The sequence below is a fragment of the Periplaneta americana genome, chromosome 1 (assembly GCF_040183065.1).
Source record: "Periplaneta americana isolate PAMFEO1 chromosome 1, P.americana_PAMFEO1_priV1, whole genome shotgun sequence".
In the NCBI taxonomy this organism is placed as follows: Eukaryota; Metazoa; Arthropoda; class Insecta; order Blattodea; family Blattidae; genus Periplaneta; species Periplaneta americana.
The window spans coordinates 31,941,813-32,085,991 of NC_091117.1; the positions used below are offsets into that span (position 1 = coordinate 31,941,813).

Consider the following 144,179-nt stretch of genomic DNA (forward strand, 5'->3'; position numbering starts at 1 on the left):
ACTCAAGCTTCGTGACTGTATATACTAGACTGTGGTAATACAAGTAAAATAAGGAAAATACAAAGAATATACGAAAAACACGTACAGAACATGGGAAATACAAGGAGAAAAAAGAGAAATACAAAGAGAACGAAGAAAATATGAGAACAAAGATAATACCAAGAGTACAGAAATAAAAGGACAAAGGATATAAAAGGAGAACACGCGATATACAAGGAAAAGAAGGGATATATAAGAAGAATAAGGGATATACAGGGTAGAAGTGATATAACCCTGTAGGCCTACATAGATTACATGAAAATAAAAATTCTACTATACGTTTTCCGATTAAGTGTAAGGCTAATTAAATAATTGCATCAAAAACTTAAACTCGCTGGCAACATCGTAGTGTCCAAGATTCTGCACGGAGGCATTTAACTTATCCGACATCAGATGTAAACAAAAGGTTTCGTACTGTATAATCAAGCGACTGCTTTGGCCCGGGTTTTTCTCGACCAAATTTAAAATCTCTTCGTCCCTGCCAATGTCGTTGTCGTCCCCGATCGTGAAATGTTGGAATTACGCTGCAAGAATTAGCAGATAGCGATGAATATCTTTGCACTAGGTGGGCCTACTTACTATCTTATCGGAAACCATTCTGCATATAAGCGTTGAGCGGCACGCGAGTTGCATTTTGTCTCTCCGTAAGTTAAAATCATGTCCAGACTTTCCGAATTAGAAAATCTGGGCATTGCGATACACTAAGTTGGATGGCAACACAAGCTATACTTAAGATCGGAAGACTCAAACACCCACTTCCACTGGATAATCACGTAATACTGGAACAAGACGACCTAACTACTAATAATTAAGATCCTACTGTCCGCATTTCAAGAGAAGATCCGAGCAAGGAATGCAAGTTTTTCCCCCACTCTTATAACCTATCCCCGACACGGAACCGGCTGGCCATTGACTGAGCCTTGTTTGTATCAGCCGACCAATGACGCCACTCCCATCCACCTGCTCCTTGAAGAACCCTGAGTTACTGGCTTACTCTCTCCTCTTATCCCGCAAGGACATACTCCCCTCGCAGGGATCCTCTCGTGAAATTTGGACAGTATGCATAGTAATTATCCACAACGACGATGTTAAACTTTTCGAGAAAGGGGCACAATTTTTTTTCGAAAACTATAAACTTCCCACCGATATGGTTTTTTTATTTTTATTTTAGTAGGTTATTTTACGACGCTTTATCAACAGCTTAGGTTATTTAGCTTCCGAATGAGATGAAGGTGATAATGCCGGTGAAATGAGCCCGGGGTCCAGCACCTAAAGTTACCCAGCATTTGCTCGTATTTGGGTTGAGGGAAAACCCCGGAAAAACCTCAACCAGGTAACTTGCCCCGACCGGGAATCGAATCCTGACCACCTGGTTTCGCGGCCAGACGCGCTAATCGTTACTCCACAGGTGTGGACTCGATATGGTATTAGAGTGAAATTTTTGTTGTACTCAACATGATCAATTCGCTCTGCAAATCTGCAGGGTTATTTCACTACCACTCTGTATAAGGAGAAAAAGAGATATACAAAGAGAACAAGAAAAGTACAAGTAGAACAAGGGAAATACAGAAAGTACAAGCGGAAGAGAAGGAGAACAATGAGAATACAGAAAAAAACAATGAGAATATAGGGAGAACAAGAGAAAGACAAAGAGAAAAGGAAGAATACTTGTACAATAAGGATAGGCCCTAATACAAAGAGCTCAGAATAGTGCAATAGAGAACAAGGGGAATAAGGGGAAGAGGACAATAGGGAGAAGTTGAGGAGAATAACGGAGACACAATAAAGTAAAATGTGAAGACAAAGCTAGGAAGGAGACTGCAACGAGAACAAGAGAAATACAAGAGAGTACAGTGCAATAGAAGGGAGAACAAAGGGCAAATAAGAAAAACAAGAGGAATACAAGAAAGAACAAGATGAACACAAGGAGAACAAGGGGAGTACAAGGAGAGCAATGGAAATACAAGGAGAACAATGGGAATACAAGGAGAACATGGGGAATATAAGGGGAACAGAGGAAATATAAGGAGAAAAATGGGAGTGCAAGTAGAACAAGGATAATATATGGAGAACAAGAGAAATACTAGGAGAACAAGAGAATACAAGGAGAAAAGGGGGAATACAAGTAGAACAAGGAGGTGCATTTTTATGTGACGGTCAATTTCAAAATTACCCTCCGTAACTAGAGAGGAGAAAGACTTAGTTTTATGTCAAAATATGAACTGCGAGACATATATAAATATAGGTATATTGTATAGACTAAATAATAGAAAGTGATGGCGATCTCTGTACTATTTTCAAACCACGTAATGAGTATACTCGTACGAAACACTGATGTGAGAATTTTTAATATTAAAAGAGTAGATAAAACCTAGATTGCCGACATTCTTACCGAAGCGTGAGTTGGATTTTCCCTTGTCTTGCCTGCGCGTTATATTATCAATCTCAATTGTTTGAAAATTATTGAAAAGTAGGAATATTATTAACCGTGGTTAGACCTACATATACAGTACGGTCTACTGAAACATAATAGGCCTGTTTATCTCATTGAAACGTAGTATCTGCTGAAGAAGAATAGGCTAAAAAATAAGAACTGTGTTCACGCAAGTTTCGAGGCTGCACAACCATCGTAATATATTTTATTATTTAATAATAAGTGTTGAGAAACAGTTTCCGTTGTCGATAAGGAGAAACGTTGTCCGAAGCATGTTCTGAAAACGGACAGCAAAATGCGTTGCAATAGCTTTCTGTGTACCCAAGTATGGTTTAAAATAGCTTACATATTTCTCAATACAGTTCACGCAACTGTCTGGGATTGGCAATATGAAGTACAACACAATAATACCTTTGGCTTAGTCCAACAATGCTAATAAGGAAAACTACTCATTGTCCTTTGCCGGGTTTAAAGCAAAGATGATGCAGTAAACCCAAGCCTTTCTCACAGCAACATCACAGATCGGTAAAGATGCCGATAACTTAAGGTTGACTTTCCCTTTAGTGAAACAACGATATTCGGGACAAATTCAGAACTTTTAAATTAAATTTCGATAAGAGGCAAGCGAAAATTCTGTTAAAATATACAGCTAAGGGCGCAATGTGATTGCATCACTTTGGAATGTTTTACGCCAAAATGTATTGCGCCACAATGTTTACAGGCCTACATCACAATTCATTTAAAATTAGAAGAGGGAAATTATGTTGGTACTAGTAGCGTACATACAACAAGAACAAATGACAAACGTAGAGCGATACCAATTTTTTTTCGGGTCTCGATATAGCTCAGGTGTTAAGAGAACTCAGCGCGCCAAGATGAGGATCCTGGATTCGATTTCCGATGCCGGAATGAATTTTTTTTTCCATTAATAAATAGAGCGATAGATACTGTTTACGTCGCAACGATTGATCGTAGCAATTATTAGTCAATATAACGACTGAAAGAGCGACTAATATCATCGATTGCAGACTTCTCTCTGTGTCATTCGTGATAGCGCCGAAGAATGAAGAGGAATATTATTGCTTTCTTTGCTATTGAAAAATAGGAAACGTGGAAGGGCTAGAAGATATTACGTTCTTCCTAAATTATGAGTGCTTGACTTAAAAAGGTATTTTTCTATACACTTTATAACGATCTACGTTGAGGATCTAAGGAAGTTTCTAATTATTTCCGAATGTCAAAAAGGTAATTTGATTATCTACAATCACAATCGATAAATTAGCACAAGAGGACAATATTGATACAATGAGTTGTGGATTTCCGGGCTTCTGCCGCGTCGTCTCGGTTACTGGAGCCAGGACGCTGGAGCTGACGTTTCGACGATACTGCTGTGGCCGTTCTCAGAGTTGTCGATCCATAACTCTGAGAATGGCTACAGCAGGATGGTCGAAACGTCAGCTACAGCAGTCGAAACGACGCAGCAGAATCTCGGAAACTCGCAACCCATTAACATCAGTCGCGGAAGCCTAAGCCAACAATAATGAAACAATTTTGTTTCCGCTGTGGGACTCTCGCAGCCAGACCATTGTCAACATAAGAAAACCAACAAATATTAAGTGCTTGGCCCACAAGCATTGTGGCGCTATCGCATTGTAGCGAAATAACGTGATACCATTTCAGGTAACTGGCGCAAACGTGTTCTTCCGACAGCGAACGCCTGATAGCCTACATGTAGGTCTATACACAACATTTCTGTATGACTATACAAAGATAATTATGAGTGAATTACATTTTGCAACGAAGGTTTTATGAACGGGTTATCGGTTGTTGGATTGTGATACGTCAAGAATATATTCCAGAGTCATGGTTGTGTAACGAAATACGTTACTATCTCTTCTTTTTCTTCTTCTTCTTCTTCTTCTTCTTCTTCTTCTTCCTTCTTTCACTTATCAAGTTGTAGGTCTCCAAGCTTGCTGCGAGACTCAGAACTTGTCTTACCATAATTTTTCAGATCGTCGCACATTTATCCTATCCTTTGGTATTTAATAAAATGCTTGCTTGGGATGTCCCAAGTCACTTATTCTTCGAACATATTTTTTTCATTCTGATTGTTAATGTTCAATTATCACCCGCTATATTACTCTTATTTCCAAGTCTTTTCTAATCATTAGTAGGCCTCGACCTAATTTTATTCCTCCCTGTTACGCTAATGTGGTCTGGGAAATCGCATTTTTAGAGCCTCCAATCTTTCTTCATCATTCTTATGGACCATGTTTCTGAACCAAAACTAATATTGGACATTGGTTTTGCTATAATTTTATGTATCTACGTTCATCATCCTTTGGCATCCAAATTGGCTTCATAGCCGCACTGGCATTATTATAGATGTCGTTATTAAAACCATCTGTTCAAAAAGTTGTAATTTGTTGTCACAACCACTTAACTTGTTTCCAGAAAAAGGACAGTTTTTTAGACCATTTTCCGATCTTTGCTTGACAGATGATTGGTGGTGACTATGATTGTAGCAGCGATTTCCAATAGGTGGACCGCGGGCCTCTTGTGCCTCGTCAAAAGTTTATTCTGACCCCACAGAGCAAACAACAGTGAACAGATAGATGATGTAGTTACTCTAAGTAAGGCTGTCATGAAACCAGGTTGAAATTTTCAAATAATTTTCCAAATACAGTCAACTCTGGACATAGTGAACTCGGTTATATTGAACATTCGGCTATAGTGAACCTAAATCGTTGGTCCCGCCCTACATAGGCCTACATTAATATTTCCATTTATAGTGAACCCTCGCTTCGGTTATAGTGAAGCTTAAAAATTGAAGTTACAAGAGTTGTATCCTGATAAATCCTTATTTGAAGTCAGACCTTCTTGTATAAAAATGTCGAAGCGTGTTGAGAACAACATTCTAAGTTTCTTACTCCTTTAGTCAAAGGACAAAGGTAGGATTAGTGATTCCTAGATAATGAGCTGTACTGTAAATCTAGGCAACACGTGACACCTTTCCTCACTCCCCCGTCGAAGGGTTGTCATTCTGTTCTCAGGCACTTTACTGTTATTTCTAATCCTCCACCATCAAAAGACTACATTTTGTTCTCACAAACATTTCCATTATGACGGATAGCATCGAAACAACGAAAAATGAAATTGTCTTCTTTTATTAAAAGGTGACGGACATTATGTCCAGAGCATAAATGATGGTAAGATTCCGATTACTTTCAAACTCCATCAACTTCCTCCCAGTTTCCATTAAGTGACTCGGGAAATTCCAAGGCTGAGTATGCTGTCACACCATAACAACGTTTGTCATTTCTACCTGATCAGTCTGTTTCTAGGTTCGAACAGTGAATGTTCTGTATAAAAATGTCGAAGCGTAAAGTGTTTTCTTTGGAAGATAAGGCGAATATTATAAGTGACATTGAACGTGATCTTTCGTAAGCGGATGTGGGTCGACAGCATAGTTTAAGTAAATCAACTGTGAGTAACAGTATACAGTGCAGCCTAATCCATTCCACAAAAATGAAATATTTTAATTACTGTATAGTATTTTATTTTCTTATTCACAATTTCATTCATTCCTGTCGTTTAAGGTTAGGGGAGAGAGACTTCGGATTCAGTGAACCTCGGATATAGTGAACGAAATATGCAAGTTTGCAGAGGTTCACTATAACCGAAATTGACTGTATTTACGTCATGGATAACTAGGAGGACATTTTAAGACCCTTACAAATACTCCTGTAGAAGCGAAACATTGCTACCTGGAATACGTAGACCAATACACGCTAGATTTAACACTTATGATAATGAGGGCTGGAAATAATTTAAGTGTCATTTTATTGATGTTATTATATTTGAAAGAAATTATATGCATAATTTTCCAAATTGTAAATAACTTAAATTGTACATTTTGTCAGTATTTGTAGCCATCTACAGATGAATCAAAATTTTCTGTCAGTAGTATTATATTAACAAAAATGTTATGGAAATAGACTGTCATACGGCTACTTCTAGTTTTCAGATACATAAAATCTCCAGTGGACATGTGTCCTATTTCCCATTAAGATATGATCTAAATGTGCTATAGTAGGCCCCGATACCCATACAGAATGTCCCAATAGTAGTCTATATTACGATACAAGTGTGGTTAACTGCATTATAATAGGACCGAGAAAACAGTTTGAAGAAACTGTCAGACAATATGAAATGAAGTATTAGTTGGTTGCCAGTTCCAAGTCTGGAAAAGTGGGAAGTAAGATTTTGTCGTGATGAAATTTAACTGAGACTGAAGTTACCTACACACATTTTTGACAGGGACTCAGTTTACCTATACATAATGTTTGGCATGAATTCATTTTACCACATATTTCCCAGTAGGGACTGAGTTTACCAACTCCGATAACAAATTGAGGTTGGCATCATTCTTGTTTAAATAAATCAAGAAAGAAATGTGTTACTTTTATATAAATTACCCTGTATAATAGTGCACAAACCCAGTAAGCACTGAGCATGGAAAATGCAGGTGGCCCAAATTTTGTCTCTGAAATATTGGTTTCACACATCTAGAGCTGAGGGAGACCCTCCACGCTCTTGTGTGCGTTAGCGCTGTGTTGCTCGAAGGGCGGGCAGCGAAGTAGCGTATCGGGATGAGCCAGTGCGGGTTAACAAGTAGGAGAGACAGAGAGGGACTGCGCGGAGCGGCTCCTCCCAGCAACTAATTCTTGGGTCGCGAACTCCGCTCAAACATCATTTAGTTTCATCGCTACACAGGCTTAGTTTCCTCGCGCGGTGACAACGGCTTCCAGGTGTGAACCAGTGCAAACTTCGGTGTTGTTATTGACGACAAGCCAGTGGTTTTGTGTACGAAACGCGCAACGAACGCATATCACGAAAATAAGAGTCGGCTAACAAAAGTACTTACAGCTAGTGGTCGGATGGCTGATGTACGAATATCGACATGACTAACAAGACAATTTCAGTGCGGCAGAGTTTACCACGTGAGTGTTATAATTAAAGGGGATTGTTTAGCTATAAATTTGTGGTTCGAACTTAGCCCAAACCGGAGCAAGAAACTTGTAGTTTCAATACAATTAGGCTACATTTTTACAGTTTTACTAAAGCCTATATTACGATTTAAAATTCAAAAATTTTATATTGAATTCCTCACATTTTCATATATTTTACGTTACTGTTAGAAATTAGAATCCAAACCAAATTTTTTTATGTTTTTACTAATTTTCAGTTACTGCTACCTATAAACAAAATTAGCCTCACGTTAAATGGATTTATCTGTGATAGTTCACAATATTTAAGACATAATATCGAGTCAAATTTGACCATTTTCTTCATGTTTATAGAAATGTTACAATTCATAATCCATACTCAGTGTTAGAAGTGATAAAGATGTAAAAGGGGGGATGTTGCGGTTTATAATCCAAATTTTATACAAAAATTCTTCAGATTTTTATGTATTAAAATACATTAAAATACGTTACTGTTAGGAATTAGAATCCAAACTAAAATTTTGATGCTTTTATTAATTTTCATTTACTTATAAACCAAATTCAACCTCACGTTCAATGGATTTATCTGTGATAGTTCACAATATTTAAGACATAGTATCAAGTCAAATTTGACCATTTTCTCCATGTTTATAGAAATTTTGCAATTCATAACCCATTCTCAATGTTAGAATTGATAAAGATGTAAAAGGGGGGAGGATTTCTAGTTGACATACTAATCTTCTACTTTTTTCTTCAAATTGTTTAGAGTCTATATTAGTTATAACATTTATTCGGTTTTAAAGTTTATTGTTATAGAGTTATGTATTATTATTATTATTATTATTATTATTATTGTTATTGTTATTATTGTTATTACTAGTATTATTGTTGTTTTCGTTCATGTTCATTTTAATTACTGTGGCACCTGACATGGTATTTTGAATTTTTGGTGCTATTGTTTTAATATAAATTAGGCCTATTATTTTTACGTTAAATTATAACGTTTTTATATGTCGAAAATCAGATGTAGGCTAATATTTCAGTCATTCAAGACAAACTGGAAATTCCAATGATAAAATTTTTCTCAGAAATATTTGTTTATTATTAGTGTAAGACATAGATAAGGCTCTAAATTTAAATATTCTAATGCTTTATTTTCAAAAGGAAAATATTTTATAAAAATTTATATGTCCATAGAATCTAAGTGATCTTGGCTAGTTAATGGGTACTTTTTGTTTCCATAAAGTTTGCAGCACTTACTCATAGAGAGATCAGCTGTTAATGTGTGTTTTTCAAGGAGTTGTTATTGAAGAAATATTTTGAGAGCCTGTACTGTTAATTCCAGGGCTTCGGGACCAAGGAACTTTTTACTCTGTACTATAAGTTATTCTTTCTGCCATTCGGTTTTTTAAGTAGGCCTATATTAGGTTAACAACGATTAGCAATCTTACAGTTCAAGTGAATATTTTGACTTAGAAATGTCACAGTTGTTTCGAAACTGGAAAAATAGACATTAATTCGTATGCAACATCTGTGACATGGAAGAAACGGCTATAAAATATTTGATTATGTTTTTGTGAACTTTCCCATGCAATTTGCATAGTTTTCAAATGGATACTATGAGAATGAATCTCTTTTTGCTTGAGGCAGAGACCTGTGTTTTACACTTTTTGTTAATAAGGTGTAAACTGAGTTCACAAATCTTGCAACATCCGCGACGGAACCTTTCTTCTATTTTCTGTAATAATAATAAATTTTATTCAAACAACTTTTTTTTCTGTGAAACGATACTGATCTTTTAAATTGATTCTAATAATAAAAGTTGGCAAAAGTCATTTCATTTTCAGTATAGAGAGTTTGGAAATAGTAAAAATGTAACATCCATGACAACTGGAATGGCTGATTTACAAACGACATTCAGAATAAGCTAATACAGCAAATTCATTCCAGAGGAGAAAATGTTCTGACGATCGCACAGAAAATAAATGAAATTTCAGGAAAAATATCGCTATTCAGGCCGGTGTGATAGACTACTAGTAACATTAAAACATAATACGAGAGATTATATTCATATAAGGGTAGTATATGTAGTTTCTTTCCCCGGTGGTAATGAACACAGGAATGCAGAAGTTGGGGGGGGGATGTCCTGAAGGGGAGAAATTCCCCGGCTTCCCCCTCCTTCAATATGAACACTGCCCACACTTTAATTCACACTGCGGATTCCGACAGGTTATGTAATTATTCAACGATTTTTTTTTTACTGTACAGTACCATTGAACTGCCCATATATCCCTAAAATTATTTCAAATTTTATATTTGTCAAAGCCATTATCAAATATAATCCAAATTTAACTCAAGTGAATTGAATTTTTGTATATACTGTTTATGTTTTATGACCAGGCTTCGAGACTTCGGACCCAATAGAGCAGTTCAGTGGGAAATCCGCATAACGGCGTACTGAGTATAGTGGTAAAGCGTACAGTGGGTGGGGGTACTGTACAACTATTTCCAACAAATATGCAAAAGAAAACGCTCTGGATTTGAAGGTTCTGACGAATAATTTGGTTTTCATACCAACCTATTTTCAAACTGTGTCTGAAACTATTACACGGTTAGAAAAGTCAAAGCAAGAGATGCCGGAAGCCCTCAAATTAATTTAGAAAATGATGCAGAGAATTAATGACACATAAAGTACACAGGTTACTGAACGTGTAAAACAGAAGTGGAAATCAATTTTATGTAAAAATAACGGATATGGAACACTGTGTAACATAAACAGCAAATTAGTGGACATAGAGTCACCCGAGAATAAAGGACTGTCTCTTAGAGACTGCAATGATAGATTTTTTTCGTTTTGCTCCTATGACGTTATGCGACGTAGAGCGCAGCTTTCTACAGTACAAACTTTGTCAGATAACCGAAAAAGATTTACGTTTGAGACACTTAGAATGTGTCTTGTAGTAGGTACATTGCAATTCGGTACTGTAACTGCACTTCCTAAAGACGACCAATAGGATAAATGAAAAAATTAAAATTGCTAAATGCTTATTTCCACCATTAACACTGTGTATAATTAAACACAAATGCTTACAAAAGACAGGAGAATAAATGCTTTTCATATTCTTTTGACATTATCATTGTATAATGTATATTTACTTTCAGAATGTACATATGTATGTTTCCCCATACTACCGTACTCTACTCTAAATAGCAACGTTGTTACCTCAACACATCTCTATCTACCTGCAGCGAGTCAACAACCTATAGTGCATGCACAGTAAACTTATTGTATCGGGTCCAAAGTCTCGAAGCCTGCTTATGACTTATAATCCAAAATTAGCTAAAAATTTACTAATTACATTCGAGATATTTTTATCAATAAAATGAATATATTCTTCAAAATCGGATTCACTTTACACCGGTATCTCAAAATTAAATATGTTATTATTAAGTCTTACCTAACGTTTACGATTTATAATTCTTACGATTAATAACAAACATTTCTGTTAATGTTAGTGTTTCATTTTGACTAAAAATTTTTACTAAATGCTGATAAAATATTTCTAAAATGTTTATTTTATATTAAAAAATTCACTGATTGCTCGTATTTTTTTTGTAACATGACGTCTAAGTCTCAAATCTGAATAAGCAATATTTATAGTTTTTCTTCATAATCGTTTCGACTAACAAAATTTAATTTAATTTTTAATAAGAGTCACGACTTATAATGTATTACTAATTTTTTTTTCATGAAATACCTATTTATAAAGTTTTCTTTAAAAAAACTGTAATATATCTTAGCTTATATTGGAAATTGTATGCAGTTCTACTATAAAAAGCAGACGAAGTATTCTTCTTTCTAGATATAGGGAGACATGCAAATTTCATCTTAAGCTGAAAAGATATTATTAAATTTGTTTTTCTTGTTCTTACCTTTACGCTGGCCGATGTCACACGCAACTGAAATTAAAATAAAAAAATTATTCAAAGAAAAATATATCATAACGTTACAATTACAAAATAATAGCCTAATTAAAAATCTTCGTCTGATAGCTTGAAATATATTAGAAATAGTAATGAATGAAAATAAAGCTGATTTATTTTTGCAGAATACTTATCACATGCAGGGTGAACTTAAGCAATGTCCTTAACTTCAGGAAGTTATTCCTTGAGGTATTTAAAAAAAATGTCAGAAACGAAATTCACTGGTAAAGAAGACCAACAATTGGTAGAACTACTAAGATTTATTTCAAATAATCCGTCCTCAAGTGAGGTTGACCACTGGGATCCGGAATTAACAAACATAAAAGATAAAGGGAAATGATAGGAGCAAAATAATGACTCGATTTGTACAGTAAAACAAAAATTTACCTGTTAACTAGATGATAGTGTAGAATTTGAAGAGAGGCCTTCAGAATTTCCATTACAATCTTCTGAATCTCATAAAAGGGAATTTTAAAGGATTTAAGGATATTACATGTAAATTTTGGTAAACAACCCCTCGCTCCAAATAGTAAGCCTGTAACATCCCAGTTGTAAAGCGAAATGCCATATTTTTCACTGAGGTATGGAAGACAAGGTACATATTTAGCTCGCTTGTCATCATTTATCTGTAGTGCTTGATTCGTATCTCGTTCAAAGCAAATCGTAGGGTCTAAGACCATCGCTCTCTGAGTTCTTCTATTGATGGCAATTATATCGACTTTTCTATGAGAATCATCTTCAGACACACAATGAATCTCTTCATGTAGTCTACTTCCCATCCTCTGTTTCTTAACAGGTTGGCAATTGCTGTACGGGCACGATGGTGTCTCCCTTCTTACAGAACCCCAGTACGTGGCCAAGTGTTTCAGTCTCGCTGCAGCCGGGATGGCGACAACGGGTAGTACTGAAGGTTCTGCCAGGGACAAATCTCAATGCTGTGGCGTTGCAAGACATCTTGATGGCATTGATGTATTCCGAGGACGAAAGACACTTTTTAGAGGAGATTCAGGAGTTGGGGACATTCTTCAAACACCTTTGCCTTTATGTGGGAGCTGGCACCATGACTAGAATGATTGTTTTCTGAGAACTTCTCTGAGATGTTTTCCTTTAGTTTGAGGAGTGACGCTGTTTCGAGAAATCTTCAGGCGTGTGAGAGATGTTTTCTTCTCAGGAAACTTAGCCTATTTTCTTCTATTGATAAATGATTCTTCATCGACAAAGAAATCCTCTTTCACATCCTGTATTGAATATTGAACTCAAAGACTTTCTTTGTTTCTTTCACAGCATATTGCACAACAAATCATAGTTATCATCATCATCTTCATCATCATCGTCGTCGTCGTCATCGTCATCATCATTATAGTTTTCTTCTCCTTCGAGTATTTTAGAAGCACTTTTATAGTCACATTTCACAGAATATTTGCATGTATTTTCTCAAAAAACTATTCCAGAATACGTATTGAGAGTTTCTGTGTTGGTTTGGCTTGTCATTTGTCTCGGTCACCATACTAATTTGTGTGAAAAGACAAATGAAAGATAGCTCTATCTTCTGTCTCTGTTGCATGTCTCGGTCGCTTGTCTCTTGCCACCTTTACCTGTTAGGTACAACCTTAGACACAAAATGTAACCGATCTCCTATAGCGTGAAGTTGTCTAACAACCAAACTTTCTCATGGGGGTAGATAAAAAAGTTGTTTTTTTTTTCATCATGTTAACAATGTCAAAACAAGCGCTAATACAAATTTTGGCCACTCGAGCGCAATTACGACAGCCGTAAAAATAAGTTTTCCTGGGGCTGTTTACAGAAAGAAAACACAATTTCATGGAAAGATTTATTGGAACAGATACAGCAATTGTTGAGCTATTTTTCAACATATTACCCAACGGAAATGAGACATCTATCATATCGTGGGATCAACTTTTATATCCCTGTGTCGTAGAAGTCTGCCGTCTGCGTCTCTCTGTTGATCCTACGTTATGACAAATGTCTCAATTCCTGTAGGAAATATGTTGAGAATTAGCTCAATAATTGGTATATACTGTTTCAAAAAATCTTTCTATGAAAATTGTGTTTTATTTCTGTAAACGGCCCCAGAGAAACTTACTTTCTGGACGGCCCTTATAATTGCGCTCGAGTGGCCAAAATTTGTATACGCACTTGTTTTGACATTATTAACATAGTGGAAGAAAAAAATAACTTTTTTATCTGCCCCCCATGAGAATATCTGCTTGTAAGTCCACTTCGGGCAGCGCCTGGTTCACACGACTACGGAGAGGATGTTTATGATTTATACATATTTTATCCCTTGAATATAATATCTTTGTTATAACGCTTTATCTATAAACAGACATAAAAAGCAACAAACAAATAAACACATAAAACAAAGGAAAAACAGAGCGGAGTCTTCCGTAAGAAATTCGTTCAAGTGTAAACCTAAGCTGTCATGGTATCAACCGAAATTTTTCGAAGGGGTCTTTGCGTATGACAGACGGTCTTTTTTTTTGTCTAAGATTGAAACTTTGAGTTATGAATTGGACTGCCACACACATTTTTTAAGTAAGCTTATACGACAAAGCAAATGTTTTCTACATATCATCATCATCATCATCATCATCTTAGTGGGTTGAGAGAAAACCCCGGAAAAACCTCAACCAGGATTGGAACCAGGACCCGCTTTTATCACGGTCAGACATACCGTTTCTCCACACCGGTGCACCTAATTCTAATTAGTTTTAATATATCAATATAAACGGAATTTTTATTAGGCCTACAATATCCGTAAGGATTGTGAAACTGTCCCTGATGCAATGTAGAAACATTTTGATTTTTACATCCGTTGATACTTTCACTCACCATGAGCCATGCATGATATTACGTTTCTATAGTGCTTTCATTTTTTCTTTCCACGCTAGCGGATGTAGGCTAGAACGGAAGCGGTAGCGCACAGTGCAGCTGTCCACTTGCGAGCGTGGAAAGATAAAATGTATGAACTGTATAATACAGTCCTAAATGATTCTCTATCTGGTATCTACACGCAGCTGAGGTAGAGACACTAAATAGCTGTGGCAGTATGAATTAATAATACTCATTTATGATCACTCCTTTTAAAATGAAATGCTTGACAATGACTACATGTATCATACGCGTATATTGGATATGCATCATAATTCTTACATTGTTTACATTTTAAAATTTCCTGGCTTGATGCATTGTTCATGGCAATACCGCCATTTATATAGAGACGCGTCTCCTTTCATATCTTGAAACACTAATATTTCTACGTACTTATAAGTCTTACTACGTTTCTTTCGATGGCCAAGGACACTCATTATGAAAGGATCGCTTTCCAACGTAGAACGAATCACAAAATTGTTTCTTCCATCATTAAACATTTTCACATAACGGACTTAATTTGCAATTTTCTTTCAAACGTACAGTATATCCTAAGAAACAAACGAAAGAAGGAAACAATATCAGATGTATATCCTGCGAAAGAAACGAAAAAAGAAAAGTGACCTATTGTACTGTAATGTACTAGCGACTGTTATCGAGTTTATTTATTTTGAATTTTTTAATAATTCAACATCCAGATTTTAACAAAATTATATTTTCCCCACAATCACGACTTTAATACCTTTCGATTTAGACATCACACATTAGGCCTATAGGTGTTACAATTTGTCTAAATTCTTATGCCATGTTTATACTAGAGATAGAGTCCCTCGATAATAATTGAATGTAGTAAGAGTTGAGACAAGGAGCATACTACTTCTGATTGGTTGGATACAACCATGACTTCCATTGATATATAATTGATAAATCTAGGTATACACATCAATGGAAAATGCCTGTTATTATTCGGTTGAGAAGCTTTTGTCATCTAGTCTGCTGTCAAAAAATCTGACAGAATTTATAAAACAGTTATATTACCGGTTGTTCTTTATGGTTGTGAAACTTGGACTCTCACTTTGAGAGAGGAACAGAGATTAAGGGTGTTTCAGAATAAGGTCCTTAGGAAAATATTTGGGGCTAAGAGGGATGAAGTTACAGGAGAATGGAGGAAGTTACACAAAGCAGAACTGCACGCATTGTATTCTTCACCTGACATAATTAGGAACATTAAATATAGACGTTTGAGACGAATCCAGAAATAGAGTGTTAGTTGGGATGCCGGAGGGAAAAAGACGTTTGGGGACGCCGAGTCGTAAATGGGAGAATAATATTAAAATTAATTTGAGGTGGATATGATGATAGAGACCGGATTGGTCTTGCACAGGCTTATGTGAGGGCGGCAATGAAGCTGCAGGTTCTTTAAAATTCATTTGTAAGGTAGTAAGTAATATTCAAAAATAAATTGGGTCGATGAAAAAATAAATCCCTCATTACTTGTAACATCTAGACTCTAGAGTTCCTTTATAATGACAGTTGAAATTTTGTATGGTCTCTGATTCCATCAATAATAGTTTAAAATAAGTAATGATTTGATAGCACTGAAATTGGACAAAACAAATTTCCTATGGGAAGTACAATAAAACTATAGCACTTATATTGCATGCAAATACCTATTAAATATATTTGGTAAATAATTTTATTGTAGCCTATAGGCCTATTACATTATTTCATAATATAATTTATTATATATAATAGGCCTACATAAAATTATTATTACAGCTAGTTTAATACTGAGGGATAAGGAAAACTTATTATCTGTAGGCTAGAATCCTCTGTCTCAACTCATATTAAATGATTTTCGAGGAACTCTTATGGGGAGAGGATGGTATTTTTAAAACTTTTTTCCTATTTGGATAAAATATTAATTTTTTTGTATTTAGAGAGCTCAACCAAATAAAAAATAAAAAAAATAATTATTTGGTAGCCCAAATTTGAAGAAAATATACCCAATGCAGGACTGTACTAAAACCGATATATCTAAACCGTTTTTAAAGATAGATTCAAACAGTTTTTTGCATTGTATTTGCAAAATCATGTTGTACAAACTGTCTGTAACAGAATTGTGATATTAGTCCCTACGTTTGTAAAATAAACAATTAAAATTTAATAACAATTTTCTGATTTCCTTTCTTGCAAACAAACGGACGTATTTTTAAAATGAAATCAATTAACAAAATTTTGTTACAGAGAAAAGTTTCCTAATAGTCTAAAGAATGTGTGTCCTAAATTTCATGCATGTATCTTTAATAATTCAGAAATTATATCCATTTTTGTCTGGTAATGTAGCAAAAAAATTGAAGTTACTGGAAACCGATAAAAGTGGGCGTGTGATTTAAAAATCCATAGCGCAGGAAGTTTAAAAATGACGTCTCAACATTCGATAAGGGCACAAATACCCACAAAATATTATGCAATGCATTCCACACATATCAAAGGGTATTTTAAAGAATTTTTTTTTTTGAAAATATAATTTATCGGAAACAACAATAGAAGTGGGCGTGTGATTTAAAAATCCATAACGCAGGAAGTTTAAAAATGGCGACTCAACATTCGATAAGGGCACAAATACCCACAAAATGTTAGGCAATGCATTCCACACATATGAAAGGGTATTTTAAATAATTTTTTTTTTTTGAAAATATAATTTATCGGAAACAACAATAAAAGTGGGCGAGTGATTTAAAAATCCATAACGCAGGAAGTTTAAAAATGGCGACTCAACATTCGATAAGGGCACAAATACCCACAAAATGTTATGCAATGCATTCCACACATATCAAAGGGTATTTTAAAGAATTTTTTTTTTGAAAATATAATTTATCGGAAACAACAATAAAAGTGGGCGTGTGATTTAAAAATCCATAACGCAGGAAGTTTAAAAATGGCGACTCAACATTCGATAAGGGCACAAATATCCACAAAATGTTATGCAATGCATTCCACACATATCAAAGGGTATTTTAAAGAATTTTTTTTTTGAAAATATAATTTATCGGAAACAACAATAAAAGTGGGCGAGTGATTTAAAAATCCATAACGCAGGAAGTTTAAAAATGGCGACTCAACATTCGATAAGGGCACAAATACCCACAAAATGTTATGCAATGCATTCCACACATATCAAAGGGTATTTTAAAGAATTTTTTTTTTGAAAATATAATTTATCGGAAACAACAATAAAAGTGGGCGAGTGATTTAAAAATCCATAACGCAGGAAGTTTAAAAATGGCGACTCAACATTCGATAAGGGCACAAATACCCACAAAATATTATGCAATGCATTCCACACATATCAAAGGGTATTTTAAAGAATTTTTTTTTTGAAAATATAATTTATCGGAAACAACAATAAAAGTGGGCGAGTGATTTAAAAATCCATAACGCAGGAAGCTTAAAAATGGCGACTCAACATTCGATAAGGGCACAAATACCCACAAAATGTTATGCAATGCATTCCACACATATCAAAGGGTATTTTAAAGATTTTTTTTTAATTTAATCATTTTTCACCAAAAAATACCACCCTCTCCCCTTAACTAGAGAACTACTTTCATTTGTTCACATTTAAATACCATTCGCTATAACCATGCAATTTTTAACGACCTTCGAATTTCTACATACGCCCAGCTTGAAAATGTTTGCAGAATGCATTTTTTTTTTTCGAAAAATTGAGTCGTTTTCATCATTTTAGTAAATTTTACAGCTCGTAGAGTTTTCCTGTGAATTTCATTAACAAAGTTGCACTAAGCATTCAATTATTGAACATAGCCTATGTATTAATACACACAAATTAATGAGGGATTTTATCTTAAAAACGAAGTCTGTTCCTATTAGCCTATATAGATTATAGACTGCTGCTGCTACTACTACTAGTACCACCACCACTACTGATGATGATGATGATGATTATTATTATTATTATATATTATTATTACTACTACTACTACTACTACTACTACTACTACTACTACTACTACTACTATTCTTATTGTGAAAATATTTGTACAGCAGTCTCCCTAAAATATGGAGCAAGTCTTTGTCGTTGACACAACGTATTTTGTTGAATAAATGATACGTAGTCTATAAGTGGTGTAGTCTACGTCACGCCATCTGCAACAGTACTCGTGATTCATCTTCTTTTGAGTGAAAATTGTTTGTTAAAGCAAAAAGTGTTTACTGAAATGATTCATAACAAGATGCGAGCTAATTCATAATTTCTTTTTGTTGAAACTTCTATTTCGTAGTCGAGCTTTAAGAGGGGACTAACTGTGAAACTTCCTTAAAAGAGACAAATGTCAGTGGTGGCTTGTTATTTCGGAAGGAGGAAGATGGAGAGTAGGATAAATACGGACTACAACAAAACAACAAATGTAACTACTGAGATTAACTTTCTATCATGAGTAGGCCTACTTAATTTTAGTGTAAATTTAAACTGGCATTATCATGTTTTTTAAAGTATAAAAGTGGGTATATTTGGGCAAAGTACATGAGTTATTCATATATTTCAAAAGGCATATGACTAGGTTAACAGACAAGTTTTATATAATATTCTTGTTGAATTTGTTATTCCCAAGAAACTAGTTCGATTAATTAAAATGTGTCTCAGTGAAACTTACAGTATAGTCCGTATAGGCCAATATCTGCCTGATGCTTTTCCAAATCACTGCAGGCTAAAGCAAGGAGATGCACTATCACCTTTATTTTTCAACTTTCCTCTAGAATATGTCATTAGGGAAGTCCAGGAAAAGAGGGAGGGTTTGGAATTGAACGGGTTACATCAGCTGTTTGTTTATGAAGATGACGTGAATATGTTGGGAGAAAATCCACAAACGATTAGGGAAAACACGGGAATTTTACTTGAAGCAAGTAAGGAGATAAGTTTGGAAGTAAACCCCGAAAAGACAAAGAATGTGATTATGTCTCGTGACCAGAATATTCTACGAAATATAAATATAAAAAGAGGAAATTTATCATTTGAAAATGTGGAAAATTGAAATATCTTGGAGCATCAGTAACAAATATAAATGACACTCGAGAGGAAATTAAACACTCAATAAATATGGGAAATTGCTGTTATTATTCGGTTGAGAAACTGGATTTATCATCCAGCCTGCTCTTGAAAAATCTGAAAGTTGGAATTTATAAGTAAAACGGTTATATTACAGGTTGTTCTGTATGGCTGTGAAACTTGGACTCTCACTTTGAGAGAAGAACAAAGGCTAAGGGTATTTGAGAATAAGGTGCTTAGGAAAATATTTGTGACTAAGAGGGACGAAGTTACAGGAAAATGGAGAAAGTTATAGCCTACAACGCAGAACTGCACGCATTGTATTCTTCACATAACATAACGAGGAATATTAAATCCAGACTTTGAGATGGGCAGGGTCATCCGAGAGGCAACACTTACTGTATCCGTCATCTGGGTGCCTTTCGTTCGTGTATTTCTCTACACCCTCAGCTAGTCGCTATAATTGACTATTCCTAAGCAAGTGTTTTCTTGGCGCGTAATTAAGTTGGTGCGATCTTGGGTCAAGACTATGTTCTGATCAGAAGTTCTCAGTCTCTATATTTATGTTTTTACAGCATTTATTATAATTGGTCAAACAACTGTTTTGAGAATTTTGAAAAAAAATGAATAGGCCTATAATTAAACTCTGTTGATGTGTAATCATTAATATAATTAACCAGGAAAGGTTAAAAAATATAATTGAAGACGTCACCCGAATAAGGGCGTATACAGCAAAATGTAGTTCTGATATAAACTAATTTCAATATTTGAAAGCTGTCAGGTTCATCATAATTGCGTCGGAAAAGTTTTTCCATTACTGTTAATTAGTTTCGAGGATATTTAAAATAAAATTATTGAAACATAACAGCAAATAGTATGTTCTGCTATTAGTAAATAAATATAATATGGAACTCTGTATACGCCCTTTTTCCGGCGACAATATGTTTTAGTACTGTTTTTAATTATTCTGATGTTCTAGCTGTCTAACTTTGCATGGAAATTAATTATTTATAGGAACATCTTGTACTTCATTAATAATTTTGTTTTAAAAAGTAAAATAAAATAAATTCAACAAAATAAAATATACATTTACCATAACATACTAAATAAAAATATTGAATAATTACACAAGTAGGCCTACAAAATAACATTACATTTTTAGTTTATGGTTTTCTCGTCTTTATGTCTTTTTCTTCTTTATGCATCATCACTATTGTTGCTAGTGTCATTTTCACCATTGTGTGTCCCGACTTTATTCAGCATTGAGTTCAGCCAACTTTGGCTATCTTCATCTAAAAACTGTAAGAGATCTCTTCAGTCCTCCGCCCTGGAGGGTTTCAAAGACACTGGGTTCATTTGTGTTGGACTCAAAAAAGTTTCAGCTACGACACTTCCATTCCCGTCTTCCAAATCTTGAAGGATACAAATGATGCAGGTTGAAGCTGAAAATATCCCTGATGTCCTGGATTGCAGTTTATACTTTTGCACCATGATTGTATGAGGACGATTTAAGTATGTACCCGTTTTTTCATTGAGGATGTCACCAGAAACCAGTTTATTCTGAACTGCTGTTAATCGTTTCTCTGAAATTTGCAATAGACTCAATAGAAAGTTTTGACAACATCAATTTTTTTTTATCTCCATTACAGAAAACACTATCTTTTCAAGCATTATCCCTATTCTTGAAGTACTGAAGCTTCTTAGTTTTTAGATTCACTCTTTCAAGGCAAGAAGTAATAAAATGATATTGTTCTAATTTTGAATCCATGTCCCAAAAGCGTTAAAAAATAGAGAGTTGATCGTCCTTTCATGTGTACACATTTTCATACATAATCTTCTTACCGGTGTAAATGACTTCGCTTCCATTTCCTTGCCTGTACAAGTTGTTTATGATTTGCCACTGTTTCTATTAATTTTCCTTTCTTCGGTTTTCCATTTAGTTTTGCTCACAAGCTTCTTTTATCCCATATTTTCTGTCATGATTCACTGCTGCAACTGACAACCTGAAGTAGGCCTAAACATCAAATATTAGCCTACTACAGTACGGCTTGCAACAGCACGTGACTGCCGCTGTAGTAGGGGCGTTCATTCGTTCAACGTAAACACGTAACATTGTGTCCTGTGTTACGTATTGAAGCTAGACTTACGAAAATTTACTACAGTGTACTATACGCATTCAACTATCTAATCCCTTGATCGTCGGAAAACGGCATACGCCGTTATTCGGGTGAAGTCCTCAATTATATGTAAGAAAATAACTTAGAATACCCGAAGCCTATGTCATTTGGTTCATGCGACCGTTACGTTGAATTTGTGTAAGCGACTGCTGGAGGGTTAACACTCTAAGTAACTTCTCTGATATGACCAGCAAAGAATGAGGATCAGCCTAATGTAAAATTGCATTCTTATGCAAGAAATTGTGATTTATGTGCTGAATGGCGACAATAAAGTGGTAATTTATAACCATAAGTTTTCTTTTTAAAAAAATTGAGGTTTCCTTGAAGATCACAAGTGCCCATATACGTACTGTCATCCTCTGAGGAGTTTAGTGCTGAGAGGAATGCGGTTCCGGCTAGTCTAGCGCGGTACTGGAGTGGGAGGGGACAGTGACAGCGGCAGTCTGGAAGGAAGTACAATCATACTGAAAACATTCGCCCAATTTACGAGAGCAGTATGCCTATTAGTTTTCTAACGTATTTTTGGCGAAATAGAGATACAACCATTCGTACTTACGTGTTCAGAGAAGGAAAGTAGGCCCTATTGTTGAAAATTTTATTTATTTATTTGTTCATTTATTTATTTGTTTATTTATTTATTTATTTATTTATTTATTTATTTATTCTGTTGAAGTTAAAGCCATCACACCACCAGAAATACAAATACAATAAAATAAATAAAAAGAAAAATCATATTACAACTACAATAATATGAATGAAAAGAAGAATCATACTATAAAATTTAGTGATTAGTAGAATTGAATTAAATTTGTAAAGCAATCAATTTAAATATACTGTACTACTGAATTCACTTGATAAGTGTAACTACCTGATTTTGTATTTTAAGATATTACCAACAAATGATTTTCGCATTACATTATAGGAATCTGTTTTTCACGACACCAATCACAGATATTCTAAAATTCCAACAGAATAAAACCAAAAACTTTTCCACAGCATGTTTCCTTAAAACTGACTTGTCACGGTGAAATATCTAATATGAGTAATTCATATAATAGGCTATTAACATAGCTAACATCAGTGCAATGTTTGAGCAAAAATTGCAACAATATATTTAATATACTAGCCGTACCCGTGCGCTCCGCTGCACCCGTTAGAAATAAATATAAAGTAATTACATAATTAAGACAGGACATTTGATCCAGGGAACATTCGTGTTTGATATAAGGATAAATCGTTTATTATGTTACTTAATTGAAATTGTATTTGCATAATTAAAATGCCATCATTTTGACCACTCATTTGGTCATAAAAATTATTTTAGGAAATACAGGAAACGAATGTACAAAATAGCCTATCAAGTTTTCTGTGCATAAGAAGCTATTTTAATCTTACCTGTCCTCGATTCACTCAGAAGTTACTGTAATAACATTATAGCATTATGTCCATCTAGAGAAACTACACTTTCCAATAGTGAAATAATAATTAATTATACAAATCGGTTAATTTAGCTTCCGATATTACTTCATACAAACACAGAAACATTATCTGTAGGCTATCTTTCATAGCTTTCGATTGTTGCTGTCCAAGGTCCCTTATAGACGAAGTCATTTGTTTTTTATTTCATTACACGGCCTTAGATGGCAGTTATTTTAATTTCAAAACTCATTTATCTCATTAAATATCAGTCCTATCAAACATTTTCAAGGAATAAAACTTATCGGAAATCATTTTCAAAGAAACTTTTGTTATGTAACATTTTTCAAAAAAAAATCAATAATAAGCGAGATATTTCGATTTATTTAATTCAGGCCCCCTTATAACCCCCCCTTTAAATATGTATTTTGAATGCCATATAGCCTAAAATCTAAGTTACAACGAACTTAATTTATATTCCAATTTTCATCGAAATCCGTTCAGCCATTATGGCGTGAAAAGGTAACAAACATACATCCAGACAGACAGACAGACAGACATACAAACAAAAATTTCAAAAAGCGATTTTCGGTTTCAGGGTGATTAATTATATATGTTAGGACCAATTATTTTTGTAAAATCGAAAATTACGAAAAAAATTTCGGCTACAGATTTATTATTAGTATAGATTAATAACAAAACCATATAGGCCTAGGTAGACAACATGTATATGAAATATTTTAATACTGCCGCAGATTCCGAAATGTAATTATGATATATTTCTAATAGTTGCCACAGATACGCCTGTATAAGCGGTAACTCGTTTTGTTGAACGGGCCAGGGGAATATTCACAGTATTCAACCTCTTTTCCTGGTCGTACATCTTAATTACACTCGCGATTATATTACGCGCTTCTCTGTGAATTTTTCTACCTTCTTTATTCACCATTTCACTCGTATATAGAATACCTAACACGTGCACACCAGTCACACACTACTACACACTGAAGACTGCATATTTTTGGACGATTAATACTTCCCACTCCGCTCGGCTCGGCTTGGCTGTAGCAACAAAAGAATCTACCTGCAATCCTCCCGCACCGATGGCAAGAATACCTCAGGTCCCAGCGCTAAACTCGTCGGAGGAAGACAGTAAATTTTCCAAGATTCCCAGCGAAGATTTTAAATAATGACTATCTGTAGCTAATTATCAAAACGTTTGTTTTTGTTACAGATTATATTTAACTCAGACTAGAAGAAAAACAGTACGACCCCTTGACACGAGATGATTCACGTCGATGGATTCCACTGTCGGACAATGATGGTTGTAGCAGCTATTGGCCGTTCTGTCGCACACCGGAAGAAGGAAAAGAGTGCTGAAGATGTTTAACGGAAGCTGATAGCAAGAAACGCGCTCAAGTGAAGGACTAATCGTGGTGTGGTTACATTTGTGAAAACGTTGAGAAATGGAACAGTTGGTAAGGATCCCATGCAGCAGCACATTGACGTCTGTGACGCCATTTTCTATAGCGGACATTTTGATGACGCGAGGACAGGAAGTTCTTCAGAGGGCTCAGGCGCAAGATCAGGCCCTAGACATGACGCGAAAACCGGCCGGCAAGATTAACGGTGAGTGTAGCCTATATTGAAAGGAAACACAGATTCGTATCGTATTCTAAAGGTACGTTTTCCTCGGTGCGGCCATTGCGATGATCGTTCAACGATTATTGTTGAACGATGAAACGTTGAACGATAATCGTTGGTTACTATTTTGCTCGGAGCATCTACGATTTGTTGTTTTTCACTAGTCACGTGTTTTCATTCGCAATCGCATCGTTGTAGAGCAGCCGTGGCGAAAATGTGATCGTGCGCCGAGCCACTGTGTAACATGCAACGTGCATAGCACCTATGGAGGGAGGCGGACACACCGAAGGGGAAGTGAAGCAACTGTCTGACTTATTAACGGATTTTCATTTTCCTTAGTCAAGCACTCATATATGATTTTATACAGTACAAGGCTACAAACTAATGTTTAGTACGTGTAACGAAGAAAGAAATGAATAAGAAAACATAGGAAACATTATCACAACCTAAAATTAACTGTCTTCAGAATGTCTCTGCGACAGAGTTTCAAAATCAGGAATTATGTCACTTACTGCCAGTCGTAGTTGATCACGAAGGTATTTGTCTGTCAGTCGTGCTCTAAATTTGGTTTTTACTATTTTCATTGTTGAAAATAATTTTTCACAAACGTAAGTTATAGCGAACACGGCTTCAGCAAAGCAAGCGAATGAACGAAGCTTCAGATATTTATTTTTTTTGCAAAGATTTGAAAAGTTCAACATTTTTCAAATCCTTACATCTAGCTTTCATTTAACATCATGTTGTAAATCTGTAAGTCTAAATTGAAGATCTAACCGTATTATTCGTACATCTGCTGAAAAAGGATCGACGTACAGAGGTAATAATAATAATAATAATAATAATAATAATAATAATAATAATAATAATAATAATAATAATAATAATAATATAACAACAACACTTATGGCCGGTTTCACCAAGCTTCTTTAAATCAGCACAAACGACTTGTCAGCAAATGGATCGTTTAATTTTAACGGAATCTTTAAAAGTTGACTGTTTCACCAAGCCTCGTATCTTTAAAATTAACAGGCGTTTACTAACGAGGGGATTTTGTACTTGTATCTTGCATGTTTTGTTTTTCATACGACCATGGCTTCGAAATCGCGAATTTCATTAGTTACATATGATCATGGCTGACTTTGTTTGGCATGAGGAAACAATCATAGGCAAACGGATAAGAGGCAGTAATTTTAAGAACATCTTCCTAAATACAGTATGTTGTCACACCGCAATTAAAAAAAAAAGACAGCTGCTTCCAAATGTAAATAATAGGAATGTAGAGCAGTTAAATTGTAGCTTCTAAAGGAAATCTGAGAAAATTTAGCTACAAGGTCGACAGCTTAAAAATTGATGCAACATTAATTCTATACAAAGCATTCTAAGCAGTTATATTAGGCCTAAATTTAGGACGGGAAATCGCCTCTTCCATAAATTGCATACTACTTTTCCACTGTATTTAATGCAGATTTATTAGTACCCTGTAACAATTTTGCCATGCTTGTGTGGCAGGATTCAGGAGAGGTGTCATTAAATTGGATTTTAAGGGGTATCCATTGTCTCCTTAAAGAAAATCTCTTTGCACCCTTTTCATTTAAAAGGCATCCTCCTTTGGAATGTTGTGCTATCCGTGTAGACCGTAACATTATCTTAAACCGAGAAGAATCTGTTGGAGAGGCGTTAAGTGGGTGATTCCTATCTGTCGTATTCTAACCTATTACAATTTCAATAAACTAGCGCTGAGGTAGTTCTGAGGTAGAAGTGAAAATCGTTGAACTTATAAGGGATTTTTTTTGTGGTAATGCAGTTGATCGTATGTGCAAGGCATAACAAAAACCTAAACTAATCAAACGTAACCTGTCACAGATTCGTATGTGCAAGGTGTATAAGCAGAGTACGAAGGAAACTACCTCAGCGCTAGTTTAGCCACAATTTTTCTTTCCGGAGCTTTACATAGGCCTATGAAATTGTTTGAATATTGAAGTTAAAATAGGATCTTCTATTGCAGAATCTTTTGGCTATATTACTGCCAGGATATACGATTGGAACATGTACACAATCTATGTTGTCTATGACAACATAAAATTTAGCTATAAGCTTATTAGGCCTATAGAAATAATGACTATTGTAATGTTGATGTACGTCTGATAATTTATTCACATATCTAGACAATACAGCTTTTGATACCCCGTTCATATCATCAATTACTATTTCAAAACTTCCCGCAACGTTATTTTAAAACGAGAAGAATCTGTTGAAGAGGCGTTAAGTGGGCGATTTCTATCTGTCGTATTCTAACCTATACAGTATACCGGTATTCAGTTTCTTCTAGAATCATTCTTACTACTTATTTCCTTAATGTGTAGCTTTCGTGGAATTCTTTATCACTTAAATCTTCAAAATGATTATTCCGAGTGTTATTACAACATATAAGTTCGTCGTTATGTTGAAGTTCTAAATAAAGAACTTCATCATAGAATAATTACGTCCGCCATGTTGTTGACTTCTTAACGCATCGTTACTGTTTTAACGCGACGAATAGGTCCTAATAAATTAACGATGAATTTAAAGATGCGTTAGCAATAATGATACTTGGTGAAACACAAAAACTGACTAACGTGTCATTAAATTATTTAACGAGACGTTATAATGATAACGAAGGTTGGTGAAACCGGCCATTAACCTTTTAATGTTTCATGAGTAACTTGTAGTATAATGCCATTTTATGTTACACAACCGTTTTCCTCGTAATATTTGTGAACAAATCATACATTTAATATTCTCATCATTTTGGCAGCAAAAAAAATGCGTCCTCCCATCCTACTTTGAAACTTTCGTTTTTGTAGAGGTACATGGTTTCGAAAGAGATATTGCGACGATACGCCACTCGCAGGTCAGAGACACAAACATAAATGGAACGGAGTTTGACTCCAGGGAGTGAGAGAGTGGGGGTTGGAGCAGGTAGGAAGCAAGAGAAATGCATAGTTATCATTGCGATCCACAATATGTAGTGAGTCACATTTTCGCCACGTCTGTTCTAGAGGAAGATTGTGTTTAACAGAATGAGTTTAATGAGTAGACGTAAAAGATTACTTAAATGCCTTTGCTTGAGGAGATGGAAGACGACGAAATACTTCTCCATACGTAGGGATGAAAAGAGCCAAAAAAACGTCTGCTTGAACTCAATAATGAAGAGAGACTGGATCAAAAATTTAAATAACTTAATTAATAACATAATTTTCCAACTTTATTGACAAACTCAGCATATATATTTCCTTGACCCTTTGGTCCTTGTAGGGCGCATGTGACAGCTGCCACAGTGAGGAATGATTCGCCACTTCCTCCAGAAGAATTTCATCATCCGCGTCAGAAAATGAAGGAGACAATAAACGTTAGCGACTGACGATTATATTAACGACGATCGTACTGTACGTCTTAAATAGTCGTTCAGGAAAAGGTTTAATATAATCATCAGTCCCTAACGTTTGTTGTGAGAAAGACGTGCATCATGGCTCCTTCGTTTTTTGACGCGGATGATGAAATTCTTCTCGAGGAAGTGGCGAATCATCCCTCACTGTGGCAGCTTTCACATGCGTCCTACAAGTACCAAAGGGTCAAAACAATATATGGGCTGAGTTTGTCAATAAAGTTGGAAAATCGAGTTATTAATTAAGTTATTTAAATTTTTTATACAGTCTCTCTTCATTTTTGAGCTGAAGCAGACGGTGTTTTTTTTACTCTTTTCATCCCATACGCATGGAGAAGTATTTCGTCGCCTTCCAGCTCTTCAATCAAAAGGCATTTAAGTAATCTTTTACGTCTACTCATTAAACTCATTCTTTTAAACACAATCTTCCTCTGGAACGATGCGATTGCGAATGAAAACATGCGGCTAGTGAAAAATCAACAAATCGTAGACGCTCCGAGCAAAATGGTAACCAACGATTATCGTTCAACGTATCATCGTTCAACAATAATCGTTGAACGGTCATCGCGATAGTCGCACCGAGGAAAACGTACCTCAACTCTTTCAGATCACGTAAGTCTATTAGATATTCATTTTCTTGTAGTTACAATATTCGTTACCTCCATCTCTTATTAATCATTTAGATCTTGGATTTTAGGTTCAATGCCTATTTTTTCTGTAGGGTTAAATTAAAATTAGTTAAATATCTTCACTTTTTATATAAGATACGATCGCTTTAAAGCTGTTTTATGGTGCCTAAAATGCCTATTTTGCCCATTGAGACCTATTTTTAAAGTTTAGAGCCTAACATTACGTATTCATATTTATTACAGAGGCTATATATTTTTTAATTGTCGTGTAGCAGTGAAAGAGAAAGTTTTGAATCTCATTGGGTGGGTTTGGTTAAAATATTCTTCAGGTCTAATAGCTTGGTTGTAGCCTAGATCATATATACCCAGATTGCTCGGCCTTATAGGCTTTGACGGTAACAACTTTTGTCAGGTTTACTATGCTGCCATCTAGTTGTTACATAAGGAGTCACGCCACAACTCCCATTTGAATTGCATTAGCGACTGTACTGCTATCTCGTGTTCGTTTACGGCGGACGGGTGGCGATCCTGGCGGTTGTTCTCTTCAAAGTGCAACCGATTTTAACATAGGAATGAGCAATCTATATGTGATCTGAGGTTGTAAGAATGAAGAAATTCCTGGAAGATGTCTGGTTTTGTTGAGCACTTGAGTAGACAGTAGGAATAAGATAACAGGCTTAAAATGAAATATTTATTTGCATGAATACTTCTACACATTTAAAAAAAATGTAACTCAAAATGTTATAATTCATGTACGTTCTTCCAATAATGTTACCATAAATTTTATACCAAATATATCATATATATGAGTTTGTAAATAAAGAGAAGACAGCATTTTCAAATAGCAAAAAAAATTTGACGACTAGAAACAGTAATTACATTCTTCTGAAAACCGTAATAGTTTAATTTTTAAATATAATTTTAACACCTAAATATCTTACAATTTACGACGTACATATTTGTTATTTTCAATGTGTAAGTAATACCGGTGTGATGATTTATCTTGACATGCTTAAAATGACAATTCTATCCATAAGCACGAATTTTATTGAAAGTTGGAACACATTTTAAATCGATTAAACTTTGTTAAGATAATGGTCTACACAAAAATTATTTCATTCGCAAACGATTGCGATTATTTTAAAAATGTGTGATTAATATGATATTCATATTTGACTAACATTTTATTCTTCAGTCATTAATAGCCTACTTTCCAGACAGATTTCATAAGAAAATCCTACGAAGTGTTCCAAATCTTAAATCTTATGTTAAAGATTATTATTATTATTATTATTATTATTATTATTATTATTATTATTATTATTAGCTATTAATATATGAGAAATTTAAGATGAATCGGGAGGATGTAGTTCTCCCTAAAGGAATCAGCATGGCAAATATTACTAGATTTAAATATACATCCATTTCTACGGTATCATTGGAAATAATTTTTTTTTCGCTTATAATATGATTCTGTGTAAGAAAAGGCAAAGTTTCACAATAGAAAATTAGAGAAAAACGTTACATATTGCAATGCCAATTCTGAATGTGTTAATTGTTAGGTCATTTCTCACGTCTTGAGTTTCTGCGATCATGGAAATTTGCTCCGGATCAACAGACATAATACGGTTCGTTCTCTTATCGCAGCTTCAATCTGTCAGAATGCTTCCTATGAGGTTTATGAGGAGGTTGGTTGCGCCTCTTCTGACGGCTCTACTAGACGTGTTGATATCATAATTGATCGGCAGAAGGATAATACTGGCATGTCGTATCTGCGATCAGTGACAACTCCAAAATATATACAGACCCAGTCATTGCCCTTGAGAGGGTGAAGCCTCTGAAGGACGGCCCGCTATACAAAGAAAGACGAAATTCCCTGTTAACCATTTTATACAAAACAACAAAAGACTGAAGGGGCAAAGAACGCAGATTCGGTCGCTTTCTCCAATGTAGAAGAGAATAAAAATTGTAAGATGTATTTGAATTTTTAAATATATTTACAAAAAGCACAGTAAATATGCTACAGAAAAATACATATTAATTATGATTTGTTTTTTTTTTATTTTTTTTTTATTTTTATTTTTATTTTATTTTTTTTTTTAGTTCTTAAGCTCTAATTTAGGTTTTTTTTAGGTTCAACAGAATTTCGTCGTTGTTCCTGCAATAACTCCTATGTGACATATTTATCGATTTTGAAATTTTTGCTCTATTAAATAACTTAAGGGGAGAGGATGGTATTTTTATATCTTTTTTCCTATTTGGTCTAAAATATTAATTTTTTGTATGTAGAGAGCTCATAGCTGTGGCAACTCAACCAAATAAACATATTTGGAAAAAAAAATTATTTGGGGGCCCAAATTTGAAAAAAAATATACCCAATGCAGGATTGTACTAAAACCGATATATCTAAACCGTTTTTAAAGATAGATTCAAACAGTTTTTTGCAATGTACTTGCAAAAGCATGTTCTACAAACTGTCTGTAACAGAATTTTGACATTAGTCCCTACGTTTGTAAAATAAACAATTAAAATTTAATAACAATTTTCTGATTTCCTTCCTTGCAAACAAACGGACGTATTTTTAAAATGAAATCAATTAACAAAATTCTGTTACAGGGAAAGGTTTCCTAATAGTCTAAAGAATGTGTGTTCTAAATTTCATGCATGTATCTTTAATAGTTCAGAAATTATATCCATTTTTGTCTGGCAATGTAGCAAAAAGAAATGAAGTTACTGGAAACCGATGAAAGCGGGCGTGTGATCTAAAATTCCATAGCGCAGGAAGTTTAAAAATGGCGTCTCAACATCCGATAAGGGCACAAGTACCCACAAAATGTTATGCAATGCATTCCACACATATCAAAGGGTATTTTAAAGGAAAAAAAATTGAAAATTTAATTTACCGGAAACAACAACAATAAAAGTGGGCGTGTGATTTAAAAATCCATAACGCAGGAAGTTTAAAAATGGCGACTCAACATCCGATAAGGGTACAAATACCCACAAAATGTTATGCTATGCATTCCACACATAATTATATTAAGTTGTCATGTTTCGTAGGTGTTCGATTTGACATGGAATGACTCATATCACAGAGTACTTTAAAGATATTTTTTTAATTTACTCATTTTTCACCAAAACATACCATCCTCTCCCCTTAAATAGTGGTACAGCAAATAATAAAATCTCCTATATGTAATTATATTTCTTTGTTTCGAAAATGTAAGAATTCACAGTCTCCTATGCACGGCTGCATAGAATGAATAATATGTTTTTCTTCCTACTGGACAATTTTATATTTTGCACATAAGAGTTATTGCGGGAACAACGACGATTTACATATAGCCTATGGCTTTTATGGGCATGATTCGGAAAAATACGTAAGAAATTATGAGTTTAGAAGTCCTAACGAAAAAAATACGTAAAAACCTGTAAAACCGGTCCATAGTTATTACATACAAATATTCATAATACATATCTCCAACATTCTGCACCGATAGTCGCCATTGTACTCTGCATGAAGACATCGTTGAGAAATAATAAGTAGCCAAGGAGCAGTGCAGAGGGAGTGGCACTTTATGTAGCTACAAGGCATGCGCTCTTCTCCCGCACTCGCCATTCCTCAGTATCGTATTCATATCCGCAGTTCCGCCTTATTTTACTCGTATTTACCCAGCATAACAATATTATAATTAAGACAAATGTTTTAAAGTAGGCCTATACATTTTCCGACCGGCACGGAATGTGTCCCTACTTGCTAACATTCAATTTGTAGAGGAAAAAGTGACAAGTAGCAATCCACAAAAATACTTAACTTCTAGACAGTTAATTCGTAATGTTAAGCCATTACTAGCTATCTTATCAATTATTCCTTTCTTCTTTTCTTCCTTTACTTCGTACATTATGCCAAATGGACAGCTCCGTATTCAGGATCCTTCCACCATGCACTATGACGAAGCACAATTCTCTTTATTATTAGTTTATTATTCATTCTTGGATATACTCTTTCAACACTTGTATAATCAGTGATTAACGTTATTGAACAAGTAATAACCTTTTTCATCATCATCATCATCATTGGCATTACGGCCCTTGTAGTTTAGCCTTAGCCTCCCTCAGAACATCCGACCAATCACTCCTGTCTAATGCTCGTGTTCTCCATCTTCTAATTCCAACTTTTGTTAGGTCAGCCTGAACATCATCCAGCCATCTCAATTTAGGTCGTCCGACTTTCCTTCTTCCTACTGGCAATGCATCTAGTAGAGCTTTGGGTGTGCGATCGTTCTCCATCCTGGCTACGTGTCCCAGCCACTCTAACCTTCTGAGTTTTATATCAACAACAATGTTGATATCTTTATATAGTTCATATAACTCAGCATTTGTTCTGATTCGTCAAAACCCTTGCTCATAAGTAGGCCCAAAGATTTTCCGTAATACTTTCCTTTCCCAGGCATTTAAGATCTTTATTGCCCTTTCAGATAGAGTCCAGGTTTCACTTCCATATACTACTATTGGTTTAATAATATTTTTATATATTCTTATTTTAGCTTTTCTTGAGGTACACCTGGACTTCATAGAATAACCTTTCTACTGTGTTAATATTATTTAAATTCCGGTGATAAATTCCTGGCTGACTAGTTTCGACGTGGTTTGCGTCATTCTCCGAAGCCTAGTGAGTTTCAGAGATTAGAATCTGCTTTTGTAATCTATCTTCATCCATTGTCAAAATGTGGTCAGATAATTATTTTGTATGTGTTGTGTAATTTTGTTACTCACATTACCGGTAAGTTATATCTAATAGTTATTTACGATAATATTATGAGTATCGTAACGTTTCATATTACAATACGAGATTAATAATCAGTCGAGTATTGTAATATGAAGTTACGATAAATATATCGAACTACATTTTATCCACTTTGATAAAAAATAATAATTTTTAATAAAAGTAATTGTATTAATTTTATTAGTTTTGAACTTTTTTTTTGTGGAAAGGCGATTGTATTATTTTTTTCCTGCGAGAGGCGATTCGTTTATGTTTATTTTATTAGTTTTGAACACGATAGGTTTTTGTTTATAACAGAAGAACAGCAGTACTAGCAAATACCTTACTATAATAATACTGGACAGCTAGCAGTTCTGCGCGCGAACGACGTTGGTGCTGCTACCTAGGCGGTCGGTGTGGAGATACTCGCGAAACAAGCTGTAATCAACTGCAATGTATATCGTTGCTGGGCTAGTTAATAGTTTTATTAATTAGTGCTGCGTTAAAATGTCAGGGTGTATAATATGTGCTGTTTATAATTGCTACAAAATTACAGCATTACAAATTGCTCCAAATCGTACTTTCGATTTCCGAGAGATCATAAAACATAAGTCAACAACATTCTTTAGTAAGCCTAATTCCTTCGTCTTTGTGTTGATAGAAAAATAAAAATGAGCTTTTTTATTTAGACCTAATAAATGAATAGAAGTTAAAATATATCGGAAATTTTAAAGTTTTATCAAATTAAATGTTTTTGTTGTCCACATGCCTTTACTAATTATTACAAGCATCAGATTACTATCAATTTTATCTTTGGAGTTGTCAGCAATGCGTATATAAAGCATTGTTGTAAATTCATTCCTAATATCAGAAATGATTTTGTCTCACTAAACCAAAGAAAAAATAATTATGTAGGCTAACAATTAATTACGGAAAGTAATATGAAGTATGCAATATTTCTCATAATATGCAGTTTCGATATAAGATAATAATTTTACATTAAATATTATTCAACATTTCTTAAGTGTTTCATGTATTATTCCACATTAATAACTCACGTTCTAAACAATAGTCCGGATCCCTCTATGTTAATTTTTGTATTTGTGGACGTAATTCCATTCCGCTCCGCTAGATGTCATGTCAGCGATATTTCGCACTCACGCAATGCCGCTAGTATACAGCTGCCCGGTATTATTATAGTAAGCAGAGTGCTGCATTGGAGTTAAATCGTTCGCTTGAACTCGGTCGAGTGTCGCACCCTCGAGTGAGATACGATCGGTCGTGATACGCTCGTAATAAATAGAAGCACAGAGTACAAGGTCATCTCATCGACATGTCTTATCTTGTATGGAAGGCGACAGATAAGATACACATATGTTTTGCTCACACGGTAAAAATAAGGCTTTATTTTCTGCGTTTATGAAAAACGTTTAATGGAGCAGTCAATAGAACGTACCAAAACAGGAACATGAAGTTATAAATAAAACAGTATGAAAAACTTCGATATACAGTTATTATTGCTAATTAATAATTATTCAATATTTGATTTACCACATATATAATATGATAGGTCCATACATAGTGTTCCTATATACTGCGAAAATGTAGAAACGTTTTACAAAATATTATTGCTATAGCAGTAGATTAATAACAATATTAGTACAAAGATAACGTCACAGAAAATATGAGACGCAAAGATTGATACACTAATTATTATTATTATTATTATTATTATTATTATTATTATTATTATTATTATTATTATTATTATTATTATTATTACTAGAAAACTTGATACAGTTCTTGCATTAGCTATCGTGATTGTGTTCTCCGTTTATAATAATTACATCTGCATCCAATAACATCTATCAGATGTGGCAAAAACAAAATCACTCCTGTATGGAAAAAAAAAAAACATTTACCTACAACATTTATATTACATTTTAAAGCAAGTTTTGTAGTTGTACTATGGAGAGGTTAGTTAAACACTGCAAAGTTTTGAAATAATAAACATCTATGATGTTACTATACAGTTCATTACTGTAACAAGAACGAATGGTTAAAGCTCGGCTTATACCGTTCGAGGATTTATCGCTCGTGACAATTTTACCCATCATGCATGTGCGCTACCTATCGGATTGTGCTATGAACTACTTGGCGCTCGAGCGAAAACGTCCGATGCAGACCTCTGATAGTAAGGTATTTGGTACTAGGAGAAATAAATATCGTTAATATGAGTTAAACAAAGATTCATATATTGAAAATGCTGCAGATTTTGCAAATGAATGTTTAATACCATCGAAATCCCGCGTAAGATATGAAGTGAAGTCATTTTAACTTTATTCAACAAGCCCCTGGTAACCCTATACTCATTTCATGTTTCCCAGGATTTATTCGTTCCTTTGTTACGTAGGCTATATTACTTTAATTAATTGCGCAATTAGCAAATTAAAGCAAAAATGAAAAACAGCTCATATTGCAGTTCCTGAACTTCAGTATAAATTTCTTATTCTCGGAAATATGAATTGCGTAAGAGCGTGCAAATCTGACGTGTGGGAAACATCGTAAAAAGGGAGTCATGTCTGAGACGCTTCTCACAGTACTTAGAATGTAGCACTTCTGTGGGATGACACATCGCTCACCCAAGCTGTGGTACATAAATCCTCGTGGAACAACTCTCAGTGCGTGTGATCCACTCTGGATCCTCCCGGAAGAAACAAGTACGACCAAAAAATTAGCCAACTAATGTCTGTTAATCGCTTTCCAGCTCATGTGGAATAATTTAACGGGAGCCACGAATATAGCTCTGGGATAACGATCTGGTTTCATGCAGGTTGCTATAGAATTCCAGTAAATAAATCTCAACAACACATTGACAATACCTCCGTCTGGAAAATTTTCGTTTACTTCGTTTTCAGCTTCTCTTGAATTATTCAATAACTAGCCGTACCCGTGCGCTCCGCTGCACCCGTTAGAAATAAATATAAAGTAATTACATCATTAAAATAAGACATTTGATCCAGGGAACATTCGTGTTTGATAGAAGGATAAATCGTTTAATATGTTACTTAATTTAAATTGCATTTAAAATATTAAAAAATGCGATCATTTGATCCAGAGACCACTCATTTGGTGCAATGACAATTCCTTTAACATGTTTCTTAATTGTTATTACCAATTATTTTTGGAAAAGCGAAAATTAACAGAAAAATTTTGGCTACAGATTTATTATTATGTTTATATTATATTATATTATATTATATTATACTATATTATATAAAGTGTGTTGATAACGAATGTACTCGAATTAGAAAGTGTTTAATTTGTTGTGGGAGCTCTTGAATCTCAGGAGGAACAACTTTTACAACAGCGCAACATAATCTGCTTGGCTCATTACCCAATTTTTTTGCATTGCATTTATTGCATATATATTTTATGTATTTTAACACGATTCAATTGAGCATAGTTAAAATTTGAATTACACAATAATGGATTGCTAAGCTAACGTACTATTACTGCATACTAAATCAATACACTCTCGTTGTTCGTTAATTCTCTGAAATAAAAATGAATATGTTCATAAACATTATTTTCAGAAATACAGGAAATGAATATACAGAATAACCTATCAAGTTTTCTGTGCATAAGAAGCTATTTTAATCTTACCTGTCCTCAATTCACTCACAAGTTACTGTAATAACATTATAGCATTATGTCCATCCAGAGAAACTACACTTTCCAATGATGAAATAATAATTAATTATACAAATCGGTTAATTTAGCTTCCGATATTACTTCATAAAACACACAAACATTGTCTGTAGGCTATCTTTCATAGCTTTCGATTGTTGTGTCCAAGGCCCCTTATAGACGAAGTCATTTGTTTTTTATTTCAATACACTTCCTTAGATGGCAGTTATTTTAATTTTAAAACTCATTTATCTCATTAAATATCAGTCCTATCAAAATTTTTCAGAGAATAAAACTTATCAGAAATCATTTTTAAAGAAACGTTTGTTATGTAACATATTTCACAAAAATCAATAATAAGCGAGATATTTCGATTTATTTAATTCAGGCCCCGTTATAACCCCCCTTTTAAATAATGTATTTTGAATGCCATATAGCCTAAAATCTAAGTTACAACGAACTTAATTTATATTCCAATTTTCATCGAAATCCGTTCAGCCATTATCGCATGAAAAGGTAACAAACAGACAGACAGACATACAAACAAAAATTTCAAAAAAGCGATTTTCGGTTTCAGGGTGGTTAATTCCATATGTTAGGACCAATTATTTTTGGAAAATCGAAAATTACCAGAAAAATTTCGGCTACAGATTTATTATTATAATAGATAAGAAAGGAAATATAAATTTAAGTTGTTTAAGTTGGATAGTGGATGGCCAGTTAAGAGTTACAGATAACACTGAACAACAAGAATTTTGCTCCGATTTAAAACAATGTGTCCCTTATGGTTTGATGTGCGCTGAATCCGAAAATACATCTCTTTTCTTCGTATCACGTAAGTTTTGTAAGATATAGCTACTATGATTTCATTTTTTTATAAGCGTTTCCCAGAAAAAAAAACTGGCGAGAGTGGGGGGTATAAACCAAAACAAAAGCTAATGCATTTTATAAGTTTATGACTTATTTACGTTTTCTTATGGTTGTTGGCATGTTCTTTTGTACTTCTAATAAAGAAACAGATATTGGTTCCTTCTATTAAGTAAATTTCAGAACAGTTCAAAGTGAGGTCTATGCAATTAACAAACAAGAGTGTGGTCTTCAGTATTTAAAGGAAAAGTTTACCACTTTGAGTGAAGGAAAATTGAAAGAGGGCATTTTCATTAGTCCACAAATTCACGAAGTTATGGCTGACCCTTTGTTTGAGGAAAAATTTTCCGTTGTAGAAAGAATCGCATGGCGCGCTTTCAAAGACGTTTGCTCAAATTTCCTTGGAAATTCTAGGGCAGAGAACTGCATAGAACTTGTTGTGGAAACCATGTTAAGCTCATATGACAAAATGGAGTGTAATATGTCTCTCAAAACACACTTTTTACATTCTCATTTGGATTTCTTTCCTCCTAACTTTGGAGCGGTAAGCGACGAGGATGGGGAAAGATTTCGTCAAGAAATATCTGAAATGGAAAGGCGATATAAAGGAAGATCATCATCCAGCATGCTTGAAAACTATTTTTGGTTCCTTGTAAAATACAGTCCCGGGTCTAGTTATAAACAGAATTCATCCAGAAAATTATTTTATATGTAAGTTCAAATTCCAAGATTTTTCTCATTTTACGCTTGAAATGTTTTTATTGCTGTTGTATTTTAAACTATATATCATCATTTTTGTATCCAATACACATTTTTCAAGTATTATGAGGAATTTTGAATCCCTATTGTGTTGTAATTTTATCAGTAGCAGTGAAAAATTAAAAACAAATAAGTTTTGTCATAAAAAAAATTCAATTCATTTTCCCCGGGAAATGATACGTGATGGGGCAATTTGGATTTTAAATTCAGATTAGTAATATTCACCTATTTTTATTTCGGAGCAATACAAAAAGTAGAAATTTGTTGTTCAGTGTAATCAGCAATTGCAGTAACATTACAGTCATCTGTCTTTTAAAAATTATTAGTCACTGTGCTAGCGCCTGTGTTATGACCATGGTATCCTTAATCATAGGAAAACATTATAAAGTGTGATTTGCTCAGAAATTTAGAAAAGAATAAAAGTATAATACGGGCAAATATTTTTAGTGCAATCTTACACATTCTGGTTCTGTCCAAATATAAAAATAAGGCAAATTACGGTTTCGCTTTTTCATGTCTAAGATACAAATATTGCAAAATTCTATTTGCCTGGTATAATATGCTTCCTGAATAGATGTTTTTGGTAGAGGTTGGACCTGCTGCATGTCAAAGCAAAGACTGGGTGCGTCTGTAAATGTCCCCCCCCAGGAGATCATAGAAACATTTCGCTCTCTTTGTGTGAATTTTTTTCCTATAAAAAAATCTAACTTTTCCTTAGAATGTTTAGGAATCTGCTTTCTTCTTTCGGAATCTAAGATTTTTGTCTTCAGCAACAACAAGAACAAAAGAATCCTTATCATAGTCCATTCTGGTTAGAAAGAACGAAGAGGGTTGCTATGGAGCCTTCTCATTGGCTGCATATTGCTTGAATCATGAGAATGGGTGACATGTTATCAATGGAATGAAATCGTCTTTTCGCGCTTTAGGAACTTGGGGACTTGATGCGATAAGTAAGGCCTACAATACGTCATCGAATAGAGAATGAAAAGAAATGCCTGTTCCATCTTTTATCTAATAAATGTAGCTTACTATGGTGGACATGTTGCGTTATGAACTCCAGTTCCACAATTAATATGTCTCCGATTCGTCTTATAATCGATGATTTTCTCCCAGCATTACAATATTTGACAATAGCCTAGAGAAATATAAAATTTGTTATGCCTTCAAATTCCCCTCTACGACTGAAAGGTACTAAGATGACACTACTTTTCAGTTTTCAACATGGTACCCAATATGACAACACTGCACTGAAGTAATGACTTGATTACTTTTCCGATGCAATCCTTTCCACTTGGGAAGCTGATTTTGCTCCCTTCTCGCTGAGGGGATGTCCCATGTGGAGGGTGCTCCATGTCTGGAATGTGACTTGAATCTAGAGGTCCGTAATTCATGTAATTGCGTTGCAGTTCTTTATTTAGCATGTTTTTTCAACTACAAATACTATTTAAAATCGATAAGTCGGTGGTACAGCCATATCTCAGATAAGGCCAAATCAAAATCACAAGTTTTAAGGAAGTATTAACAGAAAATGCAGGCCATACTATTACGATTTCGTAATTTGTTGCTCGTATATAGCTATGAGTATCAATTGTATAAAGCAGCAAGTGAATATGACATTAACATTTCCATTTCAAAATTAAAAGCAACGGCGATGTGTAAAAAAACATTAAGGGTACTGGGTAGAGCTGTTAACAGTATTTCCGCGCATAAATATGAATATATAAAATATTTTTTCCCTGTTTCTATCAAACACAGACTGAAGAACTTTGTACAGCGTGATAACAAATGTTAGTGACTTGCGAACTGGCCATAGAAACTAATTATCTTTCGTTGTTTCATTGCAGAAATGGCAGGAAAAAGAATATTGAAAAAATAATAATTTTTATTCTCTAAATTCAGGAAGCATTGACTCAGAAATTACTTAAGATAAGGGCTGAAATTCTGAATGCTAATGTAAACTATGTAGTTCTTGAAATTGAATGAACTGTTATTTTAAAATATTTAATTTAAGTAGTGAAAATGTAGAGAGACATGCCATACCAACACATAAGACATCATCGTATTCGTCATCATACACAATCTCGCTATCGAGCTTGTGGAATACCCTACCCAGTGACATCAGAGGCTGTCGGAATTTGAGTGTTCAAAAACAAACACATTAAGCATTCTCTTACTGCGTAGAGTTCAATGCAAGTAAATTGAGTATTCTAACTCATTGAAAATGTTTCGAAATTGTTACTGTTTTGTTCCGCCTTATATTTTCACAGTCAGCTACTTACTTCTAGACATTTAATCATTTTTCTTCATCACTAATATATTATTAGGTAAACAATATACTGTATTAGTAATTTTTGTACTCATTGTGATCTCATCTTCCTACTAGTATATATATATATTTAATTTTCATTTTTCTCATACTTTTTACATTTGCGCTTTTTGTATTAGTACCTGTAATTTTACTTCTATTTCTTATATCCTTCTTCTCTCAGCATTTGTTTTTTGTATTTGTCTATTTGTATTCTGGTAGTGTGGTAGAGAAGGTCTGATGGCCTTATCTCCGCCAGATTAAATAAATAGATAGATGGATGGATGGATGGATGGATGGATCGACAGACAGACAGACAGACAGACAGATAGATAGATAGATAGATAGATAGATAGACAGACAGACAGACAGACAGACAGACAGACAGACAGACAGACAGGTAGACAGGTAGGTAGGTAGGTAGGTAGGTAGGTAGGTAGGTAGGTAGGTAGATAGATAGATAGATAGATAGATAGATAGATAGATAGATAGATAGATAGATAGATAGATAGATAGATAGATAGATAGATAGATAGATAGATAGATAGATAGATAGATAGATAGATAGATAGATAGATAGATAGATAGATAGATAGATAGATAGATAGATAGATAGATAGATAGATAGATAGATAGATAGATAGATAGATAGATAGATAGATAGATAGATAGATAGATAGATAGATAGATAGATAGATAGATAGATAGATAGATAGATAGATAGATAGATAGATAGATAGATAGATAGATAGATAGATAGATAAGTGAGTGAGTGAGTAAATGAATAAATAAATAAATAAATAAATAAATAAATAAATATTTTTATAGGACAAAATAAACGTATGGGGTCTTAGCATGCAGGCGAGCAACCAGTCAGGTCATCAGTTGCTACAGGTATCCCGAGCAGAAGACTTCGACCGAGGATACCTAACCACTGAAGATGTCTGCCGTAGAAGTAGACGAAACGTCTGGTAACGTCAGCACCAGTAGACCACGGCATCTTAGCCCGGAAGCTCTGTTTCAACCAAACGTATGGGGATTTGTCATATTGTGCCTGTGTAATTGAAAAAGTATTATTTTCATTGCACTCATTTTCTCAAATAATATATGTTCTTGACATTGGGGAGGTGAAGTTTGAAAAGTGTAAGATTGAAATTTTTTATAGCTGTTCCTAACTGTTGATAATCGCAATTTTTCTTTTTTCAATAGACTTTTCTTTCAGCCATGCCTATATTAAAACAATGAAAGATAATTTGTTTCTGTGGCCAGCTCAGAAATGCCAACATTTCTTTATAGCACGATGCAAAGTGTTTGGTAGAAAGAGAAAAAAAATATTTTATATATTCATATTTATACGCGAAAATACTGCAAACAGCTCTACCCAGTACCTACCCCCAAACGCGTGAAAATTTAAACAGGTGTGAAAATAATAGAATAAGTTTCTGAATTTATATATTTAGGAAATTTATTTGCAAAACAGAAAACTGATCTAGATGTAAAATTAAAAGAACGTAATAAAACTGAATGAGACTTCCAAAATTAACTTTCGCATATAGATCAATAGGACAGAGTGAACAGGGAAGATCGAGATATCGATGGAGGGATCCAGGATCTTTCTTAGTACAATACAGACATAGATCTCACCGTCTAAACGAACGAAGTTCATGATGATGATGATAATTATGACGGTAACTGTAAATAAAAATGATACAGGATTTATCGAATCCATATAAATGCGTGAAACGTTTATGTTTTTTTTTGGTTGCTATTGTGAGTATGTTTAGAATTGAAGAAATGTGTTGAATTTGAAATAAGATTTTGGTATTTCTTTTTTAATTTCTGTCTTCATACTCGCATCATTTCACTTTAACAAGGCGGCGACTTCTCGTTAACTACTTCATAATCTTATTATTGTCATGTACCGAAGTCGGAAACCGGCCACTTAGCCACTCGTAAAGAGTGCATCACTGACCATGGGACTCAATAGTGCTTGGGCTGATAAAACGCTGCGTTTTTTTTTTTTTTCAGAGATTCAATCCAACTGTAAGGAGAATGTCAGATAAACCATGACATATCCTCGGTCTCATCAAAAACAGTATCTCGCATCATGCTGGTAATCTCGCAGTTGATACAGCGTCGATAAATAATTTTAAAAGATGACACTGGTTTCATAGAATCTTTATGCTCGACCATGCGGAATTGCAGTAATTATACACCTGGAAGCAGCCCTTTAATGGACCTCATTAAAATACACCTATTCATTAAAGTTCAGGTTTTCCACCAATCAGAAAACACCATTGTAGCAGTACGAAAGCGCAAGTATCGATTATTCTTGGATATGCAATCGGAAGACAACTAGCGAAACGTCACTGAGGCTGGAAATCTAATACTGTCGCAGAAGGTTATGTTCTGTTACTATAATAATTAGCGTTAATTGTAAATAATATTCAAATAATAATTTATTTGAATAAATTCAATTTGTCATCTCGTTTTTCAATGTCTAAATCAATTTCAAGGTTATATCAAGGTTAATGTTCATTTTACTCTCTAGATTATATCAATGTCAATGACATTTGTTCCTCGGAAAAAATCAATACTTTCGCGTCTGTGCACATCTCACAATTTACTAGATATTGCACAAGGTCACTTCCGCTCCCCAGTCAGATAAGAATAATATGAATACTTATGAATAATTTCAAGTTAGAAATATGGTCGAGCATAAAAAGTCGTATGAAACTTGACTATAATGGTAATTAAGACGCTCGCATGAAAATTATGAAACTCGCGTCTTAATTACTACCATTATAGGCTCGTTGCATAATGTACTATTACATTTGCGTGGAACCTTTAAGTGGTTGTGTGATAGAATGGATTTGGATGTTTTAAGTTATTAAGTGTATGAGATACATTAGAGATCATTATGCATGTTGAATTGGTAAAACTAACTTTATTTGTATCCTTTATAATATGTAGAGATTTTAATCGGCCTACTACCGCTGAGAGAAACATATGTTGCGGGTTGCATCAGCGCTCTACCGCTAAGGAGCAAGATATACGCTTGGAGTATTAGTGAATTGGCAAAGCACATTTTTCCCGAGCAGGTGTCCACTTAAACGTTCAACGTTAAAAATATACATGAATTTAATCTGGATGTTACATTTTCTGTTTGAATGGTCAATGCATTTAAAGAACAAGACTTTATGTATTGAGAAGTAATCCACATATAATAAATTTGGTTTAAAACTATTCATGGTCTAAACATAGTGCCACTGTCACACATCTATGACACAGTGTAAGAGGGTTGGCCACTAAAGGGAAACTAAGAGTGGAGCTTAAACTGAGAGGATTCAATCCGGCATCGTAATTGAAATCCGGTGTGGCTTAGTGGATAGAGCGTCAGCACGTAGAGCTGAAAACCCGGATTCGGGTCCCGGTGCCGGAAAGAGTTTTTCTCCGCTCCACCCATCCTTCGTCATACTTCATAATCGCTTCCCCATTCCATAAGACCTAGTATGGAAACAACAATGCAATTGATAGTCGAAACGATTTACATATCCACATAACGACAATGAACTGAATGAAATTATAATGAATAATAATATGTCATTACAGACAACTTGATTCACCTAGAAATTAGAAACGTAGGTCTCTGGTGGTACGCAATTTGTACAAAAGGAAATCTAGGCCAACAACGCATCTTATCTCGGTAAATGTGATGAATACCAAATCACTGCTAATGAAATAAAATTTTTATGAAAAACTGCAGGCTATATATTTTTTTACTTGTTTGTTTAACGACACTGTATCAACAACTGAGTTATTTAGCGTCGATGGAATTTTGGTGATAACGAGATGGTATTTGGCGAGATGAGGCTGAGGATTTGCCATACAGTAGATTACATGATGTTATGTTTTATTTAACGACGCTCGCAACTGCAGAGGTTATATCAGAGTCGCCGGATGTGCCGGAATTTTGTCCCGCAGGAGTTCTTTTACATGCCAGTAAATCTACTGACATGAGCCTGTCGCATTTAAGCACACTTAAATGCCATCGACCTGGCCCGGGATCGAACCCGCAACCTTGGGCATAGAAGGCCAGCGCTATACCAACTCGCCAACCAGGTCGACAGAGATTACGTGAAATTCGCCTTACGGTTGGGGAAACCTCGGAAAAAAACCCAACCAGGTAATCAATCGAAGCGGGAAACGAATCCACGCCCGAGCGTAAAGGCTGGTTCACAATAAACCGGAAACAGAAACGACAACGAGAACGAGAACGGATATATTTAAATACATTTATTTTAACAATATTTCCGTTCTCGTTGTCGTTTCCGTTCCCGGTTAATTGTGAACCAGCCTTAACTTCAAATCAGCAGGCAAACGCGCTATCGCCTGAGCTACATCGATGGCAGGGCTCTATAAATTGGATACTTTAAAGTAGAAAGGTGCAAAGTACCAAAATCATAAAAAACGAAATTATTATGCAGAAAAGTGCAATGTGCCTAGGAGGATGATGTATGAAAGAGGCTACATCCACTTGTGTTCCTTAAGCGAGATATTTAGAGTTACGTTGCCAGCACCATGCAGTTTCAGCCGGTAAGCGCCCTGTTGAGCTGCATCATAGAATGCAATGGATCTTCAACAGGTCATGTTTGTGCCCAAACTTACACACAGCGAAATGTTTTACAGATGTCAGCTTTCACGTTATAACTTTGGAGTTTGTGCATGTGATACAATGCAGTCTTATATGTATATGTGGGATGAAAGCATCGCGAGTAGAGGTGCCAATGAGATTGCCTAGTGTGTACTAAAACTGATAAATATGGACATAACAAACAAGAAGAATCTGATAACTGTGCAGCTGAAAACAAAAATCGTGTAATGGTTTTCATGTGTCTCTTTTTAGTTGCCATTGGTTTATTTGAGCACATAGAACAACGTTTCCTTCTCAGCGGCCACAGTTTCTTGCAATGCGATTCTGATTTCGCTTTGATTGAAAAACGACAGAAAGTGACAAAAGCCTTCATTCCTAGTGACCTGCTTAAAATCGTACAAGACTCTAAAGTTGTAAAACCATTTCAAACCGTTTCAATGCTAGAGTGATATTTTCTTAATATGCAAGATGTTGCTGATCAAGTAATTTCCATCAAGAACTTGAATATTTCTAAGGCATGTTGCATTCAGTATGATGTTAGTAAAGCAGGTAGTGTTTCTGTGAAATAATTCCATGATAATGAAGCAGTGCATACCATTAAAGTGCTTAAAAAAACATGAAAGATGTGCAGTCAGCATTGTTTCAAGTTAAAGCATAAAATAGGGAAATTACTGAAGAAAAGAAGGAGGATCTACTAGCAATGACTCCCTATCTTCCAAATGAGGACCATAGGCAGTTCTACAGGCAGATCTGTGAGTAAAAATTGCTCCAGAATAGGAAAAAATAGGTATTGGACTTTGCACCATTCTACTGCAACCGTACCCATTACTTAACCCTTTTTACAATCTGTGTTATATAATTAAATATGGAGAAATAATGTATTTACATACCACTAATATTAATGAGTAAACACTGTACTATTACTGTTTTCTATCAGTAAAAAAAAAAAAAAAAAAAACATGACACAAATATGTGTACAATTATTCTTATAGCTACTTTTTTTATCTTATCTCCAGTGTTTCATTTTGGCACTTTGCACCCTTCTACTTTAAAGTATCCAATTAGACAAAGTGAATATAGATATTTTGCAAGAGTTAAAAATGGATTCTATTTTAGAGAAAATTAAAAATTATACGCAAAAATGGAAATCTCACGTACGGGTACTCAGAAACAGACATCTGGGCGTCCGCTGAAACGATGGAATGAGACCGTCACAGACCACTAGGCCTAATACACGAGAAGAAGAAGAAGATGAAGAAGAAGAAGAAATACACATATATTTATTATTATTTTCAGTGATACAAGTCACACAAGACCTGCAGCTCCCACCTGACCGCGCCTGGATTGTCTCGCTCATACGCAGGTTTCTTATTTTGCCTCGCGTTCTGAAGTTGTTTGCACAAGGATGAATTGAAACGTTGCCGAACGCGAGCACTTGCGCCGTTAGTGCGCGCAGGCCCGCAGACAGCTCCACACTTGATCCCAACACTTTAAACATCACGCAGACCTTGTAGAGCGGAGTTCATCAGAGGCAAATGCTCTTAAAACACATACACGGCTTGACTGACATGTTGATCACACTTCGAGACAAGGAGGAGCTCATCGCGGTACACGAGCGGCCAAAAGTCTGCGTCTAGAAAAACACAGGAACTGTGGAGGTGCGCTTCCGGCGGGAGCAGCGCCAGATTGTGCTGTGCGTAGCCACCAGTCATTAAGCTGATGGCGTCACACTCACTGCATTCCAGGTTCGAGTCCCGAGGCGGATGTATGTATGTACGTACGTACGTAAATTCACACAACGTTCTAGCGAATTTATAGATGAGTAAGCATAATATTGGGCTGGTGCATAAGTTCGTAGAGCTTTTGTTTCGCGTGTTGGTACTCCTGTTTTTATGGGTTTATTTATCGATTGTCATTTTTTATTAGAAGTTCAATTGTTGTGATTCAGTTTACATATTGACGTTTTCATTTTTGCAGATAGTGAGTGGAGCCGTGAACGCTAGAAAATGGAATGTCAAGTGGAACATTTACGAAAAATTCTTTTTCTTTTTAGTTGGTTATTTAACGACGCTGTATCAACTACTAGTTTTTTTTTAACAATTTATTGATCGATCAGCGCATTTAGCGCTATACAGATCATTTATAAAAATATAAATACAATACATGACACTGAATTGAGGGCAGCCTAGATTGGGCTCCTCAATGAACAAAAATAATTGTTAATAAATAATTATTTACATAGGTTGGTGTGATGATAAATTTTGATTATAATATGAGGTCCATTGGAAGTCGGCTCTTGATTCTGATGGGAAATGTGGACTTTCTTCCGAGAGAGTAGTGGATGGCGCCTGGAACATTTTCTAGGTTGTTACAGAACTTCTTAGCTTGTGAATGAATAAACTGTTTGTGTCAATACCAGTTTCTCTGTGTAGTTGGCTGTTAAGGACAAACCAAGGAGAACTGAGTGAAATTCGTAGGACTTTATTTTGAAATGACTGGATGTGTTTAATTTCACTTATTGCAGCTCCTCCCTAGACAGGACAGGCATAAAGCAGTAGGGGTCGTAATAGAGATCAGTAAAGTAGCATGCAATTTTGTAACTTTAGAGAAGATTTCTTGTTGAGGAGCGGATATAATTTAGTGAGTCTTGAGTAGGCCAATTTAAGTTTGTTGTTGATGTGATGTTTCCATGATAGACGGCGATCTAAGTGCACTCCAAGATATTTTACATCTTCATCCTTTGGTTTCCACGGTATCACGTTGGTTGAAAGATTTATGCATGGAGGATTAGCAGGACGACACAAAGTAAATATCATTGCTTCGCATTTATTGTAGTAACTACTAGGTTATTTAGCGTTGATGAGATTGGTGATAGCGAGATGGTATTTGGCGAGATGAGGCCGAGGATTCGCCATAGATTACCTGGCATTCACCTTACGGCTGGGGAAAACCTCGGAAAAACCCAATCAGGTAATCAGCCCAAGCGGGGATCGAACCCGCGTCCGAGCTCAAATTCAGACCGGCAAGCAAGCGCCTTAACAGACTGAGCCACGCCGGTGGCTGACAAATTCTTCTTTTTGAGTTTAAAAGAGATGTGAAAGCAGCGGTGGTGGCCAGAAACATTTGCGCCATGTATGGGGGCAAAGTTATCGGAGAGAGCACGGCAAAAAAAAAAGTGGTTTTCTCGTTTTAAGGAGGATCGTTTTGACATTAGTGACACTCCACGTTCAGGAAGACCTTCGGGGTTTGATGAAGATCGTTTAAACACATTAATCCACAATGATCCACGTCAGTGTACCCCAGAACTGGCAAATGTGATGAACTGTGACCATTCCACCATCGTGCGACATTTATTGCCACCAACTGAGACGTCTTGCACACGCAATCCAATAAAAACGCCCTCAGATTTTCATCGACGAAGTGAAGAGAAACGAATAGAAATAATTGAAATGTGAATATGGAGAAGAATGGAGCGTGGAAATGGATAGACAGAATAAAACTGGTCTTGTTGGAAAGAGTGGATGAAGAAAGAGTACCTAGGCCTAATGCTAAAACAGATCAGGAGGAGAAAAAGGAATTGGTTGCGTCACTGGCTGAGAAGAAACTGCCTACTGAAGGATGCACTGGAAGGAATAGTGAACGAAAGAAGAGTTGGGAGCAGAAGAAGATATCAGATGATAGACGACATTAAGATATATGGATCATATGCTGAGACTAAGCTCTAAATCAATTACATGCTCTCAATAACGACACTATCACAGATGGCTATATGGTTTGAATCTAATGGTTTCTTACTTAATCAAGAAAAAACTATCAACTTAACTTTCAGCCTAAACTATCTAATAAATAAGGACAACAGACTCAACTACACAAAATTTCTGGAACTTTTTATAGATTCCAGTTTAACATGGGATAAGCACATCGAATACATATCCACAAAGCTATCAAGAGTTTTATATTTGCTAAAGAAATTAACTACTTGCGTTTCTCAAAATTATTTAAGACGTGCCTACTTTTCTTTCTTTCAGTCGATAATTCGATATGCTCTAATTTTCTGGGGAAATGGAACCAAAATTGGAAGCGTCTTGATTTTACAAAAGAAGGCCATTAGAATTTTATGTAAATCAAACTATCTGGAACATTGTCGGCCACTTTTCAGACAATCACGGATTTTAACAATCATAAATTTGTATATACAGTATATGATCTAGTATTTTACACTCGACAAAATATCGACAATCACTCATTAGTGATCAATATACATGATCATGAAATTAGAAATAGTGAACAAATTAATATTCCATATTGTAGATTACACAAGAGCAACACAAACTTTTTAATTATGGGGATGAAATTATATAACAAGCTCCCAAGTCAATATTATAAATGACCAATCAATATTTTCAAAACTAGATTTTACAATTGGTTATTAAATAATCCTTTTTATTCTGTTGCTGAGTTTTTCAACACAAATTTGTACGAAATTGTACTTTAATAAATAAGTTTAATTGCAATTTAGTTAGTTTTCTTCAATTTAAAAGTTTCAGATTATTTCATGTTTTCATTGTATTACTTAAATTTTTCTATTTCTGTTATTAGTGCTTTTTAAAATGTATTTATATGTTTTTTCAATGTATTCTGACGAAGCCTAAAACTGTATGATGACAGAGTAATGGAACGGATGATGACGCAGAATATCTGCATGGGAATATCATATGTACTTCGGTACATTAAATAATATATATCTAAAACTGTATGTCTAATGGCCAAATAAATTGAATTGAATTGAATAGGAAAGACTGAAGAATGTTGGATTTGCAGTGAAAGACCTGCCCTTGGGCAGAAAATTGTGAATGAATGAATGAATGAATGAACGATGCATTTCACTTGATATGTGTCAGAGGAAGAACAATTGTTTGTATACGCTACATCTTAAGTCTGATTAGTGTAATATGTTACTAGTTAGTGGAGGAAATGAATTGGCCAACCTACCAAATTATCTCCTGACTTAGTAGCCTTATAAGTGGTGTCTTCTTGGTGTCGCTTATGAGGTTATAAGGTTCCGACATGTCTTCGGACAGTTGATTAAATAACAACAATGTATGTACTCGTAAATGAAGGGTTGAGAACCATAGTGGGCCAAGCGCCATTTACTAAAACCGTAGAAAACAAGGGTTAAAATTAAGTTATTACAATAATTCAATGGAAACATATAGCAAATAATATAAGGTATAATTACACATTAAAATTAAATGATGTTAATCTTCACTAAACTGTGGTACTCACTTAACTTTAACCCTTGCTTTCTCAGTTTTTAATAAATGGCGCTTGGCCCACTATGGCTCTGAACCCTTCATATGCGTGTGTTGTGTGTGCGTGCTATGATGTGCTTACGTAATGAGATATGTAAAGGAGTGTACAGAGACATATCTGAGCGCTTATATTGGAAGGTATTATTGTTGAACTTTCCAAATTTCTTACATCTCAAAGCTACAATGTTCATATAAGATCTACTTACTTACTTACTGGCTTTTAAGGAACCCAGAGGTTCATTGCCGCCCTCACATAAGCCCGCCATTGGTCCCTAATCTGAGCAAGATTAATCCATTCTCTATCATCATATCCCACCTCCCTCAAATCCATTTTAATATTATCTTCCCATCTACGTCTCGGCCTCCCTAAAGGTATCTTTCCCTCCGGCCTCCCAACTAACACTCTATATGCATTTCTGGATTCGTCCATACGTGCCACATGCCCTGCCCATCTCAAACGTCTGGATTTAATGTTCCTAATTATGTCAGGTGAAGAATACAATGCATGCAGTTCTGTGTTGTGTAACTTTCTCCATTCTCCTGTAACTTCATCCCCCTTAGACCCAAATATTTTCCTAAGCACTTTATTCTCAAACACCCTTAACCTATGTTCCTCTCTCAAAGTGAGAGTCCAAGTTTCACAACCATAAAGAACAGCCGGTAATATAACTGTTTTATAAATTCTAACTTTCAGATTTTTTGACAGCAGACTGGATGATAAAAGCTTCTCAATCGAACAATAACAGGGATTTCCCATATTTATTCCAATTTTTATATTTCCATTTCGTACAATATTCCCGTCACGAGTCATAATCATATACGTTGTCTTTTCGGGATTTACTTCCAAACTTATCTCTCTACTTGCTTCCAGTAAATTCCCGTGTTTTCCCTAATCGTTTGTGGATTTTCTCCTAACATATTCACGTCATCTGCATAGACAAGCAGCTGATGTAACCCGTTCAATTCCAAGCCCTCTCTGTTATCTTGGACTTTACTAATGGCATACTCTAGAGCAAAGTTAAAAAGTAAAGGTGATAGTGCATCGCCTTGCTTTAGCCCAGAGTGAATTGGAAACGCATCTGAAAGAAACTGACCTATACGAACTCTGCTGTACGTTTCACTGAGACTCATATTAATTAATCGAACTTATATCTTGGGAATACAAAATTCAATAAGAATATCATAGGCCTATAAAACTTCTCTCTTAACCGAATCATATGCCTTTTTGATATAAGATCTACAGAATATAACAAATTAAATGAAATCTCCGTTATGTCTGTGATATTTGAGGTATAGAATATGATAAAGATTGTTTATTTCGAGAGCTTATTTTTCTCTGTGGTTTAATTCAACCATTTGCCTTCATTTCTCCCTTGTTTTCATCTAATGGTCTCTCAGATTTTAAGTGAGAGACGTTACGTATTAAGTTACACTACAATGTAAACTAGTATATTATAAACTAAGTGAAATTGGTCGAAATCCGACACGCAGGGAGAAGTGGGTTTCAATAACACAGCGATAATTGCAATCCCGCCAAGTTTCTATTTCATACTGAATTCCAGTAGCCTGGTTATCATCAAACCGCTTCAAAGCGACCTGCAGCGTTTCAGCCTCAATCCAGCGGCCTGCTGCTGCATTATTCACTCCGGTATTTCAGTCTCCAAACGGGAACATGTTGAATCATATTTAATCACTTTCATGTTAAACATCGTTACTATATCCGCCACCGTTACTAGCATTTTCAATGTTATCAACACCATCGCTGAAGTCATAATCATTTCTGGCAGTGATAATTGTCATTGTAACCTACATTATCGTTAATCATAGTCATCACTAGGGCTAGAATTTTGAATGACCTATAAATCATGAAAATATGTCCTAAAACAATGCATTTATGATCTAAAAATCTTTCAAAAATGCCCTTAAAAATTGATCTTACTTAATTGGCTTAATAGGAAAAGAGGTTTTGTACTACTTAATATTTAGACTAGTAATTAAATTAAATTATAGTACCAACATTTAAGTTTATTTAATTTTAAATAATTTTTTCTAAGTAGTACACTTTAATTATTTTACCTGATGTAGTTTCCATGTAGTCCACCACAAGACCACTCTTATCCGAAACTAGCAGGTATAGAAGATTCTATATTGAAGGAGTGTTGGACTGATCCATTACATGGTGTGTACTACGTTAAAATGGCAATATTTGTGTAGAAGAACGATTAAAATATTATACAAAATAATGGGTATTAATCAGTAGCGGCCGGTGATCGAAATCCTCGGTGAGGCCAGATGCAACTAGTTAAGTGCCTCCGATAGGAAATGTTTATTTATGATATTAATTATTTTTGTTAATATATTATTAATATCATTATTACTGTATTATGATTATGATGATGATGATGATTATTATTATTATTATTATTATTATTATTATTAGTCTATTATTATTACTGTTAATGAAAAATAATAATTTCACTCACCAAATAAGCTGTTATGCTGTGAGTTTCGGTGATTGTTTCAGTATGATGAAGCAACCCATATTGTGTGTTGAAATTCCCCTTTCTTTCTTTTCTTTTTATTTTTTTTTCGCTTGACAGCAAGGCCAACAGAGAAGTTTATTTTGCACCACATTACCACTTAACCATTTATGTTGCCCATACCAGGATGCAATAGAAACTCGCGTTTTAAGATTATCTGTCAGAAAAATTGTCAATGATGCGTAGGTATCTCGATAGACTCTCTCTTTATTTAAAATTTCCTTTCTTTCTTTCAATATTATTTCTTCTCGAAAAAGAACACTCTAACAATGAATTATCTACACCAGCATTATTTCTCGCATTTGTTTGTTTATATTTTCCCGAATTACATAACAACATTGGCCCAGATTCACTACTGTACTACGAAGTACAATAGTACAACAGCCTAGCTTAAGACGTAAACTAAGGCATAAGGGGAGAGAATAGTGTGGGTCTCTGTCTGCCAAAGAGCTGGAATTTTTGTTATTTATGGCCTATTTAGGAAGATAAGTCATCATTGCTATTCCCATTCCACTCTAACCTTGAGGCCGGCCCATGGATGTGAGGAGTGAAACCTGACCAGGCCACGAGGCCAGACGAATTGTGCCTCGGCTACAACGTTTTAAGCGCAAGCTCAAAGCCCGCGAAAATACAGGAAATTCAGAAACCAGACCCGGCACGAGCGATCCTGGCCTCAGGAACAAATTTTACTGCAAAACAGGTCTATATACATCACACGCCAGACCCGGCACGAGCGATCCTGGCCTCAGGAGCAAATTTTACTGCTAAACAGGTCTATATACATCACAAAGTTTTCAAATGCTTCTACAGCGATATATGCTTCATTCAAATAACTAATACATTATATAAAAACACAAAATTTGATATCAGTTAAGCCAAGTGACTGAGGCCCGGCCTCACTTGCCTCAGTCAATCAGCCGCCACTGGTATTAATGGACAAAATATGTAGAGAAAATATCAAAGGATATAAACATTATTTTACATTAATAATGGGGATTTATGTCCAAAATTAAATGAAAATGCCTAAAAAATGACCGAATAAAACAAAAAATGCTCTTATGAGCCGAAACAGGCAAAAAAAAATGCAAAAAATGTCCTAACCAATACGTCTTAAAACACTCAGTTTGTCACATAACATATAAATACTAAAGCAGCTATGTTTCTGGCTTACTACAAAAAAGATGCAATTTCATCAAAATCCTAGCCCTAGTCATCACCATAACAAAAATTACAAAAAAATTCTTGTAGTCATCCATAAAAGTCACAGTCATCAACGTCAAGATCGCCGAATCATACATTTCTTAGCCGTCAATAGTTAGCATTATTATTACGAGCATCTTCGTCCTTATTAGTAGTTTGTCGTCATCATAGTAACTAAAAATAATCGATAATAATAAACATCATACTCGTCGTCATTATAATTGTCATAAACACAGTCATCAACATTATCTTTGTTGTAAACATTATAGTCATCACATTATCTTTGTTAAAAACATTGTAGTCATTACATTATCTTTGTTAAGAACATTGTAGTCATTACATTATCTTTGTTAAAAACATTGTAGTCATTACATTATCTTTGTTAAAAACATTGTAGTCATTATATTATCTTTGTTAAAAACATTGTAGTTATCAAATTATCTTTGTTAAAAACATTATAGTTATTAAATTATCGTTGTCAAAATATTATAATAATCAACCATACCACTGTCATGAACATAATCGTCAATAATAGCATTGTCAAAAACAATAAAGTCATCAAAATTATCATTATCTTAAACATTAATAATCAACATTGTCATAAACATTATAATCACCAATAGTCATTGTCAGAAACATTATAAAAGGCAAAATTTGTAAATCTGTTCTACAGCCTGTTATTACTTATGCATTTGGAGCTCGGGCTGATAGCCTACAACAAAAACTGAAAAATCATGGAAACAACAGAAATGAACAACTTATGAAAAATAATGAGGAAAATGAAACTCGAACATGTTAGAAACTAGACTACTAGATAGTGTGAAATTCAGTCAATAAAAGAAATGGATAACCAAACTAAGAGCGGGATGAAATAATCGTATCTCTATAGTGACAGAAAAAGGAATTATGTAGATTGTTAGAGATAACTCACCAGCAGGAAGAAGTCCGGAAAGACCTCGGAGAAGATGGTCCAACTCTCGCTCAATACAAACAGCCTATAAAGAAGGATAGAAGATAAATATTATTGTCATCAATATTATAATCCTCATGAACATTATATTCATGAACAACAGTATTGTCATAAACATTATAATCATAAAAATATCATTGTCATAAATACACTTATCAACAGTATCATTATTAAAATATCACTGTCATAAATAGGTATACCCATCAACAATATGACTGAGGATGAAGGTGTCATTACTGATCTGATAGTCCAGAAATTTTAAAAGGAATAAAGCCCGCGCCCACTTAGCGAAATCTAATCGAATAGAATTTCTCTTCACAATGTACATTAAATGGAAAATAGCAGAAAGCGGTACGTCGAATCGAATAGAAGGGAGTCGAACAGAACAGAATTCAGGAGATAGAATATTAAATTTATTCTATTTATTGTTTCGGGTATGATCGTAAGTTCTCGTGAAGCCTTCGTAAAAAACCAAATGAACCATATCCACTCTTGGCGGCTTAATTCGTTTACTACTAAAAGTTATTGCTGAAATATTACTGTATGAAAATCACAACCTAATATTAACGGAGAAAAATTAATAAAACTTTTGTAGAATTATTCATTTTTGTATGACAAAATACAAAATACAAAAGAACTGTTCGGTTCGATTCCACTAGATGTGAGCGGCAGCAGACTTTTCGTTTCGATTCGATTCAGTTCGATTCCGCTAAGTGGGAACGGGCCTTACATAATTATCAATTTCAGTTCACAGCACAGTTACGAAGCCTTTAGTATGGCCGGCAGCATACTGCACCGAACATTCTGTCTCGGACAGGATAGTTTTGTCTCGGACCGTTCGATGTGACGATGATTACACGCATTTTATGAGGCTGCAGCATACTGCATCGAACATTTCGTCTCAGACAGGACGGTTTTGTCTTAGACCGTTCGAGGTGACGTGATTGCACGCATTATTATGAGACTGCAGCATACTGCATCGGACATTCTGTCTCGGACAGGACGTTTTGTCTTAGACCGTTCGATGTGACTGTGATTACACGCATTGTTATGAGGTTGCAGTATACTGCATCGGGCATAAAAATGCATGTAATCAACGTCACATCGAACGGTCTGAGACAAAACAGTCCTGTCCGAGACAGAATATCCGATGCAGTATGCTGCGGGCCTAAGAGTTTATAATCAACGATTTTGAAGTTAGTAAGATTCTGTGTTAAATATGAAGGTTGAAAACAACATGTCGTATGCAGGAAGACCTCTGCATAGCAAGTATGTCAAACTTGGTTTTATTCCCACAAAAATTGAAAATAAAAACTGCACAAAATGTAGACTATATTTTGAGGCTCGATAATTAAAAACACAGCAAAGAGCGTTTTTAAGGACACAGTAGAGTATAAACTTAATAATTTATATACATTCTTATTAGAGGACCTCGCCGTCCTCTATTGAAAGTTGTGTAATCAAACGACTTTTTTTTAGTTGGTTATTTTAACGACGCTGTATCAACTACTGGGTTACTTAGCGTCGATGAGATTGGTGATAGCGAGATGGTATTTGGCGAGATGAGGCCGAGGATTCGCTATAGATTACCTGGTATTCACCTTACGGGTGGGGAAAACCTCGGAAAAAACCCAACCAGGTAATCAGCCCAAGCGGGGATCGAACCCGCACCCGAGCGCAACTTCACACTGGCAGGCAAGCGCCTTAACCGACTGAGCCACACCGGTGGCTACTTGACTTTTATGTAGACATTACTTAGATACTTATTAATGAAGAAAAATTCGTTCCGGCACCGGGAATCGAACCCAGAACCATCAGCTTGGAAGTTAGGCCATCGAGGATACAAAGGAGGAGAATTGGGTCGGCGCTCTGGATCGGGTCACGGCATAGCTCAGATGGTAAGAACACTCACAGCGCCCGGCTGAGGGTCCTTGTTTCGATTCACGGTGTCGGAACGAATTTTTCTCCATTAATAATAATATTATTAATATACTTATACTTACTTACTGGCTTTTAAGGAACCCGGAGGTTCATTGCCGCCCTCACATAAGCCCGCCATTGGTCCCTATCCTGAGCAAGATTAAGCCATTCTCTATCATCATATACCACCTCCCTCAAATCCATTTTAATATTATCTTCCCATCTACGTCTCGGCCTCCCTAAAGGTCTTTTTCCCTCCGTCCTCCCAACTAACACTCTATATGCATTTCTGGATTCGCCCGTACGTGCTACATGCCCTGCCCATCTCAAACGTCTGGATTTAATGTTCCTAATTATGTCAGGTGAGGAATATAATGTGTTCAGTTCTGTGTTGTGTAACTTTCTCCATTCTCCTGTAACTTCATCCCTCTTAGCCCCAAATATTTTCCTAAGCACCTTATTCTCAAACACCCTTAATCTCTGTTCCTCTCTCAAAGTGAGAGTCCAATTTTCACAACCATACAGAACAACCGGTAACATAACTGTTTTATAAATTCTAACTTTCAGATTTTTTGACAGCAGACTGGATGATAAAATTTTCTCAACCGAATATATATACTTATATGAAAATATATTAAGCCAAGTATAAAATCGTACAAAATATTAGTTTTCTACGTGAAATTAAATTACATGTAACTTAGGCTTACTTTACTTACTTACAAATGGCTTTTAAGGAACCCGGAGGTTCATTGCCGCCCTCACATAAGCCCGTCATCGCTCCCTATCCTGTGCAAGATTAATCCAGTCTCTATCATCATATCCCACCTCCCCCAAATCCATTTTAATATTATCCTCCCGTCTACGTCTCGGCCTTCCTAAAGGTCTTTTTCCCTCCGGTCTCCCAACTAACACTCTATATGCATTTCTGGATTCGCCCATACGTGCTACATGCCCTGCCCATCTCAAACGTCTGGATTTAATGTTCCTAATTATGTCAGGTGAAGAATACACTGCGTGCAGTTCTGCGTTGTGTAACTTTCTCCATTCTCCTGTAACTTCATCCCGCTTAGCCCCAAATATTTTCCTAAGTACCTTATTCTCAAACACCCTTAACCTATGTTCCTCTCTCAGAGTGAGAGTCCAAGTTTCACAACCATACAGAGGAACCGGTAATATAACTGTTTTATAAATTCTAACTTTCAGATTTTTGGACAGCAGACTGGATGATAAGAGCTTCTCAACCGAATAATAACACGCATTTCCCATATTTATTCTGCGTTTAATTTCCTCCCGAGTGTCATTTATATTTGTTACTGTTGCTCCAAGATATTTGAATTTACCACCTCTTCGAAGGATAAATCTCCAATTTTTATAGTTCCATTTCGTACAATATTCTGGTCACGAGACATAATCATATACTTTGTCTTTTCGGGATTTACTTCCAAACCGATCGCTTTACTTGCTTCAACTTAGGCTACTACGAAAAATATGTAGGCTATAGGCCTAATGTAATTTACGCGGCCATCACTGATTGAGACATGTAAATGTTAGGCTAGGAGTCGGCTGGTGGATCTTAAACCTTCATGGGCTGTTACGCCACGGATTTATATTTATTTTTATAAGCGATGGTAGATTTCAATGCAGACATTTTCTGATTGCTTTCCCCCTCATTCAGAATGATCTGCTATACTTCGTTTTACATCTACGCCTGTGCAACTCAAGTGCGTCAAGACGCACTAATAGGAGTTTACGTCACTCACGTGGAGATCGGACACAATGCAATGCGATATGACGTTCTTTATCCTCACAGACGCCACTCGAGGAAAGCATTAAACGGAAGGCATCGAGAAGAAATAACCAATCTTGCAGCATAACGAGAGAGAAGGAGAATGAGTGGCGATAATGGCCAGATCAAGTGACAGTCAAGTGAACAGAGGGTTGAATATAGACAGACGGATCCGCGTTACACAAATATACACAGGCATACAAGTCATTATATACACATGCTACAGTCACTTCCAGCAAAATAAAAACACAATCGCCTTTCTACTGTTTTTAAACAACGAAAGCAATATGGCAAGTAGCGCGTGTTCTGTAAGTTGAGTGATGGATATTTGTGTGGAATTTTGCCCCCTCCGGCTATCGTCCTAAATACGAACTCCAACTGGAGAACATATCAGTGTGTTATACCACACGCGAAAACATTTCAATATGCCACACACTTCACGAGCTATATAAGCGCATTTGTTCAAATTTATACAGGAAGAAACATTTCTAGGAAAAGCACATGACGTAAAGATATTTCTGTCTAGAACATTGACTTGAAAATTCTAGAAGAATAGATTCAATAATGGGTAACACGGAGGTAACATGCATTTTATCGATTACACGTTATACGTACTGCATTATCTAACAATTCACGTTTATTTTCTTCGCCTGTTATTTAAGATAGGCCCATAATAGTACATTATGCAACGACCCTATAATGGTAGTAATTAAGACGCAAGTATGATTGTTTATGAAACTCGCTTGCGCTCGTTTCATAATTTTCATACGAGAGTCTTAATTACCATTATAGGCAAGTTTCATACGACTTTTTATGCTCGACCATATTTCTAACTTGAAAGTATTGAAAATTAGGTCTTTTTATGGTTATGTGCGAACTGACCTGAATTGTGAGATGTGCGCAGACGCGAAAGTATTGATTTTTTCCGAGGCCGAATGTCATTGACCTTGGCACAGAATAAGAATGAACATTAGTCTGATATAGCCTGGAAATTGATTTAGAATTGAAAAACGAGATGACAAATTGAATTTATTTGAATATTATTTACAATTAACGCTAATTATTATAGTAACAGAACATAACCTTCTGCGACAGTATTGGATTTCCAGCCTCCGTGACTTTTCGCTAATTTTCTGTCGATTGCATATCCGAGAATAACCGATATAACGGTACAAAGCTGACTTGTGATTGGCTGAAGACCTGTACTTTAATGAGTAGGTGTACTTTAATGACATGCATTAAATGACTGCTACCATGTATATAATTACTACATTTCGGCATGGTCGAGCATAAAAAATGTTTAAAACATTCAATATTTTCAGAGGTGGTATAGTAGAGGAGGCAAGACCTGTCCTGTGACCTTATCATGTACCGTGGCTATATCTCTAATGGGTATGGAGGGGGAAGATAGGTTTTAATCTGAGATGAACTTCTGAGTCGGTAGATTTGTGTAATATTAACCATCATGAAACAAACTCTCTTTCTGATAGCTCATTCTTTCCCCTATCGCTGAGCTCACATGCCAGGTCTCGCCTCCTCATCTATAGTCACTGCTGCTAACTGAAGTGTCGGGAAAATTTCCAAAAAGAAGCTCAAAAATCGCTAGATTCCTTGTTATCAATAGATAAAGTATTATTTTCGTCGCTAGTGGGTGTCGAAAAAGTCTCTAAATCAATAATTAAGCAATAGAAAAGATAAAAGAAATTGTCGCCGAAAAACAGCTTAAAATGGCAACACTGTCTATAGTATTCATCAAAACAAGAAAACGAAGTCCAATATATATTAGCCCTAAAATTAATATCTTTCGAGATACAAGTACTTGTTTACTAATATTGCTCGCACGCACGCACGCACGCACACACACATATACGCACGGGAGTACTCAAGGGGGAGGGTACCGAATTTGAACCCCCCCCCTTTCAATTTTTAGAAAAAAATGACATATATAGATTCGAGTAGCCTATTTTTTTTATCCATAATCGTTTTCCCTTCTCTAATTTTTCACTGTCAGAATAACAAAATCTACATCGACGTAAGGCATAGTCCTCCTACCCCTCCTTCAATGTAGGCCCCTACAGTAGTAGCAAAAGAAAAACGGGCCGACCCTTGTAGCTGATTTCAGATCCTTGTTCACTCCAGAGCACGATAGACTGGTCACTAAGACTTTCGTGGTTCGAATCCTGCATGAGAAGGAAACTTCTTTTTGTTCCTTATTCAAATTTATTCCCAATACTTTTCGATTGATGGCAAAATTCATATTCTGGGAATAATGAGCTAATTAAGTAGTAAAATATCGCTTCAGTCGAAAAGTATTGGGAATAAATTTGAATAAGGAACAAAGAAAAGTTTCCTTCCCAGGCAGGATTCGAACCACGAAAGTCTTAGTTACCAGTCTATCGTGCTCTGGAGTGAACAAGGCTTTGTCCGGTCGGTCCGGTTTTTTTGCCACTACTGTAACTCTTGCTGCTGCGACACGTTCGAATTATAACAATGCTGTCTTTATTATAGAGAGACCTACCGCCTAGTAATACCGACCTTGTAATGAAATGAGGTCGACATAATATGAAATTTAACTTGTTCTGAAACATACTGAAAAGGTTGTTTTGACAGTTTTGCAGTGTAGTTGTTAAATATTGTGCATTGTCGATTTTAAAATATTTTAAGAGCGGTATTCACCCAATCGTTAGTTTTAGTTCTGACTTTATTGTGAAATGTTGGTTCAACGTTTCGTGAATTTGACAGTTAATACTTTGAATAAAAATTTCACATTATCGTTCCGGGTTCTTCGATATGTCAAAGCGACCGCAAAACTCAATTTTACAATTTTGTTTAGCAAAATGTCGCGTAGTGATTCTCGCGAGGAATTTCACATTCGCAAATGTTTCTTCGCAGCCGCAGCGTGACGATCCTGTCGTGAACCTTCCCGGAACTAGTTTCACATCCACCTGTGAAAACTCAGCTGATGATAATAATAATAATAATAATAATAATAATAATAATAATAATAATAATAATAATAATAATAATAATAATAACACAGAAGATTTTAAAAATTGATAATGTAAACAAAATTGTAAACAATTTTAATACTGACCTCCCCCTTGACGAAATTCTCGGTACGCAATGCACACACACAATTTAATGCACAAATTGCTGATTTAAGGGGTTAGGTACAGCTCACAGAAGTAACATTTTTGGAAATATTTAACTTTTTTTTTCTTTATTACTGTATCTTGTACAATAATGAAAATTGGTATGTTAAAACACTATCCTTCTGCTATATGAAAACAATATTTTTACGATTAAAAAAAAAATATATATTTTTTTTTCAAAATTCATAATGGTGATAGTTCACTGTGCAGTGATGAAGCGTTTCCCTCATAACTCATAAACTTGTTAACTTTTTCATGTTCTCTCTCTTTTATTTTATTTCTGAAACTCATCCTCACAATATCATGCTCTTTTAACTACATTGATTAATAAATAATATTTTTTTTTGTTTTGTGTTAAAAGAAAATACTGATATTTGACCATTTTTAAATGAATATATTTTTTATCAGACAATCTATCAAAGGTAGAGAAGTGATCTTGGATCATATTGTAGATATGACATGCATAAAGACAAACAAAAAAATTTCATCACAGAATTTGGATAACGTTTCATCACTGTACAGCGAACTGAATTTTGAAAATAAAAATGTAACTTTTTTAAATCGTAAAAATATATATATTTTTTCATATAGCAGAAGGACAGTGTTTTACACATAAGTTACTAATTTTCATTATTGCACAATATACAGTAATGGAGGAAAGAAGTGTTGAATATTTCCAAAATTTTAGTGCTGTAAGCTGTACCCAACCCCTTAAAGCTATTCACGGTCCCATTTCCAAATACTGTCCACTAGATTTGAAGGCGGAAGCGTTACCACTCGAGTCATAGAGGAAAACATGAGTTAGTTATGTGTGAACTAAATTTAGGACATTTTATAACATTTGTAGAAGGGGAATTTCTAAGAACAGCGTGTGACGTCTTATCCATTTCGCCATTAAGTACTGACGTATGAGTTGGAAAAAATAACATCAATGGCGAAAGTTTAAACTGGTTATACTTATTTGATTTACTGTGACGTGATGTATTTCTTTAAGAAAGACCACTATAGAGCTGGTGTTTCAAATATTGACGGATTTGTCTCGCTGTTTCTTCTGCTTTTATTCATTTTTAAGAGCTTTAAGTCAAGCTTATGATTCAGCAAGAGACAGAAAAATTAAGATGCCATTTTTATGGTTTAGAGTTTCTAATAAATATGACGATTTAATGAAGTGCAGTGACGATTCAAAAAAATCTAAGTAAAAGATTATATTATTGTTAATACTGAGAAAGTAATTCTTGTAATGTGATCTATCGGAATAAAATAAGCGGACCTGGCTGTAAAAATGGACAGTCTTCAAGATACATATCATATATATATATACAGGATGTTAACTAATATGTTGAGAACTTTGGAGAATGAGTAGAGAACCTTAAAGCACCCAAGAAAGTCATGTAAATATATACATGGTGAAAGCGAAATATCTTCGGAAATTTTTAGAGCGGATAGCTCGTGTTGAATGTAGTAAAAAACTATATCATCGTATTTTCAGAAAAAAAAAAGTTTTTTATCAAACGTTTAGGCCTAACGACCTCTTATTCTGTAACTAATGCGAGTAAGATAGTGATTTCTGTCCTTATCGGATAGAAAAACTAATAAAAAATAATTTTTCCCTTTGGTGTATTTCAATAGTGTGAACTGTTTTCGTGTAAATTTAATTTTAAAATCATCTAATTTCAAGCCACTGCACCGATGCGAGTTGGTTGCAACACAGCGCCAGAGAACAGCTCATATAGCGAGACATACCGAGTTCGTTGACCTCTTACATCTGTATCACGAGAAGTGTGTACTAGCGGCGATGTTGCCGGACTGCTGGAACTTCAAACTTAGTTTTCTAATTAACCGTGCATTTAATCACAAAACGTAATATAGGTTTTATACTCATTTAACTGTACCCTATCGACCCTTTCAATCTGCAAGGTTATTTCACTTCCACTCTGTATTTCACCTTCTTTTTTTAAATTAAAAATACATCTTCCTTTACAAAGCCCATGTATAATTCTAAACATAGTGCTCAAAATGACCATCAATAGTTCTAATACAGACTTGTAAGTCCAGCATCATGCACTGTCTCATTCTCTTCAATATTTCAAATGCCCGTTCCATTTATCTGACATTATTCTTCAAAATACTGTTCTAAATAGATCTTGAATACACGATTGCCTATAAAAATGTCCCCTTAAGTAAATGGATTGAGGTCAGGGGAACGAGCAGACCAGGATGTTGGTCCCTCTTGACCGAGCCATTTATTAGAGAATCACTGACTTAGACTCGTTCTAGCAGCAAGAGAAAAATGAGACGGTGCTCCATCATGAAAGAATGGCCTACGGTGAATTGAGTACAGTGGAACTTTAAGGAAAACATTTACGTGTTCCGTTAAAACTTCACAGTATGATGCTTCTATTAATGTTCCAGGTAAAAAAAAAGAGATTTTATCCAAATGACTTGAGACTAGAGCTTAGTCATCAATGTAATACTGTAGATAAGCTGTAAAAATTTCATGCTTCTAGCTATCTTAGTTTCTGAAAAAGAGGTACAGTACCAGAAAGAAAATAATGGCCCGAGTCTTGATGGCAGTCCTCCTGTATATACAGTAGGCAACAAGTTTAGCAAGACTGTTCATAAGTAGCACACTTAAAGCTTTCTTGTTTACTACACATGCGCTATGTATTATATCTGGAAATAGTAAAATTAGGCGGCCCATTTCTTTTTTCTGGAACTGTACGTATGTTAGGAACTTTTAACTTCCGAGAAAATTACCTACAAAGTAAACATAAAAAACTTACATTTTCAAAAACAGTGTGCAAATCGCAACAAAGTTAGCATTTAGAGTCTTCAATTATGCCGCCAACTTATGAAGCACAACTTTTTTTCAAATAGGTTCAGAAATATTCACATGTTTGTGTAATATTATGGATGAGGAAAAAAAAAAGTAGCTTGACACATAAATAAAATTCTATTACGGTACGTAATTAAAAACACTCACAATTATAATTTTTAACAACTTCATTATAATTACTTACAATTATAATTTTTCAATAACTGCATTATTTTTACTTGCAATTACAATATTTCAACAACTTTATTATATTTCATTACAATTACAATTTTGCAAGTCATTATATTTACTTACAATTATAATTTTTCTTCAACAGCTTCATTATATTTACTTACCATTATAACTTTTCAACATTATATTTACTTACAAATTATAATTTTTCAACAACTTTAACTAGGAGCTGCAAGACAATAAACATTTTTAAAAATAAGTAGCTTAAAGGATAGCCTTGTTAGCAATTCACTCTAATTATACTAACTTAAACGATCACTGACTCTATGGTAACTTCTTCCTTTAGATATACATCTTGATAGCACTGTATTTTCACAATTGTCTCATAATAATCCCCATTATTTGAAATATATTAACATTCTATGTATTTTAGTTTAATTCTGCTACAAAGTTTGTATCTCATTATTTAATTTACAGTAGTTCATATTATTTTACTGTTTAAGGGAACGCACAGGTGAAATTACTAAATCTTACAGTTTTCATTTTTTTTTTCTCAAAGACCAAGGACACCAGAATAAAATTATGTGACACGTTTCCTTATTAAGATGCAATAAAGGGCAGGAATTTTTTTCAACGTAATTTTCTTTAATTTTCGACTTGTGGAACCATTTATATATAAATTAATTAAATTAATATATTTCATCTTAATAAGGAAACGTGTCACATAATTTTATTCTAGTGTCCTTGGTATTTGAGAAAAAAAATGAAAACTGTAAGATTTAGTAATTTCACCTGTGCGTTCCCTTAATTCATAAGTAACTCTTGTAAACACGTAACTTTTATCTAAATCAAATTGTTGTATTCTTTGTAGCTCGTAAGTTTATACATATGTATGTATAGTTTTTGCTAGTTGAGTGGAAGAGAAGGTCTTACGGCCTTAACTCCGCAAGCTAAAATAAATCATTAATAATATATTTACTTACAATAAAATTATAATTTTTAAACAAATCATTATGTTTTATGCATAGCAAATTCTAAATAATTCTTGGGACAAAAAATCAAATTTTGATTTTTTTCTTTCAAAATTTGACCTCAGATCTCACTTTAACTCCCATGATGTTTTTCGATAACAATATTCATATAGTCAGATCCTACAAAAGCACGATATATGTTGTATTAGTGAAATGAAGGAAATTTACCTTAATAATATTATGTAGAAATGGTGAATAATGAAGGAACTGTTTTGTTAGATTTCCACAAGTTTTGTTTTTAGCTTCTTCATATTTTACAATATTGTCCTCAATTAAAGATTAATAAAGAACTACTGAATAAATGAACAAATAAATACAGCAATAACTGAAAGAAATAAATAATCAAGGAAAGAAAAGACGAATGAGTTCAGGAAGAAACAGCAGACCTCGTAAGTTGAGGCAGGGGACGTAGCGTGTGACACTGTAGCCGTTATAAAAATGTTACCGTGTCGTACATAATGAAGCCTTAAAATGACAGCATTAAAGGAAAACGCGAATCGGATCTGTGACAGAGTATAAAGCCTACTCCAGAAGATCGTGACGATGATATTGCATGCAGTGTCGTGGAAATGATGTCTTAGAGGATATTACTTAAACGAAAGCTTTTAGCGCTGTGCCACGTCGTTCCAGGGAACCGATTGTGTCCACAAGGGTATGAATTTGTTTAATGTATCCGGCAATATCTTGATGGCTGTTGCTTGAATTTGTCTATAATAGAAATAAGAGGTTGATGGAGTAACGTACTCTGGGGAGGTGCCTCGTCGCCCTAATGACGGATGGAGTCACGCAAATTATTTCCTAACTTAAAAGACTCGAAATATGAAGCTTGTTACAGCTACGCCAAGTAAATGTCATCTGCATAAAAGACACTATGGCTATGGCTTTGGCTTCAGAAATAATGGCCACTGAAATAGCAGAATCAAATTTAATAATGAATTTAAAACCAGCAAACATTTTCAAGTTGTCGGTATAGCGCTGGCCTTCCGTCCTCGAGGTTGCGGGTTCGATCCCGGACCAGGTCGATGGCATTTACGTGTGCTTCAATGCGACAGGCTCAAGTCAGTAGATTTACTCGCATGTAAAAGAACTCCTGCGGGACAAAATTCCGGTACACGACGACGCTGATATAACCTCGGCAGCTGCGAGTCATTAAATAAACCATAATTTAAATTTAAATTTTTTAAAATTACTACAAAATGGCTTTGTGTAGGATCTTACATTTTTGCAGTATAGCATTCCAAAGTATAATGACTATTCCCAAATTTTTAAAACAGTAATTCTGTCCAGGACTCGGTTAACCACAGCCAGATTATTTCTTTTACAAGACGTAAATATACTTATAAAATAGTTATTTATACACCAAGCTATACACTATCACCTTATGATGAAGTAGATATTGCTGAAAAAATATGTAAATATAATAAAACAATGGGGATCATTAATAAAATCATGAAACCTTCACTAGTACAAAGACACACAAGAATAGGCTTGTATAAAACCTTAGCACAGCCAGTATTAAGCTATGGTAGCGAAACGTGGACTGTGAAGAATAAAGATGTTAGTAGAATAACAACAAGTGAGATGAGGTTCATGAGAGCAACAGCTGGATATACTCGCTGGGATCATAAAAAAATGAGGACCTAATGCAAGAACTTCAAATAGAACCCATTATGCAGTTCATCAGCAAATATCAACTTCAGTGGAAGGGTCATCTCGAACGAATGAATCGATGCAGAATTCCAAAAGCACTGCTTCATTACCATCCATATGGCAAAAGATCTCTAGGCCGTCCAAAGAAGAGATGGACTGAAAATTCTAGTTTGAGACCGTAACAGGCCACTTGGCCTAATACTTGTTAGGAAGATGATGATGATGATGATGATTTATACACCAAGTGGATAATCTTTATGATTATGGCATGAGTGAATATTTGTCGCTCTCACTATCGTTCGTGCAAGAATTTTCACGAGTGTCATAATAAGATTATCCACGAGTTGGATATAACACTTTTGGCATCTTAGCATTATAAATTGTAAAAAACAAATTATGAAATAATTCGGCATCCATAGCTGACATAAGTGTTGATATGTTCGTATTGATCGTATCGATTAGTTGCGCTTGGCATTGGCATTGAATAAAGAGAAATGGATGACCTTGCAAGTATTACAAATTCTAGTTATACCACAGTCTAGTATATAGTCACGAAGCTCAATACGTAATAAATATGCATCCATAGATAGTTGCTAACTACTAAATCGCTACAATCGCCTCATTACAGATAATGCGAAATAGTACCGGCACAGTCTATTGTTCCTAGCACCCTCAAATCTCAAGCTTCGTGACTGTATATACTAGACTGTGGTTATACCTTAGGTATCAAATTTTATGTTACAAATGTTCCTTTATTTTTTTAATATAGTTTCTCTGAACCACAGAACTGTTTTATGCGACGTGTAGACGTGGAGAGTAGAAGCAGTAAGCAAGATAGCCAGACGAGTTGCATCCATCCCCAATCAAGCGTTCCGGTATTACGTCATAGCGAATACGTCATTGCTATTATTGGCACGCGTGCCATAATAAACCGATTACGCACGATATTGGCTCTAGTAACAACCTGTTTATAATGCTAGGATGACATAAAAAATTTTGCAAGACTATTATAATCTACGGTTCATGGATGACGTAGGTAGAGGGATAATTTGCTCTAGATATCCAATCGATGGTCATAAGAAATTAGGGAACAGAGTTATGCTCTTATGGAAGGTCCAGAGAGGACAGCTTGGACTTGCCCGGCCCTAGACGAAACAGGTTAAGACAGGAATCTGCTCTGTCTTGTTGAAATACTTAACTCTTCCTCACTGTTCTATAAAATTGACTACAATCAGTTGGAACAACAGGCAAAGCACAACTGAGTTGTTAGCAGTATTGTTCCCCAACTGCGTAGACCAGCAGTGGCGAAAATGTGACTCGCGAGCACATTGTGGCTCGCAATGATAGCTTTGCATTTCTCTTGCTTCCTACCTTCCCCAACCCCACCCTCTCACACACTGGAGTCAAACTCCGTTCCATTTGTATTTTTCTCTGACCTGCGAGTGGCGTATCATCGCAATGTCTCTCTCGAAACCATGTATCACTACAAAAACGAAAGTTTCAAGTAGGATGGGAAGACGCATTTTTTTGCTGCCAATATGATGAGAAAATTAAATATATGATTTGGTTACAAGTATTATGAGGAAAACGGTTGTATAATATAAAATGGTATTATACTACATGTTACTCATGAAACATTAAAAGGTTAAGTGTTATTATTATTATTATTATTATTATTATTATTATTATTATTATTATTATTATCTCTGTACGTCGATCCTTTTTCACCAGATGTACGAATAATGCGGTTAGATATTCAATTTAAACTCACAGATTTACAATGTGATGTTAAATGAAGAAAGCTAGATGTAGGCCTAAGGACTTGACAAATGTTGAACTTTTCAAATCTTTGCCAAAATATAAATATCCGAAGCTTAGTTCTTTCGCTTGCTCTGTTGAAGTCATGTTCGCTACAACTTATGTTTGTGAAAAAATATTTTCAACACTGAAAATAGTAAAAACCAAATTTAGATCACGACTGACAGACAAATACCTTCGTGATCAACTACGACTAGCAGTAACTGACATAATTCCTGATTTTGAAATTCTGTCGCAGAGACATTCTGAAGACAGTTAATTTTAGGTTATGATAATGTGTCCTATGTTTTCTTGTTCATTTCTTTCTTCGTTACACGTACTAAACATTAGTTTGTACCGTTGTACTGTATAAAATTATATTTAAGGCTTGACGTAAGGAAAATTAAAATCCGTTAATAAGTCAGACAGTTACTTCACATCTCCTTCGGGTGTCCGCCTCCCTCCATAGGTGCTGTGCACATTGCAGGTTACACAGTGGCTCGGCGCACGATCAAATTTTCGCCACGGCTGGCGTAGACGAAATAGTGACACAATACTCTCTGGCGGCGAGTTGTAAAAGCTCTTGTATGTTGTATGTCGCTCTTACTGTAAAAGGTTCATGTCATAACAGTTCTTCTTGCACCAATAATTTAACAATGACAATTTTTTTAGATATCTCAATGTTGCAGCAAATGAACGATATAGAAGGACTCTACAGTAGCAAAAACAACAGTTTTCACTGAATGAATGAATGAATATTTTCCTGGAAGTAATATATTTCTTATTGTCTGCAGATGATGCCGTGTCGGAAAACGGAATTCTTCCTGGCGAATCACCTTCGCCGCCCAGTCTTCTGTTCGCGAGATCGCCGCCCCCAAACATCGGACCACATCATCTACATTTAAGTCATCATCCACAACTATCAAAGCCTCCGGGTCCAAACTTCTTGTCACCGAATCACCACCACCATCACCATCACCAACCACAGCAGCAACAGCAGCGGAAGAAACGCTCAAGAGCGGCATTCTCGCACGCCCAAGTGTACGAGCTGGAGCGGCGCTTCAACCAGCAGAGGTACCTCTCCGGGCCGGAGCGGGCCGACCTAGCACACGCGCTCAAACTCACAGAGACCCAAGTGAAAATATGGTTCCAAAACAGGAGGTACAAGACCAAGAGAAAACAACTTCAGCTACAAGAACAGTCGACGGTCTCCGTGATGGCGTCATCAGCTTCCAACTCGTCTTCGGCGAAGAGGGTAGCCGTCAAGGTTTTAGTGAGGGACGACCAACCGGTGATGGCTGGAGGATTCAGTGCAGGGAACAGCAAATCTGGAGCGCCAACTTCAATTCTGTACCCACACGCCGGATCTATACCGCTACCTTTTCCTTATTATTACTATCCCTTGCTTTGTCCGCCCACAGCGACCACGGCGCCACCACCTCTTACGTCATCTCCTACGTCACAACATAGTAACGGAAGTGCTAGTACAACTCAGTGAGTTGGGGCAAACAGTATTTTAAATTTGTGTAAATTAAGTGTGTAAGAACTTGTACGCAACAAGGCGAACACTTGTGAGTACATCAAGGAACATCTTGTGACATTTCTTTACCTACGGGAACACTCATAACTACTATGGTCCGTCCCAGGGATCTGTGGAGTAGAAAGACGAAACAAGTCCTCTGCGCAAGTGGTATGTGGGAGGGCTAGGGCCAATGATCGCTCTGGGGGGAGGCATCGGTTGAACGAAGCTAGCAATCGCTTGCAGGGATTGGATCATTTCTAGCTGAACTCTACTCTACCCAATGTTGCCAACTCAGAATTACATTTACCGCTGCACAAGCTTAAAAAAACCCTCTAAACTGTAGTTAAAAAACTCCAGATTTTTCTTAACACATCACTTCCAAATTTGAAATACAAACTAGCCTGTACAGTTTTAGGAACTGAAGAATTTTATATAAATATAGATTAAATTATGGAATGTGTATCATTCTGTAGGCTCTATGTTCTATGCAAAATCGACTTCATATTCGTACAGAGTTTTACGAGGCATATTTCTTCAAAATTGAATGAAATAGATCAAGAACATTATATTGGAACTTAGGAAATAATCACATTCACAATCACACCAGTCGGTTCGAAATCTGATTTCACACTGAGCAGGAGACGTGCCTGCCAACAATGAAACTGGTTTTAACTTTTAATTATGTCTGTGTTACATGAACTATAATGCGGAATGATAAATTAAATATATCACAATAGTAAATTTTGCAACGAGCCTATAATGATAGTAATTAAGAAGCGAGTATGGATGTTTATGAAACGAGCTCAAGCTCGTTTCATAATTTTCATACTAGCTTCTTAATTACCATTATAGGCGAGTTTCATACGACTTTTTATGCTCGACCATATTTCTAACTTGAAATTATTTGTATCTGACAAGATCGGAAGTGACCTTGTTCTAGGTCGTGAATTGTGAGATGTGCGCAGACGCGAAAGTATTGATTTTTTCCGAGGAACAATAATGTCATTGACCTTGTGTAATCCCGTTAAACTTGGTATAACCTTGATTATTGAATTCCACATTGAAGAACGAGATGACAAATTCAATTTATTTGAATATTATTTACAATTAACACTAATTATTATAGTAACAGAACATAACCTTCTGCGACAGTATTGGTTTTCCAGCCTCCGTGACTTTTCGCTAATTCTCTTTCGATTGCATATCCGAGAATAATCGATACTTACGGTTTTATAACGGTACAAAGCTGACTTGTTATTGGCTGAACACTTGTAAGCTGAGTTGTCATTGGCTGAAAACACCTGTACATTAATGAGTAGGTGTACTTTAATGACATGCATTAAAGGACTGTTCCAGGTGTATAATTACTACATTTCGGCATGGTCGAGCATAAATAAAAATAATAATTCAGTTCATTATCTATTCTTTCTGATTAAATACATCATTTCATTTCAGAAACAATGCATGCATTAGATTAAGAGTTTAAAAAATGCGGCATACCTTATTTGTACAGCAACAATGCATGAGGCAGGAAACGGACCAAATCAAGTTAACATAAAACGTTGATATTTTATACTCGCTCAATGAAAAAAAAAATGTGAAAATACCATACTAAACTCTGGTTTATGATTAACTAACATTGTTGTGCGCAAGTACATATAAAAGCAATTATAATATCTTTACAGGGGGAAAAAAAACTTAAAAATATCATTTCCCTCTGCCGGAATCATAAAAAAACGCTAAGCAAATAGCTAGCCGCTGAAGGTAAAATTCTGTAGCTGACATAGTCCTGAAAACACCAGATTTAGCTGCAAAACCGCTGACTTGGCAACACTGACTCTACCTTTTACCACGAGCATCTTAGCCCTTAGCGTCCTCCAGCTGATGCTGCCCGCAACACGCTGCGGCACAGATAGAATCCGCCCCCATATCCGTGAAGTTACTCCACAAATTACTGGGACGGACAATAGTTACATGAATTAGCATCCAGCAGCTATGTGGTAATGGTTTAAAGACTCATCTTAAATAATTCTATTTTTCTTCCAGTTCATAGAGAGTATTCGCACGACACACGGATGTAACAAGTTATCTAGGCACCACGATCACAATCTAGTCATTTAAAAAATACACAGCAAATTTGTACGCATCTAGACAGCCATAGAAGGATTATGGAGACCTAAACAGCAAAATAGATAAGATTTAAATGCATTTTACACAAAAGAAGAAAGCACAACTACACAATTTGGCAATATATCAAGTGATTGCATGTTACTGTCATAAAAGTTATCTTTACTTACAAGTTAGTGTCTTTGTTCTAATCCATCTTCCCATCTCAAAATGTCAACCATTGAAAATTCAGAAGTAGATTATAAATACAATGACCATAAAGTTTTCGAGTCTGTAATGGCAGATCACACATTTTTAGACGTGCCATAAATCGGTGCGACCAATCCTGGTCTGAAAATAACTTACAAAACATATTATCATAATTAATATTTGAGGAGAAAAATTCGCTCCGGTGCCGGGGATCGAACCCGGGTCCTTAGTTGTACGTACCAAGCGCTCTGACCACTGAGCTACGCCGAATTCAATCCACAGCACCGGATCGAACCTTCCTCCTTCCGTGTTTCCCTTTGTGGCCTGACTCCAAATTAGGCGTATGTGTTGACGTATATGTATAGTGTCAATTGCCATTATAGGCCTACTAGGAGCGCACTCAGTTTAGTGACTTATTTGGCCGGGATTCCGCAGTTATGATGCACTGCTGGCGATGAGAATTTTTCTCCTCAACTATTAATTGTCAACATTACAGAGATTATTCTGTAGGACAAAGTAATAAATCCATAATATATTATCATAATGTAAGTATTGCAATATATTAAGTAACACGTTGATACAAAACTTGTGTAGTCACTCTTTCTTTTACTACAAAGATTTATTGAACAAAGAAATAAAAAGTGTTAAAATTGTTAAAAAGGTATATCACTATCGAAACGGGTGCTGACCGTTGTACAAAGTATATTACTATTTTTTAAACAATATTAACATTTATGGAGTGTATATTCACTTCCACGTGGTGCATCTCGAAAAATGTTTTAATGGTGAAATGGTCTACAATGCTGGAATAATAGAACTGAGAACACCTACAACAATGTTCATCTCTGGAGTTCACCTATTGGGAAGCTAGAGACCTAATTGAACAATGATAATAAAGAAATCAATAATCTATAAGTTACCATTAGCAAGAAAGAAAAAAAATAGTACATTATGCAACGAGCCAATAATGATAGTAATTACGACGCAAGTATGTTTGTTTATGAAACTCGCTTGCGCTCGTTTCATAATTTTCATACGAGCGTCTCAATTACCATCATAGGCAAGTTTCATACGACTTTCTATGCTCGACCATATTTCTAACTTGAAATTATTCAGAAGTATCATTTTATTTGTATCTGACTCAAGATCGGAAGTGACCTTGTGCATAGCTCGTGTGAGAGATGACAAATTGAATTTATTTGAATATTATTTACAATTAACGTTAATTATTATAGTAACAGAACATAACCTTCTGCGACAGTATTGGATTTCCAGCCTCCGTGACGTTTCCCTCGTTGTCTTTCGATTGCATATCCGAGAATAATCGAAAACCTGAACTTTAATGAATAGGTGTACTTTAATGACATGCATTAAAGGACTGCTACCAGGTGTATAATTATTACATTTCGGCATGGTCGAGCATAAACACTTTTATAGTTTCAAGTTTTCAAAAAGTTTTATATTTAAAAAAAATCTCTCTTCATTTTCTTGGGAAGTTGAAAAGAAAATTAGGAAAATTATGATATGTACTTAATTTAATAAATATCAGAAGGTTGGTATAACATATTACAGAAAAACCTCGTTAATCCGAACCCCGATAAGCCGAACTTCGTTTAATCCGGACGAGCTAAAAAAACTATGAGTTTCGAAAAATTAAAGAACCTTGTTTTAAAACTTAGCTACTTTTACACATTACAACTATGGGATTACAATAATTACGCCTACAATATTCAACCTATAGTATAAATGGCGAATGAAGTAAATTGATAATGACCCCTACAGCCAATACGGTCGCCTCCATTAGATGGCAGCCGTCCGAGATTGCCTCAACAGTGGAAATGGATCTGAATATAGCCAGATCCACACCTCCTCGTGGACCATCTGGAGGCCACCATTTATACTGTGAAAATAAACAACCAGGCGGATCAATGACGTCACGAAATGCACTCATAATTAGCTCATTTTGTCAGAGATCACTTCTCTTTTATAAATTTTGGCATTAACAAGTCTACAAATACCAACTTACCAGTAGAATCTGTGCTAAAATTGAGATCTTCTTCCTAAATCTGGGTTTAAATAATATAAACACAAACACAGTCATAATGTTGTTATAAAAAATGACAAATTAAGTTTATTAATTAGAACAATAGTCATCGCCTTCAAAAATATATTTTGGAAAATTATAGGAGCATCGGATTTGAGCGACTTGATATACAGGGTGTTTCCGGGTTGGTGTTACTAACTTTCAGGGATGATGGAGAAGGGCACATGTATCAATTTGAGATAAGGAACCCTGGTCCGGAAATGACTGAGTCGAAAGTTATAAGCAAAAATAGTTGTGTGGAAATGGAATTGTAATTTGGCACCACGTGCCCTCCTTCCCATAACCTTTGGAACAGTCGTGGAAAGATGGTATGGGCCGGAGTCTCCTACGTGGGTACTTGTATCTGATACAATCTGTGAGCTTGTCTACTGTTCTCATGGGCTCATCCGTAATCGAACATCAGGTCTGCATATTCCGCTCTCGTGTACTCCTCCATTTAACTAGGACTGATCGACTGGACACTGCGACTTGTACACATACACTGCTGTCTACAGACGTGCATATCAGGACCGACCATGTCCGTTACACATTACGCTATCTGCATTGCTTTAGTGTAGTTTCCTGTCCCCACACCTCAGACAGCGCACTGAACGGAATACTTAAGTAGACAACGTAAACAACTTCAGATGAATACATTAAGTGTAAGATGTACAGATAAATACACATAAATAAGGTGTACAGAGGAATAAAATTATTTCATTTGCACACAACTATTTTTGCTATAACTTTCGACTCAGTCATTTCCGGACCAGGGTTCCTAGTCTCAAATTGATACATGTGCCCTTCCCCATCATCCCTGAAAGTTTGTAACACTAGCCCGTAAACACCCTGTATAAATAGCTGGTGTCAACATTTCATATTTTCTCATTTGATTAAGTACGAGAGTATTTTGATTATCTAGAAATCAAGTGGCATTTTAAGGGAACTGGATAACTCTCATCAAAATACAAATACAGACCTTCACAGCACATATAAAATAGGTGTACATACAGGGTTAGTTAAATGTCCCGCACCACCTAAATAATTTTTTAAGCATACGGTTCATTGACATGAAACTTGGTATGTGAGGATAACCATATACTAAGAACTCAATAATGGTATTACCGAGTTGTTTCTACTTCCAGTTTAACCGGAAGTAACTCAAACGCTCTTATTTTAAATGGAACATCCAATATATATATATATATATATATATATATATATATATATATATATATATATTTTTTTAATAGTGCTTATTAAGAGCTTTTCAAACAGTACCCACACTTGATACTTCTGTACAAATTCAGTGTTGCTAGGTCAAGAAAACAGAAAAGTGTATCGAATATTAAAATAATAAAATACTCCTTCCTTAACAAAAACAAAACAAAGATAGCTAAATTATGTGCTCAAATTGGTAGCCCTCAGCTGCTTTACAATGTGTCACACGATCATAGAAAACATTTAAGGAATGATTTAACCAGGCTTTAGGAACATCTTGCACCACTTCCATTTTTATTTAGCCACACTGAATTTGTACAGAAGTATCAAGTGTGGGTACTTTTTGAAAAGCTCTTAATGAGCTTTATTCAAAAATAAAAAATATATATATATATTGGGTGTTCTATTTAAAATAAGAGAGTTGGAGTTACTTCCGGTTAAACCGGAAGTAGAAACAACTGGGTAATACCATTATTGAGTTCTTAGTATATGGTTATCCTCACATATCAAGTTTCATATCACTGAACCGTATGCTTCAAAAGTTATTTAAGTAGTGCATTTATTATTTTAATATTCGATACACTTTTCTGTTTTCTTGACTTAGCAGCACTGAATCTGTATAGAAGTATCAAGTGTGGGTAATTTTTGAAAAGCTCTTAATGAGCTTTATTCAAAAAGAAAACAATATATTGGGTGTTTCATTTAAAATAAGAGAGTTGGAGTTACTTCCGATTAAACCGGAAGTAGAAACAACTCGGCAATACCATTATTGAGTTCTTAGTATATGGTTATCCCCACATACCAAGTTTCATGTCACTGAACCACATGCTTCAAAAGTTATTTAGGTGGTGCGGGACTTCTGACTAACTCTTTATTATTATTATTATTATTATTATTATTATTATTATTATTATTATTATTATTATTATTATTATTATTATTATTAGTATTATTATATATACATATTTATATAATAATAATAATAATAATAATAATAATAATAATAATAATAAATTGGATAAAATAAATCTTATGTCAGTTCTTTGTGAATGTCGGTGTCATAAGAGAGAAAGAAGGAAGGAAAAAAGAGAGAGAAAAGATAAAAAGTAGGACGGAGGGAAAGAAAGATGGAAACAAAATTAAACAAACCAGAGAAAGATATATAAAAAAGAAAGAAAAGATTACACAAAAGAACTAAGAAAGTTGTGGAAAATAAAATTAAGATAAACAGAATTAAGTAAATAGAAGATGAAGAGAAGAACAAAGACGGAAAGAAAACAAGTGCAACTTGAATAAATACATAAATAAAACGAAATGAGGAAGAGAAAGGCAAATAAAATGGGTAAAAAATAAATTACACAAATTAGAAAGCGAAAGAGAAAATAAAAGAAAGAAAAATATGAGGCAGCATTAAGACTGGTCTCCAATGAAGATGTACGTTTTACCAAAATAATAAAGAGACTTTCGTTGTAGTATATTTTTCATTCCTCTAGATGCACTCTTGACATAATAGTGCGAATCCAAGAACCTTTGAGCCTTTTTCTTTAACTCTCACAGATATGTAAGTAATTTATATTGTAATATATGTGTTAACTTCGATAATACGTTTGATTAAGAAAACTTTTAGATAAAAGAATATCTCGTACAGAAACCTAGTTTTTAATGTTAGCTCTTACTCATAAGATTAAATATCTAAGAGAATTGTACATTTCAGCACGAGCACTCAGCACCAAATAAGACGAATAAATATGTAAATAAATCTGATAAAATATATTTCACTTCTTAGCAGCAGTTTTAAGATTTATTTCTTGTATCCAATGTCACTACTACCCGGGCAGGGCATAGTTGCGCCCCACGGTAAGATAAAATGCAGCAGATAAAAAAGGGTCCCTATTTTGTGGGCATAGTTGCGCCCCGTTCCCATCAGGTAGAGAGAAAGGGATGGCATAGTTGCGCCCCTATGAAATAGGTAGAGAAAAAGACACTACGGAAACTCTAGCCTCGCAATCAACCAACCTTATTGATTTCTTATGCGATTTAATATTCATTATCGATACCGTTAAAATGAACACCATGAAGTTGGCAATATTTTATTAACTGTTTTTCTACTCTTCATGCAGTGATTATTGACAGCCTACCGTTAAAATGAAAACCATGAAGTTGGCAGTGCTTTATTAACTGACATATTGAAATGAGTGAGCCGTTGGAATATGGGGGCTTAGCAGTCTTTCACATTTTATTAATGATTTTCACACTGTCTGTGGCGTATAGTGAGGTTAATTTAAAATGAATGTTAAGTTTAGTGAAAAGGGTAAAGAGTTAATAATTCACAATGGTTCTAAGTTTCAATTTTCTAAACCCTGTACCGTAGGGTTCAGATATCGATGTAAAAACAAAAAAATGCAGTTCATTTATTGTGTGTGATCGACAAAAAAGTGTTATTTTAAATAGCAAAATTGATCATATGCTAGGCCTACCTGATTTGAATGAAGCTATCACTGTAATATTTGTAAGTAATTTGTTTATATTATGACAATCACTTTCGTGTGTACTATATCCATCGGGGCGCAACTATGCCATGTCCCTTCTGCTTCCTGATTTCTTCGGGGCGCAACTATGCCATGTCCATTCTGCTACCTGATTTCTTCGGGGCGCAACTATGACATGTCCCTTCTGCTACCTGATTTCTTCGGGGCGCAACTATGCCATGTCCCTTCTGCTACCTGATTTCTTCGGGGCGCAACTATGCCATGTCCCTTCTGCTACCTGATTTCTTCGGGGCGCAACTATGCCATGTCCCTTCTGCTACCTGATTTCTTCGGGGCGCAACTATGCCATGTCCCTTCTGCTACCTGATTTCTTCGGGGCGCAACTATGACATGTCCCTTCTGCTACCTGATTTCTTCGGGGCGCAACTATGCCATGTCCCTTCTGCTACCTGATTTCTTCGGGGCGCAACTATGCCATGTCCCTTCTGCTACCTGATTTCTTCGGGGCGCAATTATGCCATGCCTAGGCCTCCCAATTGACCGCGAGGCGCAACTATGCCATACCGTACTATCCTTATCTGTGTTGGAAGCAAGTTTTTAGGAATTCAACTTGTGACTGTTCTTCAAGGTAGCCTTCCTCGACTTTATGGTTCTTGATAGCGAAAATGAACAATGGTTTTCGAAAATCTTTTACAAGGAATTTATAATCTGTATGCAGATTATTACAATTCTGATAAATACACAATACAATACTCTGATCTTAAACTAACTTTACTGTTCCTACTACTGAAACTATCAGACAGCGAAAAGTAATGGCAACATACGTAGTTACTGTTTCACACTAAATTTATTTAGGTTACTTTTGACATTACATGTTTCAATTATAGTCTCCTGTCATGTTAACAATACGTCGCCAAATTCTTGGAAGACGGCGGACTCCATCTGCAGCAGCATTTCTGTATATCTCTCTCACTGATCAATCTAAAGTTCTTCGGGTGTCAACTCTTGATCGAAAGCGAATGCCTAGCTTCCCCCCAACTTGCAATAGTTCATTATGGTAGGACTTCTCTCCCACAGCCTTCTTGTAATACCCTAAAGCACTGAGTGGCATGTTTTTCTCTTGCAACTTGGGTTATTATGAAGCACCTTCAATCGTACCTTCATGGCTGTATTGTTTACCACAAATCAGAAACAGCCACTGTATTTACAAAATATGGCTACTTCGAGACTTTCAATATTGCAAATTTATGAAATAATCGCTGCTCTAATACGTAGTACAAGTTTTCAATAGTTACCGCTAGGAGCACTGATTTACAGCATTGTTGCCATTACTTACCGACTGCCCTAGTACACAGCCCCTACCAAAAGTTCAAGAACACCCCTCCATAAGTGATATTTCACTACGTACTACCCTTATATTTATGCGAAGTTACTTTACAGCACTAATCTTCAATTGTTTTATTCCAGTACCGCTAGAGTGCTACTTTCAGTTCTACAATTAGGTACGTATTAGTTATATTACGATCATTCATTCATTCATTTAGTGTTCTGCCCAAGGACAGGTCTTTCACTGCAAACCCAGCTTTCTCCAGTCTTTCCTATTTTCTGGCTTCCTTTTTGTTGCCTCATACGATTCATATATCTTAATGTCGTCTATCATCTGATATCTTCTTCCACCCCGAACTCTTCTCCCGTTCACCACTCCTTCCAGTGCATCCTTCAGTAGGCAATTTCTGCTCAGCCAGTGACCCAACTTATTCCTTTTCCTCTTCCTGATCAGTTTCAGCATCAGTCTTTCTTCACCCACTCCTTCCAACACAGCTTCATTTCTTATTCTGTCTGTCCACTTCACACGTTCCATTCTCCTCCATATTCACATTTCAAATGCTTCTATTCGCTTCTCTTCACTTCGTCGTAATGTCCATGTTTCTGCCCCATACAATGCCACACTCCATACAAAGGACTTCATTAGTCTCGTCTTTAGTTATAATAATAATAATAATAATAATAATAATAATAATAATAATAATAATAATAATAATAATAATAATAATAATACTTTCTGGCTTTCAAGGAACCCGGAGGTTTATTGCCGCCCTCACATAATCCCGCCATTGGTCCGTATCCTGAGCAAGATTAATCCAGTCTCTATCATCATATCCCCCTCCCTCAAATCCATTTGAATACTATCCTCCCCAAAGGTCTCGGCCTCCCCAAAGGTCTTTTTCCCTCCGGCCTCCCAACTAACACTCTATATGCATTTCTGGATTCGCCCATACGTGCTACATACCTGCCCATCTCAAACGTCTGGACTTAATGTTCCTAATTATGTCAGATGAAGAATACAATGCGTGCAGTTCTATGTTGTGTAACTTTATCCATTCTCCTGTAACTGCATCCCTCTTAGCCCCAAATATTTTCCTAAGCACCTTATTCTCAAACACCATAATCATAATCATAAAGAACAACTGGTAATATAACTGTTTTATAAATCCTAACTTTCAGATTTTTTGACAGCAGACTGGATGATAAAAGCTTCTCAACCGAAAAATAACGGGCATTTCCCATATTTATTCTGTATTTAATTTCCTCCCGAGTATCGTTTATATTTGTTACTGTTGCTTCCAGGTATTTGAATTTTTCCACCTCTTCAAAGGATAAATTTCCAATTTTTATATTTCCATTTCGTACAATATTCTCGTCACGAGATATAATCATATACTTTGTCTTTTCGGGATTTACTTCCAAACCAATCTCTTTACTTAATAATAATAATAATAATAATAATAATAATAATAACAATAATAATAATAATAATAATAATAATAATAATAATAATAATAATAATAATAATTTGTGGTTTTAGTGATAGTGGTGAGTGTAATAGTGGTAAAAGTCTCAGTATTGATTATGTTAATAGTTAAGCTTAGTATTTCAGCTGCGTCTAAGGTGGAATACAGTTACCTATTCTCATACTGTACCTGACGTCACAGCCCAGGAATACGTCCCGTCTGACACAACATAGAACCGCATCTTACTCACGTTCACACTAGTTTGTACTGAAGCCGGAACACGGTCATAGTGAGTGCTTTAAACCAGTGAAATGTAAAAGTCGTATTATTTACTTAACGTAACATTTGTATTTGTGACGAGGTAAAATGCCGAAGACAAAAATTTCGAAGTATGAAAGGCTGCAGGACTTAATTCAGGAGTTCGGAGCCAATAATAATTTACATTACATGTAAGTTGTGCAAAGTAGATATAAAAGTTACAAGAAAACAGTGCATTGAAAGATACTGCAATACAAAAAGGCATAGAAATATGGTTGTAAGTAACTCAAAACAAGTAGTACCATCAAGCTCAGAGAGAGTACGATAAGAAATCCACGTTTTGTATGGATCTATGTGCCATGATGGTCAATGCCAATACACCGCTTAATAAATAGAATAATAAACACTTTAGAGAATTTCTAGAAAAGTACACGAAGGAACTTATACCAAGTGAGCCCCAACTCCGTCAGCACTTTGTACCCATACTTTATGAAGAAAAAATGTTTGTCACGCAGGTAGGCCCTGGCCAACTTCGGGCTGTTGCGCCGTTACATTATAAAGTCAGTAGTTGCTCTACTTTTATTTCAGGTTTGATGTACTCTACGAACACGCAGTGAGAACATGTTTCTCTGTCTCTTTCTCTGCTGCATCACCTGGGTTCCACCTATTATATAGACCAGGCCTGCACAAACAGCGCTCGACGAGCGCGCGCGATCCTTCGGAGCGGGAGAGCGGTTTTTACCGCTCGCCGAAACGGAGAGGAAGATATGTCAGAATGACATAGACTTGCTATACGTAGAGGAGAGGAAAACGACCACTCAGTTATCTAGTGGAGTGCAGTGTGTAGGCCTATTCTCAGTAACTGTTTCACGTTGCTTACCTATTGCTACAGTAAGTACAGTATGGAGGAATCTAAAAGACGGAACATAACATTTAATATTTAACGATTTACAGCTCGAACTTATTGATCTTCAATGTGACCTAAGGGCTAAAGAACGTTTGAATAATACTACTAGCCTGGTTGAGTTTTACAAGACTAAACATTAGCAATAATATCCACGACTACACAGGCTGGCTGTGAAAATGACTGCTATGTTTGGCTCAACATTTATATTTGTGAGCAACTGTTTTCTATAATCAACTTTAATAAAGGCAGACATCGAACATCTGTAACTGATGTTTCATTACGATCAGCAGGCTACTGTTCCTTTCAGCTGCCAATAGCATAAAACACTCGTTTTGATGTACTGATAAATAAAAATATAACAAAATGATATTGTAGATTTAAGTAGCTATAGAATTTCTATTATTTCTGTAAAATAAATATTTCCTTATTAATTAATAATAGTCCAAGATAGTTTTGCAAACGCTGAACGGGACTACATTTCATAAGCACTCGTAGTAGTATTTCTTTTTGTGTATATTTTGTACGAGATCCACCACTTCTTCCAGTCCACTCTTATACAGAGCGCAGCTAATATCTGCATTCCGCTCATGAGCTTGAGCCGATTTGAAGAGCGCAAACCTTGTGCAGGCCTGATATAGACTATTTACTTGCAACTCGAGTCTTTTGGTAGCAGGAATACTAAGCTTATTAATAGTTATAGTGGTTAGTTATAGTGATAATGGTATTAGAGGAGTTGTATCAGTAGCAGTAGGTATCGGTGCGCCTAAAGAAATAGTATCTAAATCTGTAATTCGAACTGCAGATGCTTTGTAACGTGGATCCCAGACACCTGTTTGGAAATCGGAAATGCAGAACAATGCAGAGCTGTTGGTGTGTAACAAGACATCCGCACGGAGGCTGGGCTGGAGCACTTTGTGTGGGATCCTCGTTGTGCACCAGATGTTTGTACTCACTGGGAAGTATAGACTGCGGCTCAAGTTTTTAGTACATTGCTGCAGTATTGTAAACATAAACAGAGCCTGACACTCGCTACTTGTTATCCTCTGTCTTCTATTACATCCAGACCACCCACGCAACTCCACTCCATTCTCTCCCAAAAATTCGAACCACTCCATTATCTTCAAATTACAGACAGGGTCTCATTCCATCCTTCACCAACTTCTTACTTTCAAGGCAGCTCCAGGTTTACCGTTCTTTTTTTGCTTTCCACTGGATTATATCACGAGTGTTTACATTGATATAAGAAATTGGAAGAATGTAGTGAAAAATAGCGACTTTATATAAACTTGTAGGTGCGAAATATTTGTTACTGTTAACGAGGAAAGATCGATTACATTTGACAATCAAATATCTAAAATTACCTGCGTATTTTAAAATACCAGATTAATAATAATAATAATAATAATAATAATAATAATAATAATAATAATAATAATAATAATAATAATAATAATAATAATAATAACAATAATAATAGTAATAATTACTTACTTACTGGCTTTTAAGGAACCCGGAGGTTCATTGCCGCCCTCACATAAGCCCGCCATCGGTCCCTATCCTGAGCAAGATTAATCCATTCTCTATCATCATATCCTACCTCCCTCAAATCCACTTTAATATTATCTTCCCATCTACGTCTCGGCCTCCCAACTAACACTCTATATGCATTTCTGGATTCGCTCATACGTGCTACATGCCCTGCCCATCTCAAACGTCTGGATTAAATGTTCCTAATTATGTCAGGTGAAGAATACAATGCGTGCAGTTGTGTGTTGTGTAACTTTCTTCATTCTCCTGTAACGTCATCCCTCTTAGCCCCAAATATTTTCCTAAGCACCTTATTCTCAAATACCCTTAACCTATGTTCCTCTCTCAAAGTGAGAGTCCAAGTTTCACAACCATACAGAACAACCGGTAATATAACTGTTTTATAAATTCTAACTTTCAGATTTTTTGACAGCAGACTGAATGATAGAAGCTTCTCAACCGAATAATAACAGGAATTTCCCATATTTATCCTTTGTTTAATTTCCTCCCGAGTATCATTTATATTTGTTACTGTTGCTCCAAGATATTTGAACTTCTCAATAATAATAATAATAATAATAATAATAATAATAATAATAATAATAATAATAATAATAATACTTACTTATGGCCTTTTAGGAACCCGGAGGTTCAATGCCGCCCAAACATAAGCCCGCCATCGGTCCCTATCCTGTGCAAGATTAATCCAGTCTCTATTATTATATCCCACCTCTCTCAAATCCATTTTAATATTATTCTCCCATCTATCTCTCGGCTTCCCAAAGGTAATTTCTGCGCAACGCTACCCCAATATATTTGGCTTCTCGTTTAAAAAATTTATCCGCATATTGTCAGGTAAGTAACAGGTCTCATCATAACAATTTAATCGTTTTACCCTACCACAAGACATCTTTATACTCGTATTCTTCACCTTATACAGTTTCAGTTGCTAGGAATTGGAACTCGCTTCCGAGTGATGTAAGGGGTTGTTGTACAATAACTTCATTTAGGTCAAAATTACATAAATTCTTGGTTAACAGATTAATTACTGATTAATATTTATTATTTATAATGAAACTAACATCTGTCCATTCTTATTATTATCATTAATTTCCCTAAATAGAATACAAAACCTCTAATGGCAAAATTTGATTACATTAATATTCTCGTTATAACTTATAAATAAAATTTAGATTTATGTTTTTCCTCCCTATAACATAGTTCTAGTAAACTTATATTAAATTAATTCTCATCATTTTACAAGCTATATCAACTTAATTACAATTGATTGAATTAAATTAACTCATAAATTAAGTTACTACTTTATCTTATAGCTTTATCTAAATTTAAATAAACATGTTGTAGTCATTAAAACTTAACTGAAGAATATTGCTGGAAAATCTTTTAAATGTAGTGGAAATATTCGTAATTTAATTATATATTATACCGATTAAGGCTGGTTGAGTGGAAGGGACGGCCTTATGGCCTTAAATCTGCCAGCGAAAATAAAACATTCTATTCTATTTTCCCTGGGGTCTCCCAACTAACACTCTCTACGCATTTCTGGATTCGTTCACTCATACGTGCTACATGCCCTGCCCATAATAATAATAATAATAATAATAATAATAATAATAATAATAATAATAATAATAATAATAATAATAATTTCTAGCTGAAGAAAGGTAACATATTTAGAAAAACTGTTGGGCTTATTCTAGCTATCTGAGACAAAGTTGTTCCCACAAAATCCTACAGAAAATAGCCTACATATTGAAAGAAAACATAGAAGACACTAAATGCCGACGCAGTAGCAAACATACAAAATCCATAGAACGGTTATAATAAATGGATGTACTACGCTAGCTAATGTCGCTTCAAAGGCATAACAATGTAGCTAGAATCATACACAGAGAGATAGCAAGCAAAACTAAGCTTAGCAACGAATCAGCTGTACAAAAATATGAACCACAGGGAAGATTCAAGCCAACATACCAAACATACTCCTCTTTTCAATAAGAACAAACAAAAAGTCTCAATAATAGACATGGCAGTATCCCTACATCAAAACCTGTAATTAATAGAAGATTTTAACTTCTTTCTTATGTTTTCAAAACATATACTTTTCTTTAAAGCTTTTTAACTTTAATTGTTTAACTTGTCTCAAAATTTTGTTATTATACAAATATTTACAAAAAATCAACAAGTTGGTCTAAATGAAATTAGCCTCAGAAATCAAGAAGTCATCTGAGTCACCGTATATTCAACCAATGGCGTCATACCGAAGACATTAGTCCAGCAGCTACACTCTCTATATCTACACCATATTTTACCACCACTTAAAAATCAATAATTTTAGACATGTGTCACATTGTCCCACGTTTCCTAAATGGTGAATAATTTGTAATACTTTATGTAAATTCATATCATTAAGCCAAATAATAATAATAATAATAATAATAATAATAATAATAATAATAATAATAATAATAATAATAATAATAAATCTGTGTAATAAGGATGAAACACATTCTCAAATATGATACAAATTTCCCAAAAGTTCAGTTCTTTCTCCATGATGTCAATGACTTCCGATTATAATTTTTATGAAACTACATTCAAAAGACAGGCATGTGAATGAGATCATTATTGTTCACTCAAGGGAAAGATTAACGCTCATTTTTCCAAAATAGCACATAAAAGATACATTTTTTAGAATACCAGAAGGTAATATATCTGACGAACTAATTTTTATTACATTTAACGACGCTGTGTCAACAAGTAGGTTATGTTTGACTGTCACAATCTTTATTTAATCACTTTCATATGTGAACAACATTGAATAAATCAAGTGTTATCACCGAGTACTTACGCCTTTTCAGGCATCATTAGGTTGTGTTAGAAAATAGGCTTTTATGAATGTGAATAAATTGTGTAATATAACGCAGTAAGTAAACTTGAAGTCTATGAAACTGAACATAATAATTACAAACAATTTGATTATATTGATTATATTTAATGGTTTAATATTCCTACTTATATACTAGATGGTGTATAAAAAATAAAACAAAAAAGAATAAAAAATATGTAAAAAAATAATAAATAAAAAATATGTTATATAAAAAATAAAAAAGAGAAGTGAAACAAAGATAAATACAGTACAAGTGGAAAAAAAGAAAATAAAAAATAAGGAACAAAAAATAAAAAATAAATTAAAAAATTAAAAAAATAATAGAACAGTAAAAGAATAAAAATAAAATAAATAAAAAATAAAAAACAAAAACAAAATTAAAAATTAAAAGGTAAATAAAAACAAAAAGTAAAAAATGAAATAAATTAAAAAATAAAAATAAGTAAAAAATAAAACAAAAAATAAAGAATAAATACAAATAAAATAAGGCGATAATAAATATATATAACAAAATTGTTTCAATGTAATCAAATTTTTGTAATTAATATGTTCTGTTTCATATACTTGAAGTTTACATACTACGTTATATTACACAATCTGTTCACGTTCATAAGAGTCAATTTTCTAACCAACCTGATGATGTCTGAAAAGGCAAAGTACCCGATTTATTCTTTGTTGTTTACATATTAAAGTGATTAAACAAAGATTGTGACAGTGAATGAAGGTTTTTATATAATAAATTATTTATACACATGACTTTTCGGTTCAGTATGTTCTCAAAGCTTTAGGTTAGGAGCTCTCATAAATGTTAAGAAGATTAGTCCGAAGAGCCCTTGCAAAGACACGAAACCGTTTGACTTTTAGCTTACCGTTCCTCCTTTCACCCTTACCGATTCATCATTGATTCCCAAGCTGAAGAAAGTAAAGATATCAACTGAATTTCCTATATCATATTACGTCGAGTAAATGTGGTATACTGATGTTTATCTTAATTGATATTTAATGACGAGATATCAACTACTTGTCTCCTGGTTTGGTTGCCTCATGAGTGAGGATTTATTGGTATTGTATTGTACTGTATTGTATTTATTAACATTCCATGGTATTCATACATGCTTACAGCTAGAATATGGAACAAGTCAAAAAACTTAATACTATTATAAAATCTTAATTTATAGTCACAGTCTAAATGAAATATATACAGACGACATTTACAATATAGTCTACTAGTACAACACAAAGTTTTAGTATCAATTTCATGAAGTGTTATTGAATGTCATGAATTCACCTACAGAATAGAAGGAGTGACAAATTAGATACTTCTTTAATCTGGCCCTAAATAATTTTATGTTTTGAGTTTCATTTTTTATATCGATAAGGAGGCTATTAAAAATTTTTACTGCCATATAACGCACCCCTTTTTGATAGCACGATAGACTTGCCGATGGAGTATATGAAAGTCATTTTTTTACGTGTATTTATGCTATGAACTGTTGAATTAGTTACAAAGTTTTTCACAATTACATACGAGGAAGATTATTAATGAAAAAATATACTGACAAGCCATGGGCATTATTTGTAGTTTTTTTTTTTAAATAGTCCTACAAGATTCCCTACATTTGGCACCTACTACCTACTCTTTTTTGTAATAGAAATATATTGTTACTATCTGTGGAATTTCCCCAGAATATTATTTCAAAACTCATTACCGAGTGGAAGTATGCAAAGTATATTGGTTTTAAGGTATTGATATTTACCATCTTTTGCATAGATCTAATAGCAAAACAAGCTGAATTTAATTTGGGGGTAATTTTTTTAATATGATTTTTCCAATTTAACACATTATCGATTTTTGAGCCAAGAAATTTGGTTGTTGTTGTTTCTAATATGGATGTATTATTAATTATTGCGCTATAAATTTGCGACGTTGAATTTGGACAGGATTTAAATTGAATTATGTTAGTTTTGTTACAATTTAATACTAATTTATTGACTGAGAACCAGTCACATATGAGGTTCAAACCTGTATTCGGACAGTTAATTAAACAACAACATATCAACTACAAGGTTATTTATTGTCGGAAAATATTGTGATAGCGAGATGAGACCGAGGGACTACCTAACACTCGCCTTACAGTTGAGGGAAACCTCAGAAGAAACTTAACCAGACAATCAGCTAAGTGGGATTTGAACCCAAGTCCTAGTACAACCTCAGATTAGGAGCCCTGCTTCTTATCCCTGGCTTATACCACTGTTAGATCCTTAATTTTGTCTGAATTTGCGTGCTGAAAGTTTCAGGAATTCCATCAGTTTTCTTAGGAACTAACTAGCATATACTCGAATTATGTTATATACTCTGCATAGTTTATTTTCGTTGTTTCCACGAGAGTCTGCTGTTCTGGAGACTTTATGTTCCCATGCTTGTCTTCACTTCTTAACCCAATCTCTTCTCTTCCCTAATGGCACCACTCCACTCCTCGTTTTGTTCACAACATCCATGAAAGTTTTACAGAAACTGAGGGGTTTTTTAGTATCACTTCTCGCCACTGTTTTTATGTTAGGATTTTGTTTTCTTATGTGTGTGTTTACAAAAATTCTTTCGCTAGATAGCAGAATATTCTTATGGCCCGTTAACATAATCAGCTTTTTTTCTGCCATAGGTTTCTGCCTGGCTCCATTTCGTGCGAGTGATTTATAAAATGTTAGGCAGTCAATTCTTAAGGTATATGGTCAGCATTCTTAAGGGCTATCTCTTAAACCAACAAAGAATAAATACAATGCGATTGCCTTCGTCATCTGATCAGAATGCTGCTTCCAGATCTGCAGTACCCCGGGTCGATTCCCGGGGTACGGCTCTCAGGGAATTTTCTTTGAAGAAGAAAGTTCTCTGTATGTTTATAGTCTGCAAATTTGTTTTGAATTCTGAGACGAAGGCGGTGGATTTTTTAAAATAATAAATTCTAAGAATAGCTAATTTCGGGAGAGAAATAATATTGAGGTTCTACGACAGAGTAAGGTTCTCATATAGGGTAAACATTGGTAATTTCGTGGCAGTGGTTATTTCGTGATACTTTTTCTTTGTTCTTTTGTGAACTAACCAATGGTGTTACGAGATCCAAATTTCCTCCAAGGGATTGCATATGTTGTCCAGTTTCCAGAAAAATACAGTTAAGCTTTGTGTGACTATTGTAGTTGCCTCAGTGAGCTTTTATGTTTGGAGAGAGCAAGTTAGCGTCGACTTCTCAGGCGTACAAATTTTGTGGATGTTTGTAATTACATTACTGGCTTATTACTAAAGGTAAGCATATGATATTTGGTACAAAGATTTATTGTATCTTCATGAAATTTTAGGAAATGTTTTTGGAATTTTAGATACATCTGTAGTCGCCATATAGGCTTAGCTTTACTGATGGAAATCTTAGCTGTTTGAGGCGAAATTTTGTTGAGCATTAAGTGTTACATTTTATACTATTTTAAAAATTGTATTACAATAGGAATTTTAAAATTCTGAAGATAAGATGTGATAACAAAAAAAGAAAATGGAGATGCAATGGGTTCAGTGTAACTTCTGTTTGATTTGTTATCATGCTAAGTGTCAATGATAAGTGCTAGATGACTTACTTGCAAGAATTGTGACAGAAGATGGAACATGGCTCCACCATTTTTGACCGGAGACAGAGGCAGACAATGGAATGGCATCATGCAAATTCACCAAAGAAATAGAAATTCAAAAGTACACCTTCGGCAGGAAACGTTATTGCTACTGTGTTTTTCGATTCAGAAGGACTCTTGCTTGTGGACATCATGCCACACGGAACCACCATTAATTCTGACGGGTATGTTGCAAATCTTAAGAAACTTCTAGTTCGACTGAGTCATGTTCGACGACATCGGGAGAAGCAGGATGTTCTGCTATTGCACGACAACGCACAGCCATATGCCAGTCACAAGAACACAGACCAGATCAGAAAATTCGGATAGACAACACTGAAACAACCGCCTTACAGTCCTGAACTGGCACCGTGCGATTACCATCTCTTTGTTAAACTGAAGGATCCCTTCGCGGAACGAGGTTAGAAGATGACTCCCTTGTGCACGCTGCTAAAGAGTGCCTCAGACGTGTTGGTCCAGACTTTTACCGTGCTGGTCAACAGGCCCTCGTTCCTAGGTTACGTAAGGCAGTTGAAAGGGACGGGGATTATGTGGAAAAATGACATTTTGTTCCTTAAGGATGCATCTACATTCTGTGAAAATAGCAAAGTTGTAGGATAAAAATATTGTTTTTACCAACAAATGTTATGCATTACTTTTGGAGTTACCCTAGTAATATAGGCTATAATAAAGTCCGTAATAAAAGTGTTCACCCTTTCAGGGCAAACAAGATCCCTTTTCAATTTCAATTTTTACTTTTATTTCATTCTTATTATGTGTTGATATGTATTTCTATGTTTTCTTGCCATGAATATTAGACGGAATTACTATGTTTGAAGTCTTGTAACAATAAATGAGAATTTCATTTGATTTTAATGAATTTTTCCACAATTCTTCTGCCTCTCACGAAATTATCAATGCAATATTACGAAATTACCAAGGTTATCACGAAATAACGAATCTTTCAGCTTAAGTTGTAAAAGTGGTTTTTGGCACATATTCAAGAACGTATCCAATCTTTTATGTCTCCACATTTGTAGAGCAAGTTATCGTCTTGTAGATGAAAAAATCGGAATAAGGATATATTTACACATTTGCATTTTAAATTAATTTTCATGAAATTATCACGAAATTACCAATGTTTACCCTATAATTTAATTTCATCAATTTTATAATAAAATATCAAACATAAAAAATTACATGAAAGTACCCCGAAAGAGCAAAGCTCATATGGGGAGACAGTTCCGTCAAATATCTTACTATAATAAAACCGGACAGCTGTATACTAGCAGCATTGGCGTGAGTGGGAAATATCGCGAACCTGACATCTATACCGTTTTCACTGTAAGAAAAATCCTAATGTAAACATAAGCACGTTGCTGTCACACCCGTGATTGGCTCCCAGTCGAAATACTTACATGACACAGGAAAATATAGTTCATATTTGGAAACCATAATCTCGTATTATTTGGAAATAAAAAATTGAATTCTAGTTGTTAAATACGATGAAACATTTAACTTCACTCATATGTAAAACCCTATGTAAAAGAAAAGCTACTTTTATATTTTGTTATGTACTATGGACGCGGATGAATACCAACAGTAATACCGAGGTAGTCTGTTCTTGTAACAAGCTGGCGTCACTTGAGCTCGTAGTTGTTCACGTAAGCACGTGGTACCGAATTATGGCTTCTGTATCCTCAACTTCCATTGTGAAGACATACGACTTGAAAATAATTTAATTGTAGTAATTATAAAGTAAATGTTTCCTCAGCAAACGAATGCATAGTAGTGAGGTTAGGCCTACTTGATGAGTAACGGGAAATGTTTAACATGAAACAGAATGTACAACAGTAGGCGGGAACATGTACTGAGAATCTATGGCGCCAAACGGTGGCCAATGATGCCTCACTTCAATCAAGTGCTATTGTTTATATTAGGATTTTTCTTACAGCGAAAAGATTATAGCGGAGCGGCGTGGAATTATGTCCACAAATACAAATATTAACATAGTGGGATTCGGACTATTGTTTAAAACGTGAGTTACTTATGTGGAATAATATACGAAACACTTAAGAAATTTTGAATAGTATTTAATGTAAAATTATTATCTTACTAGCCGTACCCGTGCGCTCCGCTGCACCCGTTAGAAATAAATATAAAGTAATTACATAATTAAAATAATACATTTGATCCAGGGAATATTCGTGTTTGATAGAAGGATAAATCGTTTAATATGTTACTTAATTTAAATTATATTTAAATAATTAAAATGGAATCATTTTGGTCCAGAGAGCACTCATTTGGTGCAATGACAATTCCTTTAATATGTTTCTTAATTTTTATTACATGCATCCATAGTTCAATGAACATTGACATCATTTACATTTAATGTGTATACTTTATTTTACTTGTTATATGTTTCCATTGGATTATGGTAAGAACTTAATTTTAACTCTTGTTTTCTACGTATTCAGTAAATGGCGCTTGGCTCACTATGGTTCTGAACCCTTAAAATAACTTAATTAACTTAAATTATATTATATTATATTATATTATATTATATTATATTATATTATATTATATTATATTATATTATATTATATTATATTATATTATATTATATTATATTATATTATATTATATTATATTATATTATATAAAAAGTGTGTTGATAACGGATGTACCCCGTAAGTTTTCAATTTGTTATGGGGGCTCTTGAATCTCAGGAGGAACAAATTTTATTTTACAACAGGGCAACATAATCTGCTTGGCTCATTACCCAAATTTTTTGCATTGCATTTAATGCATATGTATTTTATGTACTTTAACTCGATTCAATTGAGCATAGTTAAAATTTGGATTATAAAATAATGAAATGCTAAGCTAACATATTATTACTGCATACTAAATCAATACACTCTCGTTGTTCGTTAATTCTCTGAGATGAACATTATTTTAAGAAATACAGGAAACGTATACACAGAATAGCCTGATTGTTGTTGTTGACCAAGGCCCCTTATAGACGAAGTCATTTGTTTATTTCATTACACGGCCTTAGATGGCAGTTATTTTAATTTTAAAACTCATTTATCTCATTAAATATCAGTCCTATCAAAATTTTTCAAAGAATAAAACTTGTCGGAAATGATTTTTAAAGAAATTGTTGTTATGTAACATTTTTCATAAAAATCAATAATAAGCGAGATATTTCGATTTATTTAATTCAGGCCTCCTTATAACCCCCCTTTTAAATAATGTATTTTGAATGCCATATAGCCTATAATCTAAGTTACATCGAACTTAATTTATATTCCAATTTTCATCGAAATCCGTTCATCCATTATCGCGTGAAAAGGTAACAAACATACAGACAGACAGACAGACAGACAAACAAACAAAAATTTCAAAAAAGCTATTTTGGTTTCAGGTTGGTTAATTATATATTATGTTAGGACCAATTATTTTTGGAAAATCGAAAATTACCAGAAAAATTTCGGCTACAGATTTATTATTAGTATAGATATATCAAAGCTGCATATTATGAGAAATATTCCATACTTCATATTACTTTCCGTAATTAATTGTTACATATTTTTTCTTTGGTTTAGTGAGACAAAATCAATTCTGACATTAAGAATGAATTTACAATAATGTTTTATATACCCATTGCTGACAACTGCAAAGGTAAAATTGATAGTAATCTGATGCTTGTAATAATTAGTAAAGGCACATGGACAACAATAAAATTTAATTTGATAAAACCTTTAAATTTCCAATACATTTGAACTTCTATTCATTTATTAAGTCTAAACAAAAAAGCTAATTTGTATTTTTCTATCAACACAAAGACGAAGGAATTAGGCCTCCTAAAGAATGTTGTTGACTCACGTTTTATGATCCCTCGGAAAGTACGATTTGGGCAATTTGTAATGCTTTAATTTTGTAGCAATTATAAACAGCAGATATACACCCTGACATTTTAACACAGCACTAATTAATAAAACTATTAACTAGCCCAGAAACAATATACATTGGAGTTGATTACAGCTTGTTTCGCGAGTATCGTCACATCGGCCGCCTAGGTAGCAGCACCAGCGTCGTTCGCGCGCAGAACTGCTAGCTGTCCGGTATTATAGTAAGGTATTTGGTCCCGTTTTGATAAAATAACATGCGTATTACTCGTACACGAAATTTTACATAATTATTCACAAAAATATTTCTGTTTCTAAACTAAAATTTAAAATTCTAATACCACAATACGACACAAATTATATATTATTCACAAAAATACCTCTGTTGTTTCTAGAACAAAAACAATAATAATAATAATAATAATAATAATAATAATAATAATAATAATATTAAAGCTTTCTACATATTAATGTTGTTAGTAAAAACTCCAGATACTACAAAATATTTTACCCCGTCTGTTTACTATCTATACTGCTCAAAAAAATTAGTGGAATATGTTTTTTGTCTCCTGTAAATTCTTCATATAAGGCGATAGCTGTGCTGTAATGATATCACCATATGCATTAACATCTCTTCTATTCAGGACATACGATATTTGGTTTTCATCTTCATCGCCTGACGAGTTTACTTTCTTGGTTTGAATTGTAAATTATTTAAAAATAGAGTGTAAGAGGGCCTTAGACTAGAAATGTTTAGTTTAAATGTAGTTCTGTTTATAAGTATGCATAAGGATGTAATTATTTGACTTATTTGAACTGTTGTATCAGTGAAGCGAGGTGAGTCAGTGAAGTTATGGCTTTACAATGCAGTGAACAGTTCCGATCAGTGATAATTTATAGCGTCAATGAAATGTGTTCTATAGTGTCAGTGAAATGTGTTACAGAGTGTCAGTGAAATGTGTGCTAAAGTGTCAGTGAAATGCGTCATAGTGCCACTACAGGGAATGAGATGAGAGTAAAGTGAAAGACTATTGAAACTTATGTAGGGCCTATACATAATTATGTAGGTTGTATTGTAAAATTAGGTATTTTATTTTATGTTTTATTATTATTGTGTTAAATTGTATTGTGTATTATTATTGTATTGTATATAAAATTGTATATGTGTTGTAAAATTGTATTGTGTATTGTAAATTTTATTGTGTATTGTTAATATTGTATATACCACTGCCACCAGGTGCTTGCCCACTTGCAGTGTAAATAAATACATACATCGCAGTCCAAGGAAAACGGATAATAAAATCCATCCGTGCTGAAAACCAATACGATTTAACTTGATCTCCTCCATTTTAGAACATATCGGAGGCCAAGGTCATTGTTGTGGTCTAATTCAGATGTTATTGCAAAGGAACTACAAAATGGTTGATATCAGGGAAGTTGAAGTCGAAAGAGCTGTGACTAAAAGAGCTTGAAGTAATCGGACTTCTGATTGCAGCAAGAGGTGCGGTACTCTCTTCATGAAAGATGTGTTTAAGAGGCTTGGAATACCTACATCTATTATTCCGATTGTAACTTTAGCTGCATTCAAAGGATCAATTGCTCTCCTGAAGCAACACCTATATTCGAAATCAAACTAATTTCATTAGCATCCTTTATTTTTTATAACACTTACCTCTCTCTCTAATGTATTTGAAGCTATGTACTTGTAGGAATTTCATTGTTAAAACAAAATCAATGGTTCAGTGAACCTGTAAACATTTATATGGTTAAGTACTCTTTGTCCCTTGTGGCAGCTCACGAATAGAGATAAGATTTATACAAATTTATAAAAATTTACACAATAAAGGAACTGATTTGTTGCGGACAGCATAAAATATATACTATCGGTCTTACTAATAAAAACTCTATATACAGACGTTTAACTGTCTTATACTTATACAATGAGTAGCTCGTTTATAAGTCGTGTGTAAATTCCTTACTAATAATCAGTACATACGTCGTGTATAACAGTATGACTGTTACACAGCTACGTCATAGTTTCGTCATTACTTCGTTACGAAAGGTAATAGAATATCTGAGGTTCTCTATTGTATCCGGTAGAGCCCTGTAGTGTGGCGTGTTAAATATCGATAGTACAACTGGCTCTAATCGATTACCACACTACATTTTGGTCAAAGAGTACAAGCTCCAGCAATATTATTCTAATAATTCTATGATCTTTGGTTTGTTCTTCTGTGGTTACAAGGTAACCATCATCATAAAATGACAGTCGATACTAACAGCTGTTAGAGGGGCGGCCATTTTTTCGCCATATACAACTCTTAAACAAAGGGTTTCGTGTATATAACTACTGCAAAGCAATTCCCATTGTATAGTTACAGCCTGTTTATACGTCCATAGCTTATTCACGGTTTATTAGTAACATTTTCTGTCTCAACTCTGCATAAGTCTCGTATAAAAACTATACACGGTTTATTAGTAAGACTGTTAAAGAAAAAGTGTATGCCATGTTAGTTGACCCATTTTTCCAGCGGGCATTGTCCGCATATTGGGAATTGTTTTTCAATTACATTATTTTTAATGTTCTTTATTTAACCCTCTTACTCTTCCAGTGCCCAATATAGATCACTAAGCAGTAATAGCGCGTTGTTCTCTTTGGAAACTCAGCCATATCAAACAGGCTACTTCGTGAACTAAATAGAGTCGTCCCATCACTCCAGGCCCGGCGTGCTCTTCTGTGTAAACTGTGTTTTCTGCCATGTTTCATGGATTTTGCCGGAATGACAGTTCAGTGTAAATGTTTCTTTGAATAAACCTGTCTCCGCTGTACACGTCTGGCTTTCGGATGCGGCTGTGTTTACAGCATGCCGCTCAAGCTGTTATTTTAAACACGCTTCAGCAGGAACAATAAAATCACATTTAATTAAAGCCGCGTATCTAACCGTACTTGCAACTTGAACGTTAACACGAGAATGTTTCGCTTCAAATTATCATAAATAAATTAAATAATGTCATCCAGAGTAGAATCTATATACCGTATTTAATTTTCCGAATTACAGAGAACGCAGATTCTTGGACTTGAAGTTGCGATATTAAGATATATGTATTAGTGATGTGTGTCCACGCGTAAAGTTCCGTTCCCGCCCATTCTCCCGAATCCAACCACCCGAATCAAATATCCCGAATCCATACAAACTCGAAAGGACAATCCCCCGAATCTAATCGCCCCAATCGAGAGACCCGAAGTATTTTTCCCGGTTCCAAAAGCCAGAGGAATACAAAGCCAGCCACCGGGGTAGCTCAGTCGGCTAAGGCGCTTGCCTGCCGATCCGGAGTTGCGTTCGGGCGCGGGTTCGATTTCCGCTTGGGCTGATTACCTGGTTGGGTTTTTTCCGAGGTTTTTCCCAACAATAAGGCAAATATCAGGTAATCTATGGCGACTCCTTGGCCTCATCTCACCAAATATCATCTCGCTATCACCAATCCCATCGACGCTAAATAACCTCGTAGTTGATACAGCGTCGTTAAATAAACAATAAAAAAATACAAAGCCCAGAAGAAATTTATTTTCCCCGGATCCAAAAGTCCGAAGAATACGAAGTCCCGAAGTATTTTCGCAGAATAAAAAATCTCGAAGAATATAAAGCCCCGAAGAATTTTCCCCGGTTCCAAAAGCCCGAAGAATACAAAGCTCCGAAGAATTTTTCCCGGATCCAAAAGGCCGACGAATATAAAGCCCCGAAGTATTTTCCCCGAATCCAAAAGCCCGAAGAATACAAAGCCCCCAACAATTTTCCCCGAATCCAAAACTCCGTAGAATACAAAGCCCCGAAGAATTTTCCCCGGATCCAAAAGCTCGAAGAATACAAAGCCCCGAACAATTTTCCCCGAATCCAAAATCCCGAAGAATATAAAGGCCCGGAGAATTTTCCCCGGATCCAAAAGCCTGAAGAATACAAAGCCCAGAAGTATTTTCCCCGAATTCAAAAGCCCGAAGAATACAAAGCCCCGAACAATTTTCTCCGAATCCAAAAGCCCGAAGAATACAAAGCCCCGAAGAATTTTCCCCAGATCCAAAAGCCCGAAGAATAAACAGTTTCGAAGTATTTTTCCCGAATCAAAAATCTCGACGAATACAAAGTCGCGAAGTATTTTCCCCGGTTCCAAGAGTCAGAAGAATAGAAAGGCCTGAAGTATTTTCTCCGAATCAAAAATCTCGAAGAATATAAAGCCTCGAAAGCACCACGAACTAACAATATTAATTCTGTTTCTAAGCTATGGAAGTTCAATTAGTGAAAACCACCTATTGCTCGAACGCATCAATGCATCCGATGGCTGCTTATACTGCCTGCTCATTCAATGGTCAAACTTGTAACATAACCTATATATTATATCTACATCCACAATAGACTTCACTGACCGTTAGGAGCTCACATCTGGTGAATTTTTTTTTAATGCAATGAGCTGCTCAGTTACAAAAGCTGCTATGTGATAGAATTAAAAACAGTTTTCTTTCAAGTTAAAATAGCAAATTAACTACTAGTAGGACATTTTATGCAACTTGTAAGGTTGTTATTATTTTTGTTCTTGAAAAACTGACGAAGATCATAGTATATTTGGTGCTGCCACCTACTATTTCAGCGAAAGTATTGTTAGAATTACTTTATGAGCAGGCAGTATAAGCAGCCATCGGATGTGTTCAAGCAGGCGATGGTAAAATCTAGGCTGAAACGTATCGCAAATGATTACTTAACTCGCTCCGGCAAACGTGCTAAAGAATGATCTTCCTAAGATTCCGTTAAGCGTACTTCATCACAGAATGATAGCGTGAAGAAAAATTCAAAGATGGAGGACGATTCTGTGGTCGCATATGTACCATTCGTATACGCATTTCTTACAAGTAAAAGCCAAGCTATGTATGTAAATTGTCATGTACCAAATTTTAAACGCTACCGTAAGATTGAGACTCGCAGTCGTATATCCGGAAAGAGTTACATGTGACTTTGTGCTTTTTCACTTAGGCCAAAGCGTGCATAGACATGTACAGTCAGAGGATCTGCAGGATGCATACAATGATAAAGAGGACAGAGAAGTAAAGGGAATTTGTTCATTTCGAGGATGTTAGGTACGTTTTTGAGAAGCTTCGAGAGTTAGCACCAGACAATTTAGATATCTTCGATCTCAATTACAGGTTCTACTAGAAGTTTAAGGACACCCCTTCCAAAGAGATGTTGCATTACTGTCCTTATACTTATGTGAAATCCCCTGATGTTTATAAAGGAACCAAATGCTTGTGAAAAATTATTTTTTTTTACTGCAAACCCAAACTCAGTATCTTTCAAATTACGGATTATAAAACAATTTTTCTGTTACGAAAACTTACTGAAAAATTAATTTTTTTTTGTAGGAAAAAATTAATTACTCCAGAATAGATGTATTTAGACAATGAATTTTGCTTCGCGCCTGCCATCTGTTGCAAAACGCGAGAACACACTGAAAATACACTCATGGTCATCATTTCATTATCAGTAGAGTAAAAAGGTAAGATATTTGTAAAAAGTAAAAACTTGTGTACATCTTGCTCATAATGGAAATTAAGACGATGAAAATTATGAAATTTGCGTCTTAATTAGTACCTTTATAAGCTCGTTGCATAATATACTATTTTGAAAAAAGACCACTGACCCAACAGAGGTTTGGAGTATGGGTAAACATTCATTACCAAGACGTATCTATTTCATTTATCTTTGAAACTTCAGAAAATACCTGCTTCTTCTGCACAAGTGGAATGTGGATTTTCTAATTGGTCATACATCCATTCACCTATCAGAAATTATATAGATTTTGATAGGTCATCAAACTTACTGCACATCTATTATACTCATAAAATGGTAGATAACAACAGTGCAGATGCTTATTGACAACCATTTAATGCTAGTACTTCAGGTAGTTTATGTATTTGGTATGCAGTTACTCTGTAAAGGAATGTGTATTACGTTTTATTGTAGGCTTGTGCAGTATCATTAATATAAATGTAAATTTATGAATGAATAACAGTCCTTAATTTATTTCGCTCGCTTTTAGTTACAGTAATTATAAGAAGATTGTCCATGACAGTGTGGAGCAGTGGTAATGTGAGAATTGCAAGAGAAATAAGTACTTCGAGAAAACATTTCGCAAGAAATTGATTTTTTCACCACAAACCAGAATTAAAATAAAGAAGTTAAACAATACTATAGGAGTTTATCTCCGGAAAATATCTTATTTTCATAGTCACTGAGGGTTCGAAGGACTGAGGGCCTGAAATCTCCGTGTTGAAGAGTCACCTGATTGTTCTTCGCACATTCGCCAATCCTTGGCATTGACAGAAGTAGAGAGAAATATCGCCTCTCACAAGGAGCACATCGAAAGAGCAGACTCAAAATAAGCGACCAACACTTCACAGACTTCTCCGCCTGAACAACAAACGGAGCAGGGGGTCCTGGCTTCTGCTTCTTACACGCTCAAGAGGTCTTCAGACAAGATAATGAATGTATTTCCTGCTCTACTGTACACTCAGGTTGCACATCAAACAAGCTTTGGCAGACACTGCTTTGTGTCATCCCAATCTGCACTTGAGCAAAGAGTGATTTATTATATTACTATTATTTCTCTTAGAGATTAATAATAGCAGTAATCATCATAACATTCCGGAGGTCCCAGGTTAATATCCCGGTGTCCTCCAATGTTATTTTATTTTTTTATGGTTTTTTGATCGTAAACAACTAGAAATATGTATTTGAAAAGGTAAATACCGGAAAGGTGTCCACTTCCACTATGACAAAAAAGTTTAGAATCTACATCCGTAACACTGGCAACGTGCTCATAATATGTGTGCACATTCTGTAAGCAATGTTTGCAAATATGTTTGAAGTCGTATTATTCCATGACCGCAAGAAATAGATCATTTTAAACTATGTAGATTAAGGAAGATATTTACATTCACTTCTCCTTCTCATCGAAATCTTAGACTTCTCTATTTCTTCGTACTTGTCGTCTTGCTTCATTTATCTTTCTTTCCATCATAATTTGAACACACGTTCTCGGCACGAAACAATACTAACAACACCATCATATTGCACTTCCTCGTACAGTAGAGCGGCTCGTTTAGCCACAGTGAAAACGTAAACAAAGTGCAGGTAACATGTGGGGGGAGGGCGAGCCGTACGATAAAAACGAGGGATGCACAAGATTTTAGTTACAACATTTATGGCGGAGCATTCATTGAAATTATATTTTCCAAAAACACACAAAACAAAATAACATAAATTGCATAACGTTATCATATGCACATTTTAACAAACAAACAATTGTAACGTTGAAATAATTCAATATAACAAATCTAATTTTGCTACTTATATTAAGTTCCTAAAAATAATTATCTCTTCTCAAAGTTCAATTTATTCAGGTACTGTACAGAAGACGGTGATATTATGTTAGTCATACAGAGAATGAAATTCACGACCGTAAAAAATGCTGCTTGAAAGCAACAAACAGTGTTTCCGATTCTCAATCGTTATTCCAAAGGTATAGTCAGTTTAATATTGAAAATGTTGGTAAAAATAAAATGATGTCCCTGTACAATGTACCACAGAATTCTCATCGTCAGCTATTTAAGAACATTCGCCAAACCCCATACCCTTATAGCCCCACCATTCCACAAAGCAGCGACTAGACACCACAAGCACTTAGGGTTAAGGATCCTGCTACCCTACATTCTAAAACTTACTAAGAAGGATTCCTTACATAATCTGTCTAAAAATTTGATGAGCTCCCACAACCAACTTGAAATTCATTTTTCGTAAAGAGCTTTTAAGTGGCAGACACGCTGTTTCTAAAAAAGCACGGGGTACTTCAGACGTTTAAAGTTGTGTACGCTCAAGTACTTGGTCTCTAGTTATCTCGCAAAACAGGATCACTGGAGCCGAGCCACGTGCAGCCCATGGGGAAGAGACTGCGGTCGGCATAACTCAACGCTCAAACAGGAATAAGTGAAACGGAGGTTGAAGTTTGCACTCTCAGCTAGGGTTTGGGCTGTCAATTTCCTTGAAAACCTGGGCAACAGGTTCAACTGTGACTGTCAACTGATGGCTCATAAAATATGTCATGATGCAATGAAGTAAACAGAGAGGCAGTGGAATTTCGAGTACCGGTATTTATTATAACAATAATAATAATAATAATAATAATAATAATAATAATAATAATAATAATAATAATAATAATAATAATAATAATAATAATAATAACAATAATAATAATAATAAATACATGGCACAACAATCCGATAAGGGTCTTAATTTTAATTTAATAACACATTATTCCTACACAAATGTGGGTTAGTAGTAAATGCGGGGAGTATAGGGAGAGAAATAGTTAATTGTATTTATTTAGCCTGACGAGTTACTTCCTTGGTTTGAATTGAAAATTATTTAAAAATAGCGTGTAAGAGGGCCTTAAACTAGAAATGTTTAGCTTAAATGTAGTTCTGTTTATAAGTATGCATAAGGGTGTAATTATTTGACTTATTTGAACTGTTGTATCAGTGAAGCGAGGTGAGTAAGTGAAGTTATGGTTTTACAGTACAGTGAATAGTTCCGATCAGTGATAATTTATAGCGTCAATGAAATGTGTTCTATAGTGTCAGTAAAATGTGTCCTAAAGTGCCAGTGAAATGCGTCATAGTGCCACTACAGTGAGTGAGATGAGAGTAAAGTGAAAGACTGTTGAAACTTATGTAGGGCCTATACATATGTAGGTTATATTGCAAAATTAGGTATTTTATTTATGTTTTATTATTAATTGTAATTATTGTGTTAAATTGTATTGTGTGTTCTTAGTGTATTGCGTATATAATTGTATTGTGTATTGTAGGATTGTATTCTATATTGTAAATTGTATTGTGTATTGTTTATAATTTTATTGTGTATTGTTTATCATTTTATTTTGTATTGTTTATATTGTGTATACCACTGCCACCGGGTGCTTGCCCACTTGCAGTGTAAATAAATAAATAAATAAATACAAAAAAAAATTAACATAGTCTAACTATAAAGTTCTGCACTGTGCTATGAATTTCAAAATGAATCCAAATCTCTATAATCTATACTAATAATAAATCTGTAGTCAAAATTTTTCTGGTAATTTTCGATTTTCCAAAAATAATTGGTGTTGACATGTATAATTAACCATCCTGAAACCGAAAATCGCTTTTTTGAAATTTTTGTTTGTCTATCTGTCTGTCTGTCTGGATGTTTGTTACATTTTCACGCGATAATGGCTGAACCGATTTACATGAAAATTGAAATATAAATTAAGTTCGTTGTAACTTAGATTTTAGACTATATGGCATTCAAAATACTTTATTTAAAAGGGAGGGTATAAGGGGGCTTGAATTAAATAAATCGAAATATCTCCTTTATTATTAATTTTTGTGAAAAATGTTGCATAACAAAAGTTTCTTTAAAAATGATTTCCGATACGTTTCATTCCAAGCAAAATTTCGATGGGACCAAATTGCACCAAAAACGGATGTTCTCTGAACCAAATGATCATATTTCAATTATTTGCATGTAATAACAATTAAGAAATATGTTAAAGGAATTATCATTGCACTAAATGAGTGGTCTCCGGACCAAAATGATCGCATTTTAATTATTTAAATACAATTTAAATTAAGTGACATATTAAACGATTTATCCTTCTATCAAACATGAATGTTCCCTGGACCAAATGTCCTATTTTAATTATGTAATTACTTTAAATTTATTTCTAACAAGTGCAGCGGAGCGCACGGGTACGGCTAGTGACATAATATTGCTATTGACACCCTTACATACCTCTACTCCCCACTTACCTAGCAGCACGTTTTCAGTGTCTCATAACAGTACGCAATCAGAATCAAACACTTCTTTCTATCCCTCATCCTAGAACGTCATTATACTCATCCTCCTATACAGTATCATTACTTTGTCTATGGAATTCTCTACCTTGTGACATCAGGGACTGCCGAACGCTATCGAAATTCAAAACTAAATCAGAAACGTTTTTCTTGTCCAATGAAATTTATTATCAATACGTTACAATATCTGTTGATTACAGTCTTTGTCTAATCGTTTATAATTTGTATTTATTGTTTGCATTATTAAATGCCCTTCCTCGTCTAGTTCTTTCGATTCATAATATTAATACAGATCTTAAGCTTTGTTTAATTGCATACAGGTTTAACATTTGAAAGGTTTATTGTCTGTTTTATGTCTATGATTTTGTGTAATTGAATGTTACTAATTAGTTTCTTCGCTTCTATCTAAAAATGTTGTATGTGTAGCTACATACACTGTTTCTGGTGGTGTGGAAGAAATGGCCCGATGGCCTCAACTCCACCAGAATAAATAATAATAACAATAATAATAATAATAATAATAATAATAATAATAATAATAATAATAATAATATGCATTTCTGGATTCGCCCATATGAGCTACATGCCTTGGCCATCTCAAGTGTCTCGATTTAATGTGAAGAATACAATGCGTGCAATTCTGCACTGTATAAATTTCTCCATTCTCCTGTAACTTCATCTCTCTTAGCCCCAAATATTTTCCTAAGCACCTTATTCTCAAACACCCTTAACCTCTGTTCCTCTCCCACAGTGAGAGTCCAAGTTTCACAATCATACAGAACAACCGGTAATATAGGCCTAACTGCTTATAAATTCTAAATTTCAGCTTTTTTGGGAGCAGACTGGATGACAAAAGCTTCTCAACCGAATAATAAGAGGCATTTCCCATATTTATTATGTATTTAATTTCCCCTCGAGTGTCATTCATATGTGTTACTGTTGCTACAAAATATTTGTATTTTTCCACCTCTTCCAAGGGATAAATTTCCAATTTTTGTATTTCCATTTCGTACAATATTCTAATCAGGAGACATAATCATATAGGCTTATTTCGTCTTTTCGGGGTTTACTTCCAAACCTATCTCTTTACTTGCTTCCAGTAAAATTCCCATGTTTTCCCTAATAGTTTGTGGATTTTCTAACATATTCACGTCATCCGCATAGAGAAGCAGCTGATGTAACCCGTTCAATTCTAAACCCTGTCTGTTATCCTGGACTTTCCTAATGGCATATTCTAGAGCGAAGTTAAAAAGTAAAGGTGATAGTGCATCTCCTTGCTTTAGCCCGCAGTGAAACGATCCATCATAACTCTGTAAAAAGGTACATTAAATTATAATTGCAATTTTTTAAATCTGCAATTTAAATAGGCCTATTAGCATATTATATTTAATGAATTGTGTATGTTTAACTTGCAAGTCCCCTTAAGATAATGAAGACTGTAAAGTTGAAGTATATGAGTGCACGTGTTATGATGTATATATTTTCTCTTGGCAGGTCTCCAGATCGAACACCAGCACCAGCAATATGCCGACTTTAAGAGCTCTGTTTATCTCAATCTTTCCGTTCCGCATGCCTTCCCATTCACTATCACAATGACCCGTCCCTCTACCCGCAAATCTCGAAAGAATAAGAGACAAAATGAGTGCGAGCTTCATACGAGATGTCAACTTTTTTACTCTTGGCTACGGACACAGCGGGCGACCTCGAGGCGCCATGTTGAGAGCCACTCTCCTAATGACGTCACACTCCCACCAGGTGGCGCTCTACCTCTTACACAGAACCTCTTGACAACGACGAGATTAAATTACACATAGAAGTCAACAGTGGCTTATGTGGGAGAAGGAAAGGAGAGTCGCTAAGAAGTCGAGGCCAAGGCGCCTTCTCCATCAGCGCTCTGATTGCGGCCCTCGCGCATAAATCAGAGTCCTGAGACCTCGTTACTGGGATCAGCCGCCTCTCAGAGATGGCGGCGAGAGACGGGGAAAACATGCACGGGTTCTTCTTCTTGGAGAAGTCATATAATAATAATAATAATAATAATAATAATAATAATAATAATAATAATAATAATAATGACTAGAGCAGTGCAAAGGGAGCAGTTGTTCGACACACCGGCAACAGGGCAAGGGTTGTTAATTCACCTTGTGTACCTGCAGAGGTCTGACTCTGCGGTACACAGCATAGCTGCAAGCAGTAGGTACAGCGAAGTAAAGCAAACGTCAGTACTGAAGAAACATAAGAACAGTTCGGTTCTACGTAGTGTTACGATGCCTAAGGGGGAGCAAATTCGTTCGGCGAAGTTTAAGAGACTTTTTTCCGAATATGGTGATATTCTTTGTCGCAACAAAGATAAACTATTCTGAAAATTGTATAAAATATCAGTTTCAGTAAATAGAATGTTAATGTTATGGTTTATTTAACGACGCACACTTAAATGCCATCGACCTGGCCCGGGATCGAACCCGCAACCTTGGGCATAGAAGGCCAGCGCTATACCAACTTGCCAACCAGCAGTAAATAGAGTATATAATGTTCGAAGACATGTAAATAGGGGAAACAAACGTGCTCTCATGAAGTTGAAAGAAGAAGGTGGAAAATGTGAGGAGGGTCATAGTTTTTCATCCGTGTTCCATGAAGAAATGTGGAAGAAAGTGACTCAAGTAGACGATAAAATTGGTAAAATAATTTCTGCGAAAATAACAAATATGTTGAAAAAATGCTGGATATTATAAACTTTGCAAGATTAGTGACAGTATTTCTGGAGATAAGTCTTCCTTTGAAGAACTAACAGAAGTTGAAAAAAATGTTGTACAGGATTTTACGTATGCCCCAGTTGTTTCAACAGACGTAGAAAGAAGCTTCTCCACATATAAGGCCATGCTATCAGATAGACGACATTCGTTTTCTATTCATAACTTAGAAATGTTACTTGTGCATTGTAACAATATTTGGAAGAAATCTGATAACGTATCACATGTGCATTAATAAATCACACTCATTGCAAAGAAAAGGAAAGACAAAAAACAATTGTTCAAGTGCTTTTTCGAATAGAATATCGTGAACTCGTTACAAATAGACATGGATTTTGTTTGTGTTCTATATGAAATCATACATGTAAAGTATGTATTATTTGTTTGGGATAAAATGGTTAATTAGTTTTGTGATTTTGAAATCTTATTAAAGTATCTGTAGAAAATTAATTGCAGAAACGTTAGGGAATTGTATCATTTCTATTGTGTCGTCTGTACGTCAACACATCGTGTACATGACCGTCGCTTGTACACAGGGAACACGCCGAGTAACGTCGCAACCCTTGCTATGTTGCCATTCTGTCTGTCATGTGCTCCGTCTGCACCGCTCTAATAATGACTCTTCATCTGTTTCCTTGTCACAAATAATATCACTATGCTTGACTACACATTCATAACTGTGAGTTTCAAGTTTTCACACATTATTAATATTTTGTAAATGCATTTTTCTTATGAAATTTCGGCCAGTGTATGGGACCGGTGCCCACCCAGCATCGTGATGCACTTGGGGAGCTACGATAGGTAGCGAAATCCGGTTGCGAATGCCAGCTTTAACGGGCTGGGCAGATCATCGTGCTAACTACACGATATCTCCATTCTGGTTGGATGATCGTCCACCTCTGCTTCGGCATGTGGACGTGAGACCAGCAGCCGGCTGGTCGGTCTAGGCCCTTCACGGGCTGTAGCGCCACGGATTATTATAAATGCATTTTATAGACATGTTTTTATTATCATTTTTATCGTGACTCAGTTCAAATAAATACCACTCTACTATACGAGCTTCCTAGATACATTCAGATCGTCTCGTGATATTATCTCTCTGCAATGTCAGTTATAAAACATTTTAAATATTTTGATTATGGACCTGAAAATAAATTTAAGTTATGTATTTATTTTGCTTGCGTTTCAAAATTCCAGATTGAGTCATTGGAATCTTTTCTCGATTTAAATGCGAATAGTTCCGATTTTTTAAGATGTATATGTTAGGTAGTTGTTTTCATTCAGTGCGTTTTAGGAGGGTCTCCGCTACAAACAGACACTCCTTGTCTTTCAACGCACCTCTCATGTGTTAATAGTTTCCATAACAAGTAGTTCGAGACACAGTACAGTCACGCTCCAGCTTCCATCTCTCTTGTGAAAGAAAAGACACAACAAGCCTCTTTGTCATAGTCGTTCGAGTTCGTCTAAAAGTGGACCAATTCCATCAAGAGAGAAAACAGAGGAATATGAAGTAGAATATGGTAGACACATGACAAGAAAAAAAAACCAATTGCTGATATGATGATTAATAAAAATCTAAACGGATTCAGAAAGGAACGTTCTTTTTTCTTCCCGTCAAAAACTATTGTCTACAGAGAAACGCAGAATACAACTGGAGTCTCATCTTGCCTTGTCGATTGCGAAAAAGCGGCTGATAAAGATAGACGACTAAAATTGTGAGATATTTGAATAAAAACTGGGTTTCCATATTACTTAATACAAGTTAAAATAAATTTTAATAATGACCAGGGAACGGATTTTATGAAATACTTATGTAAATACATACAGTATGTAGGCTACTTATTTTCATCAATATATGCAATTAAATATGGACTTAAAATGAAAAAAAAAGACTATGTACGTTAAATATTAGTAGGCCTACAATTTAATCAAACTAAACAAAGAATACTGGGTGTTCAGTTCAAAATGTGTCTTGGCTCGCTGTATGCCGTCATGTGGCTAGCTGATGAGCCTAGAGAATTCAATCTTCCTACACTTCCGCAGCTCAGGTGTATAATCTAAGAGGCAGAGAAGTTGGCTAGCAAGTACGGCGTTCATTCTGAAGAGTACGTGCCGATACGTACGGTAACGCCAGTAGTGGCAGGAATGTGAACTGTTTGGAAATACGTACTGTCGGGATATGGGGAGAGGGTTAAGACGATTACTTACGTATTGTTGACATTAACTTCGACGGTCAACATGGACACGGAGCATTTGATTTGTGTTGTGGAATGTTACCGTACGCAACCGATGATAACAAATACCCTGCGTACGACTTGCCGGCGCAAAACACAGTTCGAAAGAGGTTATGGTAGCACACAGACCGTACAGACCGCCATCTGTTGCTACGACGTTCAAGTTATACCGTACACGTTCTCAAGTTCAGATTGAAGAACGCCTTAAATAATAGGCAACTTCTCTAATATATAAACTGAAACTCGCTTCAAATCGGTGACCCAACAACAGTGACGTCATGACACACTTTGAAATGAACACCCAGTATAATGGATGTAGCTTATCTTTGTACCTTTGTTTCTTAGTCTAATGTTTAGGCCTACTGGTTTGAATAAATGTTGTTGCGTCAGGAACTTTTGTACAGACGATACTTCACACTGACTCAAATTACAAAATAATATTTTATTGTTAGTTGATAAACCATCATCTTTAAATTCTAAAATGTAACTTCTTAATTTTAAAGTGGTTGAATGTGGTACTTTTGACATATTTACAGTTTTTTATAGAATGATTTTCAGAACTGAACCAATGTATATTCTGACTGGCATGTAAATGTGGAGCTGCACTTGTTTTCTGTTACAAACTTTAACACTTAAACACTCGTGAATTATTTTGTGACATTAGTACTCGCGTGGTAGTTAAAGTGAGCCATCGATGTAGTTCAGTCGGCAGACTCGCTGGGCTGCTGATTCGGAGCTTCGTTCGGGCTTGGGTTGGATCCCCCTTTGGTCTCATTGAATGGTTTCTTCCGAGGTTTTCCTCAGTCGCGGGACTGATGCCGGATGGTCTATGGCGAGTCCTCGGCCTCACTTCATTTCACCTCTTTGATTTGATTACCTGGTTGGGTTTTTCCGAGGTTTTCCCCAACCAAAAGGCAAATGCCGGGTAATATCTTGGCGAATCCTCGGACCTCACCTCATCATTGTAGAAAATTACTAAATTGTAAAACTGTAAAAATTGTAAAATATTGTAAATATTTGTAAAATTGTAATTGTAATATTGTAAAGTTTTGACTTGTTCCACATCTTAAAGCTTCATTGCTCATGCAAGATGTATGGAATATAGCTAATAAATGAATGAATGAAAGTGACCCCGAAGCAAAAATACGAATTAAAACTTCGGAAAACGTATTAGTGTCTTTCACGTGTTAAATTTTATATTATCTTGTCAACATGTTTCGGCCTGCTATTGGCCATCTTCACAACTGGTTGTTTCTGGTCTTGGAGCCTTTTGTTTTGGTTCCTGTCGGGGTGTGTTTGTGTAGTGTAATGTGAGTCAAAGAGTGTGTGTGTTCTGAAATTGAGTTGTGTGTTCAGAATTTCATTTGGATGTGTTTTCGTGTGTCTGTATATTTCATACTGTTCTAGTGTGTTTAGTTTCTGGCATTTTGGTTGGATGTGTAGAATTTCCATGCCTGTGTTGATGTCTCTGTAGGTGTGGTTAGCATTTGTGATGTGTTCTGCAAAATATGTGGAAGTGTTTTGTAATTTTGTTATGGCTGTGATGTGTTCTTTGCAACGTGTTTGAAATGATCTGCTTGTCTGTCCTATGTAGAAGTTGTTGCAGGTGTTACATTTGAGTTTGTAGGCCTATACGCCTATGTGGTTATATTTGTTTGTGTTGTTTGTGTGTTGAGATGTTTCTGTAGAGTATTATTTGTTCTGTATGCGATGTTGTAATTTAATTTCTTGAAGGAGGTTGCAATCTTGTGTGTGTTTTTGTTTTCGTATGTTGGTGTGATGTATTTTTTGTGTTCTTGTATTTGTGTTGTATTCTTATGTTTTTTGTGATTATGTTTTGTCTTTCGTATTATGTTGTCTATTATGTTGGGGTTGTATCCGTTTTCTTGTGCTATGTATTTGATTGTGTTTAGGTCTTCTTCGTAATCATGTTGGTTCATTGGTATGTTGAGTAGTCTGTATATCATTGTTTGGATGAAATTCTCAACACACAACTCAATTTCAGAACACACATACTCTCTTTGACTCCACATTACACTACACAAACACACTCCACAGGAAACAAAACAAAAGGCTCCAAGACCAGCAACAACCATTTCTGAAGAAGGCCAATAGCAGGCCGAAACATGTCAACCAGGTACCTCTAAAATTTAACACGAGAAAGACATATAATACATATTCCGAAGTGATATAGTGTTAAAAGTTGTGTAATCAAGGTGTACTTACTTACTTACTTACTTACTTACTTACTTACTTACTTACTTACTGGCTTTTAAGGAACCCGGAGGTTCATTGCCGCCCTCACATAAGCCCGCCATTGGTCCCTATCCTGAACAAGATTAATCCACTCTCTACCATCATATCCCACCTCCCTCAAATCCATTTTAATATTATCCTCCCATCTACGTCTCGGCCTCCCCAAAGGCCTTTTTCCCTCCGGCCTCCCAACTAACACTCTATATGCATTTCTGGATTCGCCCATACGTGCTACATGTCCTGCCCATCTCAAACGTCTGGATTTAATGTTCCTAATTATGTCAGATGAAGAATACAATGCGTGCAGCTCTACGTTGTGTAACTTTCTCCATTCTCCTGTAACTTCATCCCTCTTAGCCCCAAATATTTTCCTAAGAACCTTATTCTCAAACACCCTTAATTTCTGTTCCTCTCTCAAAGTGAGAATCCAAGTTTCACAGATATTCAGAACAACCGGTAATGTAACTGTTTTATAAATTCTAACTTTCAGATTTTTTGACAGCAGACTAGATGACAAAAGGTTCTCAACCGAATAATAACACGCATTTCCCATATTTATTCTGCTTTTAATTTCCTTCCGAGTGTCGTTTATATTTGTTACTGTTGCTCCAAGATATTTGAATTTTTCCACCTCTTCGAAAGATAAATCTCCAATTTTTATATTTCCATTTCGTACAATATTCTCGTCACGATAGGCCTACATAATCATATACTTAGTCTTTTCGGGATTTACTTCCAACCCTATTGTTTTACTTGCTTCAAGTAGAATTTCAGCGTTTTCCCTAATCGTTTGTGGATTTTCTCCTAACATATTCACGTCATCCGCATAGGCAAGAAGCTGATGTAAGCCGTTCAATTCCAAACCCTCTCTGTAATCAAGGTGTATATATAAATATTTGTTTGCAACTTTTCAAATATAAATTGTGATGGATTAAATCTATGACTCTAACTTGCTTATCTGAGATAAAATATAGGGTTGTTTATATCAATGAATTATCAGCATTTCACAGTCCTAGAAACCACAACATCGGACAGTCGCACTTGTTAATATTGGAGACAGCTGACAATTTCAAGGAACCGAAGCGAGCGCTATCGTGGGAAAGGAGTAACCTTACGTCGCTTATTCCCTAAGAGACTCAGGCTCATCGCTCATTGACTTCTCCATCCTCTATACATTTTTAAACAAAAAACAAGAAACGCTGCTACACACGTTAATACGTGCCGACTGAAGCCCTTCAAATGAGGAGGGGCAAAGTTTGCTTTATAATCGCAAATCTCTCAGCTCCACGTAAATATACAAGTGGAAAGAACCAAGGAGCGCCGCGCCTTCTCTCTCTAATCGCCAGAATTAAACAAACTGAGCTGCTACTCATTGGACAGTCTGTTCGCTTGATAGTGTGACATCGTAATGGGACGCAAGCGGCTCTTCTTATCATATCAAACTTATCACATTCTAGAAATAAATGTTTTCTTTACAAGTGCTAATAATTTTCTAATTCTCTCCGGCCCGTCAATTTATTTCCTTTAAAATTTTTCTCCTTTTACAACTTCTTCTTCCTCCTCTTTAATTTTTTGAAATGAAACTTCAAGAAACAGTCGAAATCTGTGAAACGAAATTCAGTGACAGACGTTTTAAGAGGGCTTTGCGTGTTGTTGCTATGGAATTGTGTACGTCATTATGCTAACGAGTAAATAAAGATATTCATATTTCCGATTTTCCATTAGTTTATAGGCCTACAAATCAATGCATAAATTAGTGGGAGAGGGACTCTCGTCGGGCAGTGCGTCTTCTGTGTAGTGTTGTGACGTTATACATTCGAAACCAGTGAGTGAAATTACAGAGTGTAACAAAAGTTTCTGTAACATTATGTTAAAATTATTCTCTTTCATAGTTTCCATTTTCTCAGAAACCATAACCAAATTTTATGGTGTAGGGGTTGGTACTACTTGATTGTGGTGTGATGCAATCTTTTATTAATAATTTGGCTGAAAATGTGATATTTACCATCAAATATTTGAAAAAAAAAAAGAACTAAAATGTTCACTGTACCAGAAACTTTTGTTACACTCTGTACATTGTTGAGAAACTTTTTGCCAGAAAATGTGGTTGAACAAGAGAGAGCTTGGTGTAAAGAAAAATGCAATGAATTAACCGTCAAAATTTGAGCCTAAACAAATAAAAAAAAAAAGGTAGACTGGAACGAGTGAAATAATATGGGACAAAGAGAATAGTGTATTACGATACAAGGTTGGGAAGTTCTTTTTACAAAATCGAGGAAAAGTTTGAAAAACGAGCACGATCATATTTTTAAAATTTCAAATAAAATATATTTTGCATTGAAAATTTATAGCAATATTATTCCAAAGCCTTCGCAAAGCTATACCGGTACTGTAATGGTAACTAAGTAACAATAAATACACTGTAATGGATCTATTTCAATATAGTTTTATATTATGAAGAATGGTTTCCCTAGTAACAAATTTCTGTGTGAGAATTCTAATTTTCAAGGCCTAACAACAACAACAGCTGTAAATACAACAAAAACAGGAAAGTGCTAAACATGTATTTTCTAACCTCTCTTCTGTAGTTCAGTTGCAAAGAGACAATTATTTGGTGGATGTTACTACACTATCAACAATCAACGAATAATTACTTAGATAACATAGCTACATTTATGTCTGAAAATATTCTCGTTCCTCCATTATTCAAACCACATGAAAAAATTATAACATTTGCCCCAGAAATATCCTTATTCAGACACTTATGATGTCGCATTTTAATTACTATGATTCCTGCTGCCAAATGTAATCCATAACCCAGCTCAGAGATAACAGCATGCTCATATTAATATGTGTATAAGATTCATCTGCAATACGCGCAAATTTTATCATCCAACACCATCCCACGAAGAATCATTCACTGACATTGCCATTAAAAATCTTGCATACCTCTACTCCCACTTACCTAGCAGCACGTTTTCAATTTCCCAAAACATTACGAAATCAGAATCAAGCACTTCTTTCTATTTCTCATCACAGAACGTCGTTATACTCATTCTCCCATACATTATCATTGCCTGGTCTTTGGAATTCTCTACTTAGTTACTTCAGAGATTGCCGGACGTTATCAAAATTAAGTTAGAAACATATATTTTGTCTAATGAAATGTGTTATTAATAAGTTGCTAGATGTGTTTATTACAGCCTTCGTCTATTCATTTAGCTTATAATTGCGTCTCTTGTTTTCATTATGAGTTTAGTTCTTTAGATTGATAATATTAATTTGATCCTAAATTTTGTTCTTTAGCAGTATACAAATGTAACCTTTTTAATGTTTTCGTAGTCTTCTTTTTCTTTAGTTTTGTGTGACTGTAATTGTAATCGATCTTGTTTTCGATGTATGTTTTTGTGTAATTTAGCGTTAGTTTCTTTGATACTGGCTTCAAAACATATTGTACGTGTACATATTTCTGGGGGTGCGAAAGAGAAGGCCTGATGGCTGTAACCCCAGCAGATGAATGAGTGAATTAATTGACGAATGAATGAATCAATCAATAAATGAATCAATTAATCAATCAATCAATGAACCAATCAATCAATTTATTAATGTCTAACTCGGCTGTTATCAGTGATTTAGAATTATATTGTATAGATCACCATCTAAAGACTTTAAATAGAATAAAAGTGTTTATCAAATATTTATTTTGAAAGTAATTGCAAACCTTCGATTTGATTCTGTATGCCTCATTTTCCATACCTTATTTTAGCGATCATAAACCAATTGCTTCAGTTTTAAATTTTAATGAGTATAGACAGTAAAAAATGTTAAATTTAACCCTAATTTATTGTCTCTCATTGCACAAATACGTAAGAACATCACTACATAATTATTACAGATTTAAAAAAGGTGAAACGAGCGTTGAGTGACTTCCGCCGAATTTGGAATAGCCACAGACTGACTTGAACTGCAAACATTGAAAACAAAAAATCACTACCTGCTTAAGAGCGCCACACTCAATCGCTTTCATCTTCATCTTGACGATAATAAAAGTCTAAACTAACCTAACCTAACCTGTCACTGAAATCCTAAACTAACCTAATCTAACCTAACTTGTCACAGATTCGCCTATGCAAAGCATAACAAAAGACTAAACTATCCTAACCTAATCTGTCACAGTTTCGTATATGCAAAGCATAATAAAAGCCTAAACTAACCTAACCTAACCTAACCCAACCTGTCACTAAAATCCTAAACAAACCTAACCTAATCTGTCACAGATTTGCCTATACAAGATATCACAAAACAAACTACCGTAACCTAACCTGTCACAGATAAGTACGTAAGACAATGAAAGTCTAAACTAACCTAACCTGTCATAACTAAAGATCGGAACTTGGGGACTTGTGTCTTTGAACGTGGCTAAGCGACAGGACTTCAATGTCAACAAACTCCCGCTTCCAGCACAGAGGTACTGCCAGGTCTGCTATAAAGGTGGTTCCTGGCCGGAACAACATATTGATAATATTATGGTAGCTTGAAACACGTAATTTTAAAGTATATATAAATATGCAAAATATATCAAATTTACAGTTCTGCTCTGTACATTTTATTACAGTATATGACTACATGGATTCGAAGATTTTCGAACCCATAACTTCTTCGCCTGTTAGTTAAACATGATTTGAAACGAAAGAAACTTATTTCCACGTCACATGAAGTGACGGGAGCAAACTTAAAATACTGAATGTTTTCACTGTCACTGTTTCCTGTTCGATTTTCAGCAGTTGCTAGCTGATCTCGTATCTGAGAAAGATAAGTATTCTAAATTTTTCTCGAAAATAGTTTTCAGTTTCTATGTCACTACTAGAGAAGATTCCACTACGACTTGATCCATGGCTATGGACAAATTTTCCACCGATTTAAGAGACTGCAATATCTTTCAATGAATGTCCGTTTCCAGTCTCTAGTTTATTTGTGGCACAACTTACAAAATATAAACTCTGCATTAGAAGAAAATAATGTATCTCCTCAGAATTCCTCCACGAAATTCTGTACCTAAAATTTATGAAATATATTTTCAAACTTCTATACTACCCATTCGAATACCACGTATTTTCTCATTCCTCTAACAGACCGTTTACCTGTAATTCTCTGAATGTCATTTGCTTCGACATGACACAGTTTATTCGTTCGTCTTCTTGCCATTCGATGTGACCACGCTCTTAGTACATACGACTGTCCCTAAGCACTTGCAGGGTGAGCTTTGTATATGTTGTACCTGCAACCTTACTCATGCGCACGACACACAAGTCCCCAAGTTCCGAGCTTTGATCATAACACTCCATTTTCTTACCCCTACACACTTCCCTGAGGTATAGAAATGGCCGACTTTCTATCCCGCTGAAACATTGCAAACTAGCGTGAAACGTTCGTAATATCTCGTAATTATGTTGGTACGACATGTAAGACGGCTGAAGATGCTTTATATCCGCAATAGGAAAAAAAAAATCACTCAACGCTCGTTTAACTTAAAGCATTTCACTTCTGCCGCACATAGAGGATACACCATTTTTATTCCCACATCGCCGATTTCTTACTTTCTTCCTAGTAGTAGTGACATTTATTGAAAAAAAATCATTTGCCCTTGTAATATTGGTGACCAAAGGATTCAGAAAGCCGACATTTCTATATACATAGTGAATATGTAATTGAATTGATAATTTCAATTACAATTAAAACGTAAATGCTGTCTTTTCCCCTTACACTACTATAATAGGGTCTACTTTAACTCCCCTATTACTTCTTCTCCCTTCTTCCCTTCTCTTTTCCTACTTCTTCTCCGTCCCCTATATTTTTCTTGTCTCACTTTTTGTTCTCCCCTTCAAACTTCTCTCCTTTCTCACTTCAAAGTCTTATGTTTATTCTCCGCTTCCAACTTATCCACTCCTCTCAGTTTTACCCCCTTTTCTTTTCTACTTAATTTGCACTTTACCTCACTATCTGCTATATCTTCTCTACTACTTCCAATATATTTTCACCCGTTCAATGCTATCTTCTCTTGTTTCAACTAATCTTGCCGTCTCACTTTCTCTCTCTTTCTTTCTGTTTCCTTTATTTTTCTCTCTTCTATTACACCTTCATTTCCTTATTCTATATTTCCTTCGAAAATACTTTTACCATATTTCTTCTCTCTCCTTATTCATGCCCTATTGTATAGGACGTTGCTAGGAAACAGGTTTTGCTCAGGTAAATATGCCTATCATTAGCATTTTAGTGTTATAGATCGAATGCGAATACCAAGGCAATACTGTGCACATTTGCTCTGAATCGAGCTGAGTATTGTGTTGTACAGCATGGACAGATAACACAGACTGACTGGACTTCAAGAGTAGAGCATTACTATACAGCTGATTTCCATTCAATGAAGTTCAGTTTAGTTCGTGGCATTGCAGTACACATTGTAACAACGAATCTTCATTTACGATACATTGATTCGTATATTATGAAGAAATCGTAAGAAAATGACATGCTATATACCTATGGAAATACCCTGGCGTTTAACAACCAGCTGATTCAACAATCCGGGATTTAGTGGAAAAGGTAAGAGAAACTAGTTCATTTTGGTTTTAAAAAAAGGCGCATAAATCGCGTTCTGAAATCCGATGACTTAGGTTATAAGTTAGAACAGTCTCCTACGAAATCATTAAGAAAGTTAATTCAACAGGCAGATGTATCCAAAACATCGGTTTGTAAAGCGGGGAACTAAAGTCATACAAGACAAAGTCTTTCATGAATTTAATGAAACGGACTCACTTCCATTTCTAGAGTTGCAATCCAGCGTATGTAAGCTTTCTTAAGATGTGAAATGTGTGTTGGAGAGCATGGTTTCAGCACTTACGGTCTGTAATATAGTATAAGTAGCGAGATTTTATTGCCGCAAACCGACGCCTTGAATCGCCGCTAAGCAGGCTGTTACTTGCCCAAGTCACTTTTCGAACGTCGCCGTACTAAGCGAAACCTGTTTCCAAGTGTACATCGGTTATAATTTATCCACCCACATTTTCATTCATTCGTTCAATTCTTTTTTCCTTTTCCTACCCTTTTTAATCTTCCTTTCGTCTTCCTTATCTTGTCTTTTTATTGCTTTTTCTTTCTTCTTCTTTTCCTTTTTCTCCTATTCCGTCCCCAATTTGGAATATTCGTCTCTTAATTTACGTATTATCCCATTCTGCACCAACCTTGATACGATGCATTCCATATTCTATTGCATAGGCCTACTCCCTCTTACTTATCTGTCCGAGTCCACAGTCTTTCTCGGTATCATAACTTAAATACTCGGTCACAATATGATAACACGCTAGAAATACCACTGCACACATCATCTCTTTATTCTTCATCTTTCACTGTTGCTACTTCTCGTCATTGGAATTCTCTGCCGCCTGAAGTCAAGGGCTGCCGAACTTTAATTTCCTTTAAATGTAAATAAGAAAAATATCTTATGATGAGTTGCCAGACCTAACGCGTTGCAAATATTTAATGCAATGCGTTCAACTGTATTTATTTTTATTTTTTTTGTTTCTTATTTTTATTATCTAAATCGTGTTTATTTATCACTTAACGCCAATATGTATCCCACTGTGTTGTTGTTTTTTTATTATTAATCTATTTTTGTGTACATTTTATTCAATTGTCGGTTTCTGGTTTAATTATGTAAATCCTACTTAATTTTAATCTAATACCAATATTGTACAGTATACTAATGTGTTTATTTTTATTTTTACTGTGTACATTTTTTTTTAATTATCGGCTTCTGTTTTTATGTGATTCGTATTTGATTCTAACAACATTGATATGTACAGTATTTCACTATGTTTATTTTTATTTTATGAGGTAAATTTTATGTAACTGCCTCTTTTCATCTCATTATGTACCTAAATTGTATCAGTATGTAATTACTTAATTCCGATCCAGTTTTATGTTCAACTGTGTAAGCAAGTTTTAATCCTGTTTGAGTGTAAGAGAAGGCCTTACGGCCTTAACTCTGCCAGGTTAAATAAAGCCATTATTATTATTATTATTATTATTATTATTATTATTATTATTATTATTTCTAGGATTTAGAGAACGAATGTGGGAAATATATGTATTTTCTCTATAATTACATGACTTTTAAGCAATTAGTTCAGATATAACACAATTTTAAAGCCTATCCGTAGCTCAGACAGCTAAGTTACCATTACTGAAGTTTATCACTCGCAAATCATGTGGTTGTATTTCAGGACGATGAAATGTGGGGAAGGTATTCTCTCAGTATCTTTATTTCTACTGTAGTTCCCAATTCAATATTCTCCATTTTCACTGTATATTAGTCTTATAATCTCTGCGTGTAGTAGGAAAGATTTTACCTGGAGATGATTCTTTTAAGTGCCGAAGATGCTGAATGCTTGTTCTGAATTTTCCTTAGTAGACCATTATTTTGACTTTGCAATTTTGTTAATTTTGTAACTTGTTAATAGTATTCCATACTTGTATCTCCATTTTTATGAAGAAAATATGTTAGATTTTGAGGAAATTATTTTTTTACAAACCTTTCATAAGATCTTATAAACTTCTAAGTCTCGTGTACCATTCACAAGGACAATCAGCAATAAACAGAACGATACTTTACGTTCAATATTCAAAACATGTAGGTTCCAAAAAAAAAACAAACAAACAAACAAACAAAATGATGTATCATACTTGTACCTCTTCCTCTACCAACATTACACAATAATTCCTGGTGAAAAATCTAATAGGTAGATATTTTCTTTCCTTCGTTGATGATGTGCCAATAAATATCACGGAAAATTTTCATCTTTCTACGTACCGGAATATCTATTCATCATATTTAAATTTTCTTTGGAATTTCCAACGAATATTACTATAAATAATTTTTTTCAAGCTGTGTTACATATTATACTGGGTAATTCAGGAGGAAAGATAAAAAATTTGGGATGTGAATTCTGAAGTCATTCTGAGTCAGAAAGATCATATGAATAGGCTATAGGGCCGTTTTCGAATGGTTACGGAGATATGGCTCTTTGATTTCACAAGAACTTCTGAGATTCCATTGTACTAACTCGCATTTAGAGACAGATAACGGACAAATTTAAAGTTTATATTCACCTATGCATACATACCTAATATTCTAGACGTCGGAGTCGATGTTTTCGCACATTTTCAAAGGTACCTCCTTCTGCTTCATTGCACTGTTGCGCTCGGGCGTGAATCGCGCTCATCGCTCGGAAGAGTTGCACATAGCTGTTCTTTATGCCGCATCAAAAATACGGTCGATTAGCGCCTCTCTCGTTTCCCCCTTCCTTTGCTATACCAAGTCTTTCATCCAACCCGATAGACAGTAAGTACTCTTCGATATGGTACCATTCTGTTCGGAAAGCGTCGTTCATAATCAGCGACTACACGCAAGGAACTTCCATCGCACAAACCATGAACATACACAATATCGGCGTATTCTGTAGTCGAAAATTTATAAGGTATCTTGAAAAACACAACTTAACCCTTCCGATAACTGTACCTTATAACTACTGTACTGTAGATAGCTGACTGGACTGCTGTGAATTGATAAGTGATAGTGTAGGCTATTTGTGTTATCTGCGGGTTCTGTGTCATTACGTCAGACAAGGGCAGGCGATTGGACATTTGTAATGCCCCACCACCCGGTTTCTTTCTCTTATCTACATCGCTCACAATGCAGATTCCAATGTTACGTCATTCATTGCGATCTTGACCTTGTCTCTCGTCAGCAGCATATGGTAACGTCTGATTCACATTGTATGTATGTATGTATGTATGTATGTATGTATGTATGTATGTATGTATGTATGTATGTATGTATGTATGTATGTATGTATGTATGTATGTATGTATGTATGTATTTATTCACACTGCAATGGGTATATACCCGGTGGCAGTGGTAACTAATTACACTCAATAATGACAATAATAAACATTAATTATAAATACAATTAATAATAATACTAATAATTAATGCTAACAATAATTTATAATAATAATAATAATAATAATAATAATAATAATAATAATAATAATAATAATAATAATAATAATAATAATAATAATAATAACAGGGAATATCCTAAATTAAATGAAACGATCACTTAAAATAACATTTGAAATAAATCTAATTTGTATCTTAAACCTAAGTTCGAACTAAAACCCACGAGTATATGTTCATATCTGCACAAGTACCTTTCAACATTACACTCATTTCGCTGTCAACTCACTCACTGCACTGGAACTACGACACATTTCACTGATTCTATCCTGATTTCACTAACATTTCAAAAACATTTCACTGTTCAAATACTTTGCACTGCCACTATGAACTATAAAGCTTCACTGACAGGAACACGTTTCACTTACACTACACACTTCACTGACACAACATAATTCTTCACTGATACAACACTTCAATAACAACATATCATTTTCACCCTTTAAATACTGTGTATAATTACCGTCTATTAGTAAAGTCCTTAAGCCTATTTTTAAATACATTTTTGGTTGTTGGTGAAGCCTTTAGTAAGTCTGCAGGTAAAGCATTCCAGTCCCAGATAGTACGACTGAGAAAAGAAAACTTTCCAGTGTCCGTCCTCTGCCTTCTTTCCCTCGATTTATATGAGTGGTCGTTCCTTGAAGAGTAATTTGGCGAAACGTTTTACCAAAAAAAAAAAAAAAAAAAAAAAATGCATCTACAGGTAGCTCCGCCATCGTTCGAAAACGGACCTATGTTCATATGAACTTTTTTCATTCAAAATTGCCTAAGATATCGTATCCTAAATTTTCTACCTTTCCTCGTGAATCACCCTGTATATGAATGTGTGTCGCTGTTTTAAATGCATATTATATCAGTATGTCACGTGTGATTTCCATTAACATAATTGAAGGCACCGTAAGAAAGCCGACACATGGAACATTTTCTTTGCAAGTTTTTTGATCCGAACGGAATGTTGTGAAAAATGTACAACGGAAACAAGATCAACTAGCTAAGACGAGACGTATCTTAGCGCAAAAAATCGTTTTGAGAGAGTGCAGCCAATCTTCGGAAATTGTGAAGGAGAAACAGAATAACAAAATAATATACTCCGAGCTCTGATAAACTTCATTCCTTTGAGGCGCCGGTTTTAAAAACATCGCGCGCAAACAACGATCTCCATCCTCACCACTTAACTGTATAAATGTTAGTATTCCCAAGTAGACCCATAATGGCTAGGGAGAGAGAGAGCTTGGCATATCCGGATCAACTCTCTTCAGTAGGGAAATGCTCTGATACTACTTGAATCTATATTTACTGGCTGTAAATCCATCGTTCAGCCACGTCAGCTTCTCGTCAAAAGCGAACGGGATTCGATCCCTGACAGAGCTTATGAGATTTGTTGTGGCAAAATAGTCATAGCCAAGTTCCCTCGGAGTAGGGTAAGGTTGCCTAATTCCGTGACATATTTAATAAAGTCTATTTTTATGCCAAAATTGTACTAAAAATTTTAAAATAACAACTAAATGACTTTATTTGGACTTTTAGCTACAGTTTTTACAACATTCGGTGTCAACAGTTTCACAAGTTTGGTATGTACTATATAATTTTCCATTGCTATACAGTGACTCCTAAATCCGTGACAAGGATCCAAATTCCGTGATAGTGGTTTCCTAATTCCGTGAGTGATATCCTAATTCCGTGATACTAAAATAATCCTCATTAACTACTCACAAAACAAACGTGTATTTGTAAAAACACATTAAAGTCATAGTATAATGTTTTAAGGTATGTATTAACGTTTTGGAGGAAAATCTACATTTTTTAACCAACCTTTTTAAGATATTTATCAGACAACATATGAAAGTAGACTAACATAACCATATATCAGAAACTTCAATTTCACTTTTTGATTCCTTAAAAAAATAATTAATTAAAAATTATTCTATTTCTTCAAAATGCCATATATTTTCTAAAAATTACTCAATTTTGAAATTTCTTTGACTGAGTTATTGCTGTTTATGCGTACAATGCTCTGTACTAGGATTTTGCAGCTAACATTATTACAAAGAAAATTTTAGTAAAAAAAACGCCATTTCAAACGTTAATACATACCGTAATATGGATTAAGCAAGAAATTACAACATAGAAAAAGGACCTAAATTACAAATTTCATAGAAAATACTCGTGTAACTACAGGAATACATATTACATATTACTATATATTATAAACAAAATAAACTGAAAGTAAAATTAAATACAACATTAAATTTGAATAATAGTACATTATGCAACAAGCCTATAATGATAGTAATTAAGACGCGAGTATGTTTGTATATGAAACGAGCGCAAGCGACTTTCATAATTTTCATACGAGCGTCTTAATTACCATTATAGGCAAGTTTCATACGACTTTTTATGCTCGACCATATTTCTAACTTGAAATTATTCAGAAGTATTAATTTTATTCGTATCTGACTGAAGATGGGAAGTAAATTGTGAGGTGTGCGCAGACGCGAAAGTATTGATTTTTTCCGAGGAACAATAATGTCATTGACCTTGATGTAATCTAGAGAATATCATGAAATAATTTTGTTATAACCTGGAAATTGATTTAGAATTGAAAAACGAGATGACAAATTGAATTTATTTCAATATTATTTACAATTAACGCTAATTATTATAGTAACAGAACATAACCTTCTGCGACAGTATTGGATTTCCAGTCTCCGTGACGTTTCCCTCGTTGTCTTTCGATTGCATATCCGAGAATAATCGAAAACCTGAACTTTAATGAATAGGTGTACTTTAATAACATGCATTAAAGAACTGCTACCAGGTGTATAATTACTACATTTCGGCATAGTCGAGCACAAATTTAATTATAACACAATTATTTCTCATTATTTGATATTCCTAATAACAGCAGTAAAGGTAAAAAGGTAAAGGTATCCCGTAACATGCTATGAAGGCATTTGGGGGGCATGGAGGTAGAGCCCCATGCTTTCCATGACCTCGGCACTAGAATGAGGTGGTGTGGTCGGCACCACGCTCTGATCGCCTTTTACCCCCGGGAAAGACCCGGTACTCAATTTTATAGGAGGCTGAGTGAACCTCGGGGCCGTTCTGAAAGTTTGGCAACGAGAAAAAATCCTGTCACCAATAATAGCAGTAATTTAGTTAAATACATGCCCTATTATTTATTATAATTCACGTTTTTTATAACTTATTTCTATTATTATTTCGAAAAAACTATTTTCTTCCACAGACATTAATTTTCATAATTTAGCGTTAGTATCACTGGTCGAGTGAGCCAGGAAGGATAAATATGAAAACTAACTCCGAAAATGGGAAAGCTCCTGTAGCATTGTTATTGTCTCATAATGTTTAAATAAACATACACATTGATTCAGCTGACTATAATCTACAGTAATATATCATTCTTATAATTCTGTATTAATTCTTATCTCAAATATAAAATGTTTCTTCAGGAGCGGTCACAAGAGAAAGAAAAACTTACTGGTCAACCACCTTTCATTGAACAAAAGCTTCTGCGGTCGACTGCTTCTATTCAAAAGGCGGGTAGTCAATAGAATTGAAAAGAAGACATCTCCCTTGTTTTACTGCAAATGAGCATATACGCTACTTAGGTGTACATTTTTCTAACGTTTTGTATATTCTATTCCCTAACCATTTCAAATGTAAGTCATTTTATCTTTTAGGTGTGTTTTTCAAATTATATATTACGCTTTATTAAACCTGGCAACCTTTTCATAAACGAAGCTTAATTTATTATTATTATTATTATTATTATTATTATTATTATTATTATTATTATTATTATTATTATTATTATAAGTAATAATTTATAAATTTCATACAAAGCTTTCAACCTGTCGAACGTGATACAAAGTTTTTGCTTTCTTCAATGTAGCCCTACCATAAATACAGAAAATTCCTATTGCAAAATATAAAAAATTTTATACTACAATCATTGAGAGCAAAAATCAGTAGGGGAGAAGTAGGTACAGTAAGACAGGGAGAACAGTGAGACATTTCTTATTAGATGGTAAATTATGATGTTGAGATATTGGTAACAGTGGAGTTGTATGTTGCATGCGTAAAGTAACAGTATTTTCATACTCGATTTGATTCTAGTTATAAAGGTGAGTGATGAAAAAATAATTCGTAATTTTTCACTCTAGAAGTAACATTTTGGCTTGTGTTTAATGAAGGTTATATTGGATATACAAATGAGACATAAATATGAATGTTTTGTTACTTTATACTATGGTATTTGAGATTATGTTTGGTAAAGTTTCGTCTTTCTTGGTTTAATTTTGAAATGATGGCGTCATTTTTAAATGAACTATGCGTAAAGGGAATAGTGAGACATGCCATTGAAGGGTACACTGAGACGTCTCATTGTTCCCATGTACGATTTGCAAAAACAAACTGTAATTATATTACATTTACCAGTAACTAACATTAAAAATGAACATACTAGTAACCAATTTAGAAACTGTAGCTTAATATAATGGATACATTACATTTTAATGGTTTCATATATAAAAAAATTATTCACAAAATTTAAGAAGATGTTTAAAAAAATTAAGAATTACATTAAATTCTTATAATTTTAAGCTTTCTTGTCACCAAAATTTCATTTCATTTTTTCGTAAAAGTTTGAAATGTCATGGAAAATTCACTTTTCCAAATGTTCCAGATGTTTAAATGGTTTCGAAGTCAGACATCAAAATGATTCTAAATAAGCCTACAGAACATGTCAAGATAAAGAGACAGCAAGTTTTTATTTTCTTTTGAAATAAATGTAAATCATTTCAATGTCCGTTAGTAGACACTGTGGTGTCTCACTGTACCCTCCTGAATGGGAACAGTGAGACATTTCCATTTTTTTGACAAACACGTATTGTATATTATGTCCTTTATCTATTAACATTTTTGTTTATGCATTATTATACTCCAGGTTTTAATGTATATTTCTATTGCACTTGATTTTAAAAATACTTCAATTATAACTTGCATACATATGTCTTAATATTTCGTGTCTCACTGTACCCCTTACTCCCCTATACTACAGTGCAGATTTGTAGGAAGGCAAAGAGATGGCGTATTGCAAATGTGTACTATACTTGAATTAAATTTTCGAAACATTTTTCTTTCAACATTGGTTCATCTTCGTGTATTTTCATAAGGAGGACGTGAAATATTTAAAAACTCTTCCAAAGCAGACTAGAGGATTCAGCCACGTAGAACTGTAATTGTTGGACGTATTAACTGGATTGGTGCTCCTTCGTGTCTCTTTCTTTGAAGTGCATGTAAGTAACGCATCAGGTTGTGTGAGCTGGTGCCAGTTACGGCAGATTTAATAAACTTAATGACTGCTGGCTCTAATGGATTCGGGAGTTGAAGGGCAAAGGTGAGGAGCGCGGCCCGCAGAGCAATTTGTTATGAGGCGCGTTCCAGTTAGCATACGCTACGACACAAAAGAACGGGCACAGACCGCCTAGAAGTACACACGCTGCAGGGCTTTGGGTATATTCTAATAGCAGTATAATATTAAACGTCTCGTCATGAATACGTCCTCTCATGTCATGGAGTAGCGGCATATCAAGCAACAAGTCTAGTGGAACCGAGTTCGAATCCTATCAGGCAGAAGATTTACTTTGCCTCTATTGGGATCGAATCGGGACGTTTCGTCCTCGAAAATTCGCAAATAAAAGAAAAATGTCAGAGGGACATTCGTCACAAAATAAAAATGTCACTGGAACATTTTGTCACAAAATAAAAATGTCACTGGAACATTTTGTCACACAAAACAAAAATTTCACTGGAAAATATTGTCACAAAAATATCACTGAAACATTTCGTCATGAAATAAAAATGTTACTGGAACATTTTGTCACAAAATAAAAATGTCACTGGAACGTTTTGTCACACAAAATAAAAATGTCACTGGAACATTTCGTCACACAAAATAAAAATGTCTCTGGAACATTTTGTCACACAAAAATATCACTGAAACATTTCGTCAACAAAATAAAAATGTCACTGGAATATTTCGTCACACAAAATAAAAATTTCCACTGGAACATTCTGTCACACAAAAAATATCACTGGAACATTTCATCACACAAAAGAAAAATATCACAGGGATATTTCGTCACACAAAATAAAAATGCCAATGTAACATTTCGTCACACAAATTTAAAATGTCACTGGAACATTTCGTCACACAAAATAAAATTGTCATTGGAACATTTCGTACACAAAATAAAAATTTAAATGGAACATTTTGTCACACAAAAATATCACTGAAACATTTCTTCAACAAAATAAAAATGTCACTGGAACATTTGTCACACAAAATAAAAATGTCACTGGAATATTTCGTCACACAAAATAAAAATTTCACTGGAACATTTTGTCACACAAAAATATCACTGGGACATTTCGTCGCACAAAATAAAAATGTCACTGGGATATTTCGTCAAACAAAATAAAAATGTCACTGGAACATTTTGTCATACAAAATAAAAATGTCACTGGAACATTATGTCACACAAAATAAAAATGTCACTGGAACATTTCGTCACATAAAATAAAAATTTCACTGGAACATTTTGTCACACAAAAACTATCACTGGAACATTTCGTCACACAAAATAAAAATGTCACTGGAACATTTTGTCACAGAAAATAAAAATGTCACTGGAACATTTCGTCACACAAAATAAAAATTTCACTGGAATATTTTGTCACACAAAAACTATCACTGGGACATTTCATCACACAAAAGAAAAATGTCACTAGGGTATTTCGTCCCACAAAAGAGAAATGCCAAAGTTACATTGATTGACGATCTAACTACTTACAGTAAGCATTTGAAATTATGTCATTTGAGGAATGCATTTAACTACAGCTTTTCTTCACTTAGACGTGCACCGAGTGTGTATGTATAAAGCAAGTACGGGCATTTTCATTTTTGTAGTTTGCCGGAAATCATCAATTTTTTCTAGAAACAAAGGAAAGCAAAGGAAAACAAAGGAAAATTATTGGAAATATGCTAAAAAATCAATCTGAAGTTGACCTAAAAAAGGATGCAGTCGCAAGATGCCGATAGCCTTTACACGTTCAGACCTATCGACACTCTAAAAGAGGGCCAGACCTACGAGGAAACTTACAGGGAGATAACTCATTGACCAGCCAGAACAGTGATGAAATATGAGGAACGAATTTAACGACATAATTGCTAAACAAGTGATTGGGAAGAAGAGGAGAGAGGGAATGGCCAGCCCTCTTCCCCGATCTCACAGCCTGTGAGGTTGTGGGGTTATTTGAAGGAAAATGTTTATACAATTGAGGTAGAAATTCAGTTAGCATTATATCGTAAAGCAATGAGTGACTTCCAAAGTGTTGCCGATTAAGCTTGGATGTGAACGGTGAGAAGTTTGAGGCAATAAGTGAGTCTGGTTTGTACTTTTGTATAGGCTTGTTGTTCTTTAATTTGAAAGACTACCTTTCCAACTCACCGATTTTTTGTGGAAGTTCTTGAATGTGTGCCTAATAGCATTTGATATCAAGACTTCCTTTAGATCTCCTATTTTATTTTTATATACGACGACCATTTCATAAGTCATGCCAACTATGTTATATCTTCCGAATAACCAAAAATGTGGTTAGTTCAGTATATACGTTTGAAAACCAGTTGTACACTGTATGGGATGCCACCGACAGATTGTGTCTGTGTGCATTGGTGGCTAGTTGGCAGCACACGCAAAGTTAGTATGCTAGAGGCTGTGCTCCAAGATGGATGTAAGTAAAGTTGAACAACAGTCATATGTGAAAATTGCAATTGCTCGTGGCAGAAATGCTCGTTAGTGTCATTCTGATAGTGCGATGATAGTGCGTTGGAACATCCTCCCTACTCGCCTGATCTTAGTCCATACGATTTTGATCTCATTCCGCAATTGAAGAAGCCGCTGAGTGGGAAGCGGTTTGCAAACAGGGAATACATCATAACAGCGTTTCGACGAGAGGTGTTACACACAGCCGATTGTATTCAACATCTGCATCATCGTTGACAAAGATGTGTGGAAGTCTTGGGAGATTATTTTGAAGATGTTAGCTGTGAGTAATGTACTATGTTTCTTTTCTTTTCTTTTTTTTTTTTTGCATAATAAAACAGTGATTTCTATTTACGCATCTTTCAATTTCCCTTAAGCAATTGCCTCCAGTACCCGGACCCAATTCGGTACTAGCATTCCGAAGCACATTCCAGTGACCTTCAATCGCATATAGTGAATTTCTATTGCTGCAGCTTTATTGGCTGATATAATATAATAATATTGAATTGGGCGAACCGTCTATACAGTAGTTATCTAGTTTATATTTGGATTAAACATTAACGTTTTCGGCACTTATGTGCCATTTTCAAATGCATGGAATTGCCTTATTACATGTTCAAATAGATACACCTTATGTGTGTGAAATATATATGTACCCTTGATGATCTATCATCGTTTACAAAATAATATATAAATTAAATTAAAAACACTTGCTAATAATTAAAATCTATACTAATTTACATCTACAATAAAAGTCCCATATTGCCACATAAAACAATGGGACTTCTATTGTAGATGTAAATTAGTATAGATTTTAATTATTAGCAAGTGTTTTAATTTAATTTATATATTATTTTGTAAACGATGGTAGATCATCAAGGGTACATACCATATATTTCACACACATAAGGTGTATCTATTTGAACATGTAATAAGGCAATTCCATGCATTTGAAAATGGCACATAAGTGCCGAAAACGTTAATGTTTAATCCAAATATAAACTAGAGAAGTATAGACGGTTCGCCCAATTCAATATTATTATATTACAACGTGCTTATCGGAGAATCATACAAAATGAAAATGATATAATATAGTTGCCATGATTTATGAAATGCCATTCATACATTTGTATATAACTTAAAACTCTTTGGCAATTTTAATATTTTTAACTATTCTGTTCAGCAAATGGAGTGGAAACCCTTGACAACAAGTCATGTTTCTGAGTTTCTAACATGTGTGTAAAAAAATTTCAGAAAAAATATCTTAAATTCGTAGAAAAGAGTAGCGATTTTTAGAAATGTCATTCAAATTTACAAAATTATTTATACGAGTAATTCATACATTACTTAATCAAATTAGACGAAACTTTTTACAGATATTATTTGTATACAACATGAAAAAATTACCGTAAACTGGGGTTACTTTGAACACAGAGGAAACTTTGACCATTTTTTCAGAAAATCATATTTAGGTTTCTACATGCTGCATTTGTTATACATGAAGGTAAATTATCATAAAATCATTCTCATACCAAATTTACCTTCATCTATAACAAGTGCAGCCTGTAGAAACCTAAATATGATTTTCTGAAAAAAATGGTCAAAGTTTCCTCCGTGTTCAAAGTAACACCAGTTTACGGTACAAATTTTCAGATGTCTAGTTTGACTACTTTATAAAACTGAAATTTCACCTCAGTGTAGCATATCCTTAAATTCTATCAATTAATTTGAAACACCCTGTATCCCCCTAGATTTGTCACATATTCACGGACAGAGAAAAAAAAAACCTACGGAACTTACGAGACACTTTTCAATCACTCTTCTCCCCCTCAGCTTTGATCTAACCCCCACCAACCCTCTCTTGCAGCAATCTTCATTAAGTTAATCACCCTCTTTTGTCGCAACTACGCCAGCAATCGCTGATTCTGAAGAGAAAATTCGCAGGAAGGATGTATAACCTTGTATTTGTTAAACGTATTTATGTCGTTCTTGCCTTCCCAATCTCTCAAAGCGCTTCAAGGAAAAACAATCGACAAAAAGGGTCGATTATTCATTACAAAAATCGATTATTCAGTACGTACATATATATTCGGTCGTGCGGTTTTTACCCTTCTTTTACTTTTGTCCTCGCAGTACTGACTTCACTTCCGGACCAATTCGTCGCACTTGTCAGGCACGAACAAGTGTCTGAATGTGGACGTTGAGAGTGAATATAAAGGGGTTCGGGATTACCAACATGAAGAAAGCGGATGCCCCGTAACACATGTTGTTTCGGAAACAACGTCTAGGCAGACAAATATCGGACATCTTCTGTCTCTTGTTTTGGCTGACTAAAGGTTTTTCTTTCCCAGTGACAATGAAACAATAAAATTCTTGTTTGTTAAAACTTGTTTCACTGTAGAGGAAGAGGATATTTCGTGTTTACACAGTAACTCTTATCGTCTATTTTTGCACGCTCTACGGAAAATTTCCTATCTAATGAATACATTGTCAAGTAATAAGTTCAATTAATGTCTGTTGCTCTATCTATTATGTCCACTGCAGAAACTATTATGCACATATTTTGCATTTTCAAACGTAAAATAGTACATTATGCAACGAGCCTATACTGATAGTAATTAAGACGCAAGTATGTTTGTTTATGAAACGAGCGCAAGCGAGTTTCATAATTTTCATATGAGCGTCTTAATTACCATTATAGGCAAGTTTCATACGACTTTTTATGCTCGACCATATTTCTAACTTGACATTATTCATAAGTATTCATGTTATAGTTATGTAAGTGAGGAGCGGAACTGACCTGAATTGTGAGATGTGCGCAGACGCGAAAGGATTGATTTTTCTGACGCACGAATGTCATTGACCTTGATATAATCTAGAGAATAACATGAAGTTTAGTCTTGATATAACCTGGAAATTGATTTAGAATTGAAAAACGAGATGACAAATTGAATTTATTTGAATATTATTTACAACTAACGCTAATTATTATAATAACAGAACATAACCTTCTGCGACAGTATTGGATTTCCAGCCTCCGTGACTTTTCGCTAATTGTCTTTCGATTGCATATCCGAGAATAATCGATACTTGCGGTTTTATAATGGTACAATGGTGATATCTCATTGGCTGAACAACTGAATTATAATGAATAGGTGTACTTTAATGAGGTGCATTAAAGGGCTACTACCAGGTGTATAATAACTACATTTCGGCATGATCGAGCATAAAAATGTTTAATGATATTATTATTATTATTATTATTATTATTATTATTATTATTATTATTATTATTATTATTATTATTATTATTATTTCTGTCATAAGTAATGTCAGCTTCCGTATTACTGCTAAAGAATTTAGAGTTCACAAAATTTTCTCTACTTGAAATTGTAAATAATATCTTTCTCCGGTCTCTAAATGCATAAAAATGTAGGGTTATGGTTTCGATCCATTTAATGTCTAGTAGTGACTATTTGATAAATTATTTAATTGCATTATATAATCTGTAAATTTTGCCATTTTATGTTATTTACGTTTCTTTATGATTCTTCATTAATTCAACACTGATCATTTTAATCTCTATTAATATTATATCTGTATTTAAATTTTAACATACTAATATCATTTGTCATATTTGATTTTATTGTACTAATATGCCGATCTATAATTGGTCAACGGCTGCTGACCAGCATACAAATATAAATGAATAAATAAATAAATAAATAAATAAATAAATAAATAAATAAATAAATAAATAAATAAATAAATAAATAAATAAATAAATAAATAAATAAATAAATAAATAAATAAATAAATAAATAAATAAGTAAATAAATAAATAATCATAACAGTAATAATAATAATAATAACAACAATAATAATATTATTATTATTATTATTATTATTATTATTATTATTATTATTATTATTATTATTATTATGGAAATGTATTTTAAAAAGTTTTATTTAAGATGAGGAATATGCAGATGGGTTGTTGTGATAACTTTGGCATCCATTTTCCGTCAGTTTGTATTTTCCTCTATAAAGTCTACACGACCTATATCTCAGCTTCTAGATCTAGAGGTTGGATTTATTTCAAATTTTCTGTGTGTTTTTAGTTGATATTGTAGCATAAATTTACACAGTTTTTTTTTAATAACGGTGTTTAAAGCAGATTTCTTGAAAAATATAGCAAAAAATGAGATAAAAATGTAATATTCAGAAAAAAAATCATATATTTATAAAATAATATTATTTTTGAAAACTCTTCCATCAGATTGGTTATAAAAGTGTCAGAAACAAGCTGTAAAAGTTTCGTTATTCTACTTCTAACAGTTGTAGAGAAATGGTACAGTAAATATCACCAATTCAACATGTGTAAAGATAGGAGGTTCCTGGTCCTCTTACCTAAGCAAATCTTCTTTTCTGGTGAACGCTCTCTAAATAACATTGAAATGACCATAGAACTGTAATGGTGCAATTGCCACATGCACAGGGTTTTCCACATACGTTCTGAATCTCACAGAACCGAACTCCAACCCTCTTCATAAGAAACCGAAAGCAAGCTCACTGAACTACGATTGCGTCTGACAAGTGTTTATCGGAAATAAATAAATAAATAAACGTTTGCATTATTTAAAAGTAATAGTCAAAAGAAAACGATTTAGGCTATAGCAAGCAATTGCTTATAAAAGAGTTTCGAAGGATAGGAACAGGGACGTATTCAAAGTGTAAAACAAATGAAGAGAAAGTAGTTGTAAATCTAAACGATTATTCTGCTACACTTGTGAAATTAACAGACGAGAAATAAACTTTATACTGCTCTCCGATTAAACACGAGTCTGGAGAAACGGTTTGACGGCTGTGAGGTCTGGTGAGCAAATGCTAATGCTAACTGCCGGTTTATTGGGTCGTTAAAGCCAATGGGCGGTGTCATTTCTGTTAGTTTCTAACCCATTTCGAAAGTTCGTAGAGAAAATTTAATGCATATCAAGATAGAGGTTGTCCAAACATTGGTATATAGTTTCTATAACTTAATAATAATAATAATAATAATAATAATAATAATAATAATAATAATAATAATAACAGCCGGCCTGGTTGGCAAATTGGTATAGCGTTGATCTTCTATGCCCGAAGTTGCGGGTTCGGTCCCGGGCCAGGTCGATGGCATTTAGAATTTGAATTAGAATTAGCCCGTAGAATCCCTGTAGGGCAAGGGCCTCTTGGTTGGCAAGGCGGCTATTCTGGCATTCCCGCGTAGTCAGTTCGGGAAAGATCCTCATTCTTTTGATGCTGCAACTATCAGTAGTCTCCACTCTCGGCGGTCCTTGGCTGTTGTCCAGTTGGATCCAAAGTGAAGTTTCAGATCGTCCGCCCATCTTTTTTTCTGTCGGCCTACGCTCCTCTGTCCGGTTCTTGGGTCCCAGGCTATTGTTTTGTACGCCCATCTGTTGTGGTCCATCCTCATGACGTGGCCTGCCCACTTCTATTTGAAGTAGGTGGCTGATGTCTTTGATGCCTGTCATCTTCCTCAGGTCTTCGTTGCGGATTCTGCCATGGAGGCTGACGCCAAGAATCTTTCTCTCCAACTTTCTTTGGCATGTTCTTTTAAGTGTGCTTAAATGCGACAGGCTCATGTCAGTAGATTTACTGTTATGTAAAAGAACTCCTGCGGGACAAAATTCCGGCACACCGGCGACGCTGATATAACCTAGGCAGTTGCGAGCGTCGTTAAATAAAACATAACAATTTCTATAATAATAATAATAATAATAATAATAATAATAATAATAATAATAATAATAATAATCATCATCATCATCATCACCAAAAAACCGGAATTTTTAGGAGTTAGAAACCTAAGCCTGTATTCATAGACATTCTTAGCGAGGGCTTCCGGTGGAAGATCAGCGAACTAACGTTTTTCGTATTCATAAACCAGTGTTAGCGATATGATATGATATGATATGATATGATATGATATGATATGATATGATATGATATGATATGATATGATATGATATGATATGATATGATATGATATGATATGATATGATATGATATGATATGATTCCCGTACAAGTAACCAGTCGATAGCCGGAGCTAGTTTAGCACGCTCATAGCGCGGGCTAGCGAAATGTCTATAATAGCACTCCAAAAGTTTAAGGGCCAGTTGTAGAAATAGTTAATCTGAGACGAAGCAATGGAATTAACTTTCAGTTAAGCTGAAATTAGGCCTATTTGGTTGTATAAACACTAATCTAATCCAAGATTATTTCGTCTTTATCTAAGATCAAATCTAACTGATGGAATTTGTCAGTTGAAGATGTTTGAACTTAGTTTAACGGGAACTAAATGATTTATTATTATTATTATTATTATTATTATTATTATTATTATTATTATTGTTATTGCTATTATTATTATTATTATCCTAAGTTTTAAACCCTATTTTACAGAAGGTATATTAGGGTCATAATTGGTAAAAAGTTCGTTATATTATGTTTTATAACTAATAAACATTAGTAAAGGAATGACTCCACTTAAAGATTAGGTAGTAGTAGTGGTACTGGTGGCCTACTGGTACTGGTACTTTTTTATTGGGTTATTTTACGATGCTGTATCAACATCTAGGTTCTTTAGCGTCTGAATGAAAGGAAGGTGATAATGCCGGTTAAATGTGTCCGGGGTCCAGCACCGAAAGTTACCAAGCATTTGTTCATATTGGGTTGAGGGAAACCCCCGGAAAAAACCTCAATCAGGTAACTTGCCCCGACCGAGATTCGAACCCGGGCCACCTGGTTTCTCGGACAGATGCGCTGACCGTTACTCCACAGGTATGGACCAGTACTGGTACTGGTACTGGTACTGGTACTGGTAGTGGTAGTAGTAGTAGTAGTAGTAGTAGTAGTAGTAGTAGTAGTAGTAGTAGTAGGCTTATATCCTCTCATTCCGTCAGGAGCATAGGGCATCTGTCAAATACCTCCATCCAACTCGATTTCTTGCTAACATTTTAACCTCTTTCCATGTATTGCTACATCTCTTTGCCTCCTCTGTGATTATTCTTTTGTTTAGGTTTTCCTACTTCCCGTTCGCCTTGTGGATTCCAGTCCAGCGCCTGCTTCTCGATAGATTCATCTTCTTTCCTCAAAGTATGTCATATCCACCCCCACTTTCTCACTTTTGTTTCTCACCAAAAACTTCTCACAGTGCAGAGTTATTTATTACTTGAGGCCATCTTATACCAATTATTTTTCTCAAGCAGCAGATGTTACCGGACGGCATGCAAAATTAAATCTCTATCAATATGAAATAGAGAGAGTAAATTTAATAATTTAACTCCAGGGGATGTTTCTACAGTAGCTCATAAGTACTAGTCCACTTGTAAGTGTTAAGTCATTTAAGGGGTTAGATACAGCTTACAGCAGTAAAATTTTTGGAAATATTCAACATTTTTTCCTCCATTACTGTATATTGTACAATAATGAAAATTGGTATGTGTAAAACACTGTCCTTCTGCTATAGAAAAAAATATTTTATGCTAGACTATGTCGAAATGTAGTAATTATACATCTGGTAGTAGCCCTTTAATGCGCCTCATTAAAGTACACCTATTCATTATAATGCAGTTGTTCAGCCAATGAGAAATCACCATTGTACCATTATAAAACCGCAAGCATCGATTATTCTCGGATATGCAATCGAAAGAAATTAGCGAAAAGTCACGGAGGCTGGAACTCCAATACTGTCGCAGAAGATTATGTTCTGTTACTATAATAATTAGCGTTAATTGTAAATAATATTCAAATAAATTCAATTTGTCATCTCGTTTTTCAATTCTAAATCAATTTCCAAGTTATATCAAAACTAATATTCATGTTATTCTCTAGATTATATCAAGGTCAATGACATTCGTGCCTCGGAAAAAATGAATACTTTCGCGTCTGCGCACATCTCACAATTCAGGTCAGTTCCACTCCTCACTTACATAACCATAACATGAATACTTATGAATAATTTCAAGTTAGAAATATGGTCGAGCATAAAAGTCGTATGAAACTTGCCTGTAATGGTAATTAAGACGCTCGTATGAAAATTATGAAACGAGCGCAAGCGAGTTTCATAAACAAACATACTCGCGTCTTAATTACTACCATTATAGGCTCGTTGCATAATGTACAATTTACGATTACATATATGTATGTTTTTTTTTCAAAATTCAAAACGTTGGCAGTTCACTGTGCAGTGATCAAGCCTTTCCCTCGTAACTCATAAATTTGTTAACTTTTTCGTGTTCTTCTCTTTTATTTTATTGCTGAAAGTCATGTTTACAATATCATGCTCTTTCAACTACATTCCTTAATAAATATTATTTTTTTTCTATTTTGTGTTAGAAGAAAATACTGATATTTGACCATTTTTTTAAAATGCGTTTATTTTTTTATCAGACAATATATCAAAGGTAGAGAAGTGATCTAGAATGATCATATTGTAGATATGACATGCATGAATACACACAAAAAATTTCATCACAGAATGTTGGATAGTTTTTGAGTTATGTGGGAAAAGCTTCATCACTGCACAGTGAAATGAATTCTGAAAAAATTAATATTTAATATTTGAGGAGAATAATTCGCTCCGGCGCCGGGGATCGAACCCGGTTCCTTGGTTCTACATACCAAGCGCTCTGACCACTGAACTATGCCGAATCCAATCCACAGCACCGGACCGAACCTTCCTCCTTCAATGTTTCCCTTTTGGCCTGACTCCAAGTTAGGCATATATGTTGACGTACATGTCCAATGTCAACTGCCATTATACTAGGAGCGCACTCAGCTGAGTGACTTGTTTGGCCGGGATTCCGCAGTTAAGTGCACAGTAATCTGTACAGAAATATGCACTGCTAGCTATGAGAATATTAAAGATTTTTTTAATTATTATTATTAATTTGTCCTACAGAATAATATCTGTAATATTGACAATTAATATTTGAGGAGAAAAATTCGCTCCGGCGCCGGGGACCGAACCCGGGTCCTTGGTTCTACGTACCAAGCGCTCTGACCACTGAGCTACGCCGAATCTAATCCACAGCAAAAAAAATATATCTTTAATATTCTGAAAAAATATTTTTTTCATATAGGCTAGCAGCAGGACAGAGTTTTACACATACTATTTTTCATTATTGTACAAGATACAGTAATGGAGTAAAAAATGTTGAATATTTCCAAAATGTTACTGCTGTAAGCTGTACCTAACCCCTTAAGCCTGTTGCGGAATTCAAGACTTCAAAACTATCTTTATGAAAACTTCGAGCCTTCCATATGTTTAAATAACCAGTACCATGCGTGATCTTTCCTGGAAAATGCCTGAAATGTGATGTATACCCCTTAAGATGTCAATGTTTAAATTGAGTTCACAGTTCCAGAACAGTTATTTCCCTACATCCGGCCAGATTTGAGTCTTTAGAGTTACACAAACCAACAAGTAGTGGAATGGTATTAGAACACATAAAAAGTAACGTTTTGAAAACAGACTCTGTCTTCGAGATACTTTCACAGATCACGGAATTACCAACACAATCCCTGAACTGGTGCGTTTCGTTTTTCATTGAAAGTCAGTTTATATTGCTATTTGTTTTAATACTTCTCTAACCTCGACGAATTCGAAATGGAAACAAGTTTCTGTGATCTCTTTCATGATCTAGCGGCACGAAAATCTATGAAATACTGAAATAATGAAAACTTATTACGCCTCTGTAATTATGACTAATGCGGTCTGCATTCTATTAACTTGGACTATTTCGCTCGTGTGTCAATTCACTGACGGAATGTAACATGCCGTTTAACAAATCAGAGTCATCTATAATAAAACATTTTTAAATTTATATATTTGTTACTTTTTGTCTTGTCTCGGACGATATATAATTATTTAAATTTAAATTTAATTATGATTTATTTAACGACGCTCGCAACTGCCGAGGTTATATCAGCGTCGCCGACGTGCCGGAATTTTTTCTCGCAGTTCTTTTACATGCCAGTAAATCTACTGATATGAGCCTGTCTCATTTAAGTCATCACCTGGGCCGGGATCGAACTCGCAACCTCGAGCACAGAAGGCCAGCGCTATACCGACTACGCTACCCAAGCTGACTGTATACAATTATTTTATTTTATTCTTGGTTGTGTATATAAGTAGTATTCAGGAAGAAATAGAAAATGTAGTATGTCCTTACATTAGGAACACCATAATCTAATTACTAAAACACTCAGAAATAATCAGCCAACATATATTTCCGCAGAATCAAATACATCCAATAAATTCACTTTTACTGGACATTACTTTCATAAATTAATGCGTAGGGGAGACTGTTGTACCTTTAGCATAGTGTATCTTTGAACAGTTTTTGTTTTTTAATGTTTGTTGCCACCTAGAAGACTCAAACTGAAGTAGATTGTAGAGAAAGCCGTTAAGTAGCTCAGGTCGTAATTTCAGTTTGATTTATTGCAAAATGTGCGTTCCGTGGACAAAAGAAGTTTTTTTAGTACCAAAAGTAAACATTTCGTTCATTGATATATGTTTTCTAACACAAAACCAGATCGTATTTGTTAATATCTTTCAAGTACGATGTGTTCCCTATCATCTGGTGAGTAATAACATATTTTAAAATCCATGATTTATTTGAATCTCTAGTTTTGGGTGACATATTTGTTTAAAAGTGCACCCTCTTGTACCTTTGAACACAAAACATCTTGTACCATGCAACATGTTTCAAAGTACACGATGCTATCGGTTTTTGTTTTTATTTTATTTTAAGATCATGTCACGAAGTAAGTCTGGAGTTAAGAGGCCCCCAATTGATCCGGATGCCTTGAAGAAAGCTGTTGAAGCAGTTATGGCTCCTCCAGGAAATAAAAAGTCAATCAGAGAAGCCTACTCAGGTTTATGATGGCAAATACATTTTAAATATGATTGTCAGTTTTTATAATTATATTCCCACCTATATTCCATGTGTTCCAACTTACAAGAGGGTCTGTTCCAAGGTACATGTACCTGTTGTACCTTTGAACACATTACATATCCCTTCATTTTATTTTTTCCATCCTTAATAGATCTGTAAAGCACGAAAATACATATAGGAAGTTGTAAAGGAATCTTCAATAATTATTTCAAGCATTTTTTCATTTACAAATATTTCATTTCCCAAAATTAAAAAAAATAAAATGTGAAAAGTGTTTAAAGGTACAACAGTCTCCCCTATACATTTCATTATTTTTTTTTTTTTTTCAAATTTCTTAACTTTTACAATCAAATTAATATTAAATTCTCATTTTCCCTATTCTTTTTCTTTCTTTAAAAGGAAAATACAAGGAGAACAAATGGAATGGAAGGAGAACAAAGGGAATACAAGGCCAGAAAGGAGAATACGAGAGAAAAAGGGGAATGCAAGGAGAAAAAGGAGAATGAAAGAAGAAAAAGAGGAATACAAGGAGAAAAGGGAAAAGCAAGGAGAAAATGGGGAATACGAGGAGAAAAAGAGAATGGAAAGAGAACAAGGATATGACAAGGAGAACGTGGAGACTATAAGGAGTAGGAGGGGAATACAAGGAAAAAGTGGAATAGAAGAAGACAAATGGAAATACAAGAGAAAATAATAATGACTGTTGTCAACCTCATTTCATTTTTCGCACAAGAGAATACAAAACCTTTAATGGTCAAATCTTTTTACACTAATATTATTCTCATTATATCAATATATTTTAGATTTAGGCTACATTTTGCTCTCTATAACATAGTTCTAGTAAACTTCTATTAAATTAATTCTCATCATTTAACCAACTAGCTATCTCAACTTAATTATAATTCTTTACATATTATTACATATAGAGTGAATTCAATTACATTAGCTCATAAATTACGTTATTATTTTTTTGTATGAGTTTTGTCTCAAATTAAACAAATATAAATCAGTCGTTAAAACGTAATTGAAGAATATTGCTGGAGAATCTTCAGTGTATTGTAAGTATTCATAATTTAAATATGTATGTCGCTATTGTATTGATTAAGACTGGTTGAGTGGAGGAGAGGCCTTATGATCTTAACTCTGTCAGCGAAAATAAAGCTTTCTACATTCTATACTAGTCATGTCAATTGATGCCTATAGGAGCAAGCGCGCGCTTTACAGCTCAGGAGAACCTGAGCGCTTTAAAGCGGAAAGGAAAGAGACAGACGAAAGAGGTAGTATATGCCGCTTGGTCGAGCTATATACAGGGATGGCCAGCACTGATTCAATAGATGAAGGGAATAGAACTTATTGAAACTGTATCCGTGTTAAGTTTTAGATTTGTCTGAGAAGTATAAGTGCATTATAAGAAAGTAAGTTTTAATTTTAATGCTCATTTTTCACAGTTTGATTTTTTTGTTCAAAATAAATATTTTCTCAACATTTTTTTATAGAACAGTGAAATTTTCAGATATAGGCCTATTTATTTAGTAGCCTTACAGAATGTTTTCGTAAATCTAATATACCGTATATACGTATTACTGAAGATTGTGTATTGAAAATTTTGAAAATATTCGCATGGAGATTATATGTAAGGAAATGAATTAACAAAGCAACTGCTGTTACATCATAAGCAAAAGATACGTGCCCATGTGTTGTAAAAATGTCAGCTCTATAGCTTGAGCAGATTTCGAGAAAATAATTTAATATTCTTATAATAGGAAGTTGCTCACCAATATCACCTTAAAAGCATAATGCGATAAGAGTTTTGATATGGACTATTAGTTACAATTAAAACATATACAGCACCTAGGTAACTTTGCTTTATACTGTAATATTGTTTTGATTGGTTTATTGATTACTTTTATAAGGCTAAAGGTACCATCAATATCAATTCCAACTTATCATTTCATACTCAATCTCTTTTTTTTGAGATATCACTTTCTTTATGAATGATGTGTTCATCCATTTAGTACAGTATAGTTGTACTGCTATGGAATTTGTGTGAATATTCCTTCTTAACTCGATATTATGTTAACATTTAAAACACAACTGCGATATTAAGAAATTGGTATTAGTACTTTTCTTTTACAGACAATATAGATAATATAAAACAGAAAGAAGCCATATAAAAATAACGACATAAAATTTCACGTTCCGTTTGAAGTTTGTGCACCACTGTTTTCTTAATCCAACAGCCTGCTTATTCATATACACAACCCTTCCTCTTTCCATATTTAGCGCTTGATGACCGCCCACGACATCAAGGTCAGAAAAATGCGCTTGCTTTGACATCACTGTTCTATACTATAGCTCTGCGTAAGGATATGAAGCACAGTAGACTTACAGCTATGCACCTG

The 144,179-nt window shown here is 34.8% G+C and overlaps 1 protein-coding gene across 1 annotated transcript; it reads left to right on the forward strand.

The window, feature by feature from the left end:
* The first annotated feature begins 7,340 nt into the window (after window positions 1-7,340).
* On the forward strand, window positions 7,341-71,761 carry LOC138694408 (homeobox protein zampogna-like). Its single transcript, XM_069818105.1, has 3 exons — window positions 7,341-7,476; window positions 24,254-24,648; window positions 70,916-71,761. Exons 2-3 carry the CDS (start codon window positions 24,486-24,488, stop codon window positions 71,617-71,619), a joined length of 867 nt encoding a protein of 288 aa, XP_069674206.1. The 5' UTR covers window positions 7,341-7,476; window positions 24,254-24,485; the 3' UTR covers window positions 71,620-71,761.
* The last annotated feature ends 72,418 nt before the right edge of the window (window positions 71,762-144,179 follow it).

Bases quoted from the DNA above. Each gene is read 5' to 3' on its own strand.
- LOC138694408 (XM_069818105.1), top strand. From the start codon at position 24,486: ATGGAACAGTTGGTAAGGATCCCATGCAGCAGCACATTGACGTCTGTG. The intron at 24,649-70,915 runs GTGAGTGTAGCC...TATTGTCTGCAG, and splicing joins ACCGGCCGGCAAGATTAACG to ATGATGCCGTGTCGGAAAAC.